Source organism: Scardinius erythrophthalmus, assembly GCF_964197995.2.
Source record: "Scardinius erythrophthalmus genome assembly, chromosome: 3".
NCBI lineage: Eukaryota > Metazoa > Chordata > Actinopteri > Cypriniformes > Leuciscidae > Scardinius > Scardinius erythrophthalmus.
Window position 1 is genome coordinate 11404832 of NC_138223.1, and position 144179 is coordinate 11549010.

Here is a 144179-nt window from a genome sequence, read left to right on the forward strand (position 1 = left end):
TGTGTTCTGACAATAAAGAGTAGTTTAAAACCACAGTTAACGCTTTTACTTAGGAGCAAAAATATGCCTTTAAACTTGAAAGAAATAAAGATTTGACTTTTATCGTGATAATTATCGATATCGACTGATATAAAAAAATTATCGTGATATTTTTTTTTGCCCATATCGCCCAGCCCTAGTCTGAAGTAGCTTCATTATTCATAGGTGTGGTTTGGGCGTATCGTGAAATAAACCAATCAGAGCGACATCTCACATTCCCTTTAAGAGCAGGCGTGCTTGTTCCATGGCGGATTGCTGTTGTAACGGCGGATTTGCCAGGCGCACACCAGAAATGGTTCACAGCCGAGGAGACAGACGTTCTCGTCAGGGCCGTAAAAGACAGAGAAGTTACATTGGAGATGGGAGAAACTCACTCAAATTAGCTTCGGTTAAACAGGCGTAATTTGGGTAAATGTGTAAGCTAGATTTATGCCTATTTTTTCACATCTTCATGGACACAACAATGATTTCCCTCGTGTGTTCATATTTTTCCTTGTAATAATGTATGATTTTCTAAAAATGAGAACTGCTGCGTCAGTGAGTAGATGAGATAAGCAAAGTGTATGCGCGTTGTGCACACGCTACATTGATTATGGCTAAGCATGCGCCCTTAAAATAGCATACGAATAACATGCATGTGCCACTGACTTTAGACTAGGTTTTTCCTGGTCAGTGGCGGAATTGTTTTCTAAACCTGCAAAATAGCACCAGGGAACGTTTGTGCTGGAACACGCCTCCTCTTTGCGTTGAACCGCCCCCGGGAGCGCAAATTCATTTCCTAATTTACCGACGTGCGTCTGTGGAGGGAAAAGTCCGCTGTGCGCGGGTGCAAAATAGCAATGATACATGCGTCGCTGTACAAAGTCAATTGCGCTGGGTGCAAGATAGGGCCCATAGTGTTGTAGCCGTGTCTGTTCAATTGGTAAAATGTTATTAAGCTACTCAGTTTTGTGGTAATGTTAGCCATGTTCTTCATGTACCGGCCTTTTGACAGCTTCGGCTGAAGTTGTCCTTGTGTTAATTGTCGTGTAATAACTTCTGTATGACCTGGCAATAAACATTTTTGTAAGTGTGTCTATAATGTGATAGTCTAAACTGATTTTATTTTGGTTGCGGGTCGGGTGTCAGTTCTATTTTAAGCGGGTCGGGTGCAGATTTTAATTAGTGCTGCTGTCGGGAAACGGGTCGGGTGCTGTTTTAAGCACTGCGGGTACGGGCGGGTGCGGATTTACAAAATCTGACCCATGCAGGACTCTTAAATCAGTAATAGTACAGCTATGATGCCTTACAACACTGTCTAGTATTAGGGACAGAACTACAGAAAGAAGAGCTGAGAATTGATGGGGAATAAAGATGGGGAAAGTGACAGCAGAGGCAAACACAGTAAAGCAAACAAACACAGAGACATCCTTCCTGTTTAGTAATGTATAATTTCTGTGTGGCCCAATGGCTAATGTGTTTTCTCATTTAAAGCGGCGCTATGCAGTTTTGGCAATTTCGCTTTTTGCTCGCAGGTTTCACTATAGAGCTCCCCCTACAGTATAGATATTTGACAACACTGTCGTACAAACTCGTTGGCGACTCTCCCCCCTCCCATCTTCTCCCTCTGGTCATGTGCATTTGTTTTTAAAGAAGCTGGCGAACGCACAGAGCCATGTCCACTGAGGTATATATGATACACAGAAGGCTAGCATATAAGCATATAGCATATGCATGCATATAGCCCGCCGGCCCAAAGTTGCAAGGGTGTTTTTTCCGCTCACAGGCGCAAGGGGGAAGCGAGACAGCCACCATTCAACCCGAAAAATGTCATATAACCATTCCAATGACTCCAAAGCTGTTCAGTTAAGGAAAATTAAGCTAAAAAAACTGCATAGTTCCCATTTAAACTGAAAACTCACATTATCGATCTCTCCATCTAGGACTAATTGACATTGCAATGTTGACATCTGCTGCCAACATCCACTTGATGCTTCCTGATGTCTATGTCAGTCCAGTTTCTCTCAGAAAGAAGCCGATACTCTTAAATGGTTCCTCTATTCATTCTATTGATTTCTCCACCAGTCTACAAAAGCTAAAGGCAGCTTGTAGACTGTGGAAGAGCTGTATTAGGCTTGTTTTGGTCAGCACTTGAGGAAGGCCTAGCAGAGAACAGCTATCTTCCTCCTTTAGTTGTGAGACAACAAAAACAATCAATCCAGTCCCAGAGAGGAAAAGAAAGCACACAGCCACTTTGTGCTCTACTGCACTACTCTATTTGATCTTTCAATCTATGCCTCACAGGCAAGATCTTGACCCAGCAAAGAGTATGTGTGAATGTGTGTATAGCGTGATCAAAATCTCAGAAACGTATTTCCTACCCTTTAGCACCTTTCGGCCTATTATAATCAACAGTGATTTGGCAAATTGAGGCCTAGTGCTCTGCATTTACCTCTAAAGCCCGAGACACACCAAACCGACACAAAAGAACTAGCGCTGATGAAAGCCGACTGTGTTGTCGCCTCGCGTCGCCTGCGTCGGGGGAAAAAGCTGCACTTGAACACACCGAGAGAACTACCTGCGACTTTCAGCTTGAATGTGCGTTCTGCGCCTGCGTGTAAATGAGACAACTGTCTGCAGATATATTCATCTATATTCGTCATTCAAAAAGGGAAACTGACGCTGCAGGCTGCAGATACACAAACCATAAACAAAGCAGTGCGTGCTTACCGTTTTGAATATCAATCCTGCTAAACACTTTATTCCACTCCGCTCATGTTAATATTGAAATATTCGCCAAGGAACACTCAGGTAAGATGACGTAACATTAGAACAGCCTTCTATCTGTACCGTTTTGACTTCTTTGCTCGTTGTTTTGCTATTATTCTCGTGCACTGACTCGTTCACTAAGCTGAACAGCCAATCAGAGTTCCCTCTTTCACCGACGGCCCGACGCTGAATCGGCCCAAAAAAACTCGACGGCATCAGACTAGAGCCAATGGTGCAGAACACACCGGGAAAACTACGTCGGCCAACACTCAAAAACGGTCCGACGTTGCCCAATGGTTGCCCATATGAGCACTCCTGCTCCAATCTCAAGAACTTAAAAGGAACTGTGGGAAGATACACAAAATTGCCCCTGATTACCAGGCCTTGGATGTCTGGGAAAGATAGCAATTTGGGAGATGACTTATCTTAGCGTAGATAACAGCCATCAACAGGTTAAGCAGTGGAGCCCACATTAACTCTGCAAAACTGCAGGCACCATATCTTAATCTGACTTCAATTTTAAAGCTCAAATGCTATATCACGGCCATTTTCCAACCTAAATTTCATTCTCACTCATTTTCGCTCTCTCGCAGCCAGAGATGTTGAAACAGCGTAAGTTTTTATAGGCAATGAAAAGGCATGAAAATGATTACTAGGGAATGATTTGACATTTGAGCTTTGCTACAGTCTCAAATACCAAGTTGGATTCGGTCCCAGCTGCATTTTCTGATGCCCAGTGCCACTCGCAAAAAGGTCAACTAAACCTACAGCTTGCACGCTGACGGACGCATTCAAAAGTGGTGTTTTAAAAGTAATGTACATAAAGTTAAGCTAAGTGACTGGCTTTTGCTGATGATGTAAAACACATAGACTCAAATGACACTTGTGCTGTCTAAGAAGATCATAGAGTTTGTGGCCAATGACTCCAACGCTTAAAACATTATTCACATCCAAAGAGCTCTCCAAGATCTCCTAAAAACCTCAAACAAAAAGTATTCTCCATCCATCTCAAAAGAATACACACAGCGACACTATAAAAGCTCAAATATTCAGTAGAAAATAGGTTCTTATTGAGCCTCAACTTTGCAAGTACATCAAATAACTTACACAGTGTCCCTACAATGCTGCTAAGTGAAATGCGACAAGGTCACGAGAAATGCAGTCACTTTTTTCCCTCTCATTATTAGAGCTGAAACACAATGGTGCAGAAGTACAGCACAGTGGATTGCGAAATCCGCATCTACCTTTAAGTTAGAAGCACAGTCTGGAATCATTGAGCAACTACTCCCTATGGGTTTCTGAACTAATATAAGGCCAAGCCATTCACTGCTGCTGTGGAAAGAAAGGAAAAACATGTAACATTAGCTTAGCCTACAGAAATAGATACGGCCATGGAAAAGAAACTGACTTGGGTACATGATTGGCAAGCTGCAGGGTGCTCTGACTGACAGTAGATTTTGGAGTGCTTTATTTTTAGCACCTAAAAACACTTCATCTAGTGGGTAGAAAACCATGCACTGAGACCAGTCAAGAAGTATAAGAGGCAAAAGGAAGGGGAAAAAAGTGTGATATATTGTTCTTGCTGTAAATTAACGTTAGTCTGCAACTTTATCATTTCCTTGAGAAGAAACCATCCAGGCCTAATTATCCTCGTCCTTGGCCACGAGGACAGGAATCGCGTTTGCATGCGGCCCGTGGAGGAAGAAAACACGGTTCGCTTTCTCCTCATTGGAAACCCCAGCAGACCTGTGCATCTTAGCGCAACGCGTCTCGCCCGAAACACGACTGATGCGTATGATGAGCTGGACTGGGCTGGGAGAATTGGATCTTTTAATCTTGCAAAGTGGGAGAGGAACTCACCAGGCAGAACTGATTGAATTTTTGTTCCTTTTTTCTTCACTGAGCAAGTCCAGAATTGGGGCAATAAAGTTATAACAGCATTCATTATTTTTCACTGAGTGCTGGGACATTAGTGTCTTCTCGCGCCTTTCCTTTGGCCTTTTTCCCCATAATCCCCACATCAGAAGGCCAGATAAAATTCAGGTTGCTTTGATTGGGACCACTTTTCACAGAAACATTCGGTGCTAACCTACCACTGTAGGCGAACCTACCGCTAAGTACAGTTATCCATACAGCCCCTTACAGTGTATATCACTGCTTCATGACACCCAAAAAATAACTAGACTAATGATGACTTGTATTGAGTCTTGCATTGTTTCTCATTCTCTTGCAAAATCATTCAGTGTTAATGCTACTACGCATGTTTCTTTTTAGCCTGTACTTAACAGAGTAACTATAAATTTCAAGGCAGCATGACAATACAACGTTAGCTTAGCAACAAGCTAATATCAATGTTTTAAGATATACTACTTTCAAAAGTTTGGGGTCAGTATGATTTAGTTTTTTTTTAAAATAAAGTAATACTTTTATTCAAAAAGGACATATTAAAGTGTTGGTAAATACCTTTATAATGTATGATCATGATCATGACTACTGAAGACTGGAGTAAAAATTCAGCTTTCCCATCACAGCAATACATTTATTTTTCAAATATTAAAATGGAAAACAAATGTAACAATACTTCACAATATTACCGTTTCAACATATTTTTTTAAATAAAATAAATGCAACCTTGGTGAGCAGAAGAGACTGCTTTCAAAAAACATTTTGAAAACATACCAACCCAAAACTTTCGAACAGTAGGCTAGTCCTTAGTGGAAAATAAATATACTAAAATCTATTTGAAATAGGCTACATTTATTTCATGCTAAGTATACTACATATACATTTACATATTTTTGTACTTATTAAAAAGTGCCCTGCAATTGTACTTTTGGTATACTAAATTAGAAAACTTTTTTCTTAGTTAGAAAAGTTTTGTTCTTAATGCACTTTAGTTATCTGGAAATAGTGCTGAGGTCCAACTAAAGATAGGCTACTTGAGTATATTTGATTGTGCTCAAATGGGATTGTCATGTCACAACATGACAATTATAAGAAACAACACTGGGTATTATGAGAGATAGTGCATTTAATATATGTGCCCACCCCACAAACACACACAACTGTGTGTATCTAGTAGGAGATTATGAGAAGAGTGACCTTCTTTCTTACTGAACAGAAATTCCATCCAGCTCAATTTTGCAGATGTAACAAACTCTCATACATGGGAAAGAATGAGAGAGTGCACTTCACACCAAGCTAGACTGAAACAAAGTAATTAAAAGACTAAATCCCTTATATATAACTACTGACAAACCGTTGTAAACATCTAGTGCATAATAATCACTTAACATTAACTGTATGGCAATCACAGAAAACATCAGCAAGTGTTAAACTACTTATTGTACTTGTATAATACTATTAAAAACATTGCCAAATCACTCACTTGATTGTATATGCTTAGACATTTATTTGTTTACCATTTGTAGTATTTGAGTCTGCATCACTGAACTTACATAAACATCTGGTTCATCTCCAGAGAAAAAGTGTTAGTTTGTACGCTTTCATCTGTCATTTCATCCAAGCAAATCGGATTGGAGACTCACTGTCAGTGAGGCAGCCGGATGTTCAGATCTCTCAGAAGAAGACAGATTGAAACATGTCTTCTCTAGTTTACCTTAATACACTCTTCTTTGCTTAATAGGGTCAGAAGCTTTTGTTAAAACATCTGCCAAGTACAGACTGTAACATTATAGGCAGGGTTACAAACTGTCATGCTCCTGTCATGACAGTTTCCAATATCCATTTTGATTATCTTCTGTTCTGTATCTTCTGAGCGAGACTGTTTATGGAATACTAGCATACTGTGCAGTAAAAAGTGTACACTCCTGGGCAAAAAACAAACAAAAAAATGGCTAAATACTAAGTTTTTAATTGTCTTAACCACAAATGGTTGGTCAGGAAATTAGCTAAATTTAAGCAAATGCACTACTTAAAAAGCCATTGCTGTCTTAGAAAATCATCAAAGACAGAATTAAGTTTTTAGCAGCATATGGGAAGTTGTGTGTGGAGTGATGAATCACAATGAAACAAGTTGCATGGTGGTGCTCCAGAGTGCTGTCTTCGAAAATCTGCTGAGAAATATAATAATAAATGCATCTCTACCACAGTGAAGCATGAAGGAAGATGTGTCATTGTGTGGAGAGCCTTTTTAGCGGCTGGTATTGGTGATATACTTCACTGTGAAAAGTCATTTAATGCTTTGGAGTACAGGAGGATATTGCAGAATAGCTTGCTTCCCACAAATGAAAAGAAATGTCTGATGTTATTTTTCAACAAGACAATGCTCCTGCCCAAACTGCAAAAGAGTGGCTTAAGAACAAGTCCATCAGGCTCATGTTTTGGCCTGGTCTGAGTCCAGATAAAGTCCTCTGGTCTTACATTAAGTCAAACCAACTGGGAGACATTTTTCAACAACTCATGAACTGTTTGAAGCCATTAACACTGAGTGGAACAACACTAACTTTTCTTCTTTAAAAAAGTCTGCACGTTGGGGAAGGCTATTCCGTGGCTAAGTTACTTTATATACACTGTGCAGTTCTTACTAATTTCCTGTGATTTGTGAAGTGATTAAAATGGTTAAGACCAATAAAAGACCAATAAACATTTTGACTTTTTTTTTTGCCCAGGAGTATATACTGCATGCAATTTTTTTTATAGCATGTCAAACAAGTATGCAGAATGCACAAAATAACATATTTTCTGCATATTACACTGCATTCTACTACCATTTTTACAGCATTGACTATAATTAAACTACTACCTATTTTAAAGAAAAATTATAAAAACTTTATGCAATGATAATGGCTATATACTGTGAACAATTTACTAGTACTACAATTTAGTACTGCATCCTATTTTGAAAAGTATATGAAATGATGAATATAATGTACACCACTTTTTTTTCTTCCAAATAGTAAGTGGGAAAAAAAAGTATGCAAAAAAAGAAATACATTTCATGTTTAATTCAGTGAGCGCCGTCTAGTTCCTGTTCATTCATTACACTGAAAATTAGAAATTCTAATTGAAACTATTGCATTTTAGTATATAGTATTAATCACTGTGCTTATATGCACATATTGGCAAATGTATCGGTATTCTATGCATATAACACTTGCATGCTGTGCACAGCATACATTCTGCATACTACTTTCTGTCAATAATAGTAACTGGCATGTGATTCTGAATAAACTGTGAGTCTTAATTTGTTTGCAGGAAGTCACTGTGGAGCGCTTGATGGTTGGAATTAATACGAGCTGTGCTAATACAGTCACAGCTTGTAGGAAAGAAGCCAACAGGTAACTGTAGTGAATTTGGTCGGTAAAGTATTAGCAGGCTCTTGTAGGTATTAGCCAATTTTGTCCAAGCCTGTCTGTCAGCTATAGTGCAATACTGTAATTAAGTGCCTGGATCTATAGAGCATGTAATCTCCTGCTTCGCACCAGTGATGCGGTGCACTCTGGGAGTTGTAGTCAGCCACAGGATTGATGGCTGCCATATGTAGTCCATTTATCACTGGGTTTGTTTGAATTCCCTATAAAATGAGACAGGAGCAGTAGAGGGGATGGACACGAACACACTCACACACTGGCATTGAAGTAGAAAGAAAGTGTGTGTGTGTGTGTGTGTGTGTGTGTGTGTGTGTGTGTGTGTGTGTGTGTGTGTGTGTGTGTGTGTGTGTGTGTGTGTGTGTGTGTGTGTATGAGATGTTGATATAACTCCACTAAACATAAGATTCTAGACAGACAAATGAAACAGATCAACTCAATCTATCACTCCATCCATACTACAAACTAGAGCTGCACAGTTAATTGTTAAAAGATCCCAATCTCGATTCAAACACCCACGCGATCATATTCCTAAATGACGATTCAGCATGTCCATTAAACTTTTAGCGTATAAGTACGATCACGGCGAACATTCAGATCTACATTGCCACTGGCGCTGACCCAGAGACAGTCATGTATAACAACAACATGAAACAACATGAAAAAAAGTATTTTCATCCACACAGTATCATTATTTATGTTACAATAATTCTAATTATCATAGAAGTACTGGGATAAAAGTTTGTAGTTCGGATATAAACACTGATGTCTATGATATTGATCAAAAAATAAATCATTTTTTGAAATTAATGATGCGTCAAATAAAGATCGTATCAATACATTTTTACGCCAGATGGTGGCGATAAGTGACAGCTAAAAAAAAAGATTTTTCATTGAATAATTCATTACAGATTTGAAAAAAAAAAAAAAAAAAATCTGATTCATCCAGTAATGAAACAAGTGAAGTATTTATGAGTGAGTCAGTGAATCACTCATTCAAACCTAACAACAAATTCAGAATCAGGATCTCTATTTTAAACAAAAAAAGAAATAAATGTGATTCTCAATTTATCTAGAATCGTGCAGCTTTACTATAAAACAGGCAGACATAGAATGACAAACAGAAAGGAAAAATATAATGATAGAACAACAGACAGAATGAAAGAGAATGACGGACAAAACAATAGAAATAGAAACAGACAGACAGAACGACAGAGAATGACGGACAAAACAATATAAATAGAGACAGACAGACAGACAGACAGAACGATAGATAGAATGACAGAAGGATATAGACAGAATGGCAGAAAGAGACGGAAAGAATGGTAGAGAGAATAAAAGACAGAATGACAGACCAATAGAAGGTTAGACAGAATGACAGACAGACAGAATGATAGGTAGACAGACAGACAGACAGACAGACAGACAGACAGACAGACAGACAGACAGACAGACAGATAGATAGATAGAATGACAAACATACAGATAAAATAAGTGATATAACAACAAACAGAGATATCAATAGAATGGCAGACTGACAGTAGAAAGAATCAAAGACATACAGACACAGATAGACAGAACAATAGATGGAACAATGACAGATTAACAGACAGACAGACTGAATGATAGATAAAATGACAGACAGGCAGAACTTTTGAATAACAAACAGACAGATAGAACAATAGATCGAACAATGGAACAACAGACAGAACGGCATGAATGACATAAAAAGACAGACAGACAGATGCTAGACAGAATGATAGATAGAACGGCAGACAGAAAGATAGACAGTATGACAGAAAATAGAGTTAGAACGACAGACAGAACGATAGAATGACAGAGACAGAATGATATATAGAGTGACAGAAAGACAGACAGACAGATATTTACTTTGTAAATAGAGTTTTAGGTATTAAGTATCAGGACTTAAAGTGGTTCAGTGGACTAGAGAAAAGTTGGTAAAGAACTTGATGCTTCTCATAGGTGGCCTTATGAGTTTCAAATGTGAGTGTTGGTGTGTTTGGCTGGTGTTTATCAGTGCAGTTTCTGTACATGAGGGTTCTGTAATGATTTGCCCACACACTGAGAAAGAATTGCCTTGTTATAGCCGACTGACCACTAACCACAAGCACATACACAACACAGGAGACTCTCTTTCTCTCCGACACAAACAAACTCTCAAATCACAACAAGCTCAATTGTTCTTACTCTTATATTGAAGAGAAATGGCCACAGACATGTATCCGTTTTTGCCCTCTTTCTCTCTCTCGGCCTGTCTCTCTCACTCTCTCTCGCATACACACCAAGAGCAAAAGGCTGTGAACAACACCCAGACCGTTCTCTAAAGCCGCTGCATACGAAACCCCTCCGATAAGGGAGGGTGTCTTCTTTCAAAACAGCTTTTAGCACTCATTTCTTGGAAGTGCCTCTCTTGCTTTCCTTGTCTCTCACTCCCTCTCGCTCGCTCAGACATTGGCACAGTTTCGCGTATCAAGAGCTCCTCCTGCTGTCCGGAAACTTTGCCTGCGGCTCATCTGTCTTCCTTGTTAACCGGATTCAAATGACTTATGAATTTTTCTTAAATTATTTATCGACTAATTTCCATGATGTTTACCCGGAGTTTATTAAGGGAAGCTGCCCTAACACGGCCTTGTCAGAATCCATCACTTCCCATTTAAAGTCCCTCTCAGCCAATCATTACATAGAAAAGTCTATTCATTCCAACGGTTGACTCAAATAAATGATATTTGCTCAGGTTTTGCCGTCAGATTAGTTAGCTATTAAGTGTGGTCTCAAACATTTGACTGCTTATGAGATGGTGTTACTGGCTTCTATTCTGGTCCTCCAATACAAACCTCCAGCGGTTCTTGACTCCAGAGTTTCCAAGTGTGCATATGCCCGCAACCGATATGAAAGGGACCCTGATAGCAGCACGTTATTCATTTTTCTGAATAGATGTATTATGGCAGAGAGAGAGAGAAAGGGACTGTTGGTGCGTCTGTGTAGTCGGCCGCCTCTTTCCTCTCTAGACTGTTAATCCTATTTGGTGTGTGCAGTGAAAATGGCTGTCAATAGTTTAAGCTGATAAGCGAGAGAGGCAAAGGGTTTAACCACAGACCTCCAAACAGACTCTGGTCTCCAGAGCAGGGATAGAGTACTTTCATTCCCCCCCCTTTTCCCCCCTTCCCTCTCTCTCTCACTTACTGTCTCATTCCTCCTGCTCTCTGAATCATTCCAGCATTGCAAAGAAGCTCAGGGCAAACAGAAAAAAATCGTTTTTGTAAGTCATTTTATTCACTTCTCCCTTAACACTCATACACTTACTTACACCCACTCGCTAAGATAAACGCATCGCGTTTGATAAGGTCAGACTGTATGCTGAACGGTTCTTAAAAACAGAAATGTTGCATATATACTAGATCTCAAGAGTTAATCCCAGAGGTTAAAGAGATTTGGGTCAGGAAAAAGCCCTGGATTGTTAAATAAAGAACACAAATAGAATATGAAATGAACAATCCTGCAATAAAACACACTCTGGTTTCGCAAGCTCATCTTTCTGATGGAAAACATTAGAATGCCCTGTAGTACTTAATGTAACTTATATTGCACTCATTAATATGTTACCAGCTTTGAAAAGCCACAAGTGGGGATCTTGGTTACAACGTGTAGCTAATGTTACTTTGCAGTGCTGTCAAGATAGATGAAATCTGTTCAAGGCACATTTCAATCCTCTGGATGTTCTGCGTAGTACAAAAAACAATTGTTCAGTGGGCTGAGTTGGAAAGCATTGATCTTGAATCTGATCCCTGCAGGAGGACATGGGTAGAATTTCCATTTGAGAAAATGGAAAGACCAAGACGTTGAGATATGGGGGGTACTTTATACTGTTAGGCACTTTGATAGGTTGGGTAAGACTGGCTTACTTTTTACTTTTAAGATCTTACATCTTACAAAAGGTTAAGATGTCTAATTCAGATACATGGACCACTCCACATCAACATATAGCATTCAAAAGTTTGGGGTCAGGAAGAAGTTCTATTAATGAAAGAAACCTAGAAAAAACCTCACGGTTTCCACAAAAATATTAAACTGCACAACTCTTATCAACATTGATAATGAAATGTGTTTTTCAACATATCAGCATATTAGAATTATTTCTAAAGAATCATGTGACACTGAAAACTGGAGTAATGATGCTGAAAATTCAGCTTTGCCATCACAGGAATAAATATAATTTTAAAATATATTAAAATAAAAAAACAGTTTATAATAGTATTTCACAATATTACTTTTTTACTGTATTTTTTTTTTATCAAATAAATAAAGCCTTGTTGAGCAAACAATACTTATTTAAAAAATATTAAAACATCAGAGCCTAGGCTTTAAAACTGTAGTTTAGGAATAGAAAAAAAAAAAAAAAAAAAAAAAATATATATATATATATATATATATATATATATATATATATATATATATATATATATATATATATATATATCATTATTTACTCACCCTCAAATCATTCTTCTTTTTTGTAGAAGACAAAATACAAATTTTGAAGAATCAGGTTTTCTATGAAAAGCATGGAAAGGAAACCGGCTAAAAAAGTGAGTCACTAATAATCTTATGATAACTGAGAATCTCTTTAAATGAAATAGTTCCAATGGCATAAAATAATGCATTGGCAGTCCATACAACTTTTTGTAGTCCATTTCAGATATTTGGTGAAGGGGAAGATGATCAATTAATAACATCATAAAATAAATGGGCTTTTCTGACACATGCGTTAACCATTCTAGTGGAATAACATGACCGTGAATAAATAATAACAGGACTTTTGGGAGAACTGCTCCTTTAAATTTCAGTCTATTCTTCACACGAAGTGATCATGTGACTTTAAAAGTCTTTTATAAGTCATATAGAGTAAATTCATGGTGCTTTTTGTCCTTTTTGGAGCTTTACAGCCCTTGGTCACCCTCTACTTTAATTGCAAGAAAAAGTGGACGTTCTGCTAAATATCCCTTTTTCTGCTCTATAGAAAATTTCATAAAGAGTTTGAGCAGCTTGAGGGCGAGTACATGAGCAGAACATTTAAATTTGTGCGAACTATCCATTGAAAGTTGGAAACAAGTCTGTTTTTCTCTCTGGCAGTTACAGAGGCATTTTTGAGTGGTATAAGCAGCAAAGCCGAGGGGGTCGGCATTCGAGGGCGAGTCTTTTCCTTGTGAAGTAGGCATGATTGAAGTGTGGAACATCTAATACATGAAAACAGCAAAAATCGCAGACACCCGAGAGAACAGAGACCAGAATATCACACACAAACAAACAAAAACACCACATTCATCGATAAATAACAGTGAGCGACTTGTTTGCTCTTCTTCAGGGTACATGTTTGTAGACGTTCAGTGCCCTTTAGGCTGTTGGAGATGGGGGTGGCGCAAAAATAGCAGTTGAAAAGAGAATATTATAATATGACGGAGAGGGGCTAAGAAGAAAAGAGTGAGAGAGTCAGCTAGAGAGTGGGATATAATGTTATCATTAGGCTCAAATGTGGTCTCATAGGGCCTTAGTTAACGACTCTGTGTCTGCGCTCGGAGTGTGTGTGATCATTTGAGACAACACCTCTTCATTTCTATATTCCCCATACACTACCTCATTACTGTATCTCAGCCATCAGACCAACACTTAATTACCGCTCCCTCTACTGAGCCTGCGCTCTTTCTGTGCGAAAGCATCCGCAGAGCAATAATACTCACTTCTCTTCTGGAGTTTCTCGGCGCAGAGTGATCATGTGTGTCTGCTAAAGCACCTTGACAGGAAAATGCATCATCTATAGTCCGAGTTCCCATCAGTCCCTGGCATGTGCTTTCTTGTGGTTTCTATCGAACATAGAAGGCTCACGGGAAGCCTGCACACTAAAAGAGAAAAGGGCCGGTGAGCGGGAGAGAAAGGGAAGTGAGGGACAAATCTGTTTCTCTGGTCTCTGTCCAGGTGACTGTGGCACTCTGAGACCGTGTGAGCGGGATGATCCGCGCTTGGGCTAAACTGTCCTTGGGAACGACGCCACGTTCCCCATCAGCCAGCCCCGACAGAGCTGGCGGAGCTCCGGATGGGCGGCACTTTGGAGAGTCGGCTTCGAGGAGAAAATGGCAAACGGAGAGAAGGGATGAAAAAACAAGAAAGAAAAGCATGAAATGAGATCAAGTCTTCGTGTTTGTCAGAGCAGTCGGGATGTAGGGGCTAATTAAGAGATGGATAACAGAGATTAGAAAGAGTGAGTGAACGAAAGACGCCATTGCGAATGGATTGAGGATGGATTAGGTACCAACACACTAGGATGCGTTTTGCTTTCACGCACACACAAAGTTTTTGCCTTCCACATGCATTGTGTTAGGTTGGCAAATATCCTAATATTGTTTCATTTCCAATTTAGCAGACACTTTTATTCCTGGCTATTTACAATAAACTGACTTAATTAATAGTACAACTGTCTCTCTGAAGGGCAACTGCAAATTAGTAGGATGCCGACACATTCATCCCTCAGAGCCTTAGAGTTGAACCTCCCACCTTAAGGCTGGAAGCCTGGAGGTACCGGATAGTTATTTCAATTGTGTTGTAGCACAGCGTTTACAACATGGAAGCCCGGTTTCACCTCAGAATAAAAAAAATAGAAAAGGATAATTGTGAGATAAAATTTATTTATTTTATTTTAAAGTCATAATTCTGATATTTAAGTCACAAATGCAATATACAGGCCCGGTTTCACAGACTGGGTTTAGATTAAGCCAGGATTAGACCATAGTTCAATTAGAACATTTAAGTGACTTTTATAAATTTCCTTAGAAAAAAAACATTACTGGTGTAATCTTGAGACAAAACAATGACACTGGCATATTTAAACTTTCAGTTAAAACTGACATGCATTTTAGTCTGGGACTAGGCTTGTCTGTGAAACCAGGGCATAGAGTCCCACAATGAGATAAGTCGCAATTAACTTTTAATGGTAATTATTGGGGCCAGTAAATTTCATCAAGTGATATAATGTTAATATACCAATCTACTTAAATTTGATGTACTTCCAATATACCAAAATCAGCATTTTTCCTTAAAATGTACTGATAACCACCATGATAATCCAGGTGGTCAAATAGAAAGTCATGTAAATTATACAGTAATTCATAGTTTTTACTTGCAAAAATGTTTTAATCCTCAGTCCTCATCCTACTGCTGTTCCAAAAGTGCTCTCAAATCTCCAACAAGCGGGTACTTCTCCATCAGCTCTATGTATATCCACATCTGTGCAACTGCTCACATAAATTTACATCAGCTACAGACTGAGATCGGCTTGTTCCATTTCACAGGAGCGTGGAAAATGCCATGCTTGACAGACACTGCAGGGACAGAGACTACATGTGCTCCCCAAGGCGAGAATCACAATTACTACTGCACAGACTAAGGATTTGAAGGGAAGAAAGAGAGATATTTTGACGAATGTTGGTAACCAAACAGTTATCAATCAAGTGGTTATCACTGACTTCCATTGTATGGACAAAAAATAATACATTAAACACTGAGATATTTCTCAAAATATCTTCTTTTATGTTTCATAAAAATTAATTGCGTATTAAAATTAATTTGGGCTACATAAATGTATAATGCCTCAAACCATGAAGCCCTGTTGAGGAGACGTGTGCCATTTTTTCTCTATGTGATAAGACAGTGCTTTTTACCTGGAAGACAATACAATGGGTGAAAATATTTGATAAATGTACATTGAAGGAATGACCTAGACTTTTAATTGGGACAGCAAGCAGCCACCCAGGACACTCTACAGTTGCAACTAGGTATGGGCGATATACCGGTAGACACAATTAACCGTTAGAAATTGGTCAACTGGTAGAGATTTTAGACAAATGTCTATATCATTGTTACAATCATGTGATGTTGCTGTGCTGCGTGGCCATAAAAGTTTATCATCTGCATGCTTTTTTTAAGCGTTGCGGTTTAAAAACAATTTATTTGAAACTGTTGAAGCGCTATAAGCTGCAAAAGAGCACTTGTAGTGCGTGAGTACTGAACTTTTTGCAGCCTAATTGGGTTTCAATGGTTAAATACACATACTTATGTGTCAAAATGCCTGTGTTTGCACATATCCTCATTAACACAGTCATTTATGTCTTAAGTGCACATAAACAGTTGAGAAAGAAGAACAGTATATTAGGTCTTTGCATTCAATCTAAAGTGACAGCAGCCTAATAAACCTGCTGCCATTTGTGTCATTAATGTTAATCAAACAACAAAAAAGAGAACATCTCTTAATGCTCTTGTCTTCACCGAATCACTTTTGTCTCATTTTAATGTTTTACATTTACACGTCAAGATAGTCACTATGTATTGTGTACTGTGTACACTGCGCAGTGTTTTTATATATTTGATTATTTTATACAATTTATGTAGGCTAGTATTGCTTATTTCTAGTGCTTAAAGGTTTTCAGGTCTATTTCCTTGTTCTATTGTACTTTGTTGTCCTATTGCTTGTAATTAGTTTCTTTGTTCTTTTTTATCACTGACTGTTACATTTCTTTTAGGTTTTTTACGTAGACTTGTATTAGTTTTTTTTGTGATTAGTTTTTTTTTTTTTTTAAAGGAATTAAATAATTAATGGATTAAAATGGATTTAAGGGAATAACTAAATAAGAGTGGTAAAAGAAGTTCTGGGTCTAATTGTAGCTATGAAGTAATCAATTTAAACTAATTGCAAATATTTGTTATTTTATATCTCTTATTCAGATTTTTAATGTCAAGAAAAGCAAACGTTTCTTGTCTCGTCATTCATTTATGAATTACGTGAATCATGATCGCATATTTTCAATTCAATTTTCATAAGTTAAGTTTGCATCACTAGATTGTCTATTACTGTCAGTTGCTGAGCATTTCTATTGTAAAACAGTTGTCTAATACTTACATCTTTCCACAAACTCTTGTTGCATTGTGACAGTGACAGTAAGACCCGCCTTCTTTGATTTGTTTGGCCATCTCGATCATTTTGACATTGATGAGTGCTGTTAGACCGCTGAGGAAGAGCAACTTGAAAAAAATTATCAAAATTATCATTATCATTATTACTTTTAAAGCTGTTTGTCATCCTAACAACAAACAGATTTACTCATTCTACACTAAAATGATATGATAAGAGAAATTAGACAAATAAAATGAGAATATAAATTCTATTATTTATTTTTTTCATAGCTCTGGCCCCCAAACTCCGTCTATGTGGCCCACCCATAGCAACCACACAGCAGCATACTAAAAACTACCCAGAACTGCATTGCAATGTCCTTTCGATTATGCTGACGAGGTGTGCACAGACAAGCAACACTAAATGTAAAAATCTAGTTTTTCTGGCACTCTCCTTCATGTAAATTAGGATCTGTGAGCGTGTTACTTATGCAGTGATCATGTTTAACTCTGCAACAGCATTTCTCCATTTATAGTAGATGTGACAGATAGTAGAAGGAACCAACATGCTATAGTGTCACAGGCATAAGCCCTAAAACCCAGAAACAGGTTTAATTTTTCCACTTCTGGCTCCATTGTCCGAAATCAATGGATTTTTTGAATGCATGAAATAAAGTCTGTGGTGAACACAAGCTTAAGATATTTTGACATTTTATCCTATGACATAAAAATACAGTGATGCCTCGCACTCTTGCTATTCTATAAACAATTCGAACTCAAACTTTCCAATTTATAGATTTTAAATAAAGATTGAAAGAGCTTAGTTGTAGTGACACTGAATTCATCCTATTTGACATGTGATTGATTATCTTTTTAATTCTGCCGATTGTATTTAGGTTTCAAAGCAGAGGTGGACAAAGTACACAACTTCCCTACTTGAGTGAAAGTACAGATACTACTGGTCAAATATTACTCTGTTACAAGTAAAAGTTGTAAAGGCCTATTTTTACTTAAGTAAAAGTACAAAAGTACTCGTTTTTAAAAGTACTTAAGTATCAAAAGTAAAAAAGTAAATGTCAATGCATTGTTTTAATATTGTTGCATTGTTGTATGTAATACTTACACCTTATGCCTCTGAATCTATGCCTGCGCTCATATCAATATCACATTTACTTCTAGAACACCGTTCCAGTAGTGGGATTGAATGTGAGATTGAATAAGTGCACTCAATAAAACGTCCACAATGGTTTCGGACACCCAAATGGCTGTTCCCTCAAAGAGTGCCCTATTTAAAGTTTTTTTTGGCTTTTAGTATGAATATGTTCCTTACTGTTATCTATAAGGTAGTGTGCTCCAAAACAATGACATAATTTGAATTTAGAAGACCAAACCCAACATTGAAAATGAAAATCAGGTTGATGTCAGAATCCAACATCAGACTGACATTAAACTCCAATGTTGGACAGACGTTCCAACCAAAATCCAATGTCGGATGCTGACGTCAATCCAACTTCGGGTTCAGACGTCAAACCGACTTTCATTTCCAACCAAAATGCAACCTACCACTTTCTACTCAAGGACCTTGACAGAAATGTAGTGGAGTAAAAAGTATGATATTTGTCTTTCAAATGTAGTGAAGTTAAAGTAACAAGTTTCCAGAAAAAATAATACTCAAGTAAAAGTACAGATACTCAAAAAGTGTACTTAAGTACAGTACTCAAGTAAATGTACTTTGTTACTGTCCACCTCTGTTTCAAAGTTCATAAAAGGAAAAATCCTATTGTTTTTTTGTGGAGGGAAACATGGGTGATGTTGGCCTACAAAAATAAGTAATCCCAGCACTTTATTCGGGGGGGGGGTAATCTTTGGGGGGTTGGATTGGTTGAAAAAGCCTTTTTTTGTTGTTGTTCAGCGCAGTGAAGAAGTGGATGAATCTAGATTCTTGTCTACCTGTTAATTTCTACCAAATTCTCTTTTGTGAAGTCTGGAACCATCGAAAAATTTTGGTATTTGGCATTTGGTAAAAAATATGCAGGAAAAATGTACTGTGGAATGTAGTGAAAAAAGGGAATGTGGTGAAATTATAAACAGACTAAAAAACCTGATAATGGTTCTGAACAAGGATGGTAATAAAACCAGGGGGGGGGGGGGAGAAGAACCTGCTTTATGAAATCTATAAAGACATTTAAAGTGTGGCATTATAAGAAAGGTTGACTGCAAAGAGGTACGATGGTGAAGGGGGTAATAGTGGGAAAAACCACTAATGGTAATTGGCCATCTGCATCAATGTTTTCCTGTAGCTCAAACACCAAAGTCATGGATTTGATTACCAGGGAAAGCAAGAACTGATATGAATGTGTACCTTTAAGTCACTTTGGATAAAAGCATCAGCCAAAGGCATAAATGTAAATAACAATAACATCTCACCTAGGGACCAATTACAAAGAAAAGCAACAGCTACTACAGACAAAACAACAATAATGACAATGCTCATGTGAGACCGTGTGGTGTGTGTGTCCCAACCAAGTGTAAAAATTATGGTATTTAGGTGATAGAGACAAGAGAAAACTGAGGGGAAAGGATCTGTAGCCAAAGGCGGAAAAGTTGGAGCCACAGATTCCCACACAACCGCTTGTGGTGGCACACACACACACACACACACACACACACACACAGAGAGAGAGAGAAAAGCCTTGGTCTTATTTGAGGAGCTCAAAAGCAGATGGTTGGGTCACTATGTGTTTGTTTGTATGTCTCCACCTAACAACACCAACCTACACCATCCACCAACACCCCAGCCACCTCCATCTTCCTCCTCGGAGAATAAACACACACATAAAGGCAAACCGGTTCTCACACACACTTCTAGATACAAACGGTATGTTCCCCTGAGAGCCAAGCAAAAATCCTTCCACTCTGTCTCTCTAACACACACATTTTTAGACTGCCAAAAGCCTCGCTGAGATGTTGGCACAGATGCAGCGTCACAAAACACTTCCATAAATGAATTCTGTCAAGACACACACACAGACACATGCTCGCCAAGCAGCCCAGGCATTTGCTAATTTGTTGGCAGAGTGATGCTTCTTCAAGTAGACTCTCAGGAGAAGTTCTTGTTTGCTGACAGCACAGCAACAAAGCGTTGACAGATATGACTCCGGACTGCTGGTATGAAACACGATTTTAGTGCCTCATATGTGTTTTTTTTTTTTACAAAGCCAACTGATCCATGATCGGCTGGCTGCGTATCATATCACAAACCTGTAGCTGGCTATACTGATAAATCTTGTTTAATTCGCACCTGTGATGCTTCAGCATCGAGACTCATAAAAGTTTGTGTGAAGAAAGTGAGATTTCGGTGAAGAGGATATTTTAAGAAGGCAGGGACCACCAAACATGACAATTTTCCATTTGTTAAACATAAAGGCAGCTATATATTTTCACGTATAAAGATGCATTTAAACTGTGTGGGAAAAACTTCTTTAAAAATATATATCTTTAATTGAATCGTGATATGAAGACAAGAATGTAGATTTGCTCCTTACTGTGGCAAACTAGGGCTGTTGATTTGACAGTAAAGGTATCAAATTCAGTAAAAGTGTTAAATTATCGCCAGCATAAATAAGCATATTTAATTAATGTTTTAAGTTAACATGATAACTTTGACAGCCTTAAAAATACATTTAGTAAAATTATCTCAGTACTGCGCCCAAGGGGTACCTAGACCCCAGTTTTAAAGGGGACCTACTATGCAAAATTCACTTTTACATGGTGTTTGAACCTAAATGTGTTTAATGTAAATTAAAAGAAAATTCTTGCCAACTAACTTGAAATAAATTAAGTTTAGGTTTTTCCATATGATATTTATATTTTATGTCACAGCTCCTAAACAGTAATACGTTTAGATTTTTACCCTGTGAAAAATATATCAGTAATTTCACTCTTTAAGAGTTTCAAATTGTGCCCATATTTGACAAGACACTAAAAACTGTTATTGAAAGAGAGATCTCAAGCATCTCTAATCAGATACTTCTAAGAGCAAATGATCTAAGCAAATGATCTGAGCTATGCTATCCTCATACATTTTATATTCTTGCAGTATGACAGTCAAATTTGTTCTATTTTTACATCTCTTTATATCTCTAAGGAACTTAGGAGACACATCTGAAACAAACTTGCATGAAAAAAACGTTATGAAAGAGCAACCTCTAAGCAATAAAATTTCAGAGCTTTTACAAAGTGAAAAGCTGCCAACCTCAAAAATGACCAGCTCTGAGCAAAGGGTGAGTGAGTGAGTGAGTGAGTGAGTGAGTGAGTGAGTGAGTGAGTGAGTGAGTGAGTGTAATGACCAATCAGAAGCCGGCCCTGTTCCCACGCTCTCAAAATACTTTTGGTCCAAACAAAAATGTGAGAGATTAAATCACAGACAGAGAAAATCTTAATCTGTACTGCAAAACTACTCCACTTTCACCATTTCCATCTAACTAACCTTCATGCAAACACACACCCTATACCTCAGAAAAGATAAATATGTAATCACCTTCACTTACAAATCATGCATAAACTTTTGAGTGTGTGTTCTACTACCATGCACATAAATCTCTTAACGAAAGAGCAACCTTCAAAAGTTCAGGATCAGTAATTTTATGTGTGTTTTTGAAAGAAGTCTCTCATTTGCATCAAGGCAAGGAAGCATTTCTGATTTAAAAAAAAAATCCAGTAAAAAACAGTAATATTGTGAAGTATGATTTATATTTTAACACATTTTAAAATGTATCTTTAGCCATTTCTCCAGGCTTTAATGCTCTCTTCAGATCATTCTAGTATGCAGCTGATTTGCTGCTCAAGTAACATATTATCAATGTTGAAAACAGTTGTGCTGATTCTTTTTTTTTTTTTAGAAAGCATGATACATTTGTTAAGGATAATTTGAAGAATATTAAGTTCAAAAGGACAGAATTTATTTGAAATAGAAAACTTATTGTAACATTATTATGTATTTAATGTCACTTTTCTTGTCAATTTAATGCATCCTTGCTGAATATTACTATTTATTTAAAAAATATATATCTGTATCATTTATTATTTGATATATATATGAAGAGTTCAGATGCAAAAGCCTCTAAGTGCCATCTGAAATTTTCTTCTAGAATGATCATTTTTATAAAGCTTGTATATTTAAGTTGAGTAATTTCACTTAAATTACAATTAATAGGTAATTTGCATTGCCAATCAAGTGAAATTATTGAACTTAAATATATGAGCTTGAAAAAAAAGGTCATTATAGAAGAAAATTTCAGATGGCACTTAGAGGCTTTTGCATCTGAACACTTCATATAGTAATCTGGCTGGTTGTTCATATGAAATTGTGTAGTTAAGATTAAGGGAATATCATATGAACAACCAGTCGGATTGCTATTAAATCAGTAAGTAAAAATCACATTTGCATTGAATGAGAGACCCAAACCATTTGTAGAGGATCACAAAATTTTTCAATCATCTAGAAGTGCCCTAGCAACCACATAGCAACACCTTCAAGGAAGCAACTTTTGCACTGCAATAAGCCCTTACGTTTTCTTCAGAAATCCGTAATCGCTTTATATCGCTAATTTATTTGAGTTATCAGTCCAAATGTTCTAAACATGACGAGGGATGAGGGAAAAGTGACATAAAAGCCTGATAAACATGTGAGAGAAAACAAACTGATAGAGGTGTAGGCCTACATCAAAAAAGTTGTCTGGAGAGAGGTCATGGGGGTTAGATAGGGAGACGGAAGAAGAATAAGGGAAAATGGGGCAGAAAAAGAATGACACAGCCAACTTCTTTGAAGGTGGAAGTCGAGATGACACGGGGCAGAAGAGACAGTGTAAAGTTTTAATGACAGAGAAAAGACAGGAAGAGAAGGAGAGGCCGGGTTAGAGAAAGAGAAAGAGAGAGATGAAAGATATAAGGGTCATTGAGACACAGCAATAAGGCTTACTGAACTGAATAAATTACAGTGAAAGAGTAGTTAATGAGAAAGGAAGAAGAGGAGAAAAAAGCAGGAGATTGCACAGGTAGGACATGAACAGCTTGAGATTGTTTGTAAGCCTGCAGTGCCCTCTATAGGACAAAAGACAAATGCATTACGAAAAGCAGTTGGGTGCATCTCTAACAAAAAAATGTTTTTTTAAATAAATAATAAAATGACAAAAGAGCTAAAGATCTAAGCCTTTTTTCTTTACAGGACGGCTGTTTTTAATGATGAGTTAAAAGGAAAACAATCCCCGATAGATTTCACCACCCTGCGGTTTCATTTCACACAGATTCCAAAGCGACGTGAGCAGCGACTGATTTTGAAATAAAAGCTTTTGGGCTCCACACAAAAGGCTTTTCGGAATCAAAACCGAACAATGCAAAACTAATTACACATCGTGCAATAATGGAAAAGAGCGTTTATTTGAACGCATGTATTTTTGTGCAGCTTATATCAGCTCGTTTAGCAGATGAAAGGAGTGAAGAAAAAAAAGATGTCTCGGCTGGTATACAACTTAGTTAAGCTCTAGATCACTCCGCTCAGTTTGTCTTTTAAATGTCGGACAAATTAAACACAGAGTTTATCAAAATCTCTAATCCAGCCTGAGGGCCTGTCGGCGCGCGTATGTGCATCGGTTCGGAATGGCGGCTGGCCTCGGGCAAGAAAATGCCAAAACATGAGTGGCTGAATTTGAAAATAAAAGGCTTGTCATTCAACAGCGAGAGAAAGAGAAATGAAGTGTGCGTATGTGCGTGTGCTTGTACCCCAGTCAATTACTGCATCCTTGAGAGAAGGACAAGGTTTTAACTAGTGACACGAGGAAGTCACACCAGAGTTGCATAAACACACACACACACACAAACACATTCACAGCAGTCTTATTTAGAAGCTCAGCTGGTATTGCCAGTGGCAACAGAATCATATATTGATTTCCACCCAGAGGAATTGCGACGGCGATACGGGGAGAAAAAGAAATGCGAGAGAGAGAGAAACTTTTGATTGGCATGCAATGGATAAAGTGAACTACTTATAATGCAGTGCCAGTAGACAAGAGGAAGTCTACTGGACTTAACCAGCACAGACAGTAAAAAAAAAGAGAGAGATGGAGTGCTACGAGTGCTCTGTAAGGGTGTGCGTCTGAGGTGGAGGTAATCTGTGATCTTTCGTTTCCGCCCTCCCTGATCTACCATTGCTAAATCCGGATGACCAGATGGCCCCCACGCTCTCTTTCATCCAAACGCATGAGCGACAAGGAGAGAGAGCAGTGCTGAGGCTAGAAAGGAGGGAGGGAGTGATGAAAGACTTCTTTTACTAGAGGACAGAGCGAGAAACTGCTAAGTGAGCAGAGATACTTTTTAGCAAAAAAGCAAGAAAGAAAAAAATATCGAACTGAGGGTGAACTGACACTGTCTGCACAGCCTTCTCAGTTTCCAGTGATGATTTCACTCCGCCTTTACTCGGAAATGGTCGATACGAGTAAAACAAAAGAAAAATGGATAAGGAATGTTTGGTAACACTTTACAAAAACAGTACATGAATAATCATGTTCTAATACCTGAATTAAAAGTTAATTTAAAGGGGTCATATAATGGTACATGCACTTTTACAAGTTGATTGTACTGAAATGTGTGTTGGCAGTGCCTCCACAACCATCATAAAATGATAAAAATCCATCCAGTGTTTTTTTTTTTTAAATCTTCTTATATGTTTCCCCCTCTCTCAAATCAAGCTGTTCGATTTTGTGACGTCACAAAATCGACGCCCCTCCCACGATTCTTGATTGACATCAGCGTTTCAACACAGACCCACCCTCGCTCGTGAGCGAGCTGTCAATCATAGCCCGCGCGGACCGGCGCGTCATTGTTGATAGCTGGAGAACTGAGCTGAATGGCTTCTAAGCGACTGTGGTGTTCTGTTCTTGGGTGTAATAACGAACACAGCAGTCATATAGACCCCTTCAATGTTTGTAAACATCGAACGCCTAGGTTGGGTGCGCGCGCAGCATGGGGTCAGAAAAATGGTGCGGCTAATAGACCGGCATATATATGCACTGTCTTTGCCATCACAGGAACGGGAACAGAACCATAATAAACTTGTTTTAGCTAATGGCGATTGTCTGCCTGATTAGAGTCCTGCACGGGTTCGGACGAGTGACCCGCAAATTTTGCTCAAACGGGTGAAAAATATCCAAAGTGTGTCGGGTCGGACACGGGGGAAACACGGGTCTAAACACGGGTTTAAAACAATCACATGCAAACGTAAAAATATATTCAGATTTTTAGGAACACGTCTACAAAAATATGCCTGATTGCCTGTATTTCAAGTTGATAAAATAATTTAAAATCCACATCAGTTTATTTGCCCACGCGCCACGCCCTGATCTTTCACTTTTAAAAATGCATCATAACCGCGCGCGCGACCTGCTTGCAGTCGTCGAGATGGATGCTGAGGAGTTGAAGAAAGAATAGCTAGTGGAGATTGTAAAGTTGTCGACAGTCATCAAAAATCAAGTCCAGTGTGTGGGAGAAATTTGGAGTTATCTGAAGAAAATATTGTGAACGGCTTATTTGCTGCATGCATTTTCGTGTTGGATAGCCGCACATGTGGAACTTCATCGCCGAGGAACCACGCAGATAACTGTGGTACAAACCAAGCAGTTCTGTCGAACAGTACTTTTTCATTTATTTAACACTGTTAAGTATGTGTATTTTTTATATAATAAACGGGCAGACAGGGACAATGCTACGATCAAAGATGCTCGTGTTTAGTTTTATTGTGTTATTGACAGTTATTGTGACAACAACGGTATAGTTAAGCCCTGGTAAGTAAACAAATGTTTTCTGTAAACTGTAGACTGGTTTAATAGTTAGGTGAAGTTCGATATCTGGCATTAATTGTGACCTGTGTCATGCTACTTAGCAGATAGCAGCAGTATCTGAACCATAGACTGTAAAAAAATAGATCTGAACAGATGTCGTCTATTATTATTTTTTTAAACGGATGAGATCCTGCAGGAATCCTGAAAAACTTGACTCCACAACTGGTGTGATTTTCACAGTCCACGACGCAACAATAAGGCATTTTTTCTTGACGAGTAATTCTCTGGTTAACACACAATTCAATGGGATGGAATGAACTTTCTGACCCCGACATGCGCACTGCGAACTTAGAATTTTCCTGTGACGTCGACCGTGAAGGGGTCTATTGATGTTCCTAAATCCGAACCGCTGAAGACGCAGTGGCTGAGTTTGTTTTCGAAGGGAATATTCCCCACGATCAACGTCAATGCTTTCATGTTTGCGTGAATCATTTCACACACCAGACTGCATTACAAACGAGGGTCAGTATAAAGCTGGTTATTTACTAAGAAGCTGCTCCTGAAAAAAGGATTGGTACCAACTTCGTGTTCCTGCTGCACCTCCAGAACAACTGAAGTGAGTGTTTTATATATGAGCTTTATATTAATCTTTATATTAATCTTTGCAAATCGCTTGCACGCTTCACGATGGATGCAGCTATTTTTACACTCAGGGTACATTACGGCATGCTTTCTATGTACGACATTCTCAATATAATTCATAATCCCACGTTTATAATGAACAACGCGTTATGGTTATTGTGTTACGGTGTACGCACAGAACAGAGGGGCGGGGTGAGCAAAGCTCATTATCATTTAAAGACACATGCACTGAAACGGCGTGCTGAAAACAGAGCTGTTTTTGACCAGGTAAAATGAGTGTTTTCTTACAATACTAATGAGAATTTTTAATTAAAGTATATTACAAACTTTTAATTTAGACCCTAAAGAATCATTAGCTTGTACAAAAATGCCATTATATGACCCCTTTAATAGATTAGTGAAGATATGAACTAATAATGAACCAATGAAGAGCTATCCTTAACTACGACAGGAGTCATAAGGATTCATACATGAATAACAGCAGCCTTAAGTACGTGTTAGTACATGTTTGATAATTAATGCATTTATGACACCAAATGTTTCAGGTTTGGGAACTGCTTCTGACAAGATCTAAACGGGAGACACTGTAGACACTGAAAGTGGATTGTGTACCTCTAATTGAGATGAATGTAGATCCGTCGGTAACACTTTATATTGATGGTACATTCTGTTGACTATAAGTAACTTTGCAACTACATGTCAACTAACTCTCATTAGAGTATTAGTAGACTGTTTGCTTTATATGCTGACACTTTATTTTGATGGTCCTCCAACGGACATTCTGATTATAAGTTACTTTGCAACTACATGTCAACTTATCCAAACCCTAACCCTACCACTAATACTCTACTAACACTCTAATGAGAGTTAGTAGACATGTAGGTGCAATGTTACCTATAGTCAAAAGAATGTGTTAAAGGGACCATAAACCGATCTGTCTAGTGTGGTTGTGGATCATGTGATTCAAAACCCTGGATCAAGCTGCTTTTGCTGTTGTGGTGATGGTAATAGCCATTCTGCTGGTTGATCAAGCAGTATAGCACACTAGGATGCAAAGCATTACATTTTCTGGTGACTCGTTGTGGTTTTTGCCGCAGGGATTCTAGAATCAATAGTTCTCAGTTTCTCTACTACTCTCATCTTGTCTCTCTCTATGTTGCTTTCTTCAACTAAATATTTAAATAAATAGTTAAAGCAGTCAGATCTTAAATAATCTGAATTTCCTTGATCTTCAGAGATAAAAGTGTTGAATGTACTGTGAAAACATATTTTACAGCAAGTTTCAGAGCTCAAAACATTCTCTCCAGTCCAAAAACACTATTGAGACTGTAAATGCACTACATTACTTCTGCACAGATGTTTGCCCTACTTTGTTGGTTGCACTAAAAAAACGGCTAAACATTGCTGAGTCAGTCTTTAGTCATTTCAGTCTTTGTTGATCCTGGAACAACATTCCAATCAACCAATCAGATTTGAGGACAAGTTTACAGTTTATGTCAAGTTTAGGCTTACAGCATTAGGTGCTTCTACATCAGTGCTATTCACCTATCATTCCCCTCTGCTTTTAGTGATAACTTATGGGTAGGGTTAGGTTTAGGTTTATTTTAACAAAGGAACATGTCTTTTTTGTTGTTGTATTTCATTTTATTATCTTATTTCTATTAATAAGCCCCTTTCACACAGCGCGATGATCCCGGCAAATTGCCTGGAAATTGCCAGAACACCTTCTGTGTGAACACAAACACGACCCGGGATTGATGCCGGCATCGATGTCCCGGAACGCGCGCTGTGTGAACAAAAGCCGTAATAATGCCGTGTCGTATGACGACGCTGAAGCCGGGATCGTTCGCCAGCTAGTGAAACGCTACGTAATGCGCAAATTGTGTTCTGTCTTTTATTGTATGATGCTCAGTTTTTCTCTGTGACCAATTACAAAGTGGGCAAGTGTATATGATGCCTAGCGCAGGGCCGTCCCAAGCATGGTGCATGGTTTAATAAACTTTATAAATAACCTTTTCAGATTTGAATAGTCAGCCTTAAGCTGCATAAGAGGTTCTGAAATAATGAATGAATGTAACAAACACAAAATATTAAAGAGATGAACAAAAATTTACATTTTGTCAAAATCCCCCTGATGCCTTTTAAAATCTGAGTTTCTTCTGTTGATTACATTTATACATAAATTATGTGTGTGTGTGTGGGGGGGGGGGTAAAATAGCTAAAAAAAAATTAATAAGTTACTTATAATAAAAAAACAATGGTAATACCATGATATTTAGCATGATAACTTTAACTTTGATTATTTGTTATATTCATATACCACGATGTTTACATAGTATTCAAAGAATATATTCTTATAATTCTTCTCATGATGGTATTAACCATGGTGTCCAAATATGGAATTACTGCGGTACCATGTCCATAAAGCATAGAAATTGTAGAAAAGGTTAAAGATAATACATCTGTGTATTAAAGAGAGAGAACATGTTTTTGAGCATCATGCACACGCCTTTCTGTCATTCAGTTAAAAACCATGTTTCCTCTGAAAAATCTGAAAGTTTTCCTGTCATCTGTGTCTGTGGAAAAGGATTATGGATGAAACAGAACAGGAATAGAGGAAGTGTGAAAGAGAGGAGAGAACGGAGGGGCTCTCAAAAAGGCCATGTCCCAGCTACCAACCCGCCTCAGGCATTACTCATTAGCCTAGCACCAAGCTAAGTCCAGTGACAGTGATGACCTGAGGGGGGATCAAATCAGAGAGCAGATTCACCACAACTCCGAATTTCACCATGATCTTCTACTGAATTCCAGCTGAGAGTCTTAAGTTAGCCATGAATAATGACAACCTTGGGCCGTCCTGAGTTTAAAATGAGTCAGCATGAACCAGGTCAATGAAGTGGAAACCTTTCAAAAACAAGACAAAATCTCAACCTCCAACATGCCACATAAATCGCATATCTCAAAGATGAAATACTAAACTCAGAAGACTAAATGAGGCAAAAAAAAAAGTCAATCTCAAGTAATCAAGAGATCATATGATGACTGATTGTTGAATAATATCCCCTTTTTGGCACCAATTAAATTCCATGGCTTTTTAGAACAGCGTGAACATGTACTGCTCTCAATGGGCTCCATTCACTGACAAATGTGTTGAAGTGTTCTTATGCACGCAGAGAAGATTCTCACAAAAAACAGGTGCATACCGAGAAGCTCTATAATACCTGGAGCCAACCGTTAACATTCCCATTCATCTCACAATCTCAAGCACTTCACTAGTAGCGACTATCCGGAGCTGTGACATGAAAGGCAGAAGAGAGGGGGGAAGTCTATTTCATGATTTTAAAAGACATTTAAAACATCCTTTGTCCTTTGAACAGTGTAATTCCAACACCTACCAGTAGGGGCAAACTGGACCATGCTATGCTAACCAGTTGAACTTTGACCCATTGGTTCATATTGCACATAGCCACATACAATGCATTTGTTTCTATTCTCATTGATTATGATGAACCCACATTACATTTAAACGATGCAGCAGCACAATGCATGCCAAAACTTATGTTAAGTTATATAAAATACATAAAAGAAATAAAAGGGAAATATATGCAGTTCAAATGTTTGGGTCAGTAAGATTATTTTTAAAGGAATTAATCATTTTATTCAGCAAGGACACATTAGATCAAAAGTGACATATATAATGTTACAAAAGACTTCTATTTCAAATAAATGCAATTATTTTTATTTTTTTTACTTTATATTTATCAAACTATCCAGGGAAAAATGTATCACGTTTTCCCCAAATTATAAGAAGCACAATTTTTTTTTTTCAACAAAGATAACACATTTTTCTTGAGCATCAAATCTGCATATTAGAATAATTTCTGAAGAATCGTGTGACACTGAAGACTGGAGTAATGATGTTTTGCCATCACAGGAATATATTACATTTTAAAATATACTAAAATAGATAATAGTCATTTAAAATTACAATAATATATCACAATATTGCTATTTTTACTGTATTTTAAAAATCAAATAAATGCAGCCTTGGTATATGCTTATGGAAGCATAAGGGACTTATTGACACCAAACCTTTGTCTTTGTTTTGAAATGATCAGAATTTGTATTGAAATTCTATGACAAAGTTTATCCTGAACTACTTTTCTTTTCTAGTGTCATTTTCTTTCCTAATTCATACATTTATTATTCTCATTCCATCATCTTACTACAATAAATGATGATTTAGATGACTAATGTTATAATTTACCATGCCCCTCACTGTTCTTACAAATCTGGCTCCATGTTGCATTTATGCTTCATTAAACCTCATAAGCTACAGGCGCAGTTGAATCCAAAGACGAGTTAGACCCTACCTGTGCAAGCATGTCAGATTGGTTCGTAAATCTTATGTTTGCTAATAAAACCGAGGGATGTATAGATCGCTGCTGATCTGCGATATGTAATAATCATGGACCTTATTCTCGAAACACGAGCAGAATGGATATCTGAAAAAATGCATGTTCTTCATCTGTCCTATTGAACTGAATGTAACGATTTGCAGCAAATGGATTTATGAACGTTTCATGCAGAAATTCGTTTCATGAATAAAGCCCCATGTGTGTGCCCAAGGGACCTATGGGAAGATCAGATCAACCTAAAATCAACATTTAGCACCACCTGCTCCCATAGGTGTCGATATTTTGTGTCATCATCACCGAAAGCCACAGAATGTCAGGAAGAGCAACATGGGCATTTGATATTATAATGGCGATCATATTTCACATCCTCTACAATTACAGTCTTATAGATTACAAAGCCACTACATCTACTACAGCAAAGCTTATTATTTAAAGGGATACTTCACCGATTAGCATTAAGCTTCGTATCAGTAGAAACCCGTTAGTATTTTCGAATGACCGTGCTTCCCTCTCTCATGTCCCCCTGAGACGAGAGATTTCTGTATTGTGTGTCTGAAAAAAAACCTCAGATGACGCAAAAATCGTAATTTTCCGTCATCGGAGGCTTTTTTCCAGAGGCGAGAGACTCCAGCCAGTAGTAGGAGCTAGTTCCACATGTTTTCAACCCGCCCATAGGGGGTGGGATCTCACAATAAAACGGTGTCTTTTCAGTTTCGAGTCAACTAGTAGCCTAGTTGTATCATTTCTTCCGATACTGCCCTCTGTAACCGGTAGGCGTGGCTTGGGAGTGGCCTCGTAGGGCAGCAAAGCAAGTGCATTCTGGGAGTTGTTGTCTTTCATCCACATGAGCCAAAAATACATTTGCTGGCTTTTCTCAGTCTAGAAGGCTCCAACTTCTAAAATAATTTCACATTTCTACTACATAAATGACCCAATTTAAATACACATTCATCTTTCCAGCAGTGAAATATCCCTTTAATGGCCTGCTGTACATAAGAAAAGCAGAAATAGGAGTAACAAATCTACAAAGTTGCACATTAGAGATGGTGGAAAATATGCCACAGGATCCTCTATGTGCAAGATTAAGGCTGGGTTTTGTCTCTAATTTGACACGTAAACTGGTCTTTAAAAAGAATGGCGGGACGATGCGGCTTTTAGCAGATACATTAATATCCAAAATTATTCAAATAAGCAGAAATATTAAATGAATGTACTGGACACATGTGGCAATTTAATCAATACATATTATGAAACACTGGTTTACTAGGAATTTGTTAAAATGTAAAAAATAAAGTAAAAATATCAAAATAATTATATATTTATATTTATCTGTCTTTGTAAGCTGCTTGGATGCATTCCATTTGTGTTCAACAATGATAATGTCATTTTGTTCAGTTGAACAAGGTGATTTAATAAGAGATTGCTGATTCTGATTGGATTATAAGAGCAGACTGATTGCTACAAAAGGAGGGAAGACATGCTTCCAATTATTGTGTTCCTTGTGTTAGCAATGGTGACCTCCAAAGAAAGACGTGCAGACATCATCACTTTGCATCAAAATGGCCTCACATGGAAGGAAATTGCTGCAAAGAATATTGCACCTGAAAGACCGGATCATCAAGAACTTCAAGGAGAGAGGTTCAACTGCAGTGAAGAAGGCTTCAGGACGTCCCAGAGTGTCCAGCAAGCGATAGGACAGTCTCCTCCTGTGAAGTCAGCTACTCTGCACACACAGCGAGGCCAAGACTTTGGGACAATGGCTCAAAGGGTGTCAAAAAGGGCAGCAAGGAAGCCACTTCTCTCCAAGAAAAACATCAAGAACAGACTGAAATTCTGCAGTAAGTTCCAGGATTGGACAGCAGGGTCATTCCGTGCCGAATCAACCAAATTTCACAAACTTCCCCGGCTCACATTTTTTATTTTTGTTCATATATTTTTTCTGGTGAAAGACAAACATAAAAAGTGATGAAAGTCAAAATATTAAATGTCATGGATTAATATTTATTGAGTTATCCAATATTTTGTAGAGTGGGGTCAAAATGACAATTTTCACCTGTTAATTGGAGCCAAATAACAGGGTAGGAAAAATTACTTTAAAAAAAGATGGCAGCATTATTAATTTATTTTTACACAGAGATTGGTAGGTCAGTTAGTAAAATCTGTTCACTTTAGCAATGTTCCTAGCATTTTATGGCAATGTTGACAGTTAAAAAATGGAAAAGGGCGGTTTTCAAGTTTTTTTTCTATAAACAAATTTTGCATACCTTTAACTCAAGAAGTATTAAATTAATCTTAATATCATTTAGATTTAGGTTCTTAAACTTTTCTTTTGGTGTCTTCATTTAGTTCCAGATGTGTGGAGATTTCAGTGTGGCTCCAAGAATAAATTGTTCAATTGTAAACATTGTCAATGGTCAAAAACCAAATGTGGGTCACTTTGCATACAACTGATATTTTTTTTCTTTTAAAGCTACACTGTGTAGGATTTTCTCCAATCTAGCGGTGAAATTGTTTATGACTACCAACTGAATATTACTTTCTAGGCCCCTCCCATTCCGAGGGCTTTTTAACTCCTACGGTGGCCGTATTATTACAAATCTGTCGGCAGTCGCGAGTAATCTCCCTCTCGCATTCGTCTCGGTGCCACTGAGTGTCAAAACGCGAAAGGTGAAGCTTGAATTTCCAGGTATGTCCCTCTTTGGCTAATGTATTTTCAAGATGGAGGCGCAACATGGCGAGTGACTCGCTCGTATGTATTCTAAATGGCAGATTCTACGCTTATCAGAATACTTGATTAGTTGGTAGAAGTACTTACACATTAATGAGCACATATCATTTTGAAAGAACAAAATGTTTTTTGCTAAGAATCAACTTAAAAAATTACACAGTGTAGCTTTAAAGAGGAATATCTGAAGAACAAATAATATTGAAACTAGAAATGCGTTTTGTAATTCTAAACCCTGGGTAAATGGGATCCTGTGTTATCTTAGTTTATGTTTCACACTGTTCTTTACCCGGAGTAAACAGTTAATCCTGGTTTTTCATAATCTGGCATGTCACAGTACACATTCCTGAAGCCTGGGTTACTGTTCTTATATGCAAATACGGCATCAACAGTCATGACTGGATAAACACAAAAATCACATTTGGTTTTCAACCATTGAAAACGGGTAAGATTCAATAATTTGGACATGGAGCTGCATCGAAATCCCAATATCTCTGGGATTGAACCAGGACCTTGTTGAAGATTCCAAAAGAAACATTTCTTAGGAACCAGATTCTAAAATCAAAATATATATATATTTGTTTACTTTCTTCCTCATTTATGTATGTCTTTCACTAGAAAAAAATATTAACAATTAAAAATTTGAGCTCTGGTTGAGTTGACATGGAAGTACCCAGCAGAAAACTGGTGCAAAGTTATTTTCTCGGATGAAGCCCATTTCTGACTGTCAACTGGAAAATCAGTTGTGTGGAGAAGAAAAGGTGAACACTAACATGAGTCCTGTGTCGTGCCAGCAGTGAAGCATCCTGAAACCATCCATGTGTGGGGTTACTTTTCATCCATGGGAGTGTGTTCTCTCACAATTCTGCCCAACAACCTGCCATGAAAAAAGAATGGTATCAAAACGTCCTGCAAAAGCATCTTCATCCATGGATCCAGGAGCAATCTGGTGATGATCCGTGCATTTTCCAGCATGATGGAGCACCATGTCACAAGGCAAAGGTGATAATGAAGTGGCTCGGAGATCATTACATTGATATTTTGGATCCGTGGCCAAGCAACTCCCTGGATCTTAATCCCAGAAAACCTGTGGTCAGTCCTCAAAAGGCAAGTGGACAAGCAGAAGCCCACAAATTGTGATCAACTCTGAGCACTAATAAGGCAAGAATGGATTGCCATTAGTCAGAAGAAGGGTACGTCAACACTGTAAATATTGACTCTGCATATATTCAAAGTTTTTGCCTATAAAAGCCTTTGAAATGCATGAAATGCTTATCATTGTTTTCCAGTAGGCCTATACCACAGAAACATACAAAAAAGGAACAAACAAAATACTGAAGCAGCAAACTTTACAAAACACAAAATGTATGTCAGTACCAATACTTTTGGCCATGGCTGAACATATAAGTGCTATAAGACACACACACACACACACACACACACACACACACACACACATGTCTGGTGCACTATCTTTGTGAGGACTCTCCATAGACGTAATGGTTTTTATAATTTTATATTTTATAAGCTTTTGTACCCATGGGGACCTCAATTTAGGGCCCCACGGTGACACAAGTCCCCATGAGTCTGTGTGCATTCAGGTTTAAGTCCCCACCGATGTAGAAAAACATGTCCACACACACACACACACACACACACACACACACACACACATGTCTGGTGCACTATCTTTGTGAGGACTCTCCATAGACGTAATGGTTTTTATACTGTACAAACTGTATATTCTATCCCCTTACACTAACCCTACCCCTAAACCTACCCATCACAGGAGACATTCTGCATTTTTACATTTTCAAAAAAACTACTTCTGTATGATTTATAAGCTTTTGTACCCATGGGGACCTCAATTTAGGGCCCCACGGTGACACAAGTCCCCATGAGTCTGTGTGCATTCAGGTTTAAGTCCCCACCGGTGTAGAAAAACATGTCCACACATACACACACACACACACACACACACACACACACACACACACACACACACACACACACACACACACACACACACACACACACACTCCAGTTATGAATGCAGGCGCCCCCTTGAGGAGGGGATCCTTTATTTTTATATGCAATACCGCCTCAACAACAGCAGATGGCAGTGCAACTCCGTGAATCAGGAGTCACCACCAGTCCTATGACCTTGCGTTGGCTTACAGCTGTTTTTGTGGCGTGTGTATGCTTAAGGAGGTCACTTATGTTTCTAAACGGACGCAGATCGCATCGACACACGCAATTAACGGCCTGCAAGAGGAATATTCAGTATTTGAAGCCAATCTGGTGAGTAACAAAATCGACTAAGCATAACCACCACTTTACCTTTAATGTATGCGCTGTCTGTCGTCCTTTATGTCTTCTCTGCATTTGTGTTTCATCGGCGCGCGCGCATATTATAGAATCAGACTGTTCTCCAATAACTCCAATGAATCGTAACCTAGGAGAAGTTCAGAACAAATCAGTGTTGCGTGTCCTCCACTAGCTCGCTCGTGTGATGATGGTCTCTGTTTAAGAAAGGGACTCTATGCGTTCAACTCAGTCCACTTGTTGATAAACATATAATTCACAAAGCGCAAAACCATAAGTTTCAATTTAAATCAATTTCGTTCAATTTAAATTCGAGCCCACTGCGAATAATCAAAGGATTATTACAATTAGTGATGCCTCGATATTTTTTTTATTATTTAACTATGTGTAATCATTATCGTGGACAATTAACGTTACACAATGTCACACGAACAAGAATTACGTAAATGGATATGATCACTCATAAGCACGAGGCTGCGGGTTACATCACGACTGTGAGAGTGATTGATGTTATATAACACAATGAATAGAATATTGAGTAGCCTAACTTTTGTCACAATACGGCCAGTTCGATACAATGTCAAAGCAGGATACAGTCAAGCGTGTCCGAGCAACGCACAGTAGTGGCATTTCGTTCACAAATTAGTCGTTTTTTGTTTTTTGTATTGTTTTTAACGAACCATTAAAGGGTTAGTTCACCCAAAAATGAAAATTCTGTCAGTAATTACTCACCCTCATGTTGTTCCAACCCCGTAAGACTTTCGTTCATCTTCGGAACACAATTTAAGATATTTTTGATGAAATCTGAGAGCTGGATCACTCCTCCTGCAGGCTTATGGACACGTTAACTTGCTGGCCCAGAAAATGTATTAAAGACATTGTTAATATAGTCCAAGTGGCTCAATCTTAAGTTTATCAAGCGACGAGAATACTTTTTGTGCGCAAAAACAAACAAAAATAATGACTTTATTCCACTTCATTTCCTTCTCTCTGGAACTCGAGTCTTTTCACGTAGTGTTTAAGCGTAGCGCGTCTGTGTTGCACGTCACCACGTAGGCTCACTATTGGGCGACTCTGGTCATGTGTGATATGTGGTGACGTGAAACACAGACGCGCTACGCTATTACACTACGTAAAAAAAAACTCGAGGTCCAGAGAGATGGAAATGAAAAGTGGAAAAAAAAAGTCGTTATTTTTGTTTGTTTTTGCGCACAAAAAGTATTATCGTCGCTTTATAAACTTAAGATTGAGCCACTGGAGTCACTTGGACTATATTAAAAATGTCTTTAATACATTTTTCTGGGCCAGCAAGTGTCCATAAAGCCTGTTTTATACTTCTGCGTCAGACCTACGCCGAAGCCTCTACGCTGTAGGCAACGCGTTGGTTTTCATTTATACTTCTGCATTGTTGTCCGCGTTGACGCGCAATTACACTTGCAGAGGGAGCATGTGAAACCCAAGGGAGGGGTCTAGCAGACCAATCATAGCGCTTGTGTCCGCGTAGAGTTGACGCGTTGTTACATTTTTGGAGAGGTGCACGTCAGGGTACGCCGGAGGGTACGCGCGCTACACACAGCCTACGGCGTAGCTACGGCGTGAGTTCGACGCAGAAGTATAAAACAGGCTTAAGCCTGCAGGAGGAGTGATCCAGCTCTCAGATTTCATCAAAAATATCTTAAATTGTGTTCCGAAGATGAACGAAAGTCTTACGGGGTTGGAACAACATGAGGGTGAGTAATTACTGACTGTATTTTCATTTTTGGGTGAACTAACCCTTTAATGATTTAATGACTCGCTCTTGATACAGATTTCGCCACCTACTGGCGTAACGATGTAACCACGCTCAGAAACTTACACCATTAAAGGGGATATTTCACCCAACGTGATGAACGTTGTTCCAACCCTGCATGATTTACTTTTTTCTCTGAAGACTGGAACATACAATATATTATACAGCTGGGAAAAAATACTTCTGAAAGTGATTCCAACGTTATCATTCCTCTGTGTCATTCATATAGCTGTGGTGGGGACCTCCTTCTAGTTATAGTCCTTGATGTGACTGTGAATGGGCCTTAACTATCTGATATCTGTACATTTTATTAATAAATAGTTTGGGTCTTCAAATTTGATTGGAAAGTGTAGTTTGTTCCAAGAGTGCTGATATTTAAATCCCTTGGAGTAGGTTTCTTTCACTAGTGAGCTGGAGTGTGAAATGGGAAACCTGAAGCAGTGTGTAACAAAACACTTTCCGCTTTGCTCCTCTGTTCCAGAAGATTGGTGTTTGCTCTGCACATTTGCATGGTGACACACAAAGCTCGAAGTTCCTTTCATAGAAACGAAATATACAAACAGTCCAATTTTTATCTGAAACATAAGTTCGGCCTACTTGATAATAATTGTTTATACAACTGCTGTATGAAAGCATTAATACACTTGCAAATGTGTTATTGCTTAAATAAAGGACATTGATTTAGATCATTACAACTTTTGAAAGTATTTACAATTGGTTACCTTATTCGTCTTGAGTGATCGGATTGCTTGCCTTGAGTTGACACATTCCATTGACACTGTTCTATTATAATATGAATGTGTGTAGTATAAATGTAATCTAGACATACTAGATTCCAAAGATTGTTGTCATTGTCATGTGGCCTAGTTGTGTTGCTTCACTGTCATTCAAAACTCCTCTCCTATGGGATATGGGATAGTAAAGCACACTTCGGAATATTGCCTTTGAAGTAGTTCATCCAGGTACTCTTTGCCTACTGTTTTATGAATACTATAAATTCGGACATACAACTCTTTTCACATATGTTTTTTGACTACTATGTATTGACAATATATATACTAAAACATATTTGGATGCAGGCATGGTCTTTATATGATTGATTTGCTATCAAATCAGTGAAAATGCATTATGTGTAAACAGGGCTTGTATGTACTCTTGCACACAAAAGTCATTATATCTTATATAAATTTCCATCACCGTTTCATTTGTCACTCACAAGGAACAGCTTCCTTTATGACACAGAAAAGCAGGTTCTAGGAGTCAAACTGTAGGAGATCATCTGATTATCTTATGAATGAAGCTAGAACGAGATAAGAGCCAATATCTTAATTTGTTACAACACGCCTAACAGCCCATATGAAGGATCTCATTCATACAGTACCATGTTGACCCCTTATAGTAGTCATTTTGATCTGTCCCTGGCCTGCACCTCTAATAATGGTGTTGCTGTACTTCCCCTCATTCTGTTTGTGTTGATGATGCTATTTTAATCTGTGACTTTTAATCTTGACCTTAAAATTCAAGTTGAATGACACTGAGGTATATTAGCACATTATTATCCTGAAAGAAATGATTCTCCCTTACATTTCCTTCCTAAATGTTCTATGGCAGTACCATGGTAGATCTAAGCCTATACTGTCACTTTTAATCAATTTAATGTGCCCTTTCTGAATAAAAATATTAATCTCTTTAAAAATGTATTTCTTTACAATCTTACTGACCCCAAAACCATGGTACATGGTTTGTTAGAGATTTTAATATTATCCTTTTTAGTAATCCATAATGTAAGACATAGTTAGAAAAAATATATATGTTAGGATGGTTGAATAGAGGTTGTTTTAAAGCATATCATGATCATGTGCTGATTTTGTAATATCAAATGTGTGACAAAAAGTAAGTGACTGTTGCTACTGTACTGTGAATGTACAAACCACTTATGTTGTAACCTTGCCTAGCTTCCTGAATGACAAGTCAGACCGTTAGAGACATTTACTAGTCGCACGAAACGGAAGTTGCAATAGTCTTTTCTTTCCTATTGACGTATATTTGAGTGAAACATGTTCTCAAACAAGAAATGTAGGGTGGGACTTGGTTTTGTACATTCTGAATTGTCTAGATTATTGAATTGTTATCTTTTTCTATTGCTGTGATCTCATGTGAGAGACAGGTTGTCCCTGTAATCAGTAATATGTCTTGTAAGTGATCAGAGAATAAGAGATGTCGTTGCAAGAGGGAGGGGAAGTTATTACAAGGATATGTGAATTTAAAAAAAAAATTATGTGCACAAATACATTTTTTAAAATATCTACTGCAATATTCCATAAAAAAACAAGAACTGTCCGTTTTGATTTCATGGTGCCTTTAAATGAATTGCACCATATGTTATTGTGGCTGAGAGATCTCAACATGCTACAACTGAAGAAAACACATGCACATAGAAAAAACACCAGCAAATTAAGAAAACATCATCCGTTTGACAACACGTGCTGTAAATACTCACAACGCAACCAAATACAAAAACACACTGCAAATATCACAAAGCGCAATGTGCTGCAACTGAAGAAAACACACGCAAATAAAAAAAACACAGCAAATTAAGAAAACATAATCCATTTGACAGATGCAAATACTCACAATGCAGCCAAATACAGAAACTCGCTGTAAAACACACAACGCAACCAAATACAGAAACGCTCTAAAAATACTCACAACACAACTAAATACAGAAACATGCTGCAAATATCACAAAGCGCAACGAGCTGCAACTGAAGAAAACACATGCAAAAAAACACCTGCAAATTAAAAAAAATCTTCATCCATTTGACAACACATGTGCTGCAAATACTCACAACACAACCAAATACTGAAACTTGCTGCAAATACTCACAACACAACTAAATACAGAAACGCACTGCAAATACTCACAAGTTAACTCAACCAAATACAGAAACTTTCTCCAAATACTCACAACGCAACCAAATACAGAAACATGCTGCAAATAACACGGAAGTGTTTCAAGGGGACCCCAACAAGTGACAAACCTGGCTGGGACTGCTTATTGTTCAATGTCTACTCGTCAGTGTTGTTGATGACCAGAAAGGTGAGTTTTTGTTTATTTTAAAATCCTATTCGTATGTGCGTTGCAAGTTTTTGCAGCGCATTTCTGTATTTGGTTGTGTTGTGAGTATTTGCAGCATGTTTCTGTATTTGGTTGTGTTGTGAGTATTTGCAGCGAGTTTCTGTATTTGGTTGTGTTGTGAGTATTTGCAGCGAGTTTCTGTATTTGGTTGTGTTGTGAGTATTTGCAGCTTGTTTCTGTATTTGGTTGTGTCTGTATTTGGTTGTGTTGTATTTGCAGCTTGTTTCTGTATTCGGTTGTGTCTGTATTTGGTTGTGTTGTGAGTATTTGCAGTGAGTTTCTGTATTTGGTTATGTTGTGAGTATTTGCAGCGAGTTTCTGTATTAGGTTGTGAGTATTTGCAGTGAGTTTCTGTATTTGGTTGTGTTGTGAGTATTTGCAGCGAGTTTCTGTATTTGGTTGTGTTGTGAGTATTTGCAGCAAGTTTCTGTATTTGGTTGTGTTGTGAGTATTTGCAGCGAGTTTCTGTATTTGGTTGTGTTGTGAGTATTTGCGGCGAGTTTCTGTATTTGGTTGTGTTGTGAGTATTTGCAGAGAGTTTCTGTATTTGGTTGTGTTGTGAGTATTTGCAGTGAGTTTCTGTATTTGGTTGTGTTGTGAGTATTTGCAGTGAGTTTCTGTATTTGGTTGTGTTGTGAGTATTTGCAGTGAGTTTCTGTATTAGGTTGTGTTGTGAGTAGGCTATTTGCAGCACACGTGTTGTCAAACTCATGATGTTTTTTTAATTCGCTGGTGTTTTTTCTTTTTCATGCGTTTTCTTCAGTTGCAGCGTGTTGAGCTCTTTCGGTCACCGTACAAGAGTGTAGTCTATTTTTAGTATTATTCCTTGTGACGAAATGGATATAATGTAACATGCATAAAATCATGTGGTTTCATGGTTGCATTATGTTCCCTGGAACAGCCTTTTGTCCTTTGAACTCAGATTGCGTGTGTGTGTGTCCATATGGTCTCCTGACGTCTCAAGTCTGTAATCTCATTCTGTCAGAAGCAGTTTAACACACACAGCCAGTGGTGCATTTCTGCTGAACATCGCTCACACAACATCACAACACACACACACACACACTCCGCTGTAGGACAAACTCAAAATCCAGTCCTGACATCATGGAGGTTGTTGGTAAGATAAACAAATTAATTTAACTCCTTTAATTCTAATGAAAAATGTCATTTTAATGGTTGGTTGATTTCAATGCCACTTGGTTTAAACACTAATGATTTTGTATAATATGTTTTTGTGTTTGAATAATGTGTATTTAAATTTGTGTTTGAGGGACTTTTTATATGTGAGGTCATAAGTGGACAGTTCTGAGACAAAAAGTGAATATTGTTTGTTTTTAAACTCGGGTAACATTTAGTTGATTCGAAAATTAACACAACAGAGTCTATTTATGTGGTGTTCTGTGTGTAGCAAAAAATGCAATGGTACAGTGATGGTATCAGATAACAATACCATGGTACTTGTATATACATGTGTATATATATCTCTCACTCAAAATCTCATCTGGTCACATTTTCCTGATTAAGAAGTTTTTACTTATAAAGGAATGAATAATATGCTGATTTTGTGCGCAAGAAACATTTCTTATAATTATCAATGTTGAAAACAGTTGTGCTGCTTAATATTTTTGTGGAAATAAAACAAAATTGTTTCGGATTCTTTAATGAATACAAAGTTCAAAATAGCAGCATTTATTTTTGGTAACAATTTAAAAGTGTCACTGTCACTTTTGATCAATTTATGCATCCTGGCTGAATAAAAGTATTTTATATTTTTAATTTGTTTAAATCTTACAGACTCCAAGCTTGGACTGGAAGTGTATGTTGTGCAAACTGATGTACAATATGAGATGAAGACCAGTCATATTATTAGCCCAATAAAAGCAGTTTTATTTTACTTGGAGCAGGTTGCATTATGGGCTGTCATGTTGATATCACATGATAGTTGATTCATGCAATGGCATCAGTAACAGATGGCACAATTGTGCTGCTTGGTGTCAGCACAAAAGAATTACTGATTGATTTTAATGGGGAAAAACTATTAATCATTAGAATATTCAAAATTAAGATGCATTTATTATTTTTGTTTCAATTGATTTAATTTTAAAACAATTATTTAAATTTATTTGAATAATTTTATTTACTCACACATTGAAACTGTTGCCATTTTTATTGATGAAGATTAATATATGATGATATGATATTGTGAAATGAACTCTGCTTTAACTCAACTCGCAACAGTAAGCATCATAAAGCCTCAGTGATCTATAGAGCTCAAAGGCAATTGAGTTAAAGGCTAACCAGGCGTTAATCAAGGCATGTTTAGTTGATTAAGGCCAAGATGGATTACCAGGGACCTACAGACCAACATAAAGCTCTAGTGTAGCCAACCAGGACATTTCTTTGAACTGAAGTCTACACCTTGCATGAACTTGCATGTTGCTGAGACTTCGAGATCAATGGAGCCATTAAATGCATGAACGCCTCTAAGCTCTGGGTGTGTGTGAGACGTGTCTTAACAACTGGTACTACTTGCTGCTCTCAGTATAAATGGATTAGGCATGTGTTTGCTTGTCCTATTTGAACAAGGAAATCCAGGATGGAATGAATTAAAGTGGAAATAGATAGCAAAGCCTGGTTTAGTTCAGCACAACTGCTCAGTGTAAAGGTGTGTTCACACTGACAGCTATTTGCAGCTACAACGCGACCAGGTGTAGTTCTTTTTTTATTCCTTTAAAGGGAGCAGGTGATGAAATTCCAGGAAAGATCATTATGGGATGTCTGTTTTGTTTCTCTTAGCTTGTTCCATGGGCAGCAGCTCTAGTCTCTACAGTGCCCTGGCTAAGACTGTCAGCAGACCTCCTCTTCCTCACACTCGGGACTCCACATACTTTCCGGGGAACAATCTGGATCAAGACCTGGCGGACCCTTTGGAGCTATTGCGGGAATGTAGAGAGGTTTTGAGAAACCGGCCTGCCCAACTGCAGAGAACTCTCATCCAGACGGGGCATGGAGTCTCCAGGCAGACGATCAGAGTTATGCAGTGGAATGTTCTAGCACAAGGTATAAACCTAAACCACATATTCATCATCATTAAGAGGGGATACTGAATGACATATTACTTGTGTTTAACACGATATTAACATTTTGGGGATATGTAAGAGCCTCTTGTGGCCACCAAGACTGCATTTATTTGATCAAAAATAAATAATGAATCATGTTTTGTGAACTATTACAATAAAAAAAAGTTTTCTATTTGAATTTGAATTTAATTTATTCCTGTGATGACAAAGCTGAATTTTCAGCAGTTTTCAGTGCCAAATGATACTTCAGAAATCATTCTCATATGCTGACTTGCTGCTAAGAATTTTTTTTTTATTAATATCAGTTGACAACTGTTGTACTGCTGAATAGTGTTGTGGATTTATTTATTTGTTATATATATATATATATTTGTAATAATGTAAATGTCTTTACTGTCATTTGATTAATTTAATGTATCCTTGCTGAATAAATATAATTTTGTAAAAAAAAATCTTACTGACTCAAAAGTTTCAGGATCAGGAATAAAATAGGCAAATAGTAATAATGAAATAGAATTATTAATAAACAATTATAATACTAACCACCAAGAACACATTAGCAACCACATAGCAACTCGCTAAAACCCCTCAGGAAATCTTAGCAATGCATAACAACACTCTTGTGTCATGGTGGTGAGTTTTATGGATTTTATGGTGGTTATTATAGTTAACTAAAACCATAAAATAAAATAAATGTTTTTAAGTATAATAAATATTGACTGAAATAAAATACTATACTAAAAAATGTAACTTTTTTTATTTCAGCTAGATGCCAAGGCAAGATTTCTTTTTTGATTAGTTTAACTTGTACTAAAATAGTTCAACTTTAATTGTATTAATAATGATTGTTTCACTAATCACTAGGGTCGTTAGTGACGGCTGGCTCTCTAACTGCCACATTAGTACAAAACTATATTTATATCTCACAATTGTGACTTTATAACTTACAATAATGAGTTTATATCATGCAATTCTGGCTTTATAACTTGCAATCACGAGTTAATATCTCGCAATTCTGACTTTATAACTTGCAATTGTGAGTTTAAATCACACAATGCTGAGAATAAATTGCGAGATAAAAAGTTGCAGTTACCTTTTTTCATTTTTGCTTTAGTGGCGGAAACAAGCTTCCATAATATTCTTTAGTTTTATGCCTGCGGTAATTATGACTGAAACATCACATCATCATTGTGTATTAGACATTGCCACTCTGAGGAATAAAGGTGAATTGCACTTACTGAGTCATCAGAGATTCAGTCATTTCTGCAACGAAAAAAAATATACGCTAACGACCCTATTTACGTTTTTCTTGTTATATTGTTTGTAATGAATGAATTGAGTAATACTAAAAAAGGTTGATGTCTAACTTTATAAAATGAATGAGGGGGAGGATAGTGAATGATGTTCTGTGTCGATAAAGACCCGAGGTATGCGTTTAAGGGTTAATAAAAAAAACAGACATATTTAAAATTAATAATAATGACAAAATTACTAAAACTTCAGCTTAAAATGACCATATAAAAATAAAAAACAATTCAAAATTGGTATAAAAGTATCTCAATGATGCTGAAATTACACTGCCGCAAGGTGACATTTTCATAAAAGTCTTTTACTTTAGATAGTTGTAGCTAGGATGATTTACAGAGATTTATTTTTTTAAAACAATCCAACTTCTCTCTGTCCCGTTGCAGCATTAGGTGAAGGCATGGACAGTTTTGTGCAGTGCCCCGTGGATGCTCTGAACTGGGCTGAAAGGAAGTATTTGATCCTGGAGGAGATCCTAACCTACAGACCAGACATCCTATGCCTACAGGAAGTTGATCACTACTTTGACATGTTTCAGCCCGTCCTGGCAAGTTTGGGCTACCAGGGCAGTTTCTGCCCCAAACCATGGTCTCCATGTCTGGATGTGGAGAACAACAACGGCCCTGATGGCTGTGCTCTGTTCTTCAATCACAAACGCTTCCAGTCACTAAACACAACACACCTGCGACTGTCCGCCATGATGATGAAGACCAATCAGGTGGCCATCATCACCGCTCTACGCTGCCGAGACACAGGTCAGGCGTTCTGTGTGGCGGTGACCCATCTGAAGGCACGGAGCGGTTGGGAGGTCCTACGCAGCACACAGGGTTCGGATCTGCTGCACAACCTGCGGAACGTTACACAGAGAATAGAGACCGAAGAAAAAGCAAATGCAGACGTTCCTCTGATAGTGTGTGGCGATTTTAACGCCGAGCCGTCAGAAGACGTCTATAGGAATTTCGCAACATCTAGTCTGGGACTGGACAGTGCGTGTAAGCATTTGAGTACGGACGGGAAAACCGAGCCTCCTTACACGACGTGGAAGATCCGGCCCAGTGGCGAGAGCTGCCACACGCTGGATTACGTGTGGTATTCGCACAGAGCGTTTGATGTTAATGCGGTTCTGGACTTTCCTACAGCTGAACAAATTGGACCCAATAGGCTTCCTTCCTATAATTACCCTTCAGATCACCTCTCCCTAGTCTGTGACTTCAGCTTCAAGGATCCGAAGCTTGTCTCCCAGTAATAACAGACTTATTTAGATATTACACGAGTCGAGACTTCTACATGTTTTGTTTGCTGTTCATGAATAATTAACACTTCAGCCAGTACATCCTTAAAGGGATAGTTCATACAAAAACAAAAAGATTTAATTTCGTTCAACTTCGTTAAATGTATGATTTTCTTGTACTGAGGAACATTAAAGGGGTTTTTATTTTTTATTTTTCTAAGACAATACAGCACAATAAAATCTTCTTAAAGTAAAAAACTTCATCGTAAAAGTAGTCATTTTGTCCATACAATACGATAGCTTTTTTGTGAAATCTTCCAATGTTGCTTTTTAAAATCAAACATGCATTTAAAGTGGTGCCAGGTTAGACATTAGTGACTGCAAATGTTTGCAAATTATTGTTGAAATGCAATGTTTGAGATTTAAGAGCTATAATGGGGAAAGGGGTTCAAGAATTAACTAGTCGCGTTTCCATTACCCTTCAAATTGCGCAAACTGAAATTCCGAATTGAAAATACGGCCAATGGAAACACGTAAATTTCTCAAAAAATCCCATACATCGCAAAAAAGTTTTTCCACTCGCATGAGGTGGTTTTTCAGGCAATTCGAAAAAGAAATATTTTGCGAAACTGCAATGGAAACAGTTTTTGCGCATTTACAGGTCACCTGACGTAGATTACGCGGTGTGTTTGGACAGAATAGGAGACAGAGTTCTTTATTAAATTCATAAAAGACAAAAGAATTACAGGAATAATGGATTCTAAACCTCAAATAAATGCCACAATCAAGACCTTGAAGCAGAAATGAGGGAGAAACACCCAGAAACATCTCATACGTGCCGCCCTCAAGTATAATAAGGGTCGTTCCTAACCATTAATGATTGGAAAACACACATACGTCTCCTTCGATTAATAATAACGGCTAGTGCAGTGGCTTGGATATAGTACATAATCCTACCGACGTCCGTGGCCATGGTTTTTGGAATGACTTATCGCGAGAGGAAAAATGAAGTTTTAGTCGCATAACATCGGTTAATGGAAACGCCGTCATTTCGCAATAGTTTTTTGTCGACATTTAGAAAAAATCGCAAATTAGCGCAAATCTGTAATGGAAACGTGCCTAGTTCCTCACACAAAGCAATAGTATGGCTTCAGAAGGCTTGACTATTACTATTTTTATTGTGCTGTAAATTGCCGTCTGTTTTTATTGTATGGACAAGAGCAGGTTGGACATTAAGTTATCTCCTTTTGTATTCCACAGAAAAAAAAATACAACAACGTTTTCAACTTAAAACGGAAAACTTTTTATGCGTTTTGGCCCTTCTTTTACACAACAACGGCATTTTGGGGGACTGAAAACGCAAACTTTTGAAAACAGGTCTCAAAGTGCATGTTTCTGAAAACGATACCGCGTAAACTGCAAAAACCGCGTAAACTGCAAAAACGTGAATTTGTGAAAAACGTGTCTATTCAGTCTATATGCGTGTATTTTTTCTTAAAGGGGTCATATAATGCCATTTTTGTACAAGCTAATATGATTCTTTAGGGTCTAAATTAAAAGTTTGTAATATACTTTAATTAAAAATTCTCATTAGTATTGTAAGAAAACACTAATTTTACCTGGTCAAAAACAGCTCTGTTTTCAGCACGCCGTTAAAGTGCATGTGTCTTTAAATGATAATGAGCTTTGCTCACCCCGCCCCCCTGTTCTGTGCATACACCGTTTCTAACACAATAACCACGCGTTGTTCATTATAAACGTGGGATTATGAATTATATTGAGAAGGTCGTACATAGAAAACATGCCGTAATGTACCCTGAGTGTAAACCTTAGACGCATTCATTGTGAAGCCTGCAGCAAGGTTTGCAAATTTCGCATAGATTATTATAAATACTAATATAAAGGTTAATAAAACATTACACTCACATTTTCTGGAGGTTCAGCAGGAACACGTTGGTACCGATCCGTTTTTTTCTCGTTTGTAAAGCTGTCTGGTGTGAAATGATTCGCGCAAACATGAAAGCATGGATGATCGTGGGGAATCCCCGTGAGGGAATCCCCGCGTCAATCCTTTGGGCATATCGCTTCAAAAACAAAACTCTTCAACGGCTCGGATTTAGGAACATCCAAATTACTGCTGTGTTCCTTATTTCATCTAAGAACAGAACACCACAATCGCTTAGACGCCATTCTGCTCCAGCATATCCACAATGGCGGACTACTATGACGACGGCTGTCACAGCTTGCTCAGGGCGGGTCTTGTGTTGCAACACAGCTGTCAATCACAATAGCGGGAGGGGCGTACGATCTTATGACGTCACAATATCGAACGGCTTGATTTCAGAGAGGGTCAAACATATTCACCTTATTTTTAACGGAAATACGGGCGCAGCCAGTTGACGGTATTTTGTGCGAGACTTCCGGTCAGGCACTTCCGGTCACTGGCGCGCTAACTCACTTTTCACCATAGCGGTTAATTAAAGTGTTCGTAAGAACTAACTCATCTTTATGGCTTCGAGGAAGACCGGGATTGTTTGTGCAGTTAGAGGTTGTCATAATAACTGGTACAAAATAAAGGTTTACTTGGAGCAGGAGTGTTTTAATCATCGAAATCATTGACATTTTAATTATCAGGCGCCCTACGACCAGAGACACACTGCGTGGCGTTTTACATGTCTTTGCACACCAGAAACGTGTCTGACGCGGCACTGCTAGGTGACATATGATAAGCCTCATTCATTGGTGATTAAATTCGACATAATGGGGAGAGAGTTGTGGAAGGCCTATACTTAATGTTAAACATAAATATATAGCAGCAAAGACAACGTCGGCAGTATTGACGGCAAAATAGGCTACAGAATATTTCGTTCTGTATTGACAGGTGCATATAGAACTTTTTTTCCATTGCATTTAGATCTGTATTTGTCAAAACCTAAACTTTCAAACATCAAAATGTCATTTATTAATATGTATTCATGTCAAAATGAAATACAAACATATTTTCCTATTCTATTTTGCCTGGAAACGCTTCCAAAACGCTTGCGTGTCGCGTGAAAAATAGGCGTCGATTCTATTTATAGCATGCACGTGTTTTCCGGCCTGTGAGACGCGCGTCTTTTTTTACTGTCTATGGTTCTAACCTGTTCTAACCTGTTAACATATAACAGGTTAGAACGAAAATAAAGCCGAAATAAAAAAGGACACGCCACGCAGCCAGTGTGTCGCCGGCCTGAGGAATCCCTTCGCCTGTGGTTACAAGCTTTACATTTGAAGAAACCATCGAAACGACCGTATGTTTTTTCTTTTCATTTAGTGAGCACCCACAGATACGGAGCCCCTGAGGGGACCTGTGAAAAAAAAAAAAAAATAGGACTTTCGCGTGCGCACGAGAAACTTTCGCGTGCGCACGAGAATCTATCGCGTGCGCACGAGATCTATCGCGTGCGCTCGAGAAACTATCGCGTGCGCACGAGAAACTTGCGCGTGCGCACGAGAAACTATCGCGTGGGCACGAGAAACTATCGCGTGCGCACGAGAAACTATCGCGTGCGCACGAGAAACTTTCGCGTGGGCACGAGAAACTTTCGCGTGCGCACGAGAAACTTTAGGTTTGCTATAGCGTCATTAATACAAATGTAGAAATATGGATGATGTATATATCATTTATGTTGTTGTTTGACATGTTTAAGTGTTTATTTTAACAAAAATCTCAAGCAAGGTGCTATTAAAGACAAGACTTAGAGGCATATTTTAGTCACTATTCAAATAATTGTATTAACTTTGAATATACTTTGAATAAACTTTGTATTTGTATGTGTATTGATAAAAAATAAACAACAGGCTAATAATCTTCTGCTACTGAGATGAAGGAAACATTTTTTTAAAGAATTAAAGTTCACAAGATTGCTATTTATCTTGATCAAACTGTTCCGTCATCAGCTCTTCCTCAGTTCCGCACTGCAGAATAAAATAGTCATCCTCTGCTGCAGTTGTACGGATTCTTAACGCATTTATTGCAACTACATTTCATCTTTTTCTCATCAAACAACCAGATTAACGAATGCTTCGACACAACCCGTACCGAAGAGCCTAGACAGGTCTTTCTTCTGTATACTGTATACAGGGTGAATGACGACTGTTGGCCTACCATGGTCGCCCTCGTCAGTAAGTTTTAAATAATAATAATAATAATAATAATAAATTAAGATATAAATCAATATAATTCGTTGTATATTAAATATTTTAAACAATAGCTACAAAAAGGTAATTGACTGTATAGTCCTAACGTTCATGCATGAACTGTCATTCAGACTTACTGTCTAACAACCAGAGAACAGAGAACATCAGAGATATTAAAATACATACTCTTCTGAGTTTTATGATGTAGGCCTTTTTTTATTAAAATGTATCGGCCTATAATTTATATCTCAAGGATGCGAGCTTGTGCGTGGCGCACTCAGTCATGTTGAGAGGGAAACACGCATTATATTATTAGGCTAGTCTATTCAGAAATAGTGTAAAAGACCTGTAAATAAAATACAACATTAACATTATAAACACTATTAATAACATATAGGCTATGCGTATTTTACTTCCACATAGCCAAATCCTTAAATGAATGGAATCAGAAAACAACGAGAAATGAAAAATAAGTAACCACTTATAATAATAATAATAATAATAATAATAATAATAATAATAATAAATACATAGTAGTCTATAAAAATAGCCCATTGTGCCCTTTATTACAAACAACTTTTAGCCTATTTTAAACGCCAAGCCTAAACGAATTTATTTGAATCGAAACTGAAACTATACCGCAAAGTTGGGTTCGCGCATCTTTCGTTCGGTCCAAAGTTTAATACTGAACAGGAATTAATAATCATTTAGTTTGTTCCTCAGTTGGGGAACAGTTGTTCCTAATTTGTTCCTCAGTTGGGGAAATAACTTAATACTTTATCGTTTCATACTCTGTCATTCGAAACAGTAAAATGTATATTTTTATTTGTGTACATTCAAAATGACTACAAAATGTCATGCCTTTGAAAAAGAAAGAAATTCAAGGAACAAATTCAAGTGATGGCGCCGGCGAATCGCGATATTAACAACATCGGTTCACTTCTGCCATTAACTTGACATCACAGCCGGTTCATTATTAGCCTAAATGATTATTAATTCCTGTTCAGTATTAAACTTTGGACCGAACGAAAGATGCGCGAACCCAACTTTGCGGTAGCCTATAGTTTCAGTTTCGATTCAAATAAATTCGTTTAGGCTTGGCGTTTAAAATAGGCTAAAAGTTGTTTGTAATAAAGGACACAATGGGCTATTTTTATAGACTACTATGTATTTATTATTATTATTATTATAAGTGGTTACTTATTTTTCATTTCTTGTTGTTTTCTGATTCCATTCATTTAAGGATTTGGCTATGGGGAAGTAAAATACGCATAGCCTATATGTTATTAATAGTGTTTATAATGTTAATGTTGTATTTTATTTACAGGTCTTTTACACTATTTCTGAATAGACTAGCCTAATAATATAATGCGTGTTTCCCTCTCAACATGACTGAGTGCGCCACGCACAAGCTCGCATCCTTGAGATATAAATTATAGGCCGATACATTTTAATAAAAAAAAGGCCTACATCATAAAACTCAGAAGAGTATGTATTTTAATATCTCTGATGTTCTCTGTTCTCTGGTTGTTAGACAGTAAGTCTGAATGACAGTTCATGCATGAACGTTAGGACTATACAGTCAATTACCTTTTTGCAGCTATTGTTTAAAATATTTAATTTACAACGAATTATATTGATTTATATCTTAATTTATTATTATTATTATTATTATTATTATTATTATTTAAAACTTACTGACGAGGGCGACCATGGTAGGCCAACAGTCGTCATTCACCCTGTATACAGTATACAGAAGAAAGACCTGTCTAGGCTCTTCGGTACGGGTTGTGTCGAAGCATTCGTTAATCTGGTTGTTTGATGAGAAAAAGATGAAATGTAGTTGCAATAAATGCGTTAAGAATCCGTACAACTGCAGCAGAGGATGACTATTTTATTCTGCAGTGCGGAACTGAGGAAGAGCTGATGACGGAACAGTTTGATCAAGATAAATAGCAATCTTGTGAACTTTAATTCTTTAAAAAAATGTTTCCTTCATCTCAGTAGCAGAAGATTATTAGCCTGTTGTTTATTTTTTATCAATACACATACAAATACAAAGTTTATTCAAAGTATATTCAAAGTTAATACAATTATTTGAATTGTGACTAAAATATGCCTCTAAGTCTTGTCTTTAATAGCACCTTGCTTGAGATTTTTGCTAAAATAAACACTTCAAAACATGTCAAACAACAACATAAATGATATATACATCATCCATATTTCCACATTTGTATTAATGACGCTATAATGCAAACCGAAAGTTTCTCGTGCGCACGAGAAACTATCGCGTGCGCACGCGAAAGTTTCTCGTGCCCACGCGAAAGTTTCTCGTGCGCACGCGATAGTTTCTCGTGCGCACGCGAAAGTTTCTCGTGCGCACGCGATAGTTTCTCGTGCGCACGCGAAAGTTTCTCGTGCGCACGCGAAAGTCCTATTTTTTATTTTTTTTCACAGGTCCCCTCAGGGGCTCCGTACACAGAAGACCACCTGATACCAGAAAAGTGGCTGGGCTATGAAGTCTCAATAAAAAACTACATGATAAAAACTCCAAGGAGAAACAAAATCATTATAGTAACCCCTGTATAAAATCTAGTGATCATGGCATAATGGCATGATCATGGCATTTATTTTGTATGATTTACAATTATTTATAGCCATCTACTTATTGCTATCCTATGCTTTGGTTGCATTCTGATGGCATTATTAATACATTTGACATGACAAAATACCTCCATAGATATATTAGTCCAGCGTTGGCTCGACTGTGTTTAGGGCGGTGCTGAAGGCGCCGGCTAAGTTTTGGCACTCTGAAAGCTAGATGCATGAGTGTTTTCAACCAGGTCCGGTACCCTAACTGAGTGAGGCGGGGCTTTAGTTCTTTGTAGTATTCATCTGCTACGCATGTGTAACATTTTTCTGTCAACTCTGCATAATCCTTCGCGATCGATATCGTTATTTAGCCCAGGGAAGTGAGGAAACGGAAGTGCCGCACAAAAACCGGATATTGGACCCATGTTTACTTCCGCGTTCGAAAATAAGGTGAATAAGGAGATTAAAACAAAACCACTGGATGGATTTTTATCATGATAGGATGGTTGTGTACAGGCACTGCCACCAGACATTTCAGTGCAATCAACTTGTAAAAGTGCATGTACCATTATATGACCCCTTTAACAAATTGGCATCGCCAACTACTGGCCTGGCAGCAGAATACAGCTTTTTTTAATCGTTTTCATGGATCCGTGTGAACAGGAATCATTTTGATAATGTTGTCGTCTGTACATGGAAAACGCAAAGGAAAAACTTTTCCGTTTTATTGCATTGTTGTCGTGTAAACATACCCTTATTCTTTTAGACTTGTATGCTTCTAACTTCAGGGTGTAGGTTTAAAAGCAAAATGTTAAAATAAATTCTTAATATGTGACAAATTATCCTGAACATTTTTTTGGGTCTTATTATTGGTAATAACATGACAGCTTGCACAAATAAAACTATTGCACTGTGGTGGTTTTTTTTTAAACGGTTAATAAAGTATGTTTGGGAAGGTGTCAAATTCTGCATAAACTCATTGTGTATCATTCACACTCATGTATAAATGAGGGAAGCCTTATTAATAAATAATTTCCTTTATGCAACATCCTCAAAATTATTTCACAGCTTCACCAGAGTCTACTCTACATGATCAATTGCAGACAGGTTAACTAACTATCACATGAGCTCCTCGTTTTATAGAGTTAACCTTTAAAGGGCACTGCGGGAAGAGGATGCAACTCAATCCCTTCCTCAAGGGTTGTTAGGGAAGTGTTCAAAACTACTAACCCAATATTACACTACATATACTCTCATATATTTACATAATGATCATTACAGTCTATTTTAAAAATTATACATTTTTGATAAATACCAAATGTTTTTTTAGTATTATTGAGATACTATTTTAGTTTTTATTAATATTTTGAATGCCTTTTTTCTATTTTGCATTTTAAAGTTTAAGCAATTTTGTTGTGTTTTGATGTTATTTTGTTGTTGTTTAAATATGGTTATATAGTTTTAAATTTTTGTTTGTTATTTTAGAACATTAAGTTAAACAAAATGAGAAATGTTGCCTTGGCAACTAGCTGAAATAAAATATAGCCTGTATAAGATCTGTATACTTTAAAGTATATATAATATATATAAATCTTATCAAAGTTATAGTGGTGTTCTGAAATGAGGAGGCAAAGTCTTTTATTAATCAAATGTAAATTCATCATGTCCCAGTTACACATAATGTTGCCACATTTTCCTGGTTAAATAAACATTACAATACATAAAAAATAGAAACCAACTAAATTTCTATTTTGTATGTTTTCATTGTATTTAATGGTATTTAAATTGTAATTAATGTTCTAGGCCTATTAATTAAAACCAAGTATAAATCTCATCAAGTTAAGTGTTTTAAGCATTTTTACATTTATATATATATATATATATATATATATATATATATATATATATATATATATATATATATACAGACAGTAACAATTTAAACAATGTATTTTATTTGTGAACTGATGTTCAGCTGTTCTTTTTAATAGTCAACTTATTTTCAGATCATCAGTCATCATGCTCGGTAAACAATGTCACAGACATGAAGATGTAGCCTATGTCTAATTTCACTAAGCTGGTTGCTCACTCCAAATCATGCCCGTACAATGGCGGCCGTCGCATTATCCCTGTTGGATGTGCACTTTACCATTGGCGATTAAACGGACATGGACTCAATATATATAGGCTATATTTAACATTTGTTTTTATTTAAAGTAAATAAAATGATTTTATATATATATATATATATATATATATATATATATATATATATATATATATATATATATATATATATAATTATTATTATTTTGTTTCCTATAACCCTGAAACATGACCAGGATGTCTTGACACGTATTGAGGGATTCTGGTGTAGAGCCTCTGTGTGTGGCTCCAGTTCACACAGCAAAATTGTGTAGAAGATATCTAGAAAGCACACTAACCCCCTAGTGACAGAATTTATAACTGCATGCACGGAGCCAAGAAATACAACTTCTTGTTGTGGACTGTAGCACAATGACTTAATGACTGTAGATTTCCACTGAAATCTAGTTTGCTGGTATGCAAAAAAAAGAAAAGATTGTACTACTAATGTTAGTGTATGAAGTGAATCTCGTATTGTACCTCATATTCAGTGCATTTGGGATCTAACTTGTCTTCTTTTAGCCAGGACTATCAGACTAGTGCAGCATTCAGTGGGTCTGGACATGTTTAGTCTAGGTCTTCTGTCCAGTGTTTTATGTCATTTTCTCGTTTCAGTTCGTTCTGTTACTTTGGCTCAGCTTGGCATTTCAAGAATTTTGTGTCTGAATTATCAGTGGGGAACAAACATATACCTAAATTCTGTTAGATATGTTGTATTTTCTAGTTGTAAAAAATATATATTGGGTGTTTCCAATTAAAGTCAGATGTTATTCTCCTAAAGCCACATTTTCTCATTTTAGCCCCTAGTGGTAGTCACACGAAACTTTAAATTGGTTACCCTCCACTTATTCACTTGTGTAAAATTGAACAAAAACAAATGACCGACTTTTTTAGGGCTAATCAAATTTAACAATTTCGGACACAATTATTAATAACTGACCATTTTACAGAAATATAGTTTAAAGAATATCATTTTACTGGACTTTTGTGGGTAATTCCCACTTTGTTCTTCATTAGATTACATCATATCCAGTCTGGGGTCGCATATGGGCGCAAAAGTTCAAACATTTCAATGCATCCGAAGCTCAAATTCAGTCAAAACTGTCATTTTTCTGAGATAGTGAAAAGGTGAGCCAAGACCAGGCGAAAAAACAAAACAGTTCTGCAGCTGACAAAAACACCACCACTCAAATTCAGGAATATTTTTATATTTAAGTAAAACCTACTCGAGTACACTTTGAAACAAGAGTACAACAAAATAGAATATACTTCAAATGTTGAATATACAAACTAGATTATTCTGAACACAAACATCTTGTTCTCCCTCTTTAAGGACTAATACAAAGCAAAAGAAAACAAATGCGTAAGAAATGTATTTGCAGTGAAGATGCATGCTGACCTTTCTTTTGTGTTGGCAAATTGCCATCGTTCCAGGATTTGGACCCAGATTTGATTACACCCAAATAGTATGGCCTTTTTTATATATAATCCAGATTGAAATGGGAATGCAAAAATGCTTTGCAGTTTGTTTGCCAATAATACTGTGCTTGGTACAATGAGTGAGGGAAAAAAACAATAACAACAACAACAAAACATGAGCGTAACACAAAAGCTTGATTTAAAAAAAAAAAAGAAAAAGAAAAAACTGTTCTAAGGCTGCATTGTTTATAAATTCAGTAAACTGTATAATTCCTATATACAAAGTTCATTTCTTCCCTTAGTAGAGGTGGAGGGAGAATCGACACGTTCCTGTGAAGCGTGGACTCACAGTGATCGTCAAAAGAAACTGCTGGTTTGCCTTGCCATTTTAATGTTAAAGAAAAATATTTTTTATACAAGTTATAAAAAGCTGAATTTATCCTCCCTCAAAAGTTCACATACTTGACTACAACTACTTACTCCTTAGTGTTCTGCTTAGCTGTTATTAGTGTCAAAATAGTTTTTTTCTTTTAAGTGGAGAACTGTAGTGTTCTTTACATTGGTCCCTTAATCATAATTGAAATGACGGACATCCAGGGTTAATTCACATGATGTGAGAAACGGGCCGCTGATACAGGCTGGAGTCTTTGCCTGCTTAGAATACATAAAATGAAACCACACTTGAACTTGAAACTGTACAACTCCAGTTTGATTTCCCAGAATGCGATTGAATAGTATCTGGGGATTATAAATTCATTTATCATAGAGTTCACGACTGACAAAAGGCATCACTCTTCAGCTCTCTGCTGCGAACTGTGGTTTTGAACCTTCCTCTAGGACCTCTGCTGCTGCCTGTGTGGGACTGTCCTGCTCAGGCTGTTCTGCGGAAGTGCTGTCGGGTTTGGACTCTGAGGTTTGGGCTGTGCTCTTAGCTTTTGGAGAGAGCTGGCTCTGCTGAATCTGGATCTGAACTGGGACTGGTGCCGGAGTAGACGCCGTCTGAACGGAGATTGGGACTCGAGTTTGCGTCTGGATTGAAACGGGAACCTGCGTCTTCGCCTGAGCCGGACTCTGCTGGGCGGGAACTGCCAGTCTGACCACCTGCGTCCCCTGCGCCACAGGCACGGGCGTAAGGGCTCGGACGCCCATCAGATTGATGCCTGTGGGGCTGCCCGGTTTGGCCTGAAGCTGGCACTGCGTGAGCTGGGTTGCGGGGATGGTGATTATCTTGGCGAGCTGAACTGTGATCCTGTCACCATTCTCGGCTGTGGCGGGCACCATCGTTGGCATGGTCTGGATTAGGACTTTAGGTGCGTTCATGCCAGTCGCTGAGCCAGTACTGGTGGGCGCTGTGGTGAAGAGCGAAGGGTTTGCTGACTGCACGGCCACTGTGGAGATCTTCTGTCCCAAGGAGTTTGTCATAACGACCGGCACTTGCATAGCAACCCGCACAGTCCTGGGCACAAGATGAGGTTTTAAAACAACAATTTTTGGCACAGAAAATTAAAGTGCCCACACTATACTCATTTACAAGTTTGTTATTTTATTTTGGGGGTAAGCTAGACTTAATTTACATGATTTATAAAACATTTTTCTCATAATGTACTTTGCTGTAGCAAACCTCTTTTAACCCTCTGCCTGAAACGCTCTGTTTTAGTTACCGTCTCTTTAAAGCCCACTTTTCCGAAAAAAAAAAAAAAAAAAATCTAGTCTGATTTGATTGGTCAGTTAAACAGTATTATTAAATCTGTAACTATGCCGTAAGTATTGGAAGTCAATGTTTTTTTGCCCTCGCAGTGAAACAACAGCATCTCCTTAACGTAGTGAAATCACTAACCCAATTGTTCTTTGAGGATTGGTAAAAGCAGCCAGTGGGCGGGCATTATGCAAACGTGTAACAGTGATGTAGCTAATAATGGCAGGACTACAAACAAAGCATTTCAGGCAAGTTTCTGAAATTAACTCCCTTTGGTGTAGACATTGAGCTTTGTAATTTTGCAGATTGCTTACATGCACATTAGACACTACAATATAGGTAAAGTAAAAATAAAAAAAACATAACAGGTGCACTTTAAGTCTGGTTACCTGGGTGCGTTGGCATTGGAAATAATGGTGGCATGGGACGGATCTGTTGTCGTGGAGACTGTTACGATGCGCTGAAGGGAAGTTGCAGTGAGTGCAGCTTTAGCTTTCGGGGAGCCTGGGTGGACTATAGTCCTACCGCCCCCTCTCAAGATGGCAGGAGTTTTGGAGAGGTCAGACGTCAATAGAGTGTCAGATGAGGGAGGAACGCGTTCATAGGCCTTCTCTCCGATTACGTCATCGCCAGGGTCGCACTTATCGTCATCGATGACGACAATGTCTTTAGGCATTTCCTTAAACTGGTAGACCAACCTCTGACCCTCTACTTTAGCCAAGATACCTCTCTGATAGTAATACCTGAGAGAGAAACAGAGACATCAATTAAATATACAATAATTTATTTCCAGTTATGGATGCCAATTGGTCAATATGTCATTCCAGCCATGTGAAATGTCTTCAATATCTTACGATGTTTGCACACACAAGGTTCTCTCTCACCTGAGCGCTCTGCCCATGGTTTCATAGTTCATGTCTGGTTTGTTCTTGTGTTTGCCCCAGAGCTTTGACACAGCTTTAGAGTCCACTAGCTTGAAGATGCCTTTCTCCCTCTGTGTCCACTTGATGTACCTGGGACAGGTGTTCTTATCCTGCAGCAGGTCCAACAGGAACTCCCACAGGTATGTACTTCCTGTAAGAAAACACAAATATAGCATAAGATCCACATAATCTAAGCAATATTAGCTAATTAACAGCCACTGACACTAGCAAAACACAACTAATAATCTAATACATTTAATTAAATAAATAATATTAGGATGGATAATACAAATCATGTCAAGAACATGTCAAACATGTCACAATCATAGTCATTTACTATATACACTACATATTCAATACTGCTCATTATATACATGTAATGTTACCAGGGTCTGTTTTCATTTTATAAAAAAAAAAAAAAAAATAGTAATAGTGTGAAATATTTTTACAATTTAAAATATTTTTTCTGTTTTAATGCGTTTTAAAATGTACTTAATTTCTGTGTTGGCTTAATCCTATTTGTATATGATAACAACAAATTATATATTGTACAAATTATTTAGTGTTTCTAAAGTAATGAAAAATCAACCAAAACCATTTAATTCAGTAACAATGAATAATATCATGATGTACACAATGTGCAACAATAACTTATATGAGAATGAGATGCAAATTTACTTTATTCCTTATTGGTTTGTACTTTTGATATATTATTTGAGTGAAATAGGGCCCAGATGTTTCTTCACCCATATCATACGCATATAACACTGAATGTATAGGACGTACCTTTCCCTTCCCTAGACTTTTTCTTGATGCCCAGATCTGGAGAGCCGTTTGAAATGTGATGGGGTTTGGGTTTCCGCCCAGCTACAAGGATGAAACACACAAACAAGTTAAAAAACGTGTAAAAAAAAAAAAAAAAAAAAAATTCAGACATCCTATGTTACCTTTGCACACAAAATATCATCTAAATAGCACGTTTGGTATTATTGGTAATGTGTTCTCACATTTTCTTCTCTTGCTGGGCTCCGTCTCCAGTATCTCAGGTTCCTGAAAAACCGTAACCACCTCCATGGGCTCGGAGTCCTCTGTGCTGACCTCCACCACCGTCTCCGTCAGCACGTCAGGTCGCATAGCCGCATGCAGGAACTCCGAAGTGTTGATACATGGAGGCACAAACACCTCTACACAACAGAAAAACAACTCATTATAGAAATTTTGTTTTTCTCACTGTGTGGCTGTCCACAGCAACGTGAAAGCTATAATTGAAGGGGAAAGAGAAAGCACTGTTCACCTGGGCTCCGGTCTCCACGCAGGCTGGAGGGAGAGTCCATGTGTAGAAGAGCTTCAGCAGCCTCGATGGTTTTATCAGAGCAGTGCACACTAGAGCCATGAACTGATGCTTCCACTGCAACAGACAAAACACACAAACAAAACTTCATATTCCTGTGAACTTGGTTTGTAAAATTCTTAGGTGCATATTACAATATTAAAAAGTATCATTACATTTATATAGCATGATTTAATAGCAAAGTGTCTACACCAGCATTTAAAAGTATACCTTATATATATATAAAACACATTTAACAATCTGTTTAATACAACTTACTGGTTAATATTGTGACAAACAGCTTTACTTTATTACATGCCTCAGTTGTAGAGTTTCATATGGTTAATCATTTGATTTTGATCTGTCAGTTATGTTGATATATACACTACAGTTCAAAAGATTGGGGATAAGATTTTTTTATGTTTTTGAAAAAATTATCTTTTGCTCACCAAGGCAGCAATTATTTGGTCAAAAATACAGATATATTGTGGAAATATTAATACAACTTAAAATACCTGTTTACTATTTGAATATATTTTAAAATGTCATTTATTCCAGTGATCCAAAGCTAAATAATCAGCATCATTACTACTTCAGTGTCACATGATCCTTTAGAAATCATTCTAGCATTCTGATTTACTCCTCAAGAAACATTTCTTATACATTCAGATTTACTCCTCAAGAAACATTTCTTATTTTTAATATTATTAATGTTGGAAACGGTTGTGCTGCTTAATATTTTTGGTGGAAACTGATGTTTTTTCAGGATTCTTTGATGAATAGAAAGTTTACACGAACAGCATTTAAAACAGAAAACTGAAGTAACATTATAAACGTATTTACTGTCAATATCAATCAATTAAATGTGTCCTTGCTAAATAAAAATAATTTCTCTCTCTCTCTCAAAAAAAATCTTACTGACCCCAAACTTTTGGACAGTAGCGTAATTAATAAATGCCACATACAATGAGGACTGCAGGTACAAAATAATCTTCATGATTCACGTTTAATATTAGTACACTGAACTCTCAATAGAGGGTGCTATTGGGTGGAAAACCTGTGTGTTCATGGTTACTCAAAATCATATCTAGCAACAATTATAAATCAAAAACAGAAAATATATGTAAACCTTTTTTTTTTTTTTTTTTTTTTTTTTAAGTCTTTATGGTTGTATAAGTTAACTGAATGACATACACTTAGTATGGAGACTTGATTAAGTGTGTGACTGACACTTTAATATGGTACTTATGAGCTTTTAACTACTGACTGACAAATAAACTACCTGGCTGAGTTAACACCAACAATCAAGAGAGCTGAAAAATAAGACAATGCAAGTTAAGCACTCTGAGAATAAGTGTTTAGAATCACTTAATATAACCACTTAATATAACGAACACAAATGGGTGTAAGAGGACATGTTTTAAGTCCCGTAGGACCTAATAATGCAAAAGTGCAACTGCAGACTTCTTGAGATCCTAAATAGATCCACAGGAGTCGTACCTGCGATCAGTCTACTCAAAGCCCAATTAGTGTGCTCTATCTAAGACAGTTTAGATAAAAGAATCTGCTAACACACAAGTCACTTCCTTAGACGCCCTGGCTCTAATTAAGAAACAGGTGCACAGACTGATCTCAGACAAGCAGTTCATGCATATATAGGACTGAACCTCTAGCCTCATTTCTCTTTGACGTTAACACCCAGAGCAACTAGCACCTGTGCCAGTCTATCCAAGCCGTCACTCAAGTCCCATTAAAACCTGACCCTGCCCATGTTTGGCTATGTTGGTCTGTTGCTGCTCACGGGGGCTATCTTTAGGCAGTCCCAGTCATAAACACACACACGGTGTCCTCTAGAATGGGTGACCCGGCATGCATTTACTTCCTGTATTCAGACAGATCTGCCCTTGGAGACAGGACACATATGTGTAGTTATTAACAGAAAATACTGAAAATTCATATGGCTGCCAACACTTCAAACCTAAGAGAATAAGACTGCTTTCAAACAATTAGTACAAATTAAAAATAAAGTTATACCTGTAAAAAAGCTGTTTTTGACTACATTAGATATTCATATATTTTTATTCTTAAAATTCTTGAACATTTAAAAGGTTAGTTCATGCAAAAAAAATAAATTATGTTATGTCCAAACCTACTTGTGGAAGAACATGAGAGTTAAGAATTGTTGACCATTTTTATTTTTGAGTTAAATACCCCATTAAGACAAAGGGTACATTTGATCTGTAAAACCCAAATCTGGAAAAAAAAAAAAAAAAGCTGCAGTCAAGCAACACTAAAATATAAGCAGAAAATACAAGGCTTTGTCAATATGAACAAGGAACGCAGATTCGCTTAAATCTAAAATACTACAACAGTCGTTAAATAGCAGTCACGTCATTGTTAACACTTACATAATTATAAACAATAAATCATTAATAGTAGTAATGATTTAGCAGAACAACTGACACAGGAGACTGAACATTGTGGTACTATTTTGTCTGTCACTAAAATAGCGGTCCACAAGAAAGTAGTGCTGTCCCTCCTCACTTCCGTGTTTACAGTCGTCAGAGCTTTCCCTCCAGTTCTTTCTGAAGACGCTCTCCGAGCTTCCTGCCACTCAATCCCCGCCCCGAATCTGATTGGGCGACTTTCTAATCAACGCCCCAAGAAACAGACAAGACGATTGGTCAGGTGTAGGATTTCGAAAGCGGCGCGAATACTATTGGACGACGAGTGCTGTCACTCAACATTTAGACAGCCCAGTGGAATAACAATGCTTCCGCCATCAAATTAGCTCTAAAATCTAAACATCCACATTAAAAGAAGTCAAAATATCCACTCGACACGTTTACAGCAACACATTACAGGTCAGAAAAAAACAAAGTGTCGTTTAAAGAAATAATAAAGCTATACATGCTGCTCACGGAGATTAACATGCAGCGCTAAATTGAGCGACCACGTTTAGATAACGGGACATCTGCGATGTGAAGCAAACATGTATCTTATTACACAAACTCTTTGTTTTTGCATACATCTTAACATTAACTTATAAAGAAATTAAAACGCAGTTTCTCCGCGTGTATGTTTCCCTCTAATATGCCACATTTTCTTTGAAGATGAGGCATTAAAATAAACCAATAGTCAAACGTAAAGCACTCAGGCACTATTTTAGAAAGAATACAATTAAATCAACAGATTTCACATTTTAGTAGGCTGTATTTAGGAGTTAAAAATAAAACTCAGTGCCCTTCCGACTCCAGACAGCGTGGCAAAGACGTAGGAAAGACAACATCTCTCCCACTTCCTGGTTTCAGAGCAGCGTACCACCTCCAGAGAAACCCGTTATTTTAACACACTCCACATCAAAAACGCCCTCATCACCGTGCAAACTGAACACTGTGCACGCTGATCACGCATAACACAGCATGCACACCTTCACGCTACTTTTCAACACTCCAAGAAAGCAGACAAGAAAATTAGGCAACGCCATGCAGGTTGCCAACCAAGGTGATCACTTCCTGAAATGCCCTCCATTACTTTAGAGCACAACTTCGCGGATCACAGCGCTGTGGCGCGAGCACTGCTCTGCTGCTCCCCAAACAAACCCACGCTGGCGAGGAAGAACACGCGCTTTGGTCTTTTTACCTGCTCGGATAAGTAGATCGAGCTGGTTAGCGGGTCCCTCATGCAGCGACGTCGCCATGTTTCGTCCAGAGGTGCAGATTCACATTGACTCGCATTGAAAGCGTTTAGAGACGCACGACTCGCAGATCACTCCGCCTCCACAGGAAATCTCCACAAACTCAACAGAGCGCACAGATCCTTCCGCGCCAAACACAGGAAATCCTCCGCGCGCTCTGCGTTACGTTCGATGTACGTCAACAGCGCAAAGAATTATCAAGTATTAGTTTGCAACAAATCTTTTAAATATTAAAATAAAGCACATACGCAATGCATATAACATTCTCCACAAAGCGAATTAAATCCGTGAAAATAACAGTTCTATGACAGTAGGCGTTTCCATTTCCATATCCTTTTAGCGTCGTTCTTTGTATTGTATTCTTATCTAGAGAGACATTCTTTATAAAATGTCCTTAAGCATCTTCCTATTGTATTTTAAGCACTTTGAACTGTGATCTTTAAGTATATGAAACATCTATAAATCACTGAAAATAATTGTTCTGAATAGACACGAATATGACATAAATATGCGTTTCTTTTTCCATATTTCTAGGCATGGCATTTTGTATTTTATTATCTAGACGAGGGTCATTTTTATAAAAATGTTTAGCACTTTCAACTGTGATCTCAAAGTCTCCAAAATATCTCTGAACGAATCTTATGGGAGTTTTATGATGTCACGTGACATTATACGAATTATAAATCGTTAAGTGTCTTAAGTTTTGACATGAGTATTACAAGTCAGTTTTATTATAATACTTGCAATAAGTATTATAATGTGAGGAATGACCATTTTCTGCACCGACCTTCAAAGAATGTCCACAAGAGGCCAGTAGAGACCCATCACTGACAGGGCCTTGGCACCAAATCTATACAACACACGATTTTATCCATGATTTACTCAACCTCATGTTGCTCCAAACCAGTATTGCTTACTTCCTCAGAGGAACACAAAATTAGATGCTAGGAAGACCCAGACATCATTCACTTCCATTGCTTTTTTTTTTTTTTCAGACAATAAAAGTGAATGGTGAATGAGGCTGTCAGTTCTTAACATTCAGCTTAGCGTCTCCTTTTGTGATCCATGAACAAATGAATCTACTATGGGTTGGTAAACATGAGTGTGAACAAATGTTGACTTTCCCTTTTGGGTGAACTCTCTCTTCAAAGTGCCAATCTCTGCTAGATCAGTAAAATGTAGTTCTAAACGCAGAAATTGGTTGTAAAAATAGAAGTGTAGCCCTGTGTTTGACTGCTAGTAACTGAAACCAATACAAGAAAGCTATCTTTGTGCCACAAGGTTGATTTTATAGCAGAATTATGCTTATGTGGTTAACCTCTGAAATTATGCATCACTAAATAGCCCATAAATCCCAGCCCATAGGGACGGCGTTACATAAACTACATATAATAACAAATAAGAGTCTGCATGCACCAAAAAACAAGATACCTAATCACTGACATAACAGACATGAGAGAGCAATGTTCAACTGTTAAAGTCAACTCTCTCCCCATGCCTGAGACTGCAGCATTTAATATGCATCAATGTCCATCATGAAGTATTTTGTTAGAGCGATTAAGATTTTCAAATGCATAATGCTGGATACACAGTCAGATGTTTTCCAAACGTTGGCTTCACAAAGTCTCACTGCCAACGGCAACTGCTGGATATCACAGGATTCAAAATATTTGACCACGCAATCACTAGAACAGAGAGCATTTCACTCATGTGAACAAAAGCACTATCTGTGATAAGTGTGTGGGGAAAAAAGTTCTTTATCTGCCATTTTAATGGGGATTTCATTCATGTTTTGAACAGCTAGAAGTTGATATAACAAATCATGAACAGACACGAAAGCGCGCTTTTGTATTGAAATCCATTTCAATAACTAGAAAATATTTTTTAAAAAGGAGTTTTTAACAGGCAAAAAAATACCTTTTAAAAAAAAATACCCCCCCCTCCCCCCCAATATGACTATATAACAACAATAATATATGTATAAATTATTAAACATTATTATTATACATTTATAATGTTAAATTATTAATATTTTATTATAATTATATAGCAATAAATAAATATTTTATTATAATTATAAATTATTATTTTAATTGACAAAAATTAAATCAATAAAGAAATATAATACTGTTTTAAATTGCAATCCTGCAAGATAAAAAAGTATTTATTAATTATAATTGATAATAATAATAATAATAATTTTACAGAACAACAATGCAGCCCTATCTATTAAAGGTATAGCGGAGGATTTTTTACTTTCGGGTGGATCACCTATACTATTGGTCCTCCTAATTGTCAATCATTCTGGTGAATCAATCAAACTTTTCAAAAAGTGGAGAGGGCGGGTCTTATCTAAATTTCGTAAAGATCCTCCGCTATACCTTTAACATTTATGTGTTATGTGTTACTGAAGCATGAAAATGTCCTGGTCAGGTGTGCTCATAGGTTGACTGAGAATGGTTATGTTTGGAACGGTGTTCTCACCTGTCTCCAGCACCTCAGTCTCCACCTCCTGCTCCTCAGCCACTCCCTGCATCAGGTAAGTCTCATCATCGTACACCAGCACCTGAGCAGCGAAGCCCTGCTCCAACCGCGCACCGGGCACCGGCTCCACGATCACCGCAGGGTACTCCTCCTCTCCTTCCACTTCTCCCTCCATCTCTCCCTCAACCTCATATACACCCTCCTCCTAGACAGAGAACAAAGAGAGGTGGCATCATGATCAACAAGAAACCAGAAAACTAAACATTCCATTAATTCTAACAGATATAGATTTCAAGAGTTGCTGTAAAGATTTACTGCATTATAATGAACAAGATTTTTGAGTTCTACAAAACTTTAAAGGGTCATTCACACTAAGAAAGATAACTATTAAGATAACTACTATTAGTAGAAGTGGTTGATTGGATCGATATTGATTTTTGATGGCCAATGCAAATAGGGTGGTCGATGGGCTAAATGTATATATACTGTATCATACTATTAACTATAATACTATTATCACTATTAACATGAGCGTCGTCCACACAAACGGACGATTAAGTTGTCTGCTGCTTTAAATGCTCAATCTCTTTAAAGTCAGGTGGATTCTGATTGATCTTTTATCAGCTGGAAAAAAAATCTTTCTGGAAGAGATTCCAATGATATTGTTCCTGTGTTGTTATAGCCGTGGTGTGGACTTCCCAATTCATGATTCATGATGAATCATGATTGGTGTAAAAAATTCCTTAACATATACTGGAAAATAAATATCATAAGCTGGTATTCATGGGATGTCACAAACATTGTCTTGCATAGACGGAACTTTTCTATTGGCAACACATTTGATACACTTTGCAGCTTAAATTCTGACCAAAAACTGCTCACTTATACATGAAAAGTTGGCCTGACCAACTATTTGCTTTTTTTAAAACATTTAATGTCCACATGAAATCAAAACTGACGTGACTATTTACTTTGTTAGTGCACATCAGTGTTGTTACTGTTCACTAAAACTAAAAATTAGTATTTTTTAAATGGTAACTGAAATAAAGCTGAAATAAAACAAAATATAAAAATTAGATGAGAAACAAACTTTGAAAACTAACTGAAAAAAAATAACTAAGTTGAAGTACTAAAACTAGAAATATAAAAAACTAAAACTAATAAAAATGACAAAGGCCCATCACAAAATTACAAAAACTAAAATTTAAACTGAAAATGTAAAAAATAAAAGCTAGTCTAGAGGTGAACAATTCATTTGTGTAAGTTAAAGTTTGTCTTCGTAATTTTTTAGTCAAAACCCGCTTAGGAATGGTGTTCCTTCTCTAATAATAAGGAAATGGCGAGGATGTGCGTTAAAATCAAGACCTGCCATCTAATTTTCTCATTAATTTCTCCGTTTAAATGTCATGTCATAATACTGAACTAAAGTTGATCACACAAGAGTGGTAGAAACAAAATCAGACACAAATCTGGGCGGAAAGGCTGAGTAACCTGGTGCACTCCAGAATTTTTTATTTTCTTGCCTGTGCCTCAAAAAAGGAGCACCTTACTCTCAGCATAAGACGTTACTGTTCCATCTCACGGATCATCTGATGTATATGGGCTGGAAAACTCTAATCTGATTGGCTGATCTTTGGTCAGTTCTTGACATAATAAACTACAAAGTTGACAGACTTCTTGCCAGTAGACAAAAATATGCAAGACTATGGCAAGCCTGATTCCTGCAAATTGTGTAATGCCAGCCAATTATATTGCAACATTTGAGTGCAATATACATCAGCCAAGTGGGCTGTGGATATGAGACTAGCAACAATTTAAAGTTCCCCTGGGGTCAAATTTATGCCTTTAAACTCATCTTTGATCACCAAAATGGCACATTTAAACATTCTTTGTGAAAATAATTTCTTCATGCCTTAAAATAGCAGGAATGTAACTCCACATCCTTGCCTTGAGTCACTTAGTCGGATCCATGAATACGCATATTAGTCCCCGCCTCCACTCACTCACACCAGCTCAGAGATCCACTTGGTCAACTTTACCGTAGTAAACGCTACACAATGGCAAGTGGAAATACTGGTTTAATTCAGCCAAAAATGTTTGAACCAGAAACTAATTCAGAAGAAGTGTGCGAGTGAATTATACAGGCTCATCTACATGATGTAGATTACTCAGAAAGGTAATGTATCGCTCTCTACATCAGACACATAATGGTAATTGATACGATTAGCCTTTTGCTTGACTATGTTACTAAACCGCTAATAATGTGCTGCTAATGTTACACAAACCACATTCCTGTTTGCTGTCTCAGAGTCAGACAGCTGCCTTCGAAAAACAGTATCTTTAGAAACGCTTTGAACAACTTAGAACATCAGTGGAGAAAAGCATATCATAACATCGTAATATACATCATATACATAATCCACCCACTATATTGCTAAATGTACCCAGGTTTTCATATCAACAGAAAAACATACAGTGATAACCTGGCTTTACTTGAGACTCCCCTGCTTCAGAGCGTAGTTAATGATATGCTAAATCCCGCCCACATGTTGACGTGATTGGTTACAACGTGTGTGATGTAGAAAACAAGGGCGGTTTGAAACCATGTTTTGGTAAAATGCGTTTTTTGATGAATTTGCACATGGTTTGCCTTAAAGCATATTACAAACACCACATAGACGTATAGACAATAGGGCTGGGTAAAAAATATCGATTTCTCGATTTTAATCGATTCTCAATTTTTTATTATCTTTTATTATCTCTATCTTAATTAAATTAAAATAGCCCCACATCATCACATAGCCTTCACCATACCTAGAGATTGGCATGGGGTACTTTCCATAAGAACATCTCTCAATGCAAATCAAACTAGCTATTAGGCTAACTGAAATAAAACCATGCCAATCTCTAGGTATGGTGAAGGCTATGTGATGATGTGGGGCTATTTTAATTCCAAAGGCCAAGGGAACTTTATTAGGATGCATAGTATCCTAAAATTTTTTTTTTTTAAAATACTTAAAAATAAAAATCTGCCTGCCTCTATGGGAATTTAACATAGGGGTGTCCAAACTTATGCACCCTGTATTTTAAGGAAGAACATTTATTTATTTACGATACATTATTCATTCACAAAGAAAATTGGTGTCCTTAAAGGTTGGATTTTTCCTAATTTTTTAAATTAAGGCATTAAGTTCAGTTTCCAAAAGATGATTTTTTATTCCTCTTTTTAGTCAACTTTAGTATGGGTGTCTAAACTTATGCATAGCACTGTATATGCACCATATTACATATTCAGTATAATTTTTAATGTTCTTCAATATTTAATGCATGTTTGAATAAATCTGGAAAGTTTATGACAGCCACCATTTAAATTTTTATAAAATTTCATATAACTTTATTATTATAAAAATAAATAAAAGTGTATTTTAAGTTTTTGTATACAAATCAGTTAATTTGTACCTTCAATATTATAGTAGGCTAATAAAGCCTATAGGCTACAACTGACTCCCATAGTTTACAATAATAGTAAAGAGATTTGTTTTCCTTGAGAAAATTTGCAATATTGTACCCGATATCCAAAATAATCAATATTGAATCGAATCGTAATCGAAATCGAATTGCAAGATTGTGAATCGAAATCGAATCGAATTGTGAAATTTGTGTCAATACCCAGCCCTAATAGACAACATTAAAAAATAGATTTTTAATTTAAAAAAAGCGGCAAATATGCTTAAAGAAAGTTTTGTAGTTGTGAAATTCTTACCGGTAAATGGTCGTCCACTGCAGTGACATACTCCACCACTGCTCCTCCACTGTCTACAAGCACCACAGACGTCATGACTCATGCCCCACACTCTGCTGACCCCCTGTGGCAAACTCCAGGACTGCAGTCGGACGGCACGACAAGAGACAAAAGACATCAAGTAAGAAAAAATTATCATTGGCACTCCAAAGAAACACCACATCTCAAACATTCATGAACCTCATGTGCAGAGTCAAAGCAACCCGCTCTCCAGTTCTGTCAGTCTGGTTCAACAGGAAACACACTCTTGCTAAGTAACCGAACATCAAAACAGGAAGCCTGTCTGTGAAACACTGACGCCATGGCAACAGCCAACATGCTTTTGTGTGTGGAGCTGAAATGAACTATTACAGCTGCAAAATTCTCCCAGTCCTTCTCAATACACCTTCTTAAAAAGAAAGGGAGAGAAACAAGAAACGTCAGTGGGACAGTCTAGCAGCTGAATTATTGAGTGACTTTTCTACCAGACAGCTAAAGTGACTGGGCGACACAATAAAACGGCAGCACGCACATGCTCAGACCATTGAAAATAAAAGGGATACTTCTGTCATTATACACTTGCCATCATGTTTTTCCAAACCTGTATGACTTTATTTTATCAGAGAAACACAAAAACTGAGGTAAGGCAGAATGTTCTCGCCATTCTTTTCAATGCAATAAAAGTGAAAAGGGGCAAATGCTGTAAAGCTCAAAAATGACCAAAAAGCACCATAAAAGTCTTCCATATGACCAGCAATGCATTAAAATTCCAATTACTGAAAATTATCCGCCTAAAATGCCATTTTCGGTTTTCAGAGAGAGAAAATGTGAATAGAAACTATTCCTTGAACATAAGATAACGAAAACACTCACATCAAGAATAGCAAAATGCATTTGAAATCTCATGCAATACAAAAGGAAACAAACAAAAACGAAACATTTCTCTTGTGAAAAGACAAAGAACAGCTTGTCGTTTCAGGGTACACAAAGGCTTATATTAGCCAAAAGCCACTTTTATTAATATCAATGTTAGTATTGTGTTTACTATTCACTAGTATCGAGTCAAAAAAGCCAAATCTGGAATAGTTTTTAAAGTCAATATATGCATAATTACATACATTGCATAGTTTTTAAAATATTACATTAAAGATTTTCAGAGCGTAGATGCCATAGAAATAATGGCAACTAAACAAAATTACCGATCAACAATCAAATCACTTAGAAAATGTCAGAACAGAAAGCAAATGCTTTCAATCAAAGGCTAATAATATTAAAATGAAATTGTCCCAAATATACATTTTTAGCCAAGATGTTTTAATTTCATCACAACATAAGTCTTCTGGAGTCCTCCGATAGCTTTGTGTGAGACTAAACATTTAAGTTATTTACAACTGTACCCTCCACCACAGCTCTTAAAACTCATTCATGTACACTCAAATAATGGCATGCGTGTTGTCTGTTGTGGTTGCAAGCCGCATGGACTACTTTTATGGTGCTTTTTCATCACCTTTGGAGATCCAACAAATTAGTCTGCGTTCAGTTGCATTGTATGAAGAAGAACAGTATGAAAATTCTGCTAAACTCATATGAGCCAGACAGAGTAAATGAAAGAATTGAACTTACACCGCATAACATGTCTTCATGGCACCACGGATGTTTGCTTTTCCTCTCATTAATCGCAAAGAGTAAATAAAGAACACCATGGTGATGACAGACACTGAAAATTGTTAAAGTCATCTGATAAATTCCCTGTTCAATTGCCACAGCAACGCAGTCACAAGGTCTGCGCCGGGGCAAAGAGGTGTGGCGACTAAATGTGACACACACTTCCTCAGAGATGCATCTGGATCATGTTATCCGCAAATCACAAAATGACAAGTTTCTTTCAGCTTCCCCATTAGAGCTTCCCCCATAACTGCTGTGAAATAACAACTTGTGCTTTAAGCTCTTTAAATATAAAGAAATTACTTCATAGCCTACAATCACTCATCATCTTCTGGCTGAATAGCTTGATGAGTGTACTATTACTTGAAGGGTGTTTCAATTCAACTCAAGCTGTGTTATTAGATAGCATCAAGGAAGTTCAAGCAGTAATTCATCTGTTTCCAACCTATTGTTCCTGGTGCAGCCATGGAATTCCACAGCGTTTCTGTTCCATTCCAAGCCGTATCCCAATTTCCTAGGACACATTCTAAAACGTTCCTGATCCACTTCAGCCATCGCTTCATGTCCTTGCAAAATCTCCACATTCCAACAAACTGACTCGACAGAAGACAGCCACACTCCCCACAGCACCATCAGGGAAAGAGTGAGTAAAGGACCGAATCAGAGACGTGCACGTAGTCTGCACCGTTTGGCACACTATTGCTTTCGTTTCCCGTCTTGTTCACACCTGTTCCTCTATGTCTTCATTCTTTAATGGCGCTGTATCCTTCTCTTCTCAGTCGTTCACTCTATCATGCTCACATCTCAAGGGTGAGGCAGCATTTGTAAGTTCGACTCAGCATTCTGCGAGGCAGGATCACATGGTCTGAGCTTTCCGAACAGGCATCACATGACCAGGGCACAACGCTGCTTTTGTGTCCTCAACAGACTCTCCAGTGATGCAACGTCCCACCTTTAGAAACACACACACACGCAGAGGACGCCAAAATCCAGCCTCCACCCAAAAGTCCTCCAGATGCAACGAATTATTTCTCAATGAGAATCTCGCCTCTGTCAAAACACATCCCCTAACTGACAAAAAACCCACTTCTGTTTTTACTAGATTCAGTTCAACTCTGTAGCCTTCTTCCATTGAACACAAGAAGAAATCTTTTAAACAATGTTTATGCTGCTCTTAACCATAAAATAAAAGCCTACAATTGCATAGAGCCTTCAAAGTAGAAGGCTCTATAAAAGTATGACTGCATTATATTCAGAGTCTTAAGTCAAAATCTGCTGAAGGGTAATGGAACAACAGTTTTAAAAGGTGATCTTTCACTATTATGTACCACAGGATCTGCATTTTCATGGGTTGAAATAAAAGATTGTTGTTATAAGAGACAACTCTGCCTCAAAACCACTCCTTTCCTGGCAAAAAATAAATTAGATTTTCAAAAGTCAACGAATTTGTGACAGCTGAATGTAACATTTTTGACAAACCAAACATGTCAGTCACTGAGTAACATGTAATTTAAGCCACAAAATAAACTTCATTGTGTAAAAATAAGTATAATGAACTGTGCTATTTCAAACATAGAGATTTTCTCTCTTTTGCTGTTTGATTAACATTAATAACACAGACAACAGCAGGTTTATTAGGCTGCTGTCACTTTAAGATGCACATCCAATATACTAGTGTGTTTTCTTTCTCAACTGTTTACGTTCACTTAAGACATACATGACTGTGTTTACGAGGATACTTGCAAAGATGGGCATTTTGACGCGCAAGTATGCGTAATAAACAGAGTTCATTACTCACGTGCGCATATAGTGAAAAGAGTTGCAGTGTTCCCCACAGGATTTTGTGAAACTGTGGTGGGCGGACCTCTGTCCGGTATTGAGAATCGAACCCGCTGATCATGTGCTGATTGCGTGAGCGAAGTGCACACTTCTCTTTGCGCAGCGCAAACAGACAGTCTTTTGATAAGGACACAAAGCCTTATCGCGCTTTCGCTTTTAGTTTGTTTGACAGCAAAGGCGCAAAACATTAAAGACCTTTTATGTTATTATGATAAGTTCATTTATATTTTCGGGCCGCCACAGTCTTGTTAATGAATGAGAAGCACTGAAATCTATTTGTGGCGGCCGGTCAATGTTGATATTGTGGCAGGCCGCCACAAATAAATCAATGAATGGGAAACCCTGGAGTTGTCTTTCGCTGCTTATTAAGCTTCAACGGTTTAAAAATCACTTGTTTTTAAACCACAGTGTTTAAAAACGCATGCAAATGATAAGCTTTTGTGACTGTGTAGCACAGCAACATCACATAAGCGTAACGTGATAGAGATGATAGTCCAAAGTCTCTACCGGTTGACAAATTTCTAAGCCTGGTTAAAACCAGACCATTCTCAGTAGTAACTGAGTTATGGTCTGGCAAAGCTTCTTTAATAACTCATTTCCAAAGGGGCGTCACCAACGGATGTCGCTCAAATGCCTCTGGCCGCAATTGGATAGACCTAAATGCTGTGTACCAATTCGCCTAAGTTACTCTACGCCATAAAAGTATGTACTCTTTTTGTGAAGAAAAGGTATTTACTTTTGAATGTGTAGCAAAAAAGTAGGCAAGCTTTGGGACATACTACTTAGTCATCTTTATCGGACGGATCTGCCGCGTGCATCCTGTCACGTAAACTGCCCTGTCAATCATCTTGTCACAGTTAAAATCCTCTATTAAATCTAATTTAATTTCCTACCGTTTCGGAGAGAAATGTAGTGCACGTTCATCTGCCAGTGGGTCTTTCATGGAGACTGTCCTCATGTGTTTGCAATTTGAATATAATAATGCATTTAAAAGCGCTTCACCAACGGAGTGGACGTCACTCAAATGCCATGGGCGCAATTGGATAGACCTAAAACCAATCAGAGCGATCGTCATCGTGTAAAGCCCGCCTCAACGTTTCTGATTGGTGCCGCGATTTCGACGGCATGGAAATGGGCTTGAATGAGCTCTTTGCCAGACTACTTGCTGAGCAAATCTAAATTTGCCGGAAGTTGTCTGGGCTTTCCCAGGCTACAAATTTCTACCAGTAGGCTATATCATGTCTAGAGGTATGCCCCTTAGAGTTCTTCACGGGTCCAAAAATTCACACCCGAACCCGAAGAGACCCATAAACGTGCTACACGTAAACGACCTAGACAACCCATCAATTATTTGAAAGTTGGACCCGGACCTGCAGAACTGAGAAATGCCATAAATGTACTACCTGGAACCGATGCGGACCCGTGGCGTCAATTATTTGAAAGTTTAACCCGACCCGACTGGACCCTGGTGGCACATATTCCACAGCAAATTGCTATGTTAGTAGCCTTCTCCCAGACTGTGATCCATAATACTCCTTGCCAAGAAAGTTCCATCCATGTTATTCCTCTCTTGACGATTGAAAGAGCATGCTTAATCCACTCATTATCCCAGCTTCAAAAGTTAACTTGCTGTCACAGTTATAAATGACAAATGCGACTTTGCAGTTTTGCATTTTTTTGTATCTTCTCGGGTCAACTCACATAATAAGATAACTTCGACTGTTTGCCCTTTTGAACTATAATAAAAATTACTTATTAGCATTACTTATTTGCGATCATCTCTGCTCTCTGAGTCGAGTCTGACCAAAAAATTGATATAATAAGATGGTTAATTCACAATATTAAATATAAAAATGGGAGAAGGAAAGTGTGCGCGTTTGAGACTGCACATGCACGTGCACGCAACCTGAAATAGGCTAAGATTTTTAATGCAATTTGAGCATCATAGAAAACATTAATGTGACAGTTTATCTGTGAGTGTAAATGTGAGTGTACAAGGCTGCAAGCAGTTTTTGAGATTTGAAGTCTGTTTGCATTTGATGTTGCAAACAATAGGAACAGGAAAACGCATGATCTCTGTGCGCTTGCATTAATTAATTATTCCGTAGCAGATTTTGACTCTTGTTTTGTGTTCCACATGTAGATCATGCAGCTCAAGAACGACATGAGTTTGGGCAAATAATGACAGAATTTTTATTGTTGGGTGAATTGTTTCTTTAAATGTTCATTAAATCTAGCAACAAAACAAACTACTCCTAGGAAAAAAATAATATGGCAATTGGCAATTTTAATAAAGATGGCAGCAGTTCCATTTTTATATAACGACTCAGAACACAATCACACACAAAAGTGCAGATGGCAAACAGGGGAAACTGTGCATGAGTCAGTGGGGGTCAAATATCTGAGCCAAACACAGAGCAAATGTTGACTGACCTTGCGCAAAACTGGTTCACAAAGCAGACAAATTTCCCTGCATTCATAAGCAGCTATTTGATGACTAAAAAATATAATGGCAGGTTATGTTCAGGGAACGGTCTCATTGCCTCCCACAGTCCACCACAGCAGTGCACAGAATGCATTGCAGTCATCTGGTAAGGGTTGTGTGAGCAAGTTAAACTACAGCGAATACAAAAATTATTCATTCCTTGGACCTTTTCATGTTTTACACCATATTGGGCTTTATTTATTTATTTATTTTCATCTGATCAATAAGAAAAAATATAATTTCAAAGTGACAATCTAAAGTCATTTAAAATAATTCATTGAAAATAATAAAAATTCAAAAATGAAGTAAACGTCTCTGACTTTTACACCACAGTGGGCTTATTCATTTTTTGAGTAATATCTTGTCAAAGTTTCAACAGATCTAACATATTTTAAATTAAATATATATATATATGTTTTTAAGAACTCAATATTAAATATGACACCTAATTTATCTAAATTAGGGATGTCAATTTACATAAATTCCTATAGGCCTAATCGATCAATCGATCAATTAATCGTTAATCTTAAACTCTTAAATCCGAAGTGGAGGCGCCACTAATGCCAAGTTCACACGGAACGATTTTAGGCCCGATTTCAATCGCAATCTTCTTGCAGGCTATCATTTTTAATATCAATTTCGATCTCGCGCACGCGTGATCTTGTGTTATTTGCTTATCACTTCTCGCATGTGTTTGGTCATTAAACGTAGTTTGCAGGCCAGACAGAAGTTGTTGGCCATTCTTTCTGTTGTAAAGTCACGTAGTGTGAAACCTCCTGTCGCCGATCCATCATGCAGCGTGAACACACCAGCAACTGAATGCTACCCCAGATAGTCACGCAGTGTGAACTTGGCATAAGTTATCAGCATACTAACTTAAACACTCGCATAACCAACACAAAATACATATCGTTTTACAGCTTAGAAGCTTGGCCTTACAGTGAATATAGGAAATATGACCATCACTTAAAAAGTGCTTTTAAATGTGCTGACATATTAGGAGTACTCTATTTTATATTGTGAAAAAATAACTACTTAAGATGAAAATATGATTTGTAAAATAACAGATAGACCTGTCATACATTGTCAAAAAGGTCTCGACTAGCAGAATACAACAACCATTTGTTTCCGTTACAGACCAAACTATTAAAGGTGCTGTAAGTGATGCGACGCGTTTTTCAGGCCAAAACATTTTTTGTCACATACAGCAAACATCTCCTCACTATCCGCTAGCTGCCTGTCCCCTGAACACAGAACACACTGTAAAAAAACGCGGTCTGTCTAGACACCACAGGCTCCACAAACGGCAACAAAAACAAACTGGGCTCACCCACACCAAGAAACATAATAAACAGAGTTCCAGCCAATCACCGGCAAGAAGTATTGGAGGGTGGGGTTTGGGGGGTTAGTGCGCGTGCTCGTGAAGGGGGTGTGTGGAGGAGAGAGAACAGAGAAGCATGAAGAGGGAAGTTTGAATTATGGCCGACACACGACCAAAGAGACGACGTTCCGATGAACAAATTGCAAAGAAGAGGGACAAGGATAAGGAACGCACGAAGTCCCGAATTTACATCGGAAAAACCATTAAAAGGTGGCGAGAACTCCGCCGGCAGAAGGGCTTCCAATCCGACATAGTTGCTCTGTTTTTGCAGAACAGGTAAATCCATTTTTCTTTCTAAACTGACGTTCATGTTCGCTAAACCAACACAAGGATGTAATTAGCTAGATCTATGCAGTCAGCGTTAACTTTGGTGAATACAACATGTATGTTTCTAGCAGCGATCAATCTCTATTGTAAATGATCAAGCAAATTCACAGTAGGGCGACAATTTGTGTGAATGATTTGTTTTCATCCACTGTTTGTTATGAATTTGAATGTTCATTTATAGGCTATTGACAACGTTGACTAAATTTGTTTACGCCGCCGCAGTTGTTTATGCTCACTGGGAAACGTGAACGTTATCATGAAATATTATTGCGTCCTTGTATGGGAGCTATTTATAACCTCAGGTGGCGAGACGATTTTAAGATAATGTTTCTCTTTTTCTGCATTCTGTTCTGCAATATATAAAAGCATTTATCTAACTTGGCGACATTACTCATTGAATGAAGTATCAGTAAAACTTAACTTTGTTTGTAGTGACTATTTGGACTTTCCTTTATGTCGGAAGGGAGGGGAGGAGGGGGGAGACGGGATGAGGAGGAGGGAGGGTCTAGCTAGCCTCCGTTTTGTTTGACAACAATTCGAATGTCAACAAGAAGAAACGTCTCCCGGGATCGCTTAGAGCACCTTTAAGTATTTGTATGAATATGCGCAGCTGATGCACGTGTAAAAACAGTATACACAATGATTTTCGCCAACTTTTTTGTTTGTAACTTCACGAGACATTAGTAAACCATAGTAAAGACTGCACATCTTTATTTAGAGCAGGTGGTATTGAACAATCCAAAACACAATGCGTAAATCACAGAGTGACATGACATGACATGCTCATTGCCTAAAGCTATAGGACTTCCGGGATCCGATTGCATCGTGATCATGACACAGTCTTTCACAAATTCATTTGAAAGTTTAACTAATGGAAACTGGATCTTGGGTGTGACGGGTGGCAATCGGACACTGTTTTACAGGAGCACGCTTGGATTGGTTTAATCGCTCAGATTGACAGGTCTTGATTTACAATGCATCACAGAATAGGAGCGCACATCTGAAACAGCGCTGCAAGATCACTCATCCACCAAACTCTTATTACTTTTTGTTTATTTTATGTACTTTTGTTGTGCCATTTACACAAGTAGGCTAAGTAGTTCTTATGTTATATTAAGTAAAATCACTTGTTTGGAGGGTTTTTTGAACCAGTGGTTAATTATGTTTTAAAATAAATGGCTAGCCTACCTAGGCTAATCCATTGCATGGCTTGAAGACATACATTTAGAATACGTAACTATGTTTTGCGCATGAGTCGCACGCACCTCAAAACTACTTTAATGATAAAATAGACCATTGATACGTTTTATCGATTAAATTCTTATCGACAATTAATCAATCGTCGATTAATCGTTAGCTTCCTTAATCTAAATTATCACTGATGCAGGCATTTAACAATATATAAATTATATAGTTCAATGGAGATCACTAGTCAAGGGGTTTCAAATGACAAAGTCCAACCTCTATCGAGTCAGTATTGTGACAGAACTTCAATTTAAAATCATCAAGAAAAAAACATGCCCAGAAACTCCACAAAAAAACCCCGGAAAAACTGGGGAACAGATACAAGAAGATCAGTCACTAACCTAGTTAAATCAATATTTAAGAAATTGAACAACGATATTACAGCTTTAAAACTATCTGACAAACAATGCCATGCTCCGAGGGAGCAAAGGCTTCACATGAAATAATTGTGGTTCCAAAGAGCACTGAACCACACCCCGCTTTATTGATCTCGGAGCATCTGGAAAAGCAGGGAAACCCAGTTTGATGCCATCTTAATTTTTAAGTCAACACGAAATCCACATGATGTTTACCCTATTTAATTTCTTTGCATGATCCTGGTCTTAGAGCATGTAAGAAAGTCAAATTCAGTTAACATTTTTGGGTTTATTATTCACGTTGCTTCCATGACAACATATCATCTGCTATGCCTATTTGCATTTAAACATCCCCCAAATCAGTTTACTGGAACACAGAGATGTGGGTAGCAGGAAAAAACAAAACAGTTAATTTCAATGAAAGCACGAACAGAAACTCACCCTACTCAAGGGGATTCAATCTGCAACCCTGCAATGACCGCACGCAGGACATAATCCATCGCGCACTCACATGCTTTTACGCTCCACCCTCGAATGAATTTATCTCCCCAATCTTTGCATGCTCATTTGTCTCAATAATCAATCTTTCATTGGCTTTAAGAAAATGTATCATACTGTGATATGGAAGCAGACATGCAGATGTAATTCATAATGGGGCAAAGAAATCTGCACCTTTCAAAGTCCTTATCGCTTGAATTCAGCAACTGCTGAGGTAGATCAAAGTCCGCTGTTGTTGACTTCAGCACTTCCCTCCACTCTCAGCAGTCTAAATTAAGCGTTTTCAATCTTTTAAATGCCACAAATATGATCATCCTCGTGTAAAGGAACCCCAACTTAAATCATTTAAAAGATATCTATATAGTCTGTTGTATAAAGACCCAATTTATGCAGTAAAAAATTCTACATTATTTTCAAAAATATTTTAATTTCTATTTAACTAGCCTACATTATTGCATGTTTCCCTTCTCGTCATAGTACTGTTATAATTAAGTATTCATACATTTGTTTTAATTCAAGTTATATATTTATTTTAATTTATTGTTTATTTGTTTAAATCTAACTTTCTTTATTTTTTGGCCACTTTTTCTGAAAACATTTCTACGGACAGACCCCCAAATACTCCCTTGTGGATCAGGGTCCCTGATCCAAATGTAAAGGTCAGTGACCTTGCCAAGATAATCGATCAAACCTTAGAAGAAAAGTCTGTGGCATAATTTCAACACTAAAAAGTAATCCCTTGCATATGAGATCTTATCAGAGGTTTGCATTTCACTGTAAGTTACATGCCAGCAAATACAATCCTGACATCCTACCATGAGAGTGAGTTAAATCAGTGTTTACAACAGTGACTAACGCAAAGCCCTGATCCTGCTGTACTCTCTCCAAATAAGTGGGCGTTACAATATAAACATTGAAGGAAATACCACACACCAATGTTATCTCAGTTCCTCACAAGGAAAACCATAATTTATAGTATTCGTGTGCTCTTTAAGAAATAAAACCCTTGTGAACAGTTTATCATCTGACATTATTGCAATAGTACCAAACCAGCGATACATTTCAATGCTGAAAATGTTATTTCTGAAACGCTTTACTTCCATAAAAAATCTTAATCTTAGTAGGAAACCAGAGATATGAACACCGAAGCGAAACGTTAAATGGTTAGTTGTCAACTCTCTGCTAGCATTTAGCTTAGCCAGCCAGCAAATACGACACAGAGGAGCTCACAACAGAAGAAATATAAGCACTTTCAAACAAATAATCGATAAAACATTTGTATACATGTCGGAGTTACTCTTTATACTGTAAAGCGACACTAAATAGCACCGTGAAGTGCCTCAATAGATTCGTTACATAGAGCTAAGCTAATATAACCGCATACTAGTCCCTGCTAATACTTCTTCGGCGTATGGACAGCGTAAAAGTAGATTTCTTACCTTGAAAAGCTGATTTTCCGAATGAAACCCACACTCTGTACTTGTTTGGTTTACACAGGTATAAGAAACTGAGTTTGGTGGCTGTGGTGGGTTAGAGCTCGTCACACTGTGACCGTTAGCGGCTAAGCTCTAACACACACACACACCTGATCATCACAGACACGGGTCTAAACAGCACTGAACAACACTGACTGTGACGGGCCTCTAACACAAGACCTACTACACTACTCCCTTACACTGATCGAGCAGAGAGGACATGGAGGGTTTGTGTTTGCAGACAGAAGATCCAGGTCAGAGTCATGATGTAGTAGAATGAGAGAGAGAGAGAGAGAGAGAGAGAGAGAGAGAGAGAGAGAGAGAGAGAGAGAGAGAGAGAGAGAGGGAGAAAGATGCACCCTCAGAAACCAACTACTGCCTTGATCAAGAGACTATATCAATGTATATTACAGCAGTTTTTCATAATATCTTGACAAATGTCTGTTTTATATTATATAGGCATATATTTATTATTAATTAGCACCTTATTTAAAAAGGTTTTATTGTTATGTTATTGTTCATTTTCTTGTCATTACTTTTTTTCGTGCATAATGCTTTGGAAATATTCTATGTAAACGTAACCAAGCCAATAAAGTATTTTATTAGAGTTAAGCTTCAAAAGGAAAAGTAGACATCCCTTTCACAATTTGGTAAAATAATACTAATAAAACAGGAACGTTTTTATGGTAATAAAACCCTCAAACCTGTAGAATAAATGTAGGCCTATATTTGGACCGGAAAACGAAAGTAAAAGTCACTGTAAATGGGAATTTAAAAAAGGAACAGACTGCCATACATTCTAAAGCAATAGTGAAACACTTCAAACGTAATGATTCCACATTTTGCCATTTTGTCAGAAACTGGTAAAATGCAGATGTTACTAGGGGATGTTGTAGGCAAAATTAATAGCCTATAATCATCATAGGAGAAAAACATAAATGTATGGTCTACAACTGAAACAACATATAACCTAAATATATGTAGCGCCCTCTGCTGTTTGACTTCTGATGTAACTTAATACTGACAAAACCAAAATTTGATTGGTATTCTACATTAGGCTATAATTCATATGAAGATATTTTATGTGGGGAAAGGTGATTTATATCATTAGGTGTAGCTATACAGAACATTCACATAATAGTCTATTTAAAAAAAATGTTAATTGAAAATATATGGTTTTAAATTATGTTTCCAGCAGTGATGTTGTGTGATCATTGAATGTCTGTATTTGTTTATCTTTTCATTATTTCACCACTGTACAGTGAATGATTGAAAGATAGATCGAGTAGATATATGCCTGTTCTTTATTTCAAAGAGACAAGTCTAATATTTATAAAAACTGCATATAATAATTATACAACGATGAAGTATACACTGTATCACAGCTGTCAATATTTGAAAAGTTTTAATCAGTTTTCCAAAATACATTGATTCGAGAAACGAAAGGAGGAACAACACAAGCTTATGAGAACCTCTGGCGGTGAAATATGGGAGTGGATGTGACAAATACAGCACTGATTATCTGAAAAAGAGAGAAAAGAAAACATGACTTCAGACTCATTGAACAAGCAAATCTGTATGAAATATTGTATTTTGAAAGTATATATTTGCTTATAGGTAAGCCAGAGGAACTGTGCATATTTATTTTATAATAACATTTTTATTTCTAAATCAACTATTCTATTTAAAATAGTTTTGACAATTTAGTTGAATAATTGAATAACCAAATAAGAATCCCATAAAAGAGATTAATTTGAAAGGTACTTTATTCTATGACTAATATACATATTTAATTGAACATAATTTTAATTGAAGATAATGAAGATACACTCAGAAAAAAAGGTACAAAAGCTGTCACTGGGACAGTACCCTTCAAAATGGTTCTAATATGTACCATTTAGGTACTAATATGTCCACGTTTGGTACCAATATGTACCTATGAGGGACTTATATGCACTCTTTAGGTATAAAGGTGTACCTTTTGAAAAGGTACCGCCGCAGTGACAGTTTTGGACCTTTTTTTCTGAGAGTGTAATAGCAACACTATGAATTTAAATTGAATTCATTGAATTAACTCAATTAGCCTACAGGCTTTAAAGGGATAGTTCACCCAAAAATGAAAATTCTGTCAGTAATTACTCACCCTCATGTTGTTCCAACCCCGTAAGACCTTCGTTCATCTTCGGAACACAATTTAAGATATTTTTGATTAAATCTGAGCGCTGTCTCACACCTCCATAGACTTCTAAGGGACTGAAACTTGCTGGCCCAGAAAAGTTATTAAAGAGATCGTGATTATAGTCCAAGTGACCACAGTGGCTTAATCTTAAGTTTATAAAGCGACGAGAATACTTTTTGTGCGCAAAAACAAACAAAAATAACGACTTTATTCCACTTTTCATTTCCTTCTCTCTGGGCCTCAAGTGAGTTAACGTAGTGTTTTTGCACAGCGCGTCACACACATGACCAGCGTCGGGCCGTCGGCCAATAGTGAGCCTATGTGGTGACGTGCAACACAGACGCACTGCGCAAAAACACTACGTTAACTCACTTGAGGCCCAGAGAGAAGGAAATGAATAGTGGAATAAAGTCGTTATTTTTGTTTGTTTTAGCGCACAAAAAGTATTCTCGTCGCTTTATAAACTTAAGATTAAGCCACTGTGGTCACTTGGAATATATTAACGATCTCTTTAATAACTTTTCTGGGCCAGCAAGTTTCAGTCCCTTAGAAGTCTATGGAGGAGTGAGACAGCGCTCAGATTTAATCAAAAATATCTTAAATTGTGTTCCGAAGATGAACGAAGGTCTTACGGGGTTGGAACAACATGAGGGTGAGTAATTACTGACAGAATTTTCATTTTTGGGTGAACTATCCCTTTAATGAATAGTGAAGATGACTGAAATATACATCTAACTCAATTAACTCATTATTGAATAATAATCCAATTCATTTCAGCAAGTCTTAAATTAAATTAAAACTAATGATACGTTTAATGACATGCCACTTGGAACCTTAATTCTGAGGCTCTGATTTGATCTTTTCTTTTTAAAACAGTATTTTTTTACTCCAAAAATCTAAAAACATTATTGTGTCCACAAAAATCTCTCATTAACAAAAAACATAAAAACTTTTGATATTCATATAATATCACACAGAGTCACAGAGCTCCAGAGACACAAAATTAGATAACTTCAAAACTGTTTTGACTGACTAAATCTCACAAATATTGATATTCAGATGAAATGGCAAAATTAAGAAGAGCATAGGCATTTACTATGTGTTGAGATGAAATTTCGAGCCATCTATAATCAAGAGAAAAAATAATCTGGAGGGGTCATCGATCTCACACCCTTACAACAAGTAATTTGTAAGTTGTAACAACAAGTACGTTTTTTCATGATTTTTACAGCACTGCATGTTAAAGGAATAGTTCACTTAAAAATGAAAATACTGTCATCATTTACTCACCCTCAAGTTGTTCAAACCTGAATGAATTTCTTTCTTCTGCTGAACACAAAGGAAGATATTTAGAAGAATGTCGGTAACCAGGCAGATGATGGACCCCATTGACTTCCATATGGGTCTATGGAAGTTAATGGGGTCCATCAACTGTTTGGTTACAGACATTCTTCAAAAATATCTTCCTTTGTGTTCAGCAGAAGAAAGAAATTCATTCAGGTTTGGAACAACTTGAGGGTGAGTAAATGATGACAGAATTTTCATTTTTAAGTGAACTATTCCTTTAACTTCAACATAATGTATTCCATGTTACATATTCTGTGGGTTTCACTTGCTTGCTTTGTCGCCGGTTCTGTGCAACATTCACGTCAGGCTTGTGCCATGGTCATCGTAACATTTCCACTTTCAACAGCTGTGGAAAAAGAAGTACACGATGACTGAATGTCCAAAACTGATGTCCAGTATGTGTGGAATCTGGATTGCTACATCAGAATACTTGTTTGGGTAACAACCTGGTCTAAAGAGAGTCATTCAGGTAATATAATTTTATTACCTTCCTCTGATGCTTTAACTGGTTTAGCTTCCTCCACAGAATCCAGCATAATTTCCTCAGCAAGTTCTTCTGCAGCCTCTGTTGTGGCCTGTAGTGCTTCCTCCAGGTCTGTTGGTGGCGCTGTGAGGTCTGAATGTTCTGTTTCTGTCGCAGCTGGCCCATGGCATAATGTTTTATCTTCCTCTGTTTGTTGACCTACTGCCTTGACCGTCTCTGACGTCACCTCTGCAGGTCCAGAGATGGTATCATCTTCTGACAACACCACCTCAGGACTCAATGGCTCTTCCCATTCCAAAATACTCTCCATCTCTGTAACAGAGGCCTCCTCTGTTGAAGCAGGGCTTTCAGCATTCATTTCAGCCTCAACAGGGCTGTCTGCCTCAGACTTGACATGTTCATCTCCCACTTCAATAGTTTCTTCTACTGCCTGAAGCTCTGAAGGCAGTTCCTCCAGTTCTCCTCCTTCTGTTTTCAGATTGGATCTATCGATCACGGGCTCCTCAACCTCAGCTTCATCAGGCACTTCTGCTGAGGCCTCAACAACCTCCAGCCCATTGAGGATCTCCACAGAATTGTTGTCTTCAGCCAACCTCAGTGTGGCCACCAGGTGCTGATCTCCAACTGAAGCAGCTGCAATCTCCCCTGTAGATCCAGCCAGGATTTTCACAGCGCTCAGTAGATCAGACATCGGGATAACTGCAACAAGATTAGTTTATAACAGAAATATATAGGTAAATATGCAATAAGTAGGCATCAAGTTGAATCTGGACTATTTTATTTTTGTCTGAATTTGAGGGAAATTCTGAAGAATCCTTTGGAATGTATACATCAGGCTTATCATCAGTAACTAAAACTAAAACCATAAATATATATATCTATGTGTGTGTGTTTGTACAAAAATGTACAAAAAACTAAAACTTAAAACTAAAACCTAATAAAAACTAGACATATTATAACAAGAATATATATATTTTTTTTATAAAAACACAAAATTTAAACAAAATTTAAAACAAAAAAATATATAATAATTGAATCAAATTCAAGTATTTACAAAATCTGTATATCATTTATTATAAAATAGCACTGATTTACATTTATGCATTCAGCGGAAACTTTTTTTAGAGCGACTTACAAAAGAGGAACATAAGCAATTTAAACAGTGACATGTATTTAAAAATAAATAAATTTTCAATGTTTTTTTTCCCGATTCGTTGGTTGATTCAAGGTAAGTATTAAAATTTTTAAGACTTCTGAAGGCTTGTATGTTCTTAACCTAACTTAAAAACTTGTAAAAACCCTACAATAACAAGTTAATGAGGGTATTATATTATTAGATTATATTACAGTAAAATAACATGGAAAACGTTACAAAAGTGAGGTCAAAATCTTCCCACACAAGGTTTTGCTATATCAAGCTCATTAGATCTTCCATTTGACAGTTTCTCAGAATATTTCATTTGGATGGAAACATGTGTTTAACGATTTATTTTAAAATTTATATCTAATATGTCCTCATGTTCAAGTCCTTGAATTTTGTTTGCAGGTGGCTATACAATATTTCTACAATATATAGTTTAACCCAGAGCAGCAGGGGGCAGCTGAGTGCTTTTGGCTGAAGAGCACACACATGAATGGAAAGATTGTGCAATCTTCAAAGCTGGATTTAAAGGTGGTAGGAAATCTCCTTAAAACGCCATAAGTGGCATAAATCTCTAAGATGATTAAATAATCAACACACATAAAAGAGATTGACCCAGATTAAATGTAAGAGATGCCTAAAGCGTCATCGAATAAAGTCATTATAATCAAGCCATTTTGAAAACATTTGTGTCAAGTATGCATACAGTAGTCTTTAGGAGGAACAATCGGGATGCATTTGCCAAAATGAGGAAGTGGGTTTAATCTGTATTTACAGGACTGTGAAAAAATGTAAAGCATGCAGATGTTCTAAACTATAAGCAAAGCATCCTGATTGAAAACACAATAGGAGCTATTCTACTAATGTACACAACATACAGAAATACAAAATATAATGTAAATTACAGCATAGAAAAAAGTATTATGATTTGTTCATTATTTTATTTTATTTAAAGGGATAAAAAAAATGCATGGAATAATGGCACTGAATTCAGACTCCAAAATTAATAATATTTTTTAAGCACTTTATTTAGGGAATACAAATATTTTGTCAATTTTAAAAACTACAGTCAACATAAATTCTGAGTTGGTTGAGCCTAATTTCCAAAAACAGCATTGAGAATAAGAGCAAATGTCTCTAGCGTCAAGTATTATGACGTGTAAGTGACACTGGAACAATGTTTCCTTATGATATTTCACATTTTAACCCTCTGGTGCTCTTCAGTCATTATTGACTGAAAGTTTTACGTTTGTTTTTTTTTTTTTTTAATTTTTTACTGCATCAGAATGGTATGAGGAAATGTGGTAATGTTTTGGCACTTCCTATGTGAACACGCAGACACACACACACACGATTCAAAAAGGTTAAATGGTCCTGAGAAGAAAAAAAAAAAAGTCACACTTGTATTCCTTGCGGAATACAAAAATGACCACATGGGAAATTAATTTTATCTAGTGGAAGTGTTTGGTACTGCACCCAAACAAAACCTCAAATTTGGAACACAATTTGTTTAGATTTCTGGCCTTGATTTTCTCACAGTTTTAGAGTAAAACATGTTTTGGAAAATATATATAGCATTTTTCATAACAATAAACGTAAACATTTTTTTTTTACTTTTTCACTTCAGCAATAATCTGCCAAGTGTCTTCTTTAAAAAGAGACCAAACTTAAGTCTGTGCTTCAAAGCATTCAAGATTTGTGATGGTTTAAATTGGAAATTTTATTTTCAGGTCTATTCTCAAAAAGTGAATACATGGATTATTTATAACTACTGCATAAACATAATTTAGTACCATAAAATCAGCTAAAAATACAAAATAGTAGATAAGCACCAGAGGGTTAAGAGATATTCACAGAGATGATTAACTGTTCGGTAATAGGCACAGGGGTTTGCTTCCATCCCAAAAGCTGAGAGAAGTCAGTATTCACATGTGGAAAAACAAGGATAAAACATAAAAGATCTCCCTTGAAGACAGAATTGCTTATAAGACCATGGTGGTTTGGAATGCATGTATAGAAAGACTTCAAAGTAGGTCAGACACGTTTAAAATTTGGCCACGCCCCACAGAAAGTCGGTAAAGGTTTTCTGGGAAATTAAGTGTGTTTATATACACATGTAATTTATATACACATACATACAATATACACTGTAAGTGTAAGTGTAAAAAAAAAAGTATATATTTTATATGTGTATATATATATATATATATATATATATATATATATATATATATATATGTATGTATGTATGTATGTATGTATGTATGTATGTATGTATGTATGTATGTATGTATATGCATGTATATTTTACTCAATTCAAAACTATCAACTGGACTGGAATCTGAATGAATCACAACTGAAAAAATTTTCGCATGTTTTCGTCGTCAAAAAACAACAACAACAACCTTGTCAATATGAGTTATTTAAGACAAATGTCTCCCTGCACACGCATGAGTGAGGGTATGTCATGCATGGCAACACAAGTATTATAGCAGGCACAACCACTGGTTGTGAAGGAGGTGAGGTTAAAAACACAGATGTGATATACATATAAAATTTTCAAGTGTCAAAACACAGACTGGAATAATAAAAAGGCCACTTGCAATTTAAGTAAATGGTTTTTGTACAGCCTCAACCTCTCCTCCTCACCGTAAATGTGGGATTAGAACCCTCTCACAAGTTGAAAAAGGACACTTCTTTCTGCTCAGAGGACAATCGGATAAAAGGAGCACAACAGAGGGAGTCTCTACAACTTAATGGAGCGTTCCAAGTGGGGTTGGGAAGATTCACATCGGGGTTTACATCTAGACTGCTCAGTATTCAGGCTGCTTCCTCAACAGAAGATGCCTCACCAGTTGCCTCTGCAATAGGAGTCGCAGTCTCAGCGGCAACATCCTCAACAACAGGTGCAGTTGGTTCCTCGGCCGCGGCTGCTACTGCCTGTGCAATGGCGGTTTCTGCCTCAACCTCCATTGCTGCATCCACATGTTCTGGGATCTCTTCAGCCTCCGCATCAACCACTTCTACGACGAGTTCTGCTGCTGTGGCCTCAACTACAATACTGGTGTTCTCAGCAACTGCGGTTTCCACAATCGCAGCTGCTTCTTCTACTGCGGCCAAGGTGGCCACTGCTCCTACTTGGAATACATTAAAAGGCAAAATGATCCAAAGAAAATCCATGATCAATTGTGATTAAGAAGATAAAGCAGACTTAGCAAAAGTGTTCTTATACTAAATGAAGAGGGTTAGCTTCAAAAGGTTTTTCATTAATTCCATCTGTCATTAAAGGGATAGTTCACCCAAAAATTCTGTCATCATTTACTCACTCTCAAGTTGTTTCAAACCTGTATGAATTGCTTTCTTCTGATGAACACAAAAGAATATATTTTGCAGAATGACAGTAACCAAAGAGTTGATGGGCCACATTGACTTCAGTAGTATATATTATTTTTATTTATTTTTTATTTTTCATACTGTGGAAGTCAATGGGTTCCATCAACTGTTTGGTTACAAATATTCTTAAAAGTATCTTCTTTTGTGTTCAGCAGAAGAAAAAAAAACAGGTTTGGAACAACTTGAAGAATCGACATTTTTTTGGTGAAATATACCTTTAATAGAACAACATTAGAGATTACGAGAACAGGACGATGCACAGCGGAAACCATTCATTAAGATTAGCAGCAGGCTCAACCCACTTTGAGTCTAAACTCTTAGAGTTAGCATTAGAAACTTTATTGGGAGATTAAAGTGAACCATACTTGCCAAATACCTCAGAATAGGTTTTGATTTGATTATAAAGAACCTGCATGGATGCTTGATTGGCTCAAGATAATGCAGACCCATCACCAAGCAAACATCAAACAAATAAATGCAAGATGAAGGATTGGTTCACCCAAAAATGTAAATTTTGCAGTATTTATTTTCTTTCTTCCATGGATCAAAATAAAAGGAAGAAAGTATGAAGACGGTGGTGGTCAGTCTTTTCTATTCAATTGCAATGAATGGGAAATGGATCTTTCAAGCTCCATGAAGGACACAGAAGTACCATAAAATAATGAAAAAAGTAGTATACAACTAATGCGCTCTATTCTAATTGTTTCTGAAGACATACAATGTGACAAAATACAAAGAAGTTATATGTATAATAAAGTAAAATGAGCTATATGATTTTATTATATTCATTCAAGTAAGAATATAAGATTCTATACAATTATATGGGCTTGGAATAACATTTTCGGTGAACTATTCGGCTAATAAACGGCTATTATAAGTGATATCATGAAATCAGATTTATGTTGAACATATTACCGTTCGAAAGTTTGGGGTCAATGAAAAAAAAAGTCTCTTAAGCTCACCAAGGCTGCATTTATTTAAAAAACAAAACAAAAAAACTGTATTGTATATTAAACATAGTAATATTGTGAAATATTATTACAATTTAAAATGATTGTTTTCTATTTTAATATATTTTAAAATGCAATTTATTCCTGTGATCACAAAGCTGAATATTTAGCATTTATTAGTCTTCAGTGTTACACAATCCTTCAAAAAAATTCCAGGATTCTTTGATGAATAGAAAGTTCAAAAGAACATAATTTATTTGAACTAGAAATTATTTGTTATCGCTATTTTTTACGTCTTTAGTGTCACTTTTGATCAATGTATTGCATCTTTGCTGAATAAAAGTAAACATGTATTGACCCAAAAGTTTTGAGTTAATATAATAATATAAAAGCATTTTACTAAGCTCTAAGTTCACTTTAGTGTCATCAATCATGCTTACTTTAAAGTGCCTTAACTTAAACTGTTTGCTAATGCCAAAACAAGTTTTGCAACTAATTTTGGAAAGTGCTTGTGAGATATGTGAAACCTGTTGCTGCAGGCAAAAAAAAAGTAAAAGAAGAAAGACCAAAATTTATAGAAAAGTTGTTATTGACTACTGACTGAGTGCATTTAAAAAAAAAACAGACATGCTGTTAAGACAGGCTATATTTATACTCACCTTCCTCACCTAATGGGAGAACAAAAAGTAAGGTGGTTAACAGCACGCAAGCAAGAGAAGTAAACAAGTGAAATCTGCTCTAAATGTAGCTAGCTTAGTTGGCTGCTGGGTAACTGCAGAAAGAGGATCACGCCTGAGGAACTGCAGAAACACACACATACCAGAACAGGCCTGACTCGCAGCACCCATCAATTCAGTGAAGCCAGGAATAAAGAACTCTGAATGGGAATCTAATCCCAACTGTCTGTGTAAATTATTCCGCTTTACTGATGATGAAAGATTAACTAACAGGCAAACTGAAAACAGGTATACATCAGCAAAAACAAAACCACTACAGCAAAAAAAAAAAAAAAATACATAATTAAAAATCTTACTTTTTGGTCTGGCCTCGAGTTGAGCGATTCTTTCATTATATCTTGCACTGTCAGAGTTTATTGTCTTATAAGCCTGTAGGAGGAAAAGGGGGTGAAAAAGCATAAATGGATGCTATTATTATTATTATTATTAACACTTCCAAAGTTTTCTAAAACAGGATGAAAGAAGTAAAAATGCATACATAAACCAGAGCAGCAGTAAGTGAGCTTCCACCAATCAACATGTAAGCCATGTTTGTCCCGGACGCCGGAAGCCCGAAGGACATCTGTCGTATAGGGAATACAGCTATTGAAAGATAAAGAGAAAAACGCATCACATAAAAACGTATGAAGCATTTTTGAGGCTAGCTGAATCTGTTTTCCTTCACCATCCATCAATCAAATGTTAAAATATGAAAATCCATTACAATGTTTTATTATTATTACCCCTAGAAAGCCTACTGTGTTATATTTCTACAGCCTCTAAATTATCAACATGAGACTGAGTACTGAGTATCAAACCATTTCAATATTTATTATGTAAAAATGTATTTATATAAATTGTTAAAAAATGTATACTGTCCCTCAGTTGTGATGTCATTTCAATCATTTGTGGAACAAAAGAGTGCAACAGTGGGGTTCTGAAAGTAAAAACTAATTTTCATTTTTTTCATAGGAAAACTGATTTTGAATGATAACTTTAAAGACAGACAAACTGTGATCAATGAGGTTGACCTATATACATGATATTTGTCTCAGCCCGCATTATTGTTTTTTTTTTTTTTTTTAAGTCAATGTGAACCAAAAGTTGGGACCAACTTTGAAGCACTGTGAATTAGTATCTGGGTCAATGGCTGCATCCGAAATCACATACTCTCTTGATAATACTTATTTTGAATAAGTAATTACTTTACAACTGCTAAGAAAAGTGCATTCATAGTTATGTAGCCCCGCCTCTTTTCAGCGCTGCGCTCGTTGTCTTTTGACTTCCGGTCTGTATTTTCACAGCGATCTTGCGTATTTATGAATGAACGGCTCGTTTTAAAATCTTCCCAGTCTACTGACATTTGTTAAGACATCTGCTTAAACATTACAATCCTCATGATAACTTTCTCGTTAACTTTATAAGTAAATCCACTTCAAAATCGAATTACTCCTGGCAAGGCCGTAACCAGGGTTTGAAAATTAGTGAGGTCCGAGGTGAGGTGCAGGGCCGGATTAAGAATTCAGAGGCCCCTGGGCACAATCAATGTCTTGTAGGCCCCCCCTTAGGCAGGCCTAATGTATAGTTTGTCCAAGGACATTTTAATTTTGCATTAAGAGTTTTAGTTTACTGACTTAAAAGGAACTTTGTTGTACTATGCTGGAGTAAAGTTCATAAATGATAGATCTTTCCCATATAGGATTTTGTAAAACTATGTTGGGTAAACCTCTGTCCCTCTAGGGGGGTTCGGGGGCATGCTCCCCCGCAAGAAAATTTTGTACATTTTAAGGTTAAATGCATCAATCTGGTGCTCTTTGAGAGCTCAAAATTAAGAGCTTCAACGGGCTTCAACCCATGAACTGTGCACAAATAAAAAACATTGACTTGTACCTGGACATTAAAGGGGGCTCAAACATATTTTTTAGTTATGATATGGAGTTTCAGTCTACATTACATTATAACTGGTGTTTTAGTATGCCAAACAATTAGTATAATAATATAATAATGATTTCTATAATTATTCCTATGACATAAAATCCATATAGCCTAATAAATGAAAATGAATATTTCAAAAGTATATTTTACATTACACTATAGGAAAATTACAATACTTTTGTCCTAATGTCTTCACTTGCAAGAAATAAACCCTTTGATCGCGTGAGCAAAGTGCGCACTTTTCTTTAAATCACGCAGCACAAACATAATGCCTATATAGGATACTTAAAGTCTTGTGCTGTTTTATAAAGCACAAAACCATATCACGGTTTCGATATTAGTTCGTTGGCAAAATATAACGCTAGAGACCTTTATGTTAGGCTATACATTTTACATCTCATGTGTATTGGGAAAAGGGAGAAGAGGGAGAAGAGCGAGTTCGGCAAAAGGCGGATTCGAACTAGAGGCTGACATTTTTTCGGGAATCCCACGGGTCACGGGATTCCCGTGGGATTCCTGCAGGATGGGAGTCATCTTTGCTATTAATCACGGGATTTGGACGGTACAGGATAAATGGTTAACGGGAGCAGACGGGAGCGGGAATCAACCAATAGCAAAGACGACAAAAAAAAAAAAAAAGTAAATGCACCATTTTGTAGTTTCCTTTTAACCTGTTAAGCCTCACCAGTGCGTCGGCGCACTGAAGCGTTTTTTTTATTTTATTTATTTAGTTCAAAGTTACTATCAGATTTAATGTTATACATTGACAAACTATAGGCTACATCATTAAAAAGATATAATACTCAAGTTTCAGTATTTGACCACTATTGTATTCTGAGAAACTTATAGTGACAGTTATTTCTTAATTTGTGTCAGGAGTTATGAAATGAAAAAAATGCGTCGATACCTTTAATATGAATTATGCGCGTCAGCCGCTTTCATTCACAAAAAAACCTCCCGTGCTGTCGTCATGACAGCGATACACAAAATAACGTCCCTCAGGGCTTTAGCTCAAAAATGTGCAGATTTTGAGAAATATTGATAGATTCTCATAGATTTACATCAGATTTCTATTGACAGGAATAATATTTATTGAATTTATACCCATAATTGGACTCATTATGCAAGAGCATAATTGATGAAAATCGTTAACATGTAATTAAAAAAAACTATAAATGTAAACTATAAATGTATTGTTTACTCAACAATAAATGAGAAAAAGGCAGCTTTATGTGCTGTTTGGGTTTATTAAACTATTGTAGACATGGTGTGAACTATGTACTGTTTTTCTTTTATTTGCTGTCTTACATTTTCTGGAGAAAATCTAGAAACGGGCTCAGCAGCTGGTCTAAAACAGTATGGAGAGCAGATTAAATCAAATTATGTATTAACTAAACACTAATTGAAGAAAAAAATATATGGGAGCGGTACAGGAGCGGGAGTCAGTTTAAACAGGAGCGGGATGGGAGTGGGAGTCAATTTACCAGGAGCGGGATGGGATGGGATTGTTTTTAAAACTTTGGTCTGGGAGTGGGACGGGACAAGATTTCTTTCTATGGGAGTGGGACGGGACAGGAGTGAAAATCCACTCCCGTGTCATCCTCTAATTCGAACTCGAGTCGAACGCGTCAAAAGCTACTTAGTTTCAAGCACCTCACGCACGCCCAACGACCCGTGCAACTGTAGCTATTTAGTTGTGGGTGCCTTTTTTGCTAAAAAGACAGGCACTTAGTGCAAATTATACGCGCCATTATCGGAAATGTAAAAGAAAAAAAAGTTTATTGGCACTTTTTGGTCATTTCATGACTTTCAAATTGACATCAACTACGATGCTGTTGCATCATGCTTGTAGTTTCTTTTGCGCTTTATTTATAAATTATAATAAAGTGACATAAAGCGCTCTGCCGCATTTTTTACAGTCTATGCTCACAACACGCTCTCAAGCCCCGTTCACTGATCTACCTTCTCGCAGCGACATAAATTGCAAACACACATATGACGCGGTTTAAACGGCTAATTAATCATTCAGAGAGCTTGAAATTTTATTTTTGAATATAAAAAAATGACCGAGGTCCGGACCTCGGTGACCTCATAGCTGGCTACGGCCATGACTCCTGGACAGAAATCCCATAGAAATTTCAAATATACAGAGCGACTGCAAAAACGGAAGTTCAAAGACAATATTCTAAAGATGGCGGTGCCCTCGTTTCTCTGGCGCATAAGGTCTATGAATCTGTGTAGTATGATAGAATGTAATGTAATCGCCATGTTGCCCTTATGAAGTTAAGTCTTGTAGGCTACCTTTGTCTTTTTGTCCGATTACAAAAACCTTTTTGCTTCAAATCAAAGTTTGTTGTATTGTGATTCACTGTGTAGCTGATTGTTTTGGTTCATATTGCAGCTAACTCTTTAAAATCCCTATGGGAAAAAAAGAACAGAAAAAATACTTCTGGAACCGGTGCTGCTGAACAAGGCGGCGGGCACTGATGCACTGTTTGCGTCACTTATCAACTTAAGTGGATGAGTTTGATGAGTGGAAATTTTAAGTAGCTTGCAAAGTTACAGGGGACCAGGCAAACCTGATACAGCAAGCATGCGTTTCGGGCTTTTGTGTTTGTGCATTCATTTAGGCAAACACACATCCTCTGTGTAGCTGCAGTGAAGCAGCAGAAGGGAACACAATGTCCCACTGTAAAACTGCCCCTCCTAGCCTCTCTCTAGAGCAACATTTAATCCCACAGGAGCACATGCAGCGGACATGCAGCGTCTGTGCAAAACTACAGTGTCACAAAATCCAGATCCAAGATCTGGACTTTAAATAGTTCCATTAAGTCCAATAGAACGAAGCATGAATTTCAGGAACGACTGCAATAATAAGGTGTCTGTCTGCACCAAGGTGTCCTGTGCCTCATTTAATCTCATTTACGGCTGCGTCAACACACTGTTAAGGTGAAGGTAGACCAGCAGGTGTCCAGGACAATGTGTGCAGTCATGCTCTCTGAAAACAGTGAAAGCTGTATACATAAACACTGGTATAAATTTAACCCCATTGGGGTGGAGACGGCAGGCATGTCAACGTGCAGAACCCTAGGCAAATTCATTTTGGCAGAGAGCCCTGCATAGGGCCCTCTTCAAATATTTGGGTGGTTTTAGGAAATCCCTGAACAGATTTTGTGAATACAAAAGTTAAATCATGCACAAAATGCTGAGTCAGCAGAAAACCCGATTAGCCCGGCCCCTCAAAGTTAAAGTGGCCAGAAGATCTTTATATTTGAAAACAATAATGAAGGCGCATGCAGTTCAAACTGAGTGAATCCTTTGACAGGAAATTAAATTTAAACAGATCAAACCCAGCTATTTCCCACAGATGCACTGGAGCAGGAGAGGGTTTATGTCGCTGTTATCTGTTATGGAAAACTCTGCATTAAAAACAAACTCAAACATTTTGAAATGAAACATTGTCCATTAAAAAAAAAGTCTTGAACTCACTGTAAACATTTCATATCATTTAACTTATCACAACAATCTCTATATCTTAACTCATATTTCTACATCTGTAATTTCATTTAAAGTGTTTAATAAAGAAAAGCAGCAATTAAAATGGGAGTTTCCAGTTTGGGTTGATTTCCTTTGGAATGCAGGGTGCTGCACAAATAATATATTCATTCCCATGTTCTTACAAATCATTATGTAAATATGTGCAATAGCCTAAATATTAATGATACCATATAAAACATTGCATTACAATACAAATCATAAAAATAAGCACAACAGAACAAATAATATTCTAAACATTGTAGGCTCATACAAACCGATAAATCAAAGAAGAAAAAACACTACAATAAACAGATAAAACTTTGGAATATTTGAAGGAAGTCATATTTTGATATGATTTATGAAATCCCTATAAACAGACATGAAGTTGTATTTTTTATATTTTAGGCATACTTGAATTTTATGAGCATATCTCATTTGTTACATAACACAAACATCAGAACTCAATGTTCTGGATTGGGGTAAAAGTCGTAAACCACTGACACACGCGCACACACACACACACACACACACACACACACACACACACACCCTTAAAAGGTACGATGACTTTTTCAAATTTTCAACTTCATATTTTATAGTTTATGCATATTTTGTAACAACTCTCTTTTAGATTGTGAAGTGTAGGCTGGTATTCGATATGGATTGGATGATGTACCCATTGTAAACGGATGTTTTCTTACCATTGCTGAGTAAAGGAGTGAGGGATTTGCGTGCCAGAGGTGCAAGTCTTTGCCAAGCCGCTCTGCAGAACATTATTATTCCTGCTGTGAACCAAGAATCTGACTTACTGACAGATTTACTCTCCACAAGCCTGTCTCTCATCCTTTTAAACTCCCACTGTCACCTCCTTCTGTGTCACGTCATGCATAATGTGCACGTGGTCCAGGAATACTTCCAAAACTGGATTAATATAGAATTAACAAAAAACTTAAACTACTGATTATATTGCATTATATATTTTTTTTAATATAAATAAAAATATTTTTTAATTTGTATTGGCCTACTTCTCTGTTGACATTGTATTATTGTTATTTCATGTTTCCCAGTTAACGATTTGTGGTTCCCAGAACGTTCATGTTATGATTATGTGTGAATATAATATAATCTAAATTTGAATTCTAGTCTAAATCTTAAGAAAGACATATTTGTCAAACTTTAATATAAATTAAGCTCATACAAACTGAGGTCATGTCATACAGCTGACAACTCTAATTCATAGTAGCCATGATGTTATTTTAAAATATTGTCTTGAAACTTCAATTTCAGTTTCACTTCTGACATGCATGTCATTAGTCATCATAATTCAAATTATTCAAATAAACAAGCATATTAGCGTTTTGTTGCAAATGAATAAATAATACCCTGCTCGTGTTGTGCGAAAATACAATCGCTTGTATGAAAAAGAAAAATAGACAAAAACATAATTTCCGTTTGTGCATGTTCAGTAGTTTTTCTTATTCATTAGGGAATTTAAAAAAACATATATGCGCATGATAACAGTCACTACTTTTATTTTGAAATCTCTACCGGATGTTCAGAAGTTCAGAACTACTGGTTGTAGCGGCGCTTTGAGGAGAGAGACTGCGGGAAAAAAACAGCAGGCATGGCGGGGCGCGGGAAAAGAAAACCCAGGTTTTCGCCACAGGTACTTCATATAATCTTCACCATTTCGAGTAACTTAGTTAGAGTACAGTGTTCAGGTATCCTTTTACGCTGAGTTTATTCTGAGAGTTAATGGGGTGCTCGTTTCGTTTGTGAAAGATTGTGAGTCATATAGATTGAGCATCCACTAACGTTACACTTAAGTTATTTTGTTTGTACATTCAATCCATATAGTTAGTGCTAGTGAATATGTAAGTAATCACTATGTGAATCTGTTCGTGTCTTCAGCGTTCATTAGCTGCAGTCTGTTGCAAAGACCCAAAATAATGTGTTAGTAGTATCATCACATCAGTTGCTAAGCAATTTATGTAAGTTATGCAATGCATCATCTGGCATTAGTTTATTGTGACAATTTAAAAGTGTCCCTTCGATTGTAATGACCTCTATTAATATTAATCTGCACCTTGCACATGTGTTTTCTTAGCTTAACTATTCTGTACTGGACTGAGTGTTTCTTCATAGAAAAGTTATCGTCCTATAGTTTTTATAATTTTATTACTGAAATGATCATTTCTGCCAATACAAAGTATTCAAATGTTGCCTGTTCCAGACAGAAACACCAAATGGCGAGGTGAAAAAACCAAAAGAAGGGCAAAGGGATGAGAAGACTGTTGTTGCAGGAGAAATGAGAGAAGAAGTGGAAAGATTGTACAAGCTAAGCATGCCTGACGATTTTTTCCAGTTTTGGGAATTTTGCAAGAATCTTCGTGCTGACTGTCCACAAGGTATCTGCGTTATATTGATGGTTCTACATCCGTATCATCACTATTATCATACACCCTTAAAAATAAAGGTTCTAAAAGGTTTTTTGTAGCAATGCAATAAAAGAACCATTTTAGTGTGATGAATATTTTAAAATTCTAAAGAATCTTTTCCCACTATAAAGAACATTTTGTACAAAAGGTTCTATGGAATTTAAAGGTTCTGTTTGGAACCATCAATGCTAATAAAGAACCTTTATATTTTAGAGTATATGCATCTTCAAATTGATTAAAAATATGTTGATTAAAATGAATATTATTACAGTTATGTGATTTACATGTATTGTTGCAGTGATGTTTAATCGTTGCATGTGTTTTTGTGTGCTTTACAGATGCCCTAAAGGAAACACTTGGGCTTCAGCTAGTTGGCCCTTTTGATATCCTGTCCAAAAAACACAAATCTTCCTCTCAACCCAACTTTCATCTTCATTGGCGCCATTTTTATGATCCCCCAGAGTTCCAGACAATCATACTGGGCAACGTAGACACCCAACACCACATGGGCTACTTCAGGTGACTATTTACCTGTGAACAGTGCTTACAAATTGTGACCTGATCCAGCAAAATGAGTCACAGTGACCCAAATGTCAAAATTGAGATTTTGGTATTAATGGAAAGAGGAGACCATAAGCTTTCAAATGATATCCTAGTCAAAGTCATACCTTGAATGGTTTGAAATATGGTCGTCTGCCCTCTTTTTCCAACTGTAAACCTGAGAAAATCGCTTTTAAAGTTTTTTGCCCGTTTTTTTGTTGATATCTTTCAAAATCCATTGCATTTAAAGGGATGAACTATTTATTGTACAGCTTAATTTGACCAAAGACATTAATATATGCTATTATGCCATGCTGAAGCTCAAATTATTTTTAAAGTTTTTATTTGAATACATAATTTCAAAGGCACTTTTACAAACATTTACTAAAATCAGAAAGATTGAACAGAGGTGCTACAGTTTTCCTTGAGAGAGGGTGTGTGTGTGTGTGTGTGTGTGTGTGTGTGTGAGAGTGTGAGAGTGTGAGAGAGAGAGACAAGGAAACAGAGAAAAAATAATGTTAGCCTATGCAATCATATCTTTGTGTAGGCTAGTTGACAATAACAGTGTAACATATTCATAACGGAGATACCAACAGTTAAATATTGGGTTAAAATAAATCAAACACATTGTAATGGATTCTCCTTGCAGATAAATACACTCACAGAATAATTGCACTCACTCACATCCATACACGATAAATACCACAGGGCTGTCACTTTCGCTGTCGCTGTCATCAGAGGATGACACGTCTCCAGATCCAAAACAATCACTGATAGCCTTAGCCACTCTTGATGACCAGCAGCAGAGCTTAGGTTAGAAGCCTCCAGTGAGTTCAACGCTTTTGGCGACTTTTTGGCGACTTTGCTCTCTTTTGACAGCGATATTTCTCAAATTAATAATATTTAATCTTTCTGAGGAGATCTGCTAGCTTGTTTACACAGAGCGCTGCGAGTCTGACAGGAGAATGGCTGGACCAATCGCGTGCCGGTCAGTCGAAACGGGGCTTCCCATTGACAAATGATCAGCGTTTGTGTACATTTCTAAGCTTTTTGATTGGTCCTATACAACGTGAAACACCATATTTGGAGAGCAGAGACAGTTTGAGGGGATTCCCGGGAAATTCTCAGAGGTGACGAGAGGATTTGAGAAAAGCATTTCGAGCGAATTTAGTAAAACTTTGTAAACTTTAATAGTCATTTAAATACCTTTACTCAATTATCTGGACTACGAAACTTTAGGAGATTATTTTTGAATGTCTGTTCTTTGAGATTTAGCAAAAAAAAAATTTTTTTTAAATCTATTATTTTCATTGTTTTTCCACATAATCGGCCCATATCTTAAAATGGAACGTTGCGACTTCCGACTCATTTCGCCAGATCGGGTCACAATTGTAGTCCGTTACTGAATACAAATTACATGGTAAGAATTGTAGTTAGTAATGTAATCTATTACATTACACATTTAAGGTAATATAATTGGATTACTTTTTGATTACTTTTAGATTACTTTTGACCTAGCTTGTTTATTGTATACATTGATTTGAATAGGATTTTTGGGAATTTTCTGGAATCTGTGTTTCCCAGAACGTTTAATATTGAGCAAGAAATAATCTTGTACCTTATTGATAAATACAAAAAGAGAGAAAAATTATTCCATTGTTGGATTAAACATTACATTATGACATGGTTTCCCAATTCTAGGGTTTTAAAATGAAAATAAAACATGAACTAAAAAAAAAACATTAAATATTTTATTTGTTTGCTAAGCAGACTCTCAATTTTCCATGTAGTTATAGTCGCACAAAACTTTTGAGAAAGGAAAATATAAAATAAAATAAAAAGAAGAATTAGGGAGAATCAATGAATTCTGAATAATTTACTGACATTTTGTGAATATTTGGTAGTCATGTAATCAATAAATAGTAATCAATAATAGTTACTGGATTCTGATTTTAACATGTAATAAAATCGAATTACAAGTATTTAATTTTTGGAATATGATTACGTAATCCATATTACATATAATCAGTTATTAACCAGCACTGCCTGTGAATGACATGTATTTTCGTAATTGGGTAAAATAATAGTTGTGAGGATTATTGCAAAAGCAAATTTTGTCACATCAAACTGCAACAACAAATTCATGGTTCTTTAACTTTAAAATATAATTTTTGCTTTTATAATAATGAGGTTTGTGTGATTCTCTAACTGTACTTATCTCCCTGTTCAGAGATCTACCGGATGCTTTACCTGTTTTTATTGGGGAGAATGAAGCCAAGAAGGGCTGTACCATCACACAGATGGGGGACAACATCTTTGCAGCAGTTCTGTAAGTGTCTTCAGTATAAAATTGAAATAGATGCTGTCATCATTTTAGGTTTAACTTTTTAAGCTTTCTTTTTTTCTCCCCATTTTTATTGAATTTTTTTTCATAAGTTTATTTTAAATTGTCCTTTGGAGTGACAAATTAATTGATCAGATTAAAATTAAAATGAGAAAATAATTATTTATTTTAAATGGGGTTTAGCATTTTTTCATATTTATGTTTGCACAATCTCTCTTTTGGCACACCAACCTAGGCTGTATTTGAAGAAGAAAAGAAAGGAGAGGGGACAACAGAAGAACGAAGCTGCTTTGGACAGGTTGGAAGAAGATTTGAAGCGAGAGGCAGAGAGGTTGGATTTGCCTCTGGAGCAGAAAACTAAAGCAATGAAACAAAGAGAGAGAAAGGTATGTGCAGAAAATGATTTGACAGAACCACATATTTGTCTCTGTAAAACTTTTGTGGAGGTAACTGCAGGGTTTCCGCGGAGTCATAAAAAGTCATAAAACGTCTTAAATTTAATAATAAGAATTTTAGGCCATAAAAAGTCATAAAAACGTCCGGATTTTCCATACAAGGTCATAAATTTAATTTAGCCACGTCATAAATTGATATGCTCGTACATTCGTTGGTTCTACCATTGCCTTTTCCCCCTGAAAATGCGCTGGCGGCATAATGTTAAATGCACAGGTTAAATGCGCCAAAAGCGGAACGCTCATTTGAAACGCGCGCCACACGGACCATTTACCCGCTCGGCTCCAAGTCCAAACGGCAGCGCAACGTGAGCTCAATAGAGCAGACGCGTTTACTCTGATCGGTCTCGGTCACAAGATCCAGTGAGAAGTGCTTGAATTCAGCGAAGAACACAAGTGTCTCAGTGATTTAAACCAGTTTAAAGGCAGATGAAACCGCGCTGACAAACAGCAGAAACTCTGCACAACGATACAGTCAAAAGGCTTTTCCGTCTACAATCTCCCATCATTTACCATGGATTTACTGTAACGTTAGCCTAGTAAAATTAACTGCACCATGTGGGATATACATATTGAATTTTAATGGAATAATGGACTAATGGAATATTTACAGTATTTAATAATGTATTTAGGCTACTGTTTTTCATACATTTCCTGAAGATACGTGCCATCAAAGTTAGGCAACACAAACCTGTTTCAAGACTTGACCCCTATTAGCACATGCAGAAACTAAGTAATTATTTTCCCAATAAAGATATTTATTTTGTTAAGGACAAATGTTTGAATGTCCTACCTCAGATTTGTGAAATGTTCACCTGTTTTAGCAAGTGGGGGAGCGCGGGGTACAACGTAACACGGGGCTAGTTGTAACACGCTTGTTTTAAATACTTTCGCACATGCTAGGATGACGAAACTTTGTGTATTTACTAGTTGCCATATCAACACTATATAGAGAAAAAATTGCGCCAAAATTAAAAAAAATTTGGAAGATATCCATAGACATTTATTAAACCATAGCAAAAGTAAATTTCTAACTTAAGTTAATTTTTCATCTCTATTTTTTGTGTTTATTTAAAATTAGACAAATCTGATATTATTTTAATCTCCAAGATGTTATTTAACAGTTGAGATAGTTCTTTAATGCTTCGCTAACTAGCAGAAGACACTAGCAGGGTTTAAATCCCAGTTGTGCAGGCGGGGCATGTTGTAACACTGCGTTACAATGTGCCCCTATTAGAAATATGCTATTATATTCTATACTTTTATTAATTTTATTGAGAAAACGTGAGAAAAGGGTGAATAAAGACTGAGAGTCAATGTTCAGAAATTACTAATTATTTATTTGTTTTGAACTATGTTGTAGCTGTGTTTTCATGTGTTCGTAGTCAAAACTCAAAAATGAGTTATATTTAATTATTAAAAATTGCCATTATTTTATATGAAAAAGTTTTTTAATTGTATTTTATTTTGAAAATATTTTAGTTTGTTTTGTATATTTTTTTATTAGATCAGATAACATTTAAGCTGTTTTATGGTCACGTTACAATGTGCCCCACACATGTTACAATGTACCCCACCTATGGGGCATGTTGTCACATTTCACTTCCATTCTTTCGGGGTATATCAAGAAAAAAGTATATACTGTATTAATAAAACAAAAACACATAATTGTACTAGACATGTGGGAAATTAATGTGGGAAAAAATAAATACTCTGAACCATAAGTAGATTTACACAAACTGAGAAAGTCAAAAAGCGTTACTTTGTGCCCCGCTCTCCCCTGTTTGTCATTATATTTTCTGACAATAAAGAGTAAAGTTAGTTTAAAACCACAATTAACGCTCTGGTTTCTACAACTTTCACTTAGAAGCAACAGTCTGCCTTTGAACTTGAAAGAAATAAAGATTTGACATTTATCGTGATAATTATCGATATTGACTAATATAAAACAATTATCGTGATAATTGTTTTTGGACATATTGCCCAGCCTTAACTGAAATCTCCTGGTCTATCACAATGGGAAAGTGTACATTTAACGAGCTATGGCTCAAAGATGGTGTGTTTAGTTGGCTCAAGCCCGTTGCAAATAATCAGTATCAAGCATATTGCACACTGCAAGAAGGCGTTGGAGCTGTCTTTAGGCATTTAAATAATACATCTTGTTACTTTCAATGAAAGTCAATAAAAACATTTTTTTAAAGGAATTTTAATGAATTTTTCGTAATTCGTGTAGGTCATAAATTTCAATCATAATGGTCATAAAAAGGTCTTAAAAAGTCTTAAATTTGACTGACCAAACCCTGCAGAAACCCTGTAACTGGCATGTTTTGACCTTTAAAGGGAGACTTTGCCCAAAAATGAAAATTTTCATCAGTTACTCACTCTCATGTCTTTCCAAACCCATAAGACTTTTGTTCGTCTTCATAAGCAAAATTAAGATATTTTACTTATCTGAGACTTTCTGCCCATCCATTGAAAGTCTATTCTCCCACAATTCTGACGGTTCAAAACGTTCATAAAGAGATTGTAAAATAAATCTATATTAATCGAGTGGTTTAATTGAAGTATTCTTTGATATATTATTGAGTGCTCTATGTATGTCCACTAATCAGTGTTTATGAATAGAAGATTTGGATTAAGCCGCTCGATTCATATGGATTTCTTCATTTACCATCTTTTAATGAACGTTTTGAAGAGTCTGAGTTTTGGTTAAATATTCTTTCAGTGGAGGGACAGAAATCTCTCAGATTTCATCAAAAATATCTTCATTTTCGTTTTGAAGATGAGCGAAAGTCATGTTTGGAACGGTATGATGGTGAGTAATTTATGACCGAAATTTTTAGGTAAACTAAATCCTTAATGTCCAACTGTTAATAACAGAAATTTCCAATCTTTTATTTTTCTGCAGGTAGTCACAAAGACATTTCATGGAGCAGGAATTGTGGTTCCAGTGGATAAAAATGATGTTGGATATAGAGAATTGCCAGAAACTGATGGTAAACCTGAAAATCTCTCTCACCCATTTTAATGATATTTTGCATTTTAGTGTTGACTAAAGGCCCCGATATACTCACGGTGAAGTTCTTTTTGTTCTTCGTGTAGGGGTAAGTGATGTATATCGGGGTCTTTACAATGGCCAGGTTGTGAAATAATGCTGCAGTTTCATTGCATCATGCAACATCAATATTACAATTTGTAATGGGAGACAAAACAATTAGAAGACTTCAGTTTACCTTCTTCATTTTGTTTACCTGTAGCAAGTCTGAAGAAGATTTGTAAAGCAATTGCGGAGGCCAAAGATGACGAGGAGAGGATGAAAGCTTTCGCCCCCGTTCAGGAAATGATCACCTTTGTTCAATTTGCCAATGATGAATGTGATTACGGCATGGGCTATGAGCTTGGGATAGATCTGTTCTGTTATGGCTCACATGTAAGATTAACACACACACAAATAATATTCAATCAAAAGTTCAACCCTAAATCTGTGCACATGTTTATATTTATTCACATTTACATTGAAGTATTTCATGTGTTTTTTGCAGTTGTCTGTGCATTATATTTTATTAGTTCTACCGCAGTTTTATCTATTCAAAATGGTAAATAATGCAAATTAATAATCGAAAATAAGTAAGGAATAATTGACGACAGGCCGTTGAATTATTAGAAAAATAATGCACACCCGAGGTGGTAATGCGGTCACGACGCGAAGCAATTCCACACGTGTAATGGCAAAATCTTGAAAAGAAATGAAGAAAGAAAATATATATATATATATATATTGTAAAAAAAACTGTTCATGACCCCTTTAATAAATGTATTTATTTATTAGTTTATTTACATTTCAATATGGACAGTGCATTAAAGGGATGGTTCACCTAAAAATGAAAATTCTGTCATTAATTACTCATCCTCATGTCGTTCCAAACCTGTAAGACCTTCGTTCATCTTCAGAACACAAATGAAGATCTTTTTGATGAAATCTGAGAGCTTTCTGTCCCTCCATTGACAGCTACACAGCTGACACTTTAAAAAGTTCATAAAGAGATTGTAAAACTAATCTATGTGAATTGAGCAGTTTAGTCCAAATTTTCTGAGGAGACACGATCGCTTTATATGATGAACAGATTGAATTTTTATTCACATATAAACAGTCATCAACTCACACATCAGGGACCGGTTGCAGACAGTGCTAAGATTAAGCCAGGATTAGGCCTTAGCGCAATTAGGGCGTTTAGCTTTTATAAACATGTCTCTTCATATGGATTCATTTTACAATCAAACTTTTTGAAGCGTCAAAGTGGTAGTTGCGTAGCTCTCAATGGAGGGACAGAAATATCTCAATTACATTTGCTTTTTAAAGATGATTGGAAGTCTTATGGGTTTGGAGTGACATTAAACATTTAACCCTTTAAGCCTAGCAGACAAATGCAGTGTTTGTGTCCAGAGAATTTTTTTAATACCTGCATAGCTGTTACCTTCAATAGCTTTTTGCTTTCAATCCAAGGCCATCTTCCAGGTGGTGTGTCCTTGCACTTTACAGACACATTAATAGCCATTTCTGACAGTTTTTTTTATGATAGAGTTTTGCTGGACAACTGACCAATTGCCTTGTTTTCCTTCTTTCGGTAGTATTTCAATAAAGTGGTACGTCAGCTGCTGCCATTGGCATACAATCTGCTGAAGAGAGGTCTGTTTGGAGAGATACTGGAGGCGCACCTTGCCAGTCGTTCCCAAGACAACCTTGACCAGCTCTCTGCTGTCTGACGTATATTGAGTGGATGATGAGCTATTCAGAATGACTTCCTGTAAATGGTGTTCGGGGTGGGGTCAGAGACAGATTACACCGCACTAAATTACGCTGTTAGGTACTGCTGCTTCATTGAATATGCTACAAAGCCCAAGAAAGGTTAGTTTCTTAAACATGAATTACTCATACTTTTAGAAAAGATGAATCGGATCATTAAATAGAAGCATTTCGCTTTGGATACATTTAATTGGTTTAACTTAATTCAAATTTGTTTTGTTTTTTAAAGGTAACTCTCAGTGTTCCCTTAAGCTTTTTTGGCTGTGCTTAAGGTTAGTCCTATATTAAAAGTGAAATCAAATTGAGTTTTCTTCAGGTTCTACATCCTGAGAGTCAAAATTTTGTGAGTAATACTGTGCCTTTCCAAACCTGATTCTCTTTCATTCACACTGTCGGTCCGGTAAACCATAGAAATGAGTTAAAGCTGCTGAGAGTTCAGTAAGTTATATGTATTATTTACGATTCTGCTTTCTGCATTGCCATTAACATATTTTGCATAACCCAGTTGCTTAAAAGCAAAAGGTCCTTAAGTTTACCAGTTTATCTGTACAGTAAGACTTAGAACTTAGCTGTGGTTTCAGATCAGTTTACGCTTATTTTTGTGAAAGCGGAACGTACTATACATAGAATAAGCAGCTGATTCTTGTTTCTGATTGTTAAAATGGTACTTTTAAGTAATCTGTACTGAGAAAATGAATTTTCAGTGTCAAGTTATTACTGTCTGTTCACCATTATAATTCCGTTATTGTCGTCCAGTACTGATCCAAAGTAGATGTTTAATAAAGTGTATATTTTTTATGTCCTATCTTTTTTTTATTGACTGCTGTGTGAAAAATGAATATATTGAATCTGTAATATATTCCATCGCTATTGTGCTTGCACTGTAAATTGTTAGTATACTAAGTATAGTTTTCAGTGTCTTTAAACTATTTGGATGCTTAAAGTGTACATTTTACAACATTTGCTACCCATATTTAGCTACTAATGCAGAGTAAAGCAGCATATTCGGTTTAGACAAAATAGAGATGGACATTTTTTGTAATGCTGAGCAGATAATTTTATTTAGATGAAATGTGAAGACTAACCACCCCCCTCTTAAAAAAAAGATTTAGCTTTATCTATCTATCTTTCTATCTATCTACTCGCCCATCATCCTAAAATTCTGTTAAATTTACAGTAATCAATTACCATAATTTAGATGTACAAATACATTAATAACCAAAGCAATACACCATAGCCAAAATTCATATTAATTCATATTTCCTTTGTGTGTTTTATTCTCACTATTATGTAGCCAAAGGGACTTTTCTTTTAAACTTACAAAATCTTTTGTCTTCAATATATTGTAAAATTTAACCATAAATTTACAATTCAATATTTTCATACTTCTCAAAGCCACACATTTGTTTTATGGCAAGTTGACCAGTTAAAAGGATTTTGAAGTATCTATATTTTTTTAAATAAAACAATACAGATGGGAGAGACTGGAACTAATTGTCACTTTTTAAGTGAAAATGTATTTTGTCTATTTGGCTAGAAAGCTATTGATCATTTCGCGGATACAGTTAATTTAACACATTGATGTTTTGTGATAACATGCCCTGCTATTTGGACTAAGTTGTCACAATGGAAACTAGCCATTAAACAACAGGTGTAAAAAACAAAACAAAAAAAAAACAGTTAGCTCTTGGATGAGGCAACTTATTTGCATATATCACTTGTTTTGATATTTTGCTATCAAATGCAGTTATGAAATGCGCACGTTTTAAATGTAGCCTACATTAAGTGTCCAAATACTTTTTGGGGTCCACTGTATATTCCACATAGAAGCTATTAAATTCATTTTGGTTTTGCCTCGTCATGTGTAAGTGGAGGTTTGGCTTATGGAGGAGGGGAGTGAGGGAGAGAGAGAGAGAGAGAGAGAGAGAGAGGAGCACGGGAGGGGGCTTCTCAACACAGTGATGAGAACATCGCTCGTATTGCGCCTCTCTTACACCATCGTATATTTATCTAAGGCTTCTCGTTAATTACCCACATTCACCCTCTTATCTCGGTCAGTGTTTCAGCACTGCAACATCGGTGCATGTGCATGTGAGCAGCAGGAGTGTCGCAGGACAGCGCGCGTGAGACCCGCACCGCACAGTCACGCCACAGGACGTTCGTCAGTCTCCCACTCTCGAATTCAACCACAACATGTGTCGGAGCTTCAGCCCTCTCATCTGAGGCCGGAGCACAGGTCTCGACAACCGCAGTAAAAGGACTGCCAGCTACCGTTTCCTGGACGACATCACGCGCTGAGCCTGAATGTCGAAAAGCTCGGGAGAAAGTCAGAGCAGGGGCGGCTCCGTCCGAGACGTGAGGATGGCCTCCAACAATACCTCATCCGAAGGAGGCTCTCCACCCCACCAGAACCGCATCCGACAGGTCAGTGTGTGTGCGTGTGTAAAATGAACGAAACATTCCGCTTTCTGATGTTCAGTATGTGTGGGCGAGCGTGAGTGACACCCGTGCTTCGCAGTATTGTGGTCCACTATGCGGAGGATGAGGCGTTGTCCTGGTTACCGAATCCTCCTAAACCATCAGTGGCCTGAACTATAGCAATGTAGCCTGTCTCATTTCATCATGGCAGCGTTGTTTTGTAAATTCATGGACACATTGAGGCATATCTATCTATCTATCTATCTATCTATCTATCTATCTATCTATCTATCTATCTATCTATCTATCTATCTATCTATCTATCTATCTATCTATCTATCTATCCATCTACTCATCCATCATCTATCTATCTATCATAAAAATCTGCTAAATATACAGTAAATAAGTGGCCACAAAATTATGTAAAAATACACTAACAACCCAAGTTTATCATAACAAGCCTATTCATAAACCATAGCCAATATTCATATTTTTTAATTCCTATTCCAATTTTCTTTTTTTGTTTATTTTTAATGTTATGTAACCTGTAAGGTATTTTTTTTATTATATTATTTTATATTCATTTATATTTTGACTTACAAAATGTGTTGAATATAATGTACATTTTAACCATACATTTACAATGCTTTTCATACTTTGCAAATCCATAAGTTTTTTTTTTTTTGTAAGTTAACCCATTAACAGAATTTTGAGGTCTATTTTTTTTTTCCAAGTTTGCCATGTATGTAATGAAGTCGCTTTTTATTTCGGGCCAGCCTGTACGTGATGCTGTAGTGACCGTGTGTGTTGACTGCCAGTGAGGTTCACACCTGACAAACTGCTCAGTTAGAGCAGCATTGTTTAGATCCTTAGGGGTCGATGGTACCATTCTGTCATGCTGCCAAGGTGAGATTACATTTATTTACTGGGTTGTTTTTACCTATGAAATCACAGCTGATGACACTGCAGAACTTGTTAAAAAAAAGAGAGAATATCCAAACAGTGGTTTTTCTGTCACGCCCTCCTAAGAGCCCTACAATAACAATCTTAGCCTCACCCTGCCTGTCTGCTTATTGCAACCTCATAAGCCAATTCATCAATAAAAACCAGCCATAAATAAGTAATGGCCTGGCTGAGTCATGTACGGCATTAGCTTGTCTGCATGGATGCATAGATGCCCTTCCATGCCACTCAAAGGTGTAGCCTGTGTGATTTGTTGCTCGAAGCTTTCCCGAAGATATTTTCCACCCTATTTTCTTTATTATTTCACTTTTAGAGCTGTCAAGGCTTAGTGCCTGTGGTGGGTTTTTCTTCATGGTCTGTTGAACTACATTTAAACTCTGGGTCTAAATTCGCCTTTCATCTCTCCATTGTGATGTATCCTAAATCGGTCTTTTGCTCTGACGTAATGGTCACACCCTGTGCTCTTGTAAGATTTAGCTGGTATAGCCTAGCCTAAAATGAAACTGGTCAGCCTCGACAATGCTTTGCACGTTGTATTGAATATAGATTATAGATTATATGGAATATGCACAGCTTAAATAAAGTATCCTGTTACCTGTTGTCCATATGGTGAAGGACTGGGCAGAAGTCTTTTTCTAAAGCTATTTCCTGTCAAACACACTAATGCAGTTTCCTGTTGAATCCTGAGTTATGATATGAGAGAGTGCTGTCAGGGTCTCTCTGGGTAATTAGATTCCAGTAATGGACCGAGCACTGCAGGCACATACACACAGTCGTCATCTTATTGCATGAATACCATCCACTGGCACTCCTAGTCTTTGGCTAAACAATATTTGTTTGAATATGTGGAAGTCTAGTAATTGTGCCAATACGTAGCCTATAATAAACGCAGTATACGATCTTTGTTTGTATGTACTTACTGCAGTCAATTTAGTAAGTAATATTGCATAGTCTAATTCGATTAAAGAGTTAGTTCACCCAAAAATGAAAATTCAGTCATTAATTACTCTCCCTCATGCCGTTCTAAACCCGTAAGGTTTGTGTTTCATCTTTGGAACACAAATGAAGGGTTTTTTTTCGATAAAAACTGAGAGCTTTCTGTCCCTCCATTGACAGCTACGCAACTACCACATTGATGCTTCAAAAAGTTCATAAAGAGATCATAAAACTAATCCATACGAATTGAGGGGTTTAGACCAAATTTTCTGAAGAGACTTGATCGCTTTATATGATGAACAGATTTCATTTAGAAATAAACATATAAACATTTAGATATAAACATTGATCAGCGAACATTAAAAGAAGCTCAACCAAACCTGCTTGACGCGAGACAACAAACCTCTTGCAGAAGTTCAAACGTGCTGCGTAACACGAGAATGAACCTCATTGGTTCTTGAGGAAGCTCAAATGTGCTGCGTAACACGAGAATGAACCTCATTGGTTCTTGCGGAAGCTCAAACGTGCTGCGTAACACATGAGAATGAACCTCATTGGTTCTTGAGGAAGCTCAAATGTGCTGCGTAACACATGAGAATGAACCTCATTGGTTCTTGCGGAAGCTCAAACGTGCTGCGTAACACATGAGAATGAACCTCATTGGTTCTTGAGGAAGCTCAAATGTGCTGCGTAACACATGAGAATGAACCTCATTGGTTCTTGTGGAAGCTCAAACGTGCTGCGTAACACATGAGAATGAACCTCATTGGTTCTTGAGGAAGCTCAAATGTGCTGCGTAACACATGAGAATGAACCTCATTGGTTCTTGTGGAAGCTCAAACGTGCTGTGTAACACGAGAATTAACCTCATTGGTTCTTGCGGAAGCTCAAATGTGCTGCGTAACACGAGAATGAACCTCATTGGTTCTTGCGGAAGCTCAAACGTGTTGCGTAACATGAGAATGAACCTCACTGGTTCTTGAGGAAGCTCTAACGTGCTGCGTAACATGAGAATGACCGTCATTGGTTCTTGCGGAAGCTCAAACGTGCTGTGTAAGACAAGAATGAACCTCATTGGTTCTTGCGGAAGCTCAAACGTGCTGTGTAAGACAAGAATGAACCTCATTGGTTCTTGCGGAAGCTCAAACGTGCTGTGTAAGACAAGAATGAACCTCATTGGTTCTTGCGGAAGCTCAAACGTGCTGCGTAACACGAGAATGAACCTCATTGGTTCTTGAGGAAGCTCAAACTTGCTGTGTAACACGAGAATGAACCTCATTGGTTCGTGAGGAAGCTCAAACGTGCTGCGTAACACGAGAATGAACCTCATTGGTTCGTGAGGAAGCTCAAACGTGCTGCGTAACACGAGAATGAACCTCATTGGTTCTCTTGCGGAAGCTCAAACGTGCTGCGTAACACGAGAATGAACCTCATTGGTTCTTGCGGAAGCTCAAACGTGCTGCGTAACACGAGAATTAGCCTTATTGGTTCGTGAGGAAGCTCAAACGTGCTGCGTAACACGAGAATGAACCTCATTGGTTCTTGAGGAAGCTCAAACGTGCTGCGTAACACGAGAATGAACCTCATTGGTTCTTGCATGTCAAGAAAACTTGCTTCAGCTTCAGTTTACCACAACTGATTTGTGTATTGATGAATGTTTATGTGAATAAAAGCCTAAATTCAATCTGTTCATCATATAAAGCAATCCTGTCTCTTCAGAAAATTTGGACTAAACCGCTCAATTCATATGGATTAGTTTTACAATCTCTTTATGAACTTTCTGAAGCATCAAAGTGGAAGCTGAGTAGCTGCCAATAGAGGGACAGCTCTCAGATTTCATCAAAAAGATCTACATTTGTGTTCCGAAGATGAACGAAAATCTTACGGGTTTGCAACATCATGAGGGTGAGTAGGCCTAATTAATGACTGAATTTTCATGTTTTGGTTGAACTATCCCTTTAAGCTGTATTCTATTCTTAAATTCTGTGCTCCAACTTCTTAAACCAAGCAGGATGAATGGAGGTAGGAAGTGGTCCGAGAACAACAGGCCTATGTTATGGTGCTTGTGATGCAGGTCTAAAAATAGGCCACCATCCGTCTAGTCATTCCTACTGCTACACTCTAGTTCCCCTCAGGAGTGGGTTGTGTATTTCCACCTGCAAGGCTGGTTTGGCAGGCGGTATTCTACTGCACTTGGAACTAGTTGTTAGCGGATGGAAGAGTGGCATAAACATTCCTGTACTGAACAATGTAGTGGGCAAAGTGTTTGGTATTTTCAGAGTACTTAGGATGTTTAAACGTGACCGGGCAAATTTTATTTTTAAGTATATTGCATACAGTAAATATACTCGAAGAAAGGACCTTTTCTAAGGTAATAACATTATCGTCTTTGATTGTCAATATAAAGTCTAGTCCGCTTCACAGCTTATTCTGACTAACAACCTTGTCTTCAGAAGTATTTTTCTTCCCATTAATTTTTATCATAGCTATTTAAAAAAGTATTCATTACAAGGTTATAAGCTTTGAATCAAACCAACCAGCTACTAGGTGAATCACAAACTTTGATTTGAAGCAAAAACAACTGTTTGAAAATTGGACAAAAATACAAAGGTACAAAACTATACTTGATAACTTTAAAGGTGCAGTAAGCAATTTCTGAGAAACGCTGATGGAAGTAGATCGGACCAAGCACCATAACAAACTTGTAGCTAATCAACAATACATTTATGATGGTATGTTTTACAGAACCAAGATATGCTGTTGTAATGTTAGCTATAGTAACAGAACAGTTTTGAGTGTCATTGTTTGTCTGGAGCTGATGTGCTGCTGGCAACTAACAACAAACTTTTGCTTGTACTCCTGTGTACTGCATGTTCATTTTTTGTTCTTCCTTGTCGTTTGCGACAGCATTCTTCGCTTTGTTTTTAGCGAGGCATTATTTTGTGGATCAATGAATCAGTGAATTAGGTTTCATGCATGTGAAATTGGCAACGCACGTGTGATTTCATCCAGGTCTTGCTATTTGTGTGTGTAATATGCATTAGGTGTTCAGTAAACAGACTGTGGGTTGTCCATGGACATGCTGTCAGAGGCTACAAATAATAGCAGTTTCTTAGCAGTAACCATTGTATTTATATCAAATTTATTTGAAAACTGTTCAAATATCTATATCCAAGAGGAATAATTCTGTTTGAAATTCTTGTATAGGCCAATATAAATGGAGAATATGCCTATCCGGTGTTCAGACGACTCATCTTTTCTATCATTCGTTCACTCATACTGCATTAGCTTGAGGTTCTCAAACTGTCTTTTGAATAGAGCAGAATAATCAATCTGGCTAAATGCCTTTGAAGTTTTCTAATTAATATATCACTGCCTTGCCAACATCCTACTGTTCCCTGTGTGAGTTCATGTATTATACTCAATAATTTATGGCACTGCTTTCAGCTGTGGCTCGTTTTACAGCCCAAACTATCTGGACAGGTACTGTACAATGTGTAGGTCCTTCAGTGACTCGCTGTTTCAGTTAGTCTTTTCTCTCTTGTCCTCTGATTGTCCATAACTCACTCAGTCTCTCTCTCTCCTCCCTGTGGGGGAAGTATGATGTGATGTACAGGAAGGAGACTGTAATGGAGCAGAAGGAATATTGCATTATACAGCTGCACGCTGGTGCATTGTGGGTAGTGGGTGCCAGGCCTGCCCTCTAAGGACTGTTTCCATAGCAACCTCGCTGTCCAGCACTGTCTACACACAACTTAAAACTTTAATGATCATCATTATTGACCGTGATCATCCATTATCCTCACTGCCCACATTATGATTTTGATGTCGTACGAAAGTTTGCACAAAAGCTATAAATGTTGATGAAGGCCATATGGTAGTTTGCCTTTTCTTGGTACCACTGAATTTTAACATAATCATAGCTATTACAAAATTATAGTGCAACATGCTCAGCCTCCTTTATGCACTGTAAAGAAAGAGTTGCTGCCTTAAATAAAGTACAAATAACTTGGATGTTTAAGTCATTGCAACTTAAATTACATTAAACTCACTTTAAAAATTAGTTGAATCTTGTTTAACTTATCATATTTTTGAAAGTTAAGTTTTGAAAGTTTTTGAGTTAAAGCAATGCAAAAACATATGTTGTCATAACTTATTGATCATATTATTTTTTACAGTTTGTACTAGTCCTCACATGCGCCATTTGACAATAAATCAGTAAGGATGAGCTGACATGGAATACAATTACTTTAAAACTACTTCAAGCAGCCTTTTTCTAATAATTTTTTGCAATTATTCATATTAGAGTTAGAGTACATTGGATAGTTGTATATTTTAAAGATTATTTAGTAACACTTTACAAAAAGTTTCTATATGTTAAAGTCCCACTGTAGTCAATCATTAGGTTGCCTCATTTATACCAAATTATACAAATTAGCCCGCCTCCACTCATTCATACCAGCTCAGAGTTTCAGTTCAGTTTATTTATTTATAAAGCACTATTATAACAGAGCGTTGACCAAAGTGCTGTACAATTGTAAAATGAAAAATAGCAACATTATATAGCACAGACAGGACGCCTAAAAACAGTGAAAACAAAACCAATGCCTCAACACACTGCAGACTCAAAAGTTAGACAAAGATGTTCCTTCAGACGTCTTATAAAAATGTTTATTGTTGGAGCAACTCTAATGTAAGAAGTTAGACTATTCCATTTCTTCAGTGCTGCCACTGCAAAAGCCCGATCACCCCTTCATTTATACCTAGTCATCTGAACAATTAAAACAGACTGGTCAGATGACCTTAAAGTTCTAGGAGGCTTATACACCTGCAAGAGCTCTGACAGGTAGAAGGGAGCTAACCTGTTCAAGGACTTGTAAACAAATACCAGGAGGGTAAAATCAATCCTGTACTGGACTGGTAACCAGCCCAGAGAAGACAGAATAGGAGAGATATGATCCCACTTGCGAGTCCCCATTCTAGACTAATTACAATCGGTTTAATGCTGTTTGGCAGACACACACATACAAGGAGTTGCAATAGTCTAGCCTCGCAAACACAAAAGCATGGATCACCTTCTCACAGTCATTGGAAGAAAGAAAAGGTTTAACCTTAGCCAATAGTAGTAAATGAAAAAAACATGATTTAACGACTGAGTTTATCTGTTTATTGAATTTTAAGGTACTGGCAAACAGTACCCCTTGACCACAGGTTTACAAAAAGGGGTCAGCTCACCTAAATTTGACAGTTCAGGCAGAGCAGGACCCCTAAACCAGACGAGCTCTGTTTTACTCTCATTAAAATTTTAAAAGTTCACCGACATCCAGGCTTTAACCTCCTTTAAACAATTCACAAGGGAATCCTAGGCATTTACATTATTTTTCCTCACAGATCCACTTTGCTTTTACAGCATTTATAAATCTTGCTTAATGTTTTTTTTTTTTTTTTTTTTACAATTCAAGCTGTATAAATGAACATGAATGTATTTCAAATTAACAATGAACAACTGTAAATTTCTAAACGGACTGTAAACAAAATGGTTGTTCATTGTTAGTTCATGAGACCAAATGTTAACAAACTTAACATTGTGTAAAGTGTTACCTATCAATTTAACTAAAAATTATGTAGAAAAAAAGTTCATGTCAGGTATGCAAGATATTAAGGCATTTTTACATATTTATATAGATATTAATGCCTGACAAATAATTGTTGAAAAAAAAAATGAGAAGCGAATTTGAGTAAAAAATGTGTTAAATCAGCAGGTCTGGCTGGTTTATTTTTCGGCATGACGCTACAGATGGTAAACAGGGTACAAATTATAGTAATTTAACTAATAGATATCACCATTTCATCACATTACGGTAATTGTTTAGTATTACAAGTTTTCTGAAATTTTTTAATATTCAAACCATGTATTATGTAATTAAATATGCACTAATGTGTATACATTTCCATTACAGAACTCTGAACATTGGATAAAGCCATTTTATTTTGTTGTTGCCATTTGATTTTTTACTTGTTTTTAAATGTATATTTTTGGTGTTTTCTTTCCACTAGTCTTCGCTAAATTAGCACAAGATCTCAAAATTGACCAGTGCCTGGAAAAACAAAGCAAAACAAATTGCCTGTAATGCTCTGCCTTAATCCACTTGATTGGTTATTTTTTAAGAGGTGAGGGTGGGAGTATGGGAAATGCATCTCATACTTTAAAATATTAATGAAAAACCAATCAGGACTTCCCGTAAGAATGGAAAATGGATCAATGATGGCCCGAGGACAAGTCAAAAACAGATGGGTGGATGGATTAGGAACAGTTTGAAAGATGTGGTGGATACACATCCTTGAGAAGTAATCCTTGATAAGTAATGGTTTCCATGCCCTTGGAATGATGCTTAGTGGGTAGACAAAGTGCTTCAGTCTTTATGTCAGTTCTCCTGAAAAAGTAGAGACTGATGAAAATACTCAGTGCACATTTAAAGCCAAATACAGGTCCAGCACTCCTCATTCACTTTAACAGATGGAAAGCATCCCAAAACTTGCATGTCTGCCAAGGTCTTGTGCTACATGGTTCTTGAAAGCATCTGTAAGGAGAGGGACAGAATGGCTCATCACACACACACACGCATGCACAATAGCCTGCCCTTCCCAGAGAGCTAATTGAGTAGAGTGTGTTTACGGAGGCTTGCTGATGCTCTGATGTGATTGCTGTCCTGTCCGCTGTCTGCATACTTCTATTGATCCGTCCTCTCTTTATATCCCTCTCCCTCTCAGTTTCTTTTTCTTAATCCTTCAATATCCACCTTCACTTTTTCCATTTTCCTCTCAAAACTCTCAGGCGCATCCTTCATTGATGCTGAGGTTATTATTAGTCATTATCTGGCAGGATTAAGTTGGCAAAGCATGTAATTTGAAGTCACACGATTCATTATTTATCAGTTCTTTTAGGGAGCGGCTCTTTCTACCGTACAATAGATCTGATGTTTTAGTAACCGCCTCACAGGACTGCAGAACATTTCCTCTGCATCCTAATCATATTATGACAGTGTGAGGGAAAAGATTCAGTCATTTAAAATCTTGATACATTAGTGTAATTTTTGATTCAGATCATAGAAACAGTTGACACCAATAGTCTCCATTATAAAGTATTGTGCAAAAGTTTGGGGTCAGTAATATTTTTACATTTGTTACAAAAAATTATTTCAAATAAATGCTGTTCTTGTGGACTTTCAATTCAAATAAAAAAAAAATAAATGTTATTGGGCACCAAACCAGCATATTAGAATGATTTCATGTGACTAAATACTTGGTGAGCATAAGTTTCATTTTTTGTTTCATATAAAAAAAAAATCTTACAGCAAATCGGACCCCAAACTTTTGAACGACAGTATCCTTACAATGCTTTTGTGAAATACATCCCTGAAATGCAGTACTGTAAGAAATAGTCATGCAAAACAAGTGATAAACTGATCCGGCCTTCTTGCGAACAGCGTATTTTCATCTCATCGTATTTAAAGGGGTGGTTCGGGATTTTTGACATCGGACCTCATTTTTAAGTCAGCCTGGTTGTTATTCATCAGTGGAGACATTTTTTAAAAAAAATTATCCAGTCCTTATATTTGGATAGTTAGCCGATGCTAGGCTAGCGCGAGTCAAGGGTAGATATTAGCCAGCCATTAAAAACCGTTTTACCCACTCCACAGTGCACCAAACGCAAATCAATTATAACACTAGACTATCGATGCAAATGTACGTTGAGAGAATAATGTTAGAAATCAAACTTACCTTTCATCTCAATGATCCCAAAGGAACTAGTTTCTCAGCAGCTGCGGAATTTTACTTTGCTCCAGTTAGTAATGCGGCAAAAAGTAAACACAGAAAAGAAGCCACTACAGTGTGTGCCGTACATGTGTGTACCGGCTCACTCGGTTGCCTAGGTAATCAATATCACTCCGCTGCTGCTGTAGACAAGGCTTATGATTACAGGGAACAAATTATAACTAATGCAATGTGATGAAAGGTAAGTTTGATTTCTAACATTATTCTCTCAACGGACATTTGCATCGATAGTCTAGTGTTATTAGGGCCCAAGCCCTGAAAGGGCGAAGGCCCTATTGTTTCCGTAAGGATTATTAGGGCCCAAGCCCTGAAAGGGCGAAGGCCCTATTGTTTTCGTAAGGATTATTTATTTTTTTTTTCTTCATTATTTTTTTTTTTGCCTTTTTGCCACTTTTGGGGCCCTTAACATGCTCAAAAACTCTTGAAATTTTGCACACACGTCAGAACCTGCGGCCATCAGGGCCGGGCTGAAGCTGGTACCGGGGCGTGGCAGGGGGGCTCGACAGCGCCCCCTGGAATGGGGTCCGAAAACTTGGTCCATAAATCAAACACGCTTGCATGTAATAATATGAAACTCAGTACACATATAGATCTCATCGGGCCGAACAACTTTCGTGCTCTAAGTTTTACAAAAGCCCAACAGGAAGTTGGTTATTATACGTTGTTTGGAAAACGCATACAATGGAATGTGAAATACTCCTCCTAGGGATTTCATCCGATCGCCACCAAACTCGGTGAGAATAAAGTCAAGACATTGAGGATCAATTCTTGCGAACAGATTTTTGATATCTCGAACGGTTTGGCCGTGGCGAGGAAACGAATTTATGGCGAATAATGGGACACAGGAAGTGTGTTATAACTTCTGCATACATTGACTGATCTTGATGAAACTTCAGCAGTGTATTCGTTGTAAGAGGCCGATCACATGGATGTGACTATTGTGAGTCAAAGTTATAGCGCCACCAACTGGCAGCAGGAAGTGTGTCACTTTCAAAATGCTTTGAAGTCACCCTCTTACTTTTACCCGATTTGCTTCAAATTTTATGTGTATAATGTAAACACACGGCAGATGTAGACCTGTGAAAGGATTATTGATATCTTAGATACTGTTGCCGTGGCAACGCATCAAATTTTAATATTCTTTTCGGATGCGTTTGAGACTCTTAGCATGCTTGAAATTGGATGAAACTCGACAGACACATAACACTTATTAGCCAGTAGACATGTGAAAAGATTCAGAAACGGGCGTGGCAGGGGGGCTCAACAGCGCCCTCTTGAACAGGGTCTGAAAACTTGGTCCATATATCAAACACGCTTGCATGAATTAATATGAAACTCGGTACACATATAGATTTCATCGGGCCGAACAACTTTCCCTCTGTCAAGTTTCACACCAGCCCAACAGGAAGTCGGCTATTATGGGTTGTTTGGAAAACGCTTGCTGTGGAATGTGATGTACTCCTCCTAGAGAATTCATTCAATCACCTCCAAACTCAGTCAGCATGAAGTCAAGACATTGAGAATGCTAAATTGCGGACGGATTTTTGATATCTCGAACGGTTTGGCCATGGCGAGGAAACAAATTTATGGCGAGAAAAGAGAGGAGACGAAGTGTTATAACTTCTGCATACATTAACTGATCTTGATGAAACTTTAGCAGTATGTTCGTGGTAAGAGGCCGATCAGATGGATGTAACTATTGTGAGTCAAAGTTATAGCGCCACCAACTGGCAGCAGGAAGTGTGTCACTTTCAACATGCGTTTGACAAAAGTGGGTGGGTTAGTTTTACCAACAGTTACAAAAATCAGTATATATATTGGTCTCACCGAGCCGGACAACTTTCTAATTTACAGTTATTAGCTCCGAGCAAAAGGAAGTCAGATATTTTGGTTTGAATGTGGATTTTTTGGATATTTCAGACTCTGAGTTTTTGAGCTACTCTTCCTAACGGTTTTATTTTATTCACACCAAACTTTTTCAAAATGATAAAGATACATTAAAGATGCTAAATTGTGAACGGATATTAAACATCTCAAACGGTTTTGCTATAGTGAGGGACTAAAGTAAAGTAACACTTAAAGCCTCATCTTCTAAAAATGTAATTAAACACCATTTATTTCTATATAAAAGTATAAAAATGTCACAACTAAACCCATTTTATTCTTTTTTTTTTTCAATTTAATAAATATTTATAAGTTTAAAAATAGTAATTGTACTATTTAGTCCCATAAAAGTCAAGTCATACATAGGGCTATACTGCCCTCTTGTGTTCAAAATCAGGTAGGCCTATTGTATCTACATAAAAATATACTAGGTATGTGACGGTGAGAATATTTTACCACCGGTTAATCGACGTGTGACACCGCTGGAGGCTTTTGAATCGCCAACTTAAAAACGAAAGTAAAATATGTTCGTCCACACTGACATTGATAATGGTTGAGCGAGCGTTTCAAATGAATTCCTATGGAAGTAGGAATTAACTGAAAAACGTTCACTCTGTTCTGCTCGTTCCTCGCCGTGGATGCGCACCGTTATGAATGCCCGTGCAGCCATGAGCATTTTAGTTTAATTTTAAAATTAGCGCCTTTCGGGGGTTGATTGCTTGAAATTATTTTACAAAAGCACAATGTTGTGTTTTATTGCAACTGTACACAAATATAAGTTAACACTTTGCAGTTTGAATGTCGTCCTGTATAATGACGGAGTATGTTTTTATGTGTCCACTGTTCAATCGCGCCCACACCACACACACACACCCACCCACACACACACGGTTTACTATCTTTGTGGGGACTCTCCATAGATTTAATGATTTTTATACTGTACAAACTGTATATTTTATCTCCTTACACTAACCCTACCCCTAAACCTACCCACCACTGAAAACTTTCTGCATTTTTACATTTCCAAAAAAAACTCATTCTGTATGATTTATAAGCTTGTTTACCCATGGGGACCTCTATTTAGGTCCCCACTGTGACACGAGTCCCCATGAGTCTGTGTGCATTCAGGTTGAAGTCCCCACCGGGATAGAAAAACATGAACACACACACACACACACACACACACACACACACACACACACACACACACACACACACACACACACACACACACACACACACACACACACACACACACACACACACAAACACACATTCCAGCATTGCAATCTTGACATCGCAGCCTGTTCATTATAGCCTTAATAAAATATAATAATAAAATAGTTAACCTAACATATAAAAATTACACTGCTCTAAATAGTCAGTAGTACAATTCGTACATTCACAGTAAGCACCGCTCCACTGTGATGTTTCAAGCACATTTTTGCGCGTGTGAAGAGGATGATTTTTTCTGTCGATATTGGAACACGAGTGAAGAACAAAGCCTATAATAAAGAATAGTTTAGCATCCAAATACATCGCAAATGCTGAAACATTTTGATTCTAATGAGAGGGTTACGTAAGCCCAACAGTGCTTACTTTCGTTTTAATTTTTACATTAAATTTAAAAGATTTGTTGTGGGATATTTTGAGTGTATCATAAAATCAGAATAAGCTAATAAGGTTTCTGTCTTATATATATATATATATATATATATATATATATAAAATATATATATAAATATAGCTGCGAGCAGCGATGAAGGGCCAAAGCCGGTGGCACCGCCACCCCGGTGCCTTTATGTAACTAAAGGCACCAGGGTGGCGGTGCCACCGGCTTGGGCCCGTAATCGCTGCTCGCAGCTATATTTTTTTTTTTCTTCATTATTTTTTTTTTTGCCTTTTTGCCACTTTTGGGGCCCTTAACATGCTCAAAAACTCTTGAAATTTTGCACACACGTCAGAACCTGCGGCCATCAGGGCCGGGCTGAAGCTGGTACTGGGGCGTGGCAGGGGGGCTCGACAGCGCCCCCTGGAATGGGGTCCGAAAACTTGGTCCATAAATCAAACACGCTTGCATGTAATAATATGAAACTCAGTACACATATAGATCTCATCGGGCCGAACAACTTTCGTGCTCTAAGTTTTACAAAAGCCCAACAGGAAGTCGGTTATTATACGTTGTTTGGAAAACGCATACAATGGAATGTGAAATACTCCTCCTAGGGATTTCATCCGATCGCCACCAAACTCGGTGAGAATAAAGTCAAGACATTGAGGATGAATTCTTGCGAACGGATTTTTGATATCTCGAACGGTTTGGCCGTGGCGAGGAAACGAATTTATGGCGAATAATGGGACACAGGAAGTGTGTTATAACTTCTGCATACATTAACTGATCTTGATGAAACTTCAGCAGTGTGTTCGTTGTAAGAGGCCGATCACATGGATGTGACTATTGTGAGTCAAAGTTATAGCGCCACCAACTGGCAGCAGGAAGTTTGTCAATTTCAAAATGCTTTGAAGTCACCCTCTTAATTTTACCCGATTTGCTTCAAACTTTCTGTGTATAATGTAAACACAGGGCAGATGTAGACCTGTGAAAGGATTATTGATATCTTAGATACTGTTGCCGTGGCAACGCATCAAGTTTTAATATTCTTTTCGGATGCGTTTGAGACTCTTAACATGCTTGAAATTGGATGAAACTCGACAGACACATAACACTTATTAGCCAGTAGACATGTGAAAAGTTTCAGAAACGGGCGTGGCAGGGGGGCTCAACAGCGCCCTCTTGAACAGGGTCTGAAAACTTGGTCCATATATCAAATACGCTTGCATGAATTAATATGAAACTCGGTACACATATAGATCTCGTCGGGCCGAACAACTTTCCCTCTGTCAAGTTTCACGCCAGCCCAACAGGAAGTCAGCTATTATGGGTTGTTTGGAAAACGCTTGCTGTGGAATGTGATGTACTCCTCCTAGAGAATTCATTCAATCACCTCCAAACTCAGTCAGCATGAAGTAAAGACATTGAGGATGCTAAATTGCGGACGGATTTTTGATATCTTGAACGGTTTGGCCGTGGTGAGGAAACGAATTTATGGCGAGAAAAGAGAGACACGAAGTGTTATAACTTCTGCATACATCAACTGATCTTGATGAAACTTCAGCAGTGTGTTCGTGGTAAGAGGCCGATCAGATGGATGTGACTATTGTGAGTCAAAGTTATAGCGCCACCAACTGGCAGCAGGAAGTGTGTCACTTTCAACATACTTTTGACAAAAGTGGGGGGGTTAGTTTTAAATACAGTAAAAAAAAAATGTTTTTATATTGTTCTCATCAAGCCGGACAACTTTCTAATTTACATTCATTAGCTCAGAGCAAAAGGAAGTCAGATATTTTGGTCTGAATGTGGATTTTTTTGCAAAATCAGCCTATGAATTTTTAGCCACTCCTCTTAAACTATTTATTTTATTCCCACCAAACTTTTTCAACATGATGAAAATACATTAAATATGCTAAATTGTGAACGGATAATAAATATCTCAAACGGTTTTGCTATGGCGAGGGATTAAAGTAATGTCCAAAAAGGAAAAACTAAAAGCCTCAAATTTTCTAAAAATGTAATTATATACCATTTATTTCTATATAAAAGTATACAAACATCACAACTAAACATTTTATTATTTTTTTTCAATTTAAGAATGAATTTTAAGTTTAAAAACTGCCAGAATGGTTGTTTAGTCTAAACAATACATAAATAAAGTCAAACATAGTGCTATACTGCCCTCTTGTGTTCAAAATCAGGTAGGCCTATTATATCTATATAAAAAAATATACTAGGTATGTGACGGTGAGAATATTTTACCACCGGTTAACTGACGTGTGACACCGCTGGGGGCTTTTTAATCGCTAACTTAAAAACGAAAGTAAAATATGTTCGTCCGCACTGACATTTATATTGGTTGAGCGAGCGTTTCAAATGAATTCCTATGGAAGTAGGAATTAACTGAAAAACGTTCGCTCTGTTCTGCTCGTTCCTCGCCGTGGACGCGCACCATTATGAATGCCCGTGCAGCCATGAGCATTTTAGTTTCATTTTAAAATTAGCGCCTTTCGGGGGGTGGATTGCTTGAAATTATTTTACAAAAGCACAATTTTGTGTTTTATTGCAACTGTACACAAATATAAGTTAACACTTTGCAGTTTGAATTTCGTCCTGTATAATGACGGAGTATGTTTTTATGTGTCTACTGTTCAATCGCGCCCACGCCACACACACACACACACACACACACACACACGGTTTACTATCTTTGTGGGTACTCTCCATGGACTTAATGGTTTTTATACTGAACAAACTGTATATTCTATCTCCTCACACTAACCCTACCCCTAAACCTACCTATCCCATAAAACTTTCTGCATTTTTACATTTCCAAAAAAACTCATTCTGTATGATTTATAATCTTGTTTACCCATGGGGACCTCTATTTAGGTCCCCACTGTGACACGAGTCCCCATGAGTCTGTGTGCATTCAGGTTAAAGTCCCCACCGGGATAGAAAAACATGAACACACACACACACACACACACACACTCCAGCATTACAATCTTGACATCGCAGTTCATCCCTTGACATCCCTGTTCATTATAGCCTTAATAAAATATAATAATAAAATAGTCAACCTAACATATAAAAATTACACTGCTCTAAATAGTCAGTAGTACAATTCGTACATTCACAGTAAGCACCGCTCGCTCCACTGTGATGTTTCCAAGCAAATTTTTGCGCATGTGAAGAGGATGATTTTTTCCATCAATATTGGAACACGAGTGAAGAACAAAGCCTATAATAAAGAATAGTTTAGCATCCAAATACATCGCAAATGTTGAAACATTTTGATTCTGATGAGAGGGTTACGTGAGCCCAACACTTCTTACTTTCATTTTTACTTTTACATTAAATTTAAAGGATTTGTTGTGGAATATTTTGAGTGTATCATAAAATCTGAATAATAAAAAAAAAAAATAATAATAATAATAAAAAAAAAATGAATGAATGAATGAATAAATAAATATATATATATATATATACATACATATATATATGTATGTATATATATATATATATATATATATATATATATATATATAGCTGCGAGCAGCGATGAAGGGCCAAAGCCGGCGGCACCGCCACCCTAAAGGCACCGGGGTTGCGGTGCCACCGGCTTGGGCCCGTAATCGCTGCTCGCAGCTATATTAATTGATTTGCGTTTGGTGCACTGTGGAGTGGGTAAAACGGTTTTTAATGGCTGGCTAACATCTACCCTTGACTCGCGCTAGCCTAGCATCGGCTAACTATCCAAATATAAGGACTGGATAATTTTTTTTTTTAAATGTCTCCACTGATGAATAACAACCAGGCTGACTTAAAAATGAGGTCCGATGTAAAAAATCCCGAACCACCCCTTTAAGAGCTAAAGAGATACCTAGTGTTAACAGATTCTTACTGAACTGATCTGATGTTGTCAATAAGACATTAGTGACATTTATCCAGACTTTTGGCTCTCTGCATAAATTCTGGTCCACTTTGTAGCTTATTCTGGCTAAGAAGCACCTGATAAATAGAGCTAAATAGAGGCCCAAACTAGAAACTAGCCACCAGACTTCAAAACGAATTAGAGTGCATTCAGTTTCATCTTCTAGCCACACTTATTTTTATCGCATGTGTCCTTTTCACCAGAGTACACGCAGAATCAAATGAGCTGGGCGAGGAATAAGAAGCTTCTGGAATAAGAGTCACCAGGCTTAGTGCTATTTGATTTCTGTAAATGGGTTTCTTTTCTTGCAGGCACTCTGATTTAATGTAAGATGATTCGTACATTAAAGCAGTGAGTGAATGGATCATCATGCAGTGTATTCTGTTTGTTTGTGTAGATAACAAAGTCATGGTTTATCATAGCTCCTTTATTTTGGTATGTGGGTGCAAGCAAGCTATCAAAGAGAAAAAATTTTGGAAAACAATTAATATATGTTTGGGGCACAGGGATGTATAATATTAACATCAGCAATCAGATTGATGGCTCAAATCAATCCAATTGAGCTCAATCCGAGTGAAATTTCAATTGTATTGGAAGGGGTGGTAATATAGACCAGAAACAATCCGATCAATAGGGAAACATATTAACCATGTAAATGCTCGAATCCAACTATCTTCTCTATTGGATTCAAAAATACCTTGCACGGCACCATGATGTGTATATTTAAACATGTTTTACGTCCTTTGAACAGACCTATGCTTAGTTTCATCCTTTATATGACAATTATACTCACAATAGATCTAGTGATGTGATTGTGTTTGCTTTCTCCTGTTCGAGTGCATCAACTGGACACACTGCACATGCACTGAGGTTGTGTTCAGAATACATATAATGCACATGTAAATTAATATGTGAATCAGATCGCAATGTTCAGGGTTCATAGAACTTTAAGAATCTGAAATCAGATTGGATTCATTCAGTTTGATGAAAATGAGTGCATATAAACTTACATATTTTGGCTTGCACAAAAAGACATGGTATTGCCACAAAAAAAGACAAATTTGTTAGTGGTAGGGTGGATATTGTATTTTCAAATTACATCTACTGGAGTGCATCTTGTCTGTTTTCTCACTTTCTTGTTTCTCTCATTTTTATGGATCTCTCTCTCTCTCTCTCTCTCTCTCTCTCTCTCTCTCTCTCTCTCTCTCTCTCTCTCTCTCTCTCTCTCTCCCTCTCTGCATTTGTCAGTGTGTGTTTGGGTGTGGTCTCTACTGATATAAACAGTCTGTGATAATTGATCCTTTTATTTCTAGAGTGACATTTGAAAGCTTGACATTTTACATTTATGCATTTGGCAGACACTTTTATCCAAAGCGACTTCCATTGCATTTCAAGATACACATTTACATTCTTATCAGTTCTTGCTTTCCCTGGGAATCGAACCCATGACCTTGGCGTTGCAAGTTTGAGCTACAGAGAGGTGGAGAGAGGTTTTCGACCAGTGTCTTGGTCATGTAATGAAGAAATGTAAAGCAAATTTTCTAGAAATGGGAATTTTTACAGGCCTGTGTATGTAAGGAAAGAAAGAACAGGGTGGTTGCCTTCATGTCTAATATGGGCTGTAGTTAATGGGAAGAAAAGTGGGAGCAGTGGGATGCATCTACAACAATTTATTTTTTTAAAAGGTGATAACACTAAAAAGCAGAAATAAAGCAATTAATCAATAAACACACATACAACACAACTGAAAATATATGATAAGAGAACTGATGAGATAAATACTGGGAAAAAAGGAGTCTACTGAATTAAAATGACAAACCATATTGGATATTTTTTGAGGGGTTGAGCTAGTTTCAAAGCACTGTGGATTGCATTATAAAAGTATATTTGTCCATAAATTAGCTGTCTCTGATTTTGGCAACATAATTTGTTGGCTACAGTTAAGTGGCTCTGTGTGCATCGGATGTTGAGTCTTTAAAATTAGTATTTGTTTACAACAATGGGATTTAAGACATATTTGTGACTGCAGTTTTTTTTTTCTCCGTTGTTTTGATTTTGTTGAAACTGATAATATTAAGGCTTATAAATAGTATATATTTGCTTGATGCTAGTTTTCATTGTCAATATATAGCTAAATATTAGCCTGACGTCGTCATACTCAGATTCTAGTCAGAACATGAACGAATACGAACTTCCCGACCTAAAAATGTTGTGGACGGGGCTAAGTTCAGCTGGAATCCAGGCTAGCGAAATTTTATTACAATTTAAAATATCATATATATTGGTTATTTAACTATCGTATCAGCCAAAAATTCTATATTGCTGCATTTCTCCTGCTTCTGTACATCTAGTGCATTAGAATGATGGATTTGTGTAAAGAAACTGGATTGAGGGTTAACTATGAGTGAGCTTTTATGAAAGATCGATGTGTTGACTAATGGCTTAATAACAAACACTAAGAGTTCCAAGACCGATTAGGTTACAGATGATGTAAGTTGAAAAGTACAGACTCAGCTATGAGAGCATATTCATTGCCTACATCAGCACACACTATACACCCATAAACTTCTGTTATATTTAAGATTTGAGTGGAGATGTTTACCGCACAGTTACATCCAGACTTCTCAGGTTGTCATTACAATGCTAGTTACCACTACAAATACATTATTGATATATTGCCCATGTATAAAGTTACTCTAAGTCACTTTAGATATAAAAAAAAGCAGCTGTGAAATTACTATTACACACATGCAAAAAGCTTGTTTTAGTGCAGGCCCCTGACACAGCACTATTTGCCATCCTTAGCAGCTGTGATGGGTGAAACATAAGCATCCTGGGTAATGATGTTCAATAAGTGTGGAGATGATGATAACCTACAGTCCCCTGGAAGCATTGCTCTCTCCGCATGGATATTTGAGACCTGGCGCCTCAGCATACACTGCTCATGTTTATCACTGTATCGATTCTGTCCTCGTCTTGTCCATTTATCAGCACTACAAGACCTGTTCGAGCTCAAATAACCATATGTCAAACATCTTTCTTGCTGTGTGGTGTTTTACAACACGTTTACAGCCTGATCCTTATCTGCTTCATCACAAAGTCCAGCTTAGGAAGTCAACAGCGACAGCATGGCAACATCCTGGCAACCACTCAATTCTCTAGCATTGTGGCAGAAACTTTTTTTTCAGACTGAGTTTGTTGATTATTTAACACTGAAATAGCTTATTGATCTGATTGACTTTGTCTAACCATAGGCGAAAACCAACAAGCAGGTTGAAGGAACTTGATTGATCTTCCCTTTTTGCCCTGCTTTTATTGTTTTTGTGTCTATGTTCATGTTACACAGCTCTTCCTCTGCTCTGGAGACTATCAGTTGTCATAAACGATCAATGCTCGCAGCTTTATAGATTTTTTTTTTTCTGCATCTGTTCAGTCTGTTGCTTTTACACATGAATAAATAACATGAGATGCAGCACGATTCATCTTGTTAAAGAAGAGAATCCCTTACTGGATTGTAACACCATCTGTAGTAAAGGAAATGTTTTCAAATCATATTAAATAATCTGTAAAGGTGGTGGGATGGCACTTTCCATGAATAGGGTAGGAAATTGGGCTTGTGTATCTGGGGAAACACACACACACACACACACATCGGGACTAATACTGACAAGTAAAATCAAAGTGGTCTAAGGTAATTCAATTTTTTTTTAATTGATACATTTTATAATTTTTTTTTTTTATTGTGAGTTTTTGAGTTCGTTTTTTGGGTACCACTTTAGTTTAGGGTCCAGTTCTCACTATTGCCTAGTTGCTTATATCAGCATGCATATTACTAGGATATTGGCTGTTTATTATTTATAAAGCACATATTAATGCCTTATTCTACATGACCTTATTCTACATCCCATAATCCAATTCCTACCCAATACCTAAACTTAACAACCTTGATATATTAATAAGCAGTAATTAGGAGTTTATTTAGGCAAATGTCATAATAGTTAGTTAATAGTGAGAATTGGACCCTAATCTAAAGTGTGACTGTTTTTTTGTTAGATATTTCTACAGATTGTCAAAAAGTTGATAGTTCATACATTTGCAAAATACTCTTCTATAACAAATGTTTTAGTTTGTCCTATAGAAACCATTGTCACATTGATCTAATTACGGTAGTGTGTCACCAATGCGTTACACCTGTTCTTGGTCAACAAATACCACCGTAACTATGGTTACTATTCACATACTGTGGTACATTTTCAGAGATCTTAGGTTCAGCATTGTATTATAGTTTGTCTTCTTACTGTAAGTATTTTCTAGATGACCACTATATTGTGCAGTTTAACCACCAGGTGTCAGTGTGCTGATGTCTAATTCACTGAGGTGTAGTTACTTTTGGAGGCCAAAAGGTGGTGTTGAAGTATTTTTACTGAGACTGAGCTCTGTCAACTCCATTCATTAAACAAATGCCCATGCAGTGTTACAGTTTGGAGTGATATGTGTGCATGTGCTAATCTCAGTGATGATTGTCTATACTTGTAAGGACCAAATTTCTGAAAATGTCCTCACTAACTTAATATTACTCACTAACACTAACTATTGAAAACTTACATGTAAGTTAATGTAGAGATAAAGTGAGATAAAGTGAAACAGGGCGCGTTCAAATGCAGCCTATAGAGTTGAAAATGTCACATTCCATTGGATAGATATACTATTAAAATATGTGTGTTAACTAGGAAGAAAGTCTCAAAACATTTGCAAATCCAAGTCAGTTCACAAAAAAGCAAATGCAAATTCAACAATAAATAATAAATAAATGTATTAATAAATGCTTTGATTAATATATTTAAAAATATGAATGCAATATTCTACTATTTAATAATACATGCATTATATATATATATATATATATATATATATATATATACTCAATTCACAATACATTCGCACATTCAAAACATGATTAAAATGCACACTACAACATTAACAAATGCAATGAATAAATACATGCAATATATATTAAATATATATTATATATATTAAATATAAATATATACAATATATATATATATATATATATATATAAAGAATGTTAATTAGGTTATGCTTTGTGAATAGGATTAACACTAAAAGTTTATTAATGTTTTTAAAAAAGAAGTCTCCTATGATCACCAAAGCTGCATTTATAGATCAAAAATACAGGAAAAGAGGGGGGAAATATGTCCCCTGTGTATGATCTCTTACAGGTGCAGGATCAAAACAAAGGAAAATCCACAAACTAACTATAGCCTACCCTTTATTTGTGAAATAAAACAGCAATGTTTCGAACAATAAGGGTGTCTAAGGAAGATCTTTATTGATCCAAAATATGCTGTTTTATTTTGCAAATACAGAGAATAGTTCTGAAAAATTGCAGATTTTCCTTAAAGGGGTGGTATAATGCCCCTTTTTACAATATGTAAAATAAGTCTCTGTTGTCCCCAGAGTGCGTATGTTTATGCGCAAATTTTATGCTCAAAATACCCAACAGATAATTTTTTTACAGCATGTTAAAATTGTCTCTTTTTTAAGGGTCAGTAAAAAACACGTCGTTTTGTGTGTGTCCCTTTAAATGTAAATGAGCTGCTGTTCCCGCACAGAGGGTGGAGCTTCAAGAGCTTGTGTGTGTTAGCAGCTCCGATTACCTCACACAGACAAACACTAAAATGTCAGAAACTGTTCTGCCTTTTATGTTTAAACTGGAATCGGAAAATGATGATGAGACTTTAGAAGAAGTGACAACATGTAGAATGCAACAGGACGTTTCTGAATGAATAGTAGATGAATTTATGTTGCTGATGTGGAGTTAACTACCTTCAAGTCTTTGATTAGCATATTCTGTCATGATAATCTAAAAAATCGCTGGTGTGGGAACTGTTGTAAGATGACATGCTATTGCATTTGTGTTACGTTCTGTATTGCATGTGAAAAGATGGATGCGACAGCTTGAGATGCAGACTCACAAATGTGCTCGACAGCAACTACTCTTCCTCTTCTCAACATGGACTGCGTGTTCCCGGGGGCGGGGTTTATGTAAATTTTAGGGTTAGTGATGTCACTAACCTGGGAGGAATGTCATGTAGTGTTGTAGTCCTTAAAAAACGATTTCTTTAAAAGCAAATATCTTCCTTTGCTTTGAACTTTGAGCATTGCAACTTTGCAGATGTTGTTTATGCTCAAACAGCAACAACACACACAAACTAAAGTTAGAAAAGTGAAATCACAGTCAACCACCCCTTTAAAAAAAAATTAATTTAATTCTGCTATGGCAAAGCTGAATTTTCAGTAGCCATTAATCTAGTCTTCAGTGTCACATGATCCTTCAGAAATCATGATTTGGTGCTCAAGAAACATTTCTTATTATTAACAATGTTGAAAAGAATCTTTTGTAACACTATAAATATCTATACTGTCACTTTAGAGCAATTTAATGCATCCTTGCTGAATAAAAAAAAAAAAAAACATGCAACAACGACTCTTAGTGTTATTTTGAGACTATACTGTCTCCGAGAGTCAGAGGCGGCTTAAGGGAGATCCTTACTAAGGAATAGTGACCTTATAGTGACCATTATAGATTTCTTTCCTCATAGCATCTGCTGTAGTCATTTCACAGACCCCTTGAGATCCAATGGGATTTATAGTACAATCCCCCTGCAGCATCCTACAGATTAAGTGCATTTCTTTATGGCACATTGATGATGCCAAATGCCTGGCTCTTTGCTGTCACTGACCCTCTGATCATCAGCCCTGGACATTTACCACAATGCCACACCACCTCACCAGGTTGGGTGTGTGACTTCAGGAGCTGAGTGTCGGAGCGTACCATTCCCCTCCAGGTGGATTTGAATATGTGGCTTGCATTGCTTTTCCCCCAGTGTATTCAAGTGTTTCTTGCTCTCCCCTGACGGCCACTGCTGTGGTCTTCCCCAAACTCCTCCCCAGCTCCGAGGAACACGCAATGTGCCACAGGTGTCCCTGTAGACAAGCTGTTTGTCATGCTCTTTGTCATTTGTGAAGCACACTCACATAGACTCAATCCTAAAGCTTTACTCGACACTAAAGCTGGATGCCTCTACATCCGGACAGGCAGGTCAGCCCTCTTCCTCTCTCTCTCTCTCTCTCTCTCTCTCTCTCTCTCTCTATTCCTAGTTCACACATGGCGATATAAGTTCAGATTCAGCAAGTGAGGCTTTTCTTTCTTCAGTCAACCAATGGACCAGACTATCAGTGGGCGGGGAAAAGAGACAAACTGTTTGCACTTCAGAGAGAATTCACAGTGGATCAGAGTTGTTAAGTTATTCCGAGTGAATTGTGGGAGGACACTGGCAAAGAGCGTCTGTTATCACTTTATTCAGAAGGAGGCACATTAAAGAGCCATTGGGAAAAGCAGAACAAGGACTGTTTTACATTAATAAGATCCACTTTATGGGATTATTCCACATCTGAAGTGATAGAGGACTACCTGTGTTGGGTTTTCTGTGGTTTTTGGCACCATGGCACACGCAGCAGCACACCTGAAAAAGGCACGGGAACTGGAACAACCTCCTGAGATAAAGGCTCTCGCCAAAGCCAGAGAGAGACGCAGGAGACACAGAGAGAGAGCAGAGCGCAAACGCAAGGTATTAATGCTTACCAACCGTTAACAACAGTACTTTAACCTCAACTTCATCCTTGCAAGCTCAGATACAGCTGACCTATTTACCTTTGGTCACATTTAGGAGTGCAAATAAGACAGTGGGAATGTCAAAATCTTTTTGGAATGCAAATAAAAACACAGACAGTCCTAATAGTATAGTCGGTGTCTTTGTAATGTGTGAATATATTATCTAGTAATCTAGATGTGTTGTTCTCCATTTTTGAATTGTTATTTATTCTTTGTGAATTGTTATTTTTTGTGCTTTTAGTGTTAGCGGATGTAAAGTGACCGTGATGAGAGTTAATCTCGCTAGGATTCACATGCACAGAGGGTTTATGGAGGTCAAAGGGTATGATGATGTCATATATGGAATGTTACATAGTGCAAGTCCAGTAATATCAGTGAAATGATGGGTGCTTTGTATAATTTAGTTTCTTGTAAAACTTCGTCCGGCTCTGCCTCATTGTCATGCATATAAATAATTAAAGAATTATTAAGAATTTGTATGATCTCTTTCTAATGCATGCAAATGTTATAATTCAGCAGTCCCAGTTAGACAACATATGCATGACTTTTTGTGCAACATCTAAAAATTATTTTTACTTTTATTGTTTTTATTTATTATTTAAATATTATTTTAATTTTTTTTTTTTTTATTGATTTTTAAAAAACTGTCATCTGTGTATAAGAATTTAACCCAGATGTTACCTGCAGTAAAAAAAAATATTTAATACAACTTTTTATAGTTGCCTTTTTTTTGTATTTTTATGCTGCATATGAGCTGTGGGGATAAATCCTGCAGTCAGCTGTTCCGCACCTGTTTCAGAGCACAGATACTGGAAGAGGCTTAGGAAATGGGATCATCTTTTATGCAAATTTGTCTCCAGAGCACAAAATCTCATTATACATATGTAATGACATGACTTTTTGATATAATGTTTTAGTTTTAAGCTTGCAATCTGCCAAGCACTTACCAGTGTTGAAAGTATTTTACTATATCAAAGATTCGATTTTTTTTAAATTGCTAATTTATTCATTTAATTTTATTTAGTAAAAATACAAGTTTAATTGGGGGGAAACTAACTGAGAAGTAGTGATGGAAAGATTGGACCAACGTTTACTCTCTTTCAGCAAAATGAACAACTCTTTGTTCAAGTCATTTTGTTCAACAAATGGAGTTAAAGGTTGCATTTTAAATAGCAAAATTCCCCATTCCCTGGTCACATATAATCTTTGATCATATTCCAAATAGGTAAATCATTATAATGCAGCCAAAAGATACATTATGAGAAACGCAAATGATTAGTTAGCCTCCAGAGTATTTCATTCATGACGTGTGACAGACGCTATGAACGAATCATTCATGAAAGAACAATTACTACTAAAGAGACCTGAAAAAGGCAACGAGGAAGTGAAAGTGTTTGTCAGTACAGATGTGTAATAAAACATGTCCCTCGCTTAATTTGCCAGTAGCACCTCAATGCAGTACACGAGATCCGGGGGGCGGAGTTGGATCCAGATATAAGGGGTGGAGATTGGTAGGTTTAGGGGTGGGTTTAGGGATTAAGGGGTGGAGATGGGTAGGTTTAGGGATCAGGGGGTGGAGATGGGTAGGTTTAGGTATATGTAAGGTGGGAGGAGTTGGATCTGGATCCGACTCCTCCCCGTGGATTTCATGTTCCGCATTGAGGACCATCTCTAATTTGTTAAGCTTTTTGACCTGGATGACCTGTAGCAGTGGCACTGGCAGTGTCATCATTACAATGTTTTCAGATGCCTATGAAAAAAATTATAATATTTGAAGCAGGTTATCATAACTTATATGCATAAGGACCAGAATTACAATTTGCATGTTGCAAACTTTCATGTACATATTGTAAATGTATATAGTACAATGTACAATTTTACAATTTTTGCACTATGATTTTTTCTCAAAAATACTGCTATTTTTTAAATGACAACATAATGATATACTGTTAAAATATTTGGGATCAGTAAGAAAATCCTTTTTGAGAAAAAAAAATCCTTTTTGGGATAGATTTTAAAAACACTGTTATTTAGCAAGGATGCGTTGAATTTACCAAAAGCAAAGACATTTATAATATTAAATATATATATATTTTCAAAAAAATACTGTAAATTTTTTCATCTGTTCATCAACTGTCTATATTAAGCAGCACAAGTGGTTTCAACATGTTTCTTGAGATGTTTCTTGAGCAGCAAATCAGCATATTAGAATATCTTCTGAAGGATTATGTAACACTGAAGAATGGAGTAATGGATGCTGAAAATTCAGCTTTTCCATCACAGGAATAAATTACATTTTTTAATGTATTAAAATAGAAAATGGTTATAAACTGTAATAATAAATAAATACAGCCTTGGTGAGCATGAGAGACTTAAAACTGTAAAAAGAAAGAAAATCTGATAGACCCAACTTTTTAACAATAGTGTTAATAATTTTGCAATATTTATTTTACATCAATATATATATATATATATATTACATTACTATATATATATATATACTATATATATATATTAATTAATATAGCAATTAATAGGTAATTTTCATTGCCATTTAAGTGAAATTACTGAACTTAAATATACGAGCTTCATAAAACTGATCATTCTAGAAGAAAATTTCAGATGGCACTTAGAGGCTTTTGCATCTGAACTCTTCATATATATATATATATATACAGTATATATATAGTATAGGGTTACAGGTAGTATAGGGGCAATTTTTTGAAAACACTTTTTGTTATACTGGTTGAAACTCCCTGAAGCGCTCTGAAGGGAGGGTGGGATCTCATGCATTCAAAGCTAGCTTGCTATACTAGCCTCTCTGAAATTGCCTACCCTACCTTTAACTGGGGGCATGGCATTGATCAGGGCAGTCAATGGCAAGTCAATATGTCTGTAGTGGAAGTCTACCTAGTGCTGAATCATTGTCTGATCAATGCTGACCACCTCGGGGCCAGAGATGACCCACAGACAGAGATGCCATCATGCCATTCGGTCTGATTCACTGCAGGCATTACTATAGCTGTGTAATCTTGGTAGTACTCCTCATGGATAGTTGTTTTAAACTGCTTTGCAAGGATTTTCTTTAAGGATAATAACCTCTTTTAGATGGTGCTCCATGATTTACATAGTCTTGCAAATGTTGCATTTTAAACACTAAAGATGATAGGACAACCAAGGTTTTTTTTAATTAACAGCCTCTTGCTCCAGTCAAGACTTTTTTGACTTCAGTTGTCCCAGTGGATGCACATTCCTGGACCTCAGGAGGAAAAGGACAGGTTTCCCAGCTGGCAGGATTGCCCTTTGCTGGGCCTTGCTCTGTCTGTCCGAGCCTAGAGGGGTTAAAAATAGCCCAGCCCTGGATCCCGGACAGGGCGGATATTTGGCCTGATATAGCTATGGGAGACACGTTAACGGCCGCAGTTGTCAGTCACAAAGCCAGGCAGGAAGAGAGACAAGACTGGAAAAGAAGAGGAGACAAGAGCCAAGAGGTCTACGACACACAATTTCATAGAAGACTCAGAGCAGGGATCAGAGAGAGCGCATAAGAGATTATGTTCGGGACCTGAGGAGAAAGATAGACATGAAAGTTTGGGGGATTTTGCATTAGCTGGATAGATGCTCTGATGCTGATAATTGAATGGGCTCCTGGGTACTACCTGAAGACTGAGGATAATGCAAACCCATAAAGCTAAGTGCATGTGAGCGAGTTGGAATCAATCTTCCGAGAAGTGATTTGATGTTCAGTGGTTTGTTATCACTGGAAAAGACACAGCAAGTGCGGAATCTATACGAAAGGTCCAGACATTGATGTAAAGTGTAGTGCTGTTTTTTTTTTTGCAAAGCTTTGGGTCACTCTTTACCATGGGCAATGCGGCAATGTGTAGGGTGTGTGGTTCAGATAAAGGCCTGCGGACCATTGGAAGTGATCCATATCTGGACCATTACTACAGCTCTGTGGCAGATACCATGGTAAGGCAAACCCTTAATGAAATCTAGGTTCAGTAGACATTTGTTTAGGGGATTTTCCTGCAAAAAAAAAAAAAGACCAGCGTATGTTGTGTTTGTGATAATGGGGTCAAAAGCAGAACATTCCTAACTAAGAATTCTCTTATTCTTTTAGTAAACATGGCAATAGCATTTAAGATCTCAATTAGAACATTCAACTTGTATGACTTTATTTCTTCGCTGGAACATAAAAGAAGATATTTTGAAAAATAGTTTTTTTGTGTGTGTGTGTGTGCGCAATGGAAATCAATAGGTACTAAACTGTTTGGTTACCATACCAACATTCTTCAAAATATCTTCTTTTGTGTGACAGGTTTGGAACAACATGATGGTGAGTAAATGATAATATATATCTATATATATATATATTTGAGTGAACTATTTCTTTAACTTCTTAACTAGCTTAACCAGCAATTTGGTCAACTAGTGTCACCAGAAAGACCATGTTAATTGACTAGCTTCACCAAGATTTGGCCTGGCTGGTCTGACCAGCACCAAAACAGCAATAACCAACAAAACCTGCTGGAAATATTTGTTTCAACAATTTTTGTATTCAACTTTTTAGCTGTTTAATTCATTTTTATACTTGATTTTTTTCTTGCCCACAAGAGCTCAAACAGTGGAGTATGTGCAATTCATGAACAAATGTATCATTTCTGTTACCAATGGTTAAGTCTTATCCCACACATGTTAAAATGTGACCTCTCAACCTCAAAAGGAGCAGAGGTCATGCCCTGAACATTTCAGTCAAGAGCCTGTGATGGCCTGACACATTAATGCTTCATGTTCGACATGACCTGAGATGTACTGATTTATTGCCGGAGCTTGGCGCCAATTCTCTTGTCATTTCTATTTGAACTAAAATAAATAAATACCTGAATGCTGGCTTGAACTGATAAAAAAGCCTATATAATAGGCATATAAAATAGTTTTCTGGAATTTTAAAGGTTTTAATATTTTTATAACAATACTGTCTGCATGTTTTAATACATTTTGTGCAGCTGTTGAAAGGTAATGTTGTACTTTCCCTGTCTACCTGCTCTGTAGTCGTTATTAAACAGTACATTGAGGATTTTGTGTTTGCATTGCACATGCAGGTTTTATTTGTCACAGTTGGGACTCTTATGTCAAGGGCTTTCAAAGGAACTGCTCTATAGTAGTACAAACCAACACATGTTCGCTGATTGATGCCAAATCTGAAATTTGATCTTAGCATTAATTTTCTTCTTCGCATGGCAAGACTTTCGGTGCAAAACCATACACACATTCAGATCTGTGTGTGTGTGTGTGTGTGTGTGTGTCTCATGTCAGCTGCCTTCGTTCTGTTTTGCTGTCTATATTTAGCAGAGTCACAGTCAAACACACAATGCTGATAAAAGGAGATAGCCTACACCCACTAAAATGATAAACTTCACATACGTGCTGAGACATAAACACATATAAACTTTATGAATCCTGACAAATACTTGTTAAAAAGTTTGGGGTTGTATGATTTTCTTTGTTTTTTTTAAAAAAAGTCCTTATGCTCACCTCGAAATGACAGGAAAACTGTCATATCATTACAATTTAAAATATTTTTTTTTATTATAATATATTTTAAAATGAAATATATTCCTGGGATGCAAAGCTGAATTTTCAGCATCATTACCCCAGTCTTCAGTGTCACATGATCCTTCAGAAACCATTCTAATATGCTGATTTGCTGCTCAAATTAGTTTGATTCGTTGATTAATAGAACGTAACAATGTAAAAAAATCTTTACTGTCACTTTTGATCAATTTAATGCAATTTAATGCTTACTGACCCCACATTTTTAAATGGTAATGTACTATCTAATGTAGGTAATAGGACCATCCTACTGAAAAAAGTCAGATCTCACCCTACATTTGTCATATTATGGAAGTAAAATGAGTTGCATTGACTTTGATCACTTAAATATTGCATTGTAATTTCTCAATGTTTTACCAGAGCTGGGCTGATGTTTCCTAATGTTTTTTTATGGTGTGTTGTTTCTACAGTCGGACAGTAACACCAGCTTCCTGAGAGCAGCCAGAGCAGGAAATGTTGAAAAGGTACTGGAGTTCCTCAAGAGCGGACAGGACATTTCTACATGCAACCAGGTAACTTCTTCCATGAACCAGGATTTCAGTGTTACAAAAAACAAGAAATGAATGCAATGTTTTCTCATCATTTTCCTCAGCCTCAATTTACACTTATTTAAAGGCTGGCTTTGGAGACGATCTGAAGGGAGGGTGGGATCTTATGCTTTCAAAGCTAGCTTGCTATTGCTAGCCTCTCCGATATTGCCTACCCTACCTTTAATTCAAATAAATTCAACATTTGGATGTTTTTCACACTGTGACAGTTCACACATTTTTTTAGATTATGTATTTATATTAATATAATATAATATGTGGATATAAAATATGTTGGGTAATGCTTAATTCTAAGGCCTATGTTTTCCAAGAAGCAGGTTGCCATGAACTTCTTTCCAGCTTAAGAGACATATTCTGTCATCTCTGTGTTAGCTATGCACTCTTTAGAAAGTCCTAGTAGATTGTTCTTTGTGAGGGAAGGATAATCCTGATTATTAGAAATGCGCCTGCTTTTTTAGCACACATTTCATTATGATGTTAGAGAGCGATACTGATTCCTGACAAATGCTGCATTGCCATCAGGACATCATCAGCTAGGCAGTTCTTTCTAGTATATCAAAGGCTTTTTACTCATGCGTGTCTCTGGCAGCTGTTCACACTCCCGACCTTCTGTACCTTCTGCATAACCAAACCCTCCCACTGTCACAGCACTGCTGTGTTCAACCATTCCTTGCAAATTACCCCTGGCATAATAACAATGCACGGATATCACCAAATATATTGAAAGCAAATGGATCTTTAATCTTAAAATGTGTGAAGTCAATACGGAACTCAAAATCAAATAGTCCTAAAATGCAAACATGCACATAAAATAAAACTTTATCCAGTCAGATATGCTAACTTTTATCAATGGACAGAAGATACTACATGCAAACGAGGTTTGGCACAGGCATGAACTACAAAATTGCCAACCAATCATCTTCATGGCACTGGTTTTTAGCAGGGTGTGCCACATAAATATGATGCAAATGTAGTACTGAGTCATTATACTAGCAAACAAATACCCAGAAACCATGACCAACCATGGGGAAAAAGAGAAAGTATCTTAATGTTACACAACACTGGTTTAACAAGACTGTAGAATAAATGTAGAAGGCATAATTCACTAAGTTTGACAGTGTGTCCAAATTGAATAGCATATCTGCCGATTTATGATGAAAAGTGTGATTGTGCTGTCTTGTTATTTTTTATTATTATTAAATGCAACTGGATGTGAAATTTTGTTATCAATGGCATTAAAAATAATAAAATAAATTGTGGCTCGATCTATCAAAATATGTTTTGGAATTTAAAATAGCAAAATGTATTGATGGAAGTGATGGTGACGGGTCTAATTAATCTAATATAATTCATTTCATTTTATTCAAATTTTCTATTAAAATGGACTAAAAAATTACATCAGAGACATGTCATAGGGTTGCTGGGGACCCTTTATTATGTAGAGGACTGAATTTGCCTCTGCTCCAAAGCATAATAGTTTTTCCCATGACATTTATCCATCATGATGTCATATGGAGTCGCCAGTAATGAGCATGTCAGCACAACAATGGACAAACATTCCATGTTCTTTTCTCTCGAGTCCACTCTTCTAATCCTCGCTGAGTGATATTGCAACATAATCTGCCCATGTTTTATCTGTTTTTTTCTTTCTTTCCACTCTTTCACTGGAATCCCTCTCTCCGGATGCAAAAACTCATCCAGCTTTCATTATCGAAATAAATGAGATTAAAGTCTAGTTAATTCTCTCTGCTCTTACTGACGTGTCTGAATGTTAGCCACACTGCGTTACACAAGAGCTGTCATGATTTACCGATCAAACACGGAATGAGGTGCATTAGTAAATTAAGACAGGTGGTGAAGTCGGAATTAGGGGAATGCTTATTTACAGCTCGAGAAAAAGAGATTAAACACTGAAATTCCACGTTTAACATGTAAGCATGATTTATTAATAGCATAAGTGACTTTGACATGATATAATGAAAATGACACATTTTACAATGGTTAAAATTCGCAACAATCTTTTTCTGATCATTGCTCTGAAATAGAAAAAAGGCTGTTGCCAAATTTAGCCATAGTAAAATCTGTAATAATAACTATTCTTTATATAAGGGATTTTTAAACTGGGTCTGGGAAAAGTTGAGTTAAGATGAGTTGATATGAGATTAACCATAATCTTTAATCTTTTAATTAATCTCCTTAATTTTTTCTCTAGAGCTATACATAACAATGTCCTATATTTAGTAATCAATCTAGAGAAATCATATGAGTGATCTATTACTGTAGAGTATAGGAAAAGATTTTATTCTAGTATTACCCTTGTCAAATTTTCCTGCTATCTATCATTTGCACTAATAAAAAATATTTTAATCATGTCCCACTTTGCGCTTAGAATG

General features: G+C 37.0%; 5 protein-coding genes across 11 annotated transcripts in view; 3 read left to right on the plus strand and 2 right to left on the minus strand.

The window, feature by feature from the left end:
• The first annotated feature begins 35806 nt into the window (after positions 1-35806).
• On the plus strand, positions 35807-47866 carry noctb (nocturnin b). 2 transcript variants are annotated; one of them, XM_081361586.1, is made up of 3 exons: positions 35807-35995; positions 43744-44007; positions 45719-47860. In XM_081361586.1, exons 2-3 carry the CDS (start codon positions 43752-43754, stop codon positions 46576-46578), a joined length of 1116 nt encoding a protein of 371 aa, XP_081217712.1. In that variant the 5' UTR covers positions 35807-35995; positions 43744-43751; the 3' UTR covers positions 46579-47860. The 2 variants fall into 2 exon arrangements, with proteins under 2 accessions (XP_081217712.1, XP_081217711.1); XM_081361585.1 differs by lacking the exon at positions 35807-35995 and adding an exon at positions 41931-42064 and having other exon boundaries at positions 45719-47866.
• An 8800-nt stretch (positions 47867-56666) lies between these two features.
• elf2b (E74-like factor 2b (ets domain transcription factor)) lies at positions 56667-82358 on the minus strand. Of its 5 annotated transcripts, none has more exons than XM_081361299.1 (9): positions 82045-82358; positions 70792-70912; positions 67029-67233; positions 60812-60925; positions 60525-60701; positions 60304-60384; positions 59479-59668; positions 58984-59337; positions 56667-58354 (listed from the first exon to the last, which is right to left on the minus strand). In XM_081361299.1, the coding sequence occupies exons 2-9, from the start codon at positions 70864-70866 to the stop codon at positions 57694-57696; spliced, it is 1857 nt and encodes a 618-aa protein (XP_081217425.1). In that variant the 5' UTR covers positions 70867-70912; positions 82045-82358; the 3' UTR covers positions 56667-57693. The 5 variants fall into 5 exon arrangements, with proteins under 5 accessions (XP_081217425.1, XP_081217426.1, XP_081217427.1 ...); XM_081361300.1 differs by lacking the exon at positions 82045-82358 and adding an exon at positions 72433-73508; XM_081361301.1 differs by lacking the exon at positions 82045-82358 and adding an exon at positions 72920-73496.
• Positions 82359-83367: 1009 nt separating this feature from the next.
• On the minus strand, positions 83368-98667 carry mgarpb (mitochondria localized glutamic acid rich protein b). Its single transcript, XM_081361304.1, has 7 exons — positions 98464-98667; positions 92790-92893; positions 92608-92680; positions 90084-90368; positions 86094-86789; positions 85876-85952; positions 83368-83602 (listed from the first exon to the last, which is right to left on the minus strand). The coding sequence occupies exons 1-6, from the start codon at positions 98603-98605 to the stop codon at positions 85909-85911; spliced, it is 1344 nt and encodes a 447-aa protein (XP_081217430.1). The 5' UTR covers positions 98606-98667; the 3' UTR covers positions 83368-83602; positions 85876-85908.
• A 638-nt stretch (positions 98668-99305) lies between these two features.
• Positions 99306-109236, plus strand: hpf1 (histone PARylation factor 1). 2 transcript variants are annotated; one of them, XM_081360386.1, is made up of 8 exons: positions 99306-99428; positions 99996-100170; positions 100539-100719; positions 102971-103069; positions 103320-103470; positions 106445-106532; positions 106794-106966; positions 108166-109236. In XM_081360386.1, the coding sequence occupies exons 1-8, from the start codon at positions 99387-99389 to the stop codon at positions 108298-108300; spliced, it is 1044 nt and encodes a 347-aa protein (XP_081216512.1). In that variant the 5' UTR covers positions 99306-99386; the 3' UTR covers positions 108301-109236. The 2 variants fall into 2 exon arrangements, with proteins under 2 accessions (XP_081216512.1, XP_081216513.1); XM_081360387.1 differs by lacking the exon at positions 99306-99428 and adding an exon at positions 99465-99753 and having other exon boundaries at positions 108166-109142.
• Positions 109237-135452: 26216 nt separating this feature from the next.
• ank2a (ankyrin 2a, neuronal) overlaps positions 135453-144179 on the plus strand; it is a gene marked incomplete at its 5' end in the record, with an annotated part of 65141 nt that continues 56414 nt past the window's right edge. The window contains 3 exon segments of the mRNA XM_081362362.1: positions 135453-135578; positions 141649-141750; positions 144176-144179. The exon segment at positions 144176-144179 is cut by the window's right edge and continues 95 nt beyond it. Coding sequence (XP_081218488.1) covers positions 135453-135578; positions 141649-141750; positions 144176-144179 — 232 coding nt within the window.

Bases quoted from the DNA above. Each gene is read 5' to 3' on its own strand.
- noctb (XM_081361585.1), top strand. The intron at 44,008-45,718 runs GTATAAACCTAA...GTCCCGTTGCAG, and splicing joins GTGGAATGTTCTAGCACAAG to CATTAGGTGAAGGCATGGAC.
- elf2b (XM_081361299.1), bottom strand. From the start codon at position 70,866: ATGACGTCTGTGGTGCTTGTAGACAGTGGAGGAGCAGTGGTGGAGTAT. The intron at 60,926-67,028 runs GTGAGAACACCG...TGTCTGTTGCAG, and splicing joins GACTGAGGTGCTGGAGACAG to TGGAAGCATCAGTTCATGGC. The intron at 60,702-60,811 runs GTGAACAGTGCT...TCTGTTGTGTAG, and splicing joins GCGTGGAGACCGGAGCCCAG to AGGTGTTTGTGCCTCCATGT.
- mgarpb (XM_081361304.1), bottom strand. From the start codon at position 98,605: ATGAGAGACAGGCTTGTGGAGAGTAAATCTGTCAGTAAGTCAGATTCT. The intron at 92,894-98,463 runs GTAAGAAAACAT...ATCTTTCAATAG, and splicing joins CACTCCTTTACTCAGCAATG to CTGTATTCCCTATACGACAG. The intron at 85,953-86,093 runs GTAATAAAATTA...CTTTTTCCACAG, and splicing joins AGTTAAAGCATCAGAGGAAG to CTGTTGAAAGTGGAAATGTT.
- hpf1 (XM_081360386.1), top strand. From the start codon at position 99,387: ATGGCGGGGCGCGGGAAAAGAAAACCCAGGTTTTCGCCACAG. The intron at 100,171-100,538 runs GTATCTGCGTTA...TGTGCTTTACAG, and splicing joins TCGTGCTGACTGTCCACAAG to ATGCCCTAAAGGAAACACTT. The intron at 100,720-102,970 runs GTGACTATTTAC...CTCCCTGTTCAG, and splicing joins CACCACATGGGCTACTTCAG to AGATCTACCGGATGCTTTAC.